General features: G+C 37.5%; 1 protein-coding gene, 1 long non-coding RNA gene and 1 pseudogene across 2 annotated transcripts; 2 read left to right on the top strand and 1 right to left on the bottom strand.

Moving 5' to 3' along the window:
• Window positions 1-21940: 21940 nt before the first annotated feature.
• LOC116576091 (complement factor H-like) lies at window positions 21941-59821 on the top strand. Its single transcript, XM_032317900.1, has 14 exons — window positions 21941-22188; window positions 37383-37565; window positions 39191-39364; window positions 42041-42217; window positions 42961-43143; window positions 43254-43436; window positions 45845-46018; window positions 50102-50284; window positions 50747-50956; window positions 52832-53008; window positions 53720-53896; window positions 54887-55060; window positions 58777-58959; window positions 59407-59821. The coding sequence occupies exons 1-14, from the start codon at window positions 22131-22133 to the stop codon at window positions 59598-59600; spliced, it is 2430 nt and encodes an 809-aa protein (XP_032173791.1). The 5' UTR covers window positions 21941-22130; the 3' UTR covers window positions 59601-59821.
• Window positions 59822-64060: 4239 nt separating this feature from the next.
• LOC116576102 lies at window positions 64061-67861 on the top strand (annotated as a pseudogene).
• LOC116576103 lies at window positions 66034-99431 on the bottom strand. The gene is made up of 3 exons (XR_004280046.1): window positions 99301-99431; window positions 92338-92404; window positions 66034-66102 (listed from the first exon to the last, which is right to left on the bottom strand). It is a non-coding gene; the product is annotated as an uncharacterized LOC116576103 (long non-coding RNA).
• Between the last annotated feature and the right edge of the window lie 19620 nt (window positions 99432-119051).

Raw genomic sequence — 119051 nt, 5'->3', positions numbered from 1 at the left:
TTTAGAGGTCTATATCCAGCAAAATTGACTTTCAAGAGTGAAAAGGAAATAATTTTCTCAATGAAACAACAATTGAGGGATTTCATCACTGACAGACATGCCTTATAAGACATGTTGAAAGATTTTCCTTAGGCAAAAGAAAAATAATATATATCAGAAGCTAGGATCTACAGATATAAAAAAAATCAGAGTAAGAAGTGAAGGTAAAAATAAAATGTGTTTTTCTTATTTACTTAATCAACTATACAGGCTGACAAAACAGGAAGTAAAGTCGAGACACAAAATCCAATAAAATAACCATGTCAAATCTGGCTTCTATAAATTCAAGAATGTTTGGAATCTTCCCCTGGGAGAAAAGTAGGGGATCAAGTCCTATAACTGGTTCTTATCCCACTTATTCCCTCTTTAATTCTTTGAGGGGCAGTCCAGGCTTTGGCACCAACCTACTGCTAGGCTGCTATGGATCCATTTGTCTCTTATTTCATCATTTTCTTAGCCTTCAGCCATAGAGCATTTACCTTTCTACAGTTTTTCTCCAGATCCCAAAGGACCTGGACTCATCTCTGCTGCCAGCCATCTAAAAGTTGGGGTTTTTCTTTTTGTACAAATCCAGTTCTTTTTCAAATGACTTGTTTGCTTTGGGGATTTTAGAGGCTAACAAACTCTTCTGCTCTTTTCCATTCTCCCTGCATCAGGCAGTTCCAAAGTCTTGCTAGGTGCCGAGTTAGCCAACTCCATGTCTGTCCTGCCTCCTCTTAAGCCTGAATAGAATTCTCAGCAATTTCTCTGAAAGTCCAGGATTGGTGGACACCCTGCCCAGTCTTGATTACTGGCTACCTGATAACTGGTCTTCCAGTGACCTGTCATTGTCTCAAGGTTGGAAAACTTCAATTTACTCCAATTAAACTCCTGATTCCAAAAACACACAGCACCAGGAGAAGGAGAGCATGTCCCATGTCTTAACATCAAACAAGGAATTCACAGACAAATACCATTAGTGCCTTACAGTATGTATATAGCATGGGATTTATTGAGAGCTGGGAGTAGATTTGCAAGCAGAGAAGTAGGGATCGCAAGAATTCTCCTGAATTTTCATTGCCTCACAACATAAGTCGAGTATAGACTCCAAAAGAGAGAGGACTGCTCAGCTGAGATTCCTCGAAGAAGAACAAGCCCGACTCCCACTGCATGCTCCATATTTGTAGGTTAGCCTAAGAGGGACTAAAGAACATCTTTCTCTAAATAAATGTGTCAAGGAATCTCAGAACCCAGGAGAAACACTAACAGTGTGTATCTGGAGGACCATAGTCTGCATCTCAAAAACCCTAGAACAGCATGAAAATATCAAGAAGTCAAAAGCTTTGATAGTTCACAGAATGTCTTGCTCCAGCTGAGTCAGCTCTCTGCTTTGTGATCTCAGTGGGGAAGCAGATGAACCTTTAGGACCAGCCAGACTAGTTTCTCATCAAAAATGAACCTTGACAAGCTAAATCTGTAAGGCCTATGAAAGAGTACATTCCCGGGATTTCACTGGGGGGACTCACCCTACCAGGATATAATGACTGAGGCAGTGTGGTTTTATTATTTTATTTATTTTATTTTTACTCTTTTATTATTTAGTCACATGGGAATGAATGAATAAATTGGCCACTGGAACAGAATTAACTGCTTAAAGAGAGAACTATCCATGATTGTAGACCCCACTTATGTTACAAGAAGCTGCCTTTCTATAAATAGTGCTGGCCCCCTTATCCTTAAGGAAGATAATCAACTGGGATTTCACCCCCATGAAGCTGAAACACACACACACACACACAGAGTCAGTCAATGCTGGTGACTGGTCTGACTTTGAATTCACAGCCACAACTTTAACTGAGTCCTTAATGCTGCCCTAAAATCATACATTGCCAGGTACATGTGTATTTCCATATTTTTAGACAACTATTTCAAAGTTCCACTTTCTCTTTCAAATGTCCAATTCCTTCTGCCTTATCTTTAATCTGAGCTAGGGCCCATACTTCTATTTCTTAAAAAGAACTGAAGCAACAAACAAAAATATCCACATTTCCACCATTGCATCTATCTTATGCAGCCATTAGCACCCTTATTTCCTGCTCTCTTCCTTCTCACCTTTGACTATAAACTGCCTCTGCACCTACCTAGAGCCAGTCCTTCTCTTTGTGGAGTCAATTCCATCTGGTCTTTCCATTAAGAGCATCACTTTTACTTGACTATGTTCTATGATATAATGGGTCCTCCCTACGAGCTTGTATTTTATCTCTCAATCTTATGAAAAGAAGAAACAAAAGTAAATGTTATCTTCATGTCTCCCTACCTCAAGTTTTACTTAGTTATTTATGTCCTATTTATAGCAAATATCATGGACTGTGTTCAATGTTATCGCTGCACTGTTTTAACCCCATTCGAAGATTTTACTCTTTCTATACCAGCAAAAATTGTTTTGGTCAAGGTCATCAGTGATTCTAATGTTACTAAATACAAGGTTATTTTATTTTTTTTTTTTTTAAGGATCAATCCAACTTTTCAGTTGCTTGGGCCAAAAACCTATAGAGCATTTTTTACTCCTATTTTCCAATTACTCATTATATCTCCTTTACTAGGAATATGAGTTATGCTTACCTTAAAATTCTATCAAGAATCCAACCATATCTCAACTAGCTGGGTGGATCAATGGTTAAGCATCTGCCTTGGGCTCAGGTTATGATCTAGAGTCCTGGGTTTGAGTCCCACTTCAGGCTCCCTACTCAACAGGGAGTCTGCTTCTCCCTCTGCACCTCCCCTTCCTCATGCACACTCTCTCTCTCTCTTTCTTCCAAAAATGAATAAATATATAAATATTAAATAAATAATCATATTGCTGTCTTCTTCCACACTCCTGCTTCAGGGTACATCCTGGGTTTTTTTGCACAGAAATATGCATGGATTTTTATCCCTCCTTCAAGCCTTGCTCAAATGTGACTTTTTCGGTGAGGTTTAATTTAAATTGACAAACCTGTTTAAAACTTGAACTTATACCTGACTGATAATATCAAAACTGATATGGAGGTAGAGCAACTGGTACTTTCATAACTGGATAGCAATTTTGGAAAACAATTTAACAGATTCTTATAAACATAATTAAACTCTTATGATAGGAACCAGCAATTCCACCCTGAGGTATTTACCCAAGAAAAAGAGATTTTTATGTACATATGAAGACCTGTATACAAGTGATTATAAGAGCTTTATGAATAATCTCCAGAAGCAGAAAATAACCTAATGTTTGTCAACTGGTAAGTGAAAAACACACTGTGATGTATCTATACACCTGAATGCTACTCAGCAATAAAAACAAATGGACCACTGGTCTGTGCAACATTGTTTCTAAAACTGGAGCTCTGCTGCTCACCTCTGAAAAGTCGATACTCAAGAGACAAGTGTTGGTTGGAAAGGAAAGGTTGGTTTACTCAGGAGGCCAGCAACCTGGGAAACAGCTAAAGGACGTCCACAGATCACCTCTGAAGTTCCGGGTTAAGGAGCTGGTTTTAAAAGGGGGAAATTCAGGGCAGGAGATTACATACATATTGATGAAAAGGGGTAGGGAAACTCAGGACTAATCATGAGCGAAGATAGAGCATGTGCATTGAGCAAATATGGATGTAACATCCGTCTTATGTTCATTTTCAGATGGAGACTTAACACCAGAAGGAGGCAAAATTTGACCTCTGACATCAGGAGGTTATCATAAGACAAAGAGAGGTTGTTATAGGCCTGCTCTGAGAGCAGGTGTAAACTGGTTGGAGTCTTGGACTCACTATCTTGGATAAGGAATGCAAGACCTTGCTTGTTAATAGGCTGGAATCATATCAGTGACTCTGAATCCAGGCTTCTGCAGAGATAGCTAGTGAATGTATTAGTGGGGCCTGGAAAAACACAATAGCTGATTAGGGGAAAACAGTTTTCTGAAAAATAAGCTTTAAACGTTCTGCTAGTTTTAACCACCTTAATCCTGTAGGGCATGGTTTCAATACCACGGATGAATCACAAAATCACTTTTCTTAATGAAAAAAACTTGAAACATATGACTATATATGTTATAATTTTATTTATAGGAAATTTAGGTAAAAAGAAAGCTATAAGGACAGTAATAAAATTAATATTTGAGAAATAATGGAACGAAAGGATACGGAACATAAAAGGACACTAAGGAACACGTTTGGTGATGGAAATATTCTATCTTGATTGTAGTGGTAGTTATATGACACCATTTCCCAAAATTCATTGAACCATACACTAAAATAGCATTAATTTTACTGACTACAAATTATACTGAAATAAACATTTGCCTTAAAAGACAAAGTTGTTTTTTTGGCAAAGATAAATATAATTAACATTCTGGCAATATTGATCAAATAAAAAAGAACACACATGCAATGTTGAGAGCAAAAAAAAGGAACATGACTATAGTTATAGCTACAACTCATGATGACAGTAATAGATAAACATTTCCGGCAGGATATTTGCAAAAATAAATAAAACTGATAAAACTGAATCATGAATCAAAAGGAAGCCACAATAGCCCAAAAACTAATAGGATACTTGAATCTGCTGTCAAAACTCAACCAATATGGAAAAATGTATTCTAGATCTAGAAGTTTTTTTTAATGTTTTAAAGATTTTACTTATTTATTTATTTATTTGTCAGAGAGAGAGAGACACAAGCTATGGAAGTGTCAGGCAGAGAGGTAAGTAGGCTCCCCACTGAGCAAGGAGTCCAGAGTGAGACATATTCCCAGGACACTGGGATCATGATCTGAGCTGAAGACATAGGCTTAACCGACTGAGCCACCCAGACATCCCAAGGTCCAGATGATTTTAGTCTAAATTATACCCTGCTATCAAGGAATAGATATTTCCAATTTTATACAAAGTTTCCCAGAAAATACAAAAACAGGACAACTCTAAGAGTCACTCTAAAAAGATAGTATAACATTATCTACTTCAGGGCTGGGTATTATAAGAAGGAGGTATTATAGACTGATGTCAATTGTGAAAACAGATGGAAAAAAAGAACCCAGCTCAGCAATATAAATCAGAATTAGTACAGGATGAGTAATTTGAATATATTCCAGTAATATAAGGTTCTGTTGATATTATAGATTTTTTAGAATTTATAAATATATAGCAGATTAAGAGGAGGAAACTGTGTAATTAACTGAATAAGTGAAGAAAACAGTGTTAAAATTTAACACCCATTAATGGTAGAAATGGTTAATGGTAGAAAAATCATAAAAAAACAAGAAATAATATGAAACATTCTTTAATGTGAAAGAGGAGCAAACATTCTTGAGAGCTTGTTTGGAGGTTCTAGCAGGGGAGCGCAGCTACTCGTATACCCTTGACCGAAGAACGGTCCTCTCCTCTATCGGGGAAGGTCGTCCTCTTCGACCGAGCGCGCAGCTTCGGGAGGGATGCACATGGAGCGGTGAGGGAGGAAGGGGACACCCGCCTAGCCAGCCAGATCAGCCGAATCAACCCTGGCGATCAATGGGGTGACAGATGTCGCAGCCAGATCGCCCTCACATCCGCAAACATTCTTAATGAAAACATACTCATATCAGTTTCTTTATCATCAGAGAAAAAAACAAAGAATATGTCTACTCAGCTTTTATCAGTGTTGTTCTATCAACCTGTGCCAATGCAGCAATTTTTTCTAAAAAATTAGAAAATGTAATTTTTTTAATTACATGAATTAACAATGCATGAATATAAGAGAAGTAACTGAAGATCCATATAGATAAGGACCCTCAACCCTATGGTCAGCTAATCTTCCACAAAGCAGGAAAGAATATCCAGTGGAAGAAAAAGACAGTTTCTCCAGCAAATGGTGTCGGGAAAATTGGGCAGCCACATGCAGAAGAATGAAACTGGACCATTTCCTTACACCACACACAAAAGTAGACAAAAATGGATGAAAGACTTAATGTGAGACAGGAATCCATCAAAATTCTCAGGAACACGGGCAGCAACCTCTTCAACCTCTTCAACCTTGGCCACAGCAACTTCTTAGACATGTCTCTACAGGGAAGGGAAACAAAGGCAAAAATGAACTATTGGAACTGCATCAAGATAAAAAGCTTTTGCACAGCAAAGGAAAGAGCCGACAAAACCAAAGATAACTGACAGAATGGGAGAGTATATTTGCAAATTACATATCAGATAAAGGGCTTGTATCCAAAATCTATAAAGAACTTTTCAAACACAACACCCAAAGAACAAATGATCCAGTCAAGAAATAGGCAGAAGACATGAACAGACATTTCTCCAAGGGAGATATCCAAATGGCCAACAGACACATGAAAAAGTGCTCAACATCAGTCAGCATCAGGGAAATACAATTCAAAATCACAATGAGATACCACCTCACACCAGTCAGAATGGGAAACAAATCAGGAAATGACTGACATTGTTAAGGATGTGGAGAAAAAGGAACCCTCCTAAATAGTTGGTGGGAATGCCAGCTGGTGCAGCAACTCTGGACAACAATATGGAATTTCCTCAAAATTTAAAAATAAAACTACTGTATGGCCCAACAATTGCACTACTAGGTACTTATCCAAAGGATATAAACATAGTGGTCTGAAGGGGCACATGCACCCCAATGTTTATATCAGCAATGTCCACAGTAGCCAAACTATGGAAAGACCTCAGATGTCCATCAACAGATGAATGGATAAAGAAGTGGTATGTATGTACAATGGAATATTATACAGCCATTAAAAATGAAGACTTGCAATTTGCAATGATGTGGACTGTGATACGTGAAACAAGTCAGTCAGAGAAAGATTTATCACAGGATCTTGCTGCTATGTGGAATTTATGGAAGAAGGCAGAGGATCATAGTTGAAGAGAGGAAAAAATGAAACAAGATGAAAAAACCTAAGAGACTCTTAATCATGTAAAACAAACTGAGAGTTGCTGGAGGGGTTAGGGTGGAGGTTTATAGTAACTGGGTGATGGACATTGGGTAGGGTATGTGTAGTAATGATCACCTTCTGATGGTGCACGGGAGAAGAATGAGGCACAAAGTCAGCTGCAAGAGAATGGGAGCAGGGGACAACAGTAAAAAAGACTGTCCCCCCAAACAACTTCTCAGTCTCATATTTATTAGAAAGTGAGTAACAATCAATAAAGCCAGAGTAGATTACACATTGACCATGAGCCTTGCAAATACATACAAAGAAAGACCAAATATGTCTGGTTATGTAGTACATGACCTACAGTGAGCAAGCTCAAATGAATGGATTGTTTGACTAACTTCTGATGCTTTCCAGGGAAGGGGCCATAATGGAAAAATGAAGCAGGCAGCATTCCACTCTGAGCAAGCCAGGCATCCCCAGCTGCTTGGCTTCAAGGATGGTATATCGTCCTCTCCCCAAGAGGCCTCTTGCCAGTACATGTTTTTCTTAAGGCTATCTGTAAGCATGCTTGTAACTAGTATAATTTCTCATAGGTTGTATTTTAAGCAGTACATTGTTCTGAGAAAGTTATAGGGTATTCTATAAGACTGATAAGTCACCAGACCTGTAACCCTGAAACAAGTACATTTTATGTTAATTAATTAAACTTAAGTTAAAACTAAATATTTTTTGAAAATCTGTGGCAATGTAGCAGAGATATTTAGAAAATGTTATTTTTAAAATTACATAAGTTAGCAATGCATAAATGTAAGAAAAGTGGCTGAAGACCTGTGTAAATAAAATTATTAAATTTTTTAGAAGAATTTAAAGAAAGCCAAAAGGAATTATACCATATTTGTGGAAATGGAAAAAAAAGTAAATTGAGATACACATTAAGTGTGGTTTCACTAAATGTCCTTACTGACTCAAGCAGATTCAAAATTATTGAAGGATCAAAGATTCTAGAATATTCTAGAATAAAGTAGAAAAATTCTTTTTCTTTAATTTCTTAATTTTTTTATAAACATATAATGTATTATTAACCCCAGGGGTACAGGTCTGTGAATCGCCAGGTTTACACACTTCTCAGCACTCACTATATCACATACCATCCCCAATGTCCATAACCCCACCACCCTCTCCCTACCCCCCTCCCCCAGGTCACCCTCAGTTTATTTTGTGACAGTAAGAGTCTCTTATGGTTTGTCTCCCCCCATCCCATCTTGTTTCATTTATTCTTTTCCTACCCCCCAAACCTCCCCATGTTGCATCTCACTTCCTCATATCAGGGAGATCATATGATAGTTCTCTTTCTCTGATTGACTTATTTCACTAAGCATAATACTCTCTAGTTCCATCCACATCATTGCAAATGGCAAGATTTCATTTCTTTTGATGGCTGCATAGTAATATATATATATATATATATACATATATATATATATATGTATATATATATATATATATATATCTCACTTCTTCTTTATCCATTCATCTGTTGACAGACATCTAGGTTCTTTCCATAGTTTGGCTATTGTGGACATTGCTGCTATAAACATTCGGGTGTACATGCCCCTTCAGATCACTACATTTGTATCTTTAGGGTAAATACCCAGTAGTGCAATTGCTGGGTCATAAGGTAGCTCTATTTTCAACTTTTTGAGGAACCTCCATGCTGTTTTCCAGAGTGGTTGCACCAGCTTGTATTCCCACGAACAGTGTAGGAGGGTTCCCCTTTGGAGAAAGTCTTTAATCTAATATCAAGATCTATCAGAAAGTTGTGATAGTTAAATAACTATGGTATTGCCAGTAGGAAGACAAAAACTACTCACTGGACTAAAATTCAGTGTCCTGCATATGACCATTTATGTATGCAAATATGACATAATGAAAGTGACATTGGCCATCAATGTGAAAACGAACTTCTAGTACATAAATTATGCTAGGAAAATTGGTTATCTATATTGAAAAAAATCACATTGTATTTGATTCCACATTATCTATAGAAACATAGTTTTAGATAGACGTAAACATGAAATGAATATTTTGAAACTTTTACAAGAAAATAGAGAATCACTGTGCTTTCAGTCTAAGGAATCACTTCATGTACAAACAAAATGTCCTAATCTATATTTGTAGGTGGAAATCACCTACAAACATAGACTGTATTTAATAAATATTGATTGTATTTAATAAAATTAAAATTTCTATTTTAATTTTATTAAATAAGGACTCCAAAACATGTAATATTAAAAAGGACTCCAAAACATGTAATATTAAAAAGGACTCCAAAACATGTAATATTAAAAAGGACTCCAAAACATGTAATATTAAAAAGGACTCCAAAACATGTAATATTAAAAAGGACTCCAAAAACATGTAATATTAAAAAGCACAGAGGTAAAAGAAATTAGTAACATGTTATCATCATATAAAGAATTCCTACAAATCAATAATAGAAGAGACATGCAACTTATTTTTTTAACTGGGCAAACTAATGAATAGGCATTACGAGAAAAAGCACCCAAATTGGCCAATGAATATATCAATAAATATAGTGGAGATTTATGTATGTAAACATATATGCGCTATGGAGGAAAATGAAGAAGCATAAGGGGTGAAAGGGTCTGAATTGGGAATATAATTGGGGATAGGATAAATATGTCTTATGATGCATCAGCTGTGGTATAGAAAGAAAATGAGAAATTGAAGATCGCCCTTTGAATTTGGCCTTGAGCAACTGATTAACATTCATTAAGATGGGAAGACTAAGGCTAAAGTGGGCTTTTTTGGTGGATGATGAATTAAGAGTTTTGTTTTACATATGTAAGGTTCTAGATGCCTATTAGTTTAACACTAATATAATACCAGTTATTGATGTCTCAGTCTGGGGAGTCTCTTTACTATAGTAATAAACCAAAAGAGAAAGCTCGCCTGATATTGTCATACAATATAAAAAGGTATTTGGCATAATTTACAGTCATTTCTCTTATTTAAGAAACTGATTAAGTAGCAATAGATGAAAATTTGCTCTTTAATGATGAAACATTGAAAGAATTTTTGTGATGTGAGATATGACACTTTAGCCACTATTATATTAATGTTGTGGCAAACAAAATTATTTAAGATAAATAAATGATGTGTATAAAATGCAGATATAATAGCAAGTTTATTATATATGTGTTAAGATCTAGACAGATTTCTTTCATTGAAAAAGCCCTTTGAGGCATTAAGAAATAGAACTTGGTGGGAATGCAAGTTGGTGCAGCCTCTTTGGAGAACAGTGTGGAGATTCTTCAAGAAATTAAAAATAGAACTTCCCTATGACCCTGCCATTGCACTACTGGGTATTTACCCCAAAGATACAGATGTAGTGAAAAGAAGGGTCATCTGTACCCCAATGTTTAAAGCAGCAAAGGCCACGGTCGCCAAACTGTGGAAAGAACCAAGATGCCCTTCAACGGATGAATGGATAAGGAAGATGTGGTCCATATACACTATGGAGTATTATGCCTCCATCAGAAAAGACGAATACCCAACTTTTGTAGCAATATGAACGGGACTGGAAGAGATTATGCTGAGTGAAATCAGTCAAGCAGAGAAAGTCAATTATCATATGGTTTCACTTATTTGTGGAGAATAACAAATAGCATGGAGGACATGGGGAGTTAGAGAGGAGAAGGGAGTTGGGGGAAATTGGAAGGGGAGGTGAATCATGAGAGACTATGGACTCTGAAAAACAATCTGAGGGTTTTGAAGGGGCGGGTGGGTGGGAGGTTGGGGTACCAGGTGGTAGGTATTACAGAGGGCACAGATTGCATTGAGCACTGGGTGTGGTGCAAAAATAATGAATACTGTTATGCTGAAAATAAAAAATAAATTTTAAAAAAAGAAAGAAATAGAACTTTAAAAAAGTAATTTTGCAGACCTAGGATTCCTTAACGAAGTGAATTTTTCCCTTTTCTTCGAGCCTCTATCATAACTCTATATTCCTCTATATTCCCCCTCCTCTTCCAGCCTCTATCATAACTGGAAGACTGGTAATTCAGGGCATTATCCAAGACAGTAAGAAATTTCCTGGAGAATAAGGAAGTCATGTAATAAAAGTTAATGAACTGAAAATTCACAATTTGATTAGGTGAAGTACAGGAGATTTTTTTCTGGGGCAGTAAAATTTTGTATGGTACTAGGGTGGTGGATACATGACATTACACATTTGTCAAAACTCATAAAACTTTACAGCACAAAAAGTAAAAATTCATATACTTAAAGTTTTAGAAAACAATTCAGAGGTTGAAGGATCTCATAATGGAATGCAAAATGTAACAAAATAAACTGTATTATAAATGCATGATATAATGTCACTGAAGAGTGAGGGAAAAAGGGTCCTGAACTAAATAACTTCAGAAATTATTGGGACTATAAGACTAAAGACAAAGGAGCTGTACATAAGGAGTACTATAGTTGGTGAAATTATTTCTCATGTGGGTGTGGATAGATGAATCTGAAAATACTATACATGTATACTGGAATTAAACAAAAGGAAATCAGTGTCAAATGGTAGGAGCCAGTCTTCTTCGTGTTAGAAAGGGAGCTTACAGATAAGCAAGGAGGAAGACTAGAATGAACTATCTAATATCGGGTTAGAGTCAGAGCCATTGGTCTGAACATGTACATACAGAGAGATATGGAAGTATGTGTATATACACAGACTAGTGTTTAATTTCTTAGCTCTGCATCCTGAGAGAGCCTAGAAGCAAGAACCCCAGTAACAACAAGCACGTCAGCCTCTGAATCTTGGTTTCTAATATTGTCCTCAATAAAAGGACCCAGGACTCCCAGAGAAATGGCTGGTTCTGGGGCAAGAAATGTGCAAGATGATCCTGAGACATCTTGCAGGGTTAGAAAATAAGGAAGTGCTAAAAAAAAAAATCAAAATTACAGGGACATATCAAAAGTACACAGAAGTCACCTAAAAGAGCTCAAAATGGACAAAGTTGGATTTGAGACAATAAATAATGTAGCAGTCATGTACATAAGACATAAGTAGAGCCATTTTGAAATGCAGCCAGAGAAGCCATTTCAGTGGAGATGCCTTGCATGTAAAATTTCTGAATCTTTGAATTGGACTGAAATACCAGCATTCCAGGAAGTCAGCAGGAAAGCAAATACCCTGTTTGAGAAGACTGATAAAATTGAACTTTTGCCTAATGATCACTTTGCCTGACCAATCAAGAAAGTACAAATATAGCCCTGCTTCTCAGCACCAATGAACTCTTTTCAAAACAACTTGCCTAATCTTCTTTTTTCCCATAAAATTCCCAAGTCCACCTTCTGTAATCAGTACACTGAGTTTCTACCTAAATCAATGTACACCAAATTGTAATTCTTTGGTCCCAGGTAAAAGCTTTTCTTCTTGAACTGGTTTCTTGTTTTAGATTGGCATATAAGGTTATCACTTGAAGTATAAACCAAACATCTAGAAATCCATACAGATGCTCATAAATGACTGAGTATATAAATGGGAAGTAAAGAAATGAATTTCCATACTGACGAATTGTAAGTAATTTATGTAAATATTCCCCATAAAGTGGTGGAGCTTAATTCTGAATTCCTAACCAACACCACTTCATCTAGGTAACTCAGGTTAACATCATCAATAATGTCATGTTGATAATATGAAACTTTGATATGAAGTAATGAGAACAACACTTCCATTCTGTGATCCTCCTCCAAAAACACATAACCTCAATAAAATGAAGAAAAACTTCAGACAACTCCAACTGAGGGACACTTCAAAATAGCTGAACAAATTGTCAGGGAAACAAAGAAGACATAATGACTAAATGTAACGTGATGTGATACTATTGGTGGGATTTTGGTAAAGAAAAGGGATGTTAGATAAAAAACTAAGAAAATTGGAGTAAAGCATGGAGCTTAGTTAATTACAGTGTATCGCTCTTGTTTCATTAGTCATGACAAATGTACCATAGTAATGCAAAACGTTAACCACAGGGGAAGCTGAATACAGTTATCCAGGGATTCTGTGCACTATATTTGCAACATTTCTTTAAGTTGGAAATTATTCTAAAGAAAGTCTATTAAATGTTAGCACAAAGAGAACTGACAACATGGATATTCTTATATCGATTTTTAAAATGTACTTCATAATTAAAATCTTTCCACCAAGAAAAGAAAATGGAGTAGAAGTTCATGAAAATTAGCCTGTTGAGCACTCATTTTTTTTTTCAAAATTCAGTTGGAGTATCTCCTCTATTTTGAAGCCTTCTAATTATATGATTTATGTTCCTTTTCTAATCAGTGTTACACTTATTGTTATGTTTACTTGTGTCCCTCTGTCTTACCGTAAGTTCCCAAGACTATGATTATTTTTGTGTTCATGGTCATCATCCAGCTAACATAAGTACATGTAGTTATCAGTATGCCCTTATTAAATGCATGGAGATTGAGACTATGGGAAAGAAAGAACTAAAGACAATGATATAGGAATGCCACATGGAAACACCAACCAGAAAATGAGACAATCAAGAAGACAAAACTGAACAAAATTAAAGATTAAGAACAAAAAAAATTCAGTATCATGAAAGATAAGAAGAGGGAGTTTCAAAGAAAAAAATAGTGACAAAAACATCAAAGAGGTTATGGGGAATTTTAATAAGATTGAGTATTGTTGGTTAAATTATGTCCCCCAAAATAGTATGTTCAAGTCCTACCTCCCATAACTTTGAATGTGACTTTATTTGGAAATAGGATCTTTGCACATATAATCGAGGTAACATTAGGTCATAGTAGATTAGGATCCATAATCAGTGATTGATGTTCTTTTAAAAGAAAGGAGGAGATTTAGACACAAAAACATGGAGACCACATATGCGGAGGATGGCCACATGACAATGGAGGCAGAGACTGGAGTGATGCCACTGCAAAACAAGGAACTACAAGGATGACAACAACCATCAGAAGCTAGGAAGGGTATAGAAAGCTACTCTCTAGTATCTCTGGAAATGGTGATGCCCTGCCAACACCTTCACTTCAGACTTCTGACCTCTAGAATTGTGAGGAAACAAATTTCTGTTCTAAACCCCCAGTTTGTGGTAATCTGTTGTAGTAGCCCTACAGAAACAATACACTGAAAAGGACTAAATAAGATTAGGAAGCTCACTGGGAGCACTGAAGCTCACTGGGAGCAAGAGAACTGTTTCAGATGAGAGACAGAAACCAAAATTATGAGTAGCTGGGATGTACGTGAGTGGTGAAGAAATTAATTTCATACTCAAAAACCATCATTTCAAAATTTTTGAAGTCATCAAAACAAAATTAAATTATACTTTTCACTTATAATAATTATTTATAATTTGTATATTAAACAATTTTGCAAGGTTAGCAAAATCCTTAACAACATGGTTTAATGTGCTATTGGGGGGCTGGGAATTAGGATGACATTCTTGAACAACAATTTGAAATGATTTTAACATAAAAATTTATAGCATCTGTAATTTCACAAGTTTACTCTCACGTTAGAAATTTCCATCCTAAATTTATTTTAGCCAATAATACATAATCGATTTTCACAGTTAAGTTCATAATGAAGTAAGACGTATCTTTTTTTTTCTTTCTTTTCTTTCCCTGCTGCGTAATCTGATTCTGCTTTTCTTTACAGCAAGTTCTATGAGCAAAGATCAGGATACCATTTCATTTCTTGTTACTCAGGTCAATATATAGTTCAATCCTAAAATAACATAAGGAATAAAAGAATACTTCAATTTGGGTCCACTAACCCTGAATCCTACACTGTGTTTGCCATCAGATGGTTACTGCTGGTAGGGAGATTATATCCAAACAAGCAGCAGCCATTTTTTTCCATTAAGGATAGACCTCAACTAACTTTGACCATTGTTTCTAGGAGCAAAAGAAAGTTATTGTTTTCATAACCTTTTATTTAATGTTTTTATTTATTTATTTACTTATTTTTAAAAGGCTTTATTTATTTATTTATTTATTTATTTGACACAGAGAGAGAGAGAGAGAGAAGCACAAGTAGGCAGAGAGGCAGGCAGAGAAGGGGGGGTGGGAAGCAGGCTCTCCGCTGAGCAGAGAGACCAATGTGGGTCTCGATCCCAGGATGCTGAGATCGTGACCTGAATGAAGGCAGAGGCTTAACCTACTGAGCCACCCAGGAGCCCCTCAATGTTTTTATTTAAATTCAAGTTAGCTAGCTAATACTGTAGTATTGGTTTTAGGAATAAAACTCAGTGATTCATCACTTACTTAAAACACCAAGGGCTCATCACAGCAAGCGTCTTCCTTAATGCCCATCACCCAATTAACCCAATCCCCTGTCCACCTCCCCTCCAGAAAATCATATCATAAGGCTGTCTGGGTATAGCCAGTTTCCCCCACTTTTAATGCTTTTTTAAAAGTAAATGCTGTAACCATTTCAAGATGTCAGTATCAGAACATTCTTCCTCAGGGCACATGAAACAGAACATTGCAGTAAGCCTCAGTTTACACAACAACTGAAGATAACAGGACTAAAGATAACAAATGAGACAAGGATGGTTGGCTATTTTATTCAACAGTTCAACTGTTTTTTGTATATAAGTCCCCAGAGTTACACCCTTCAGGAAATGACAATTTTAATCTGTGAATAATTTAAAAAAATTGATTTTTATATACAATCTAAAGGGATTTTTGTAGTCTTGGCCTTCAGATTTATTTCTGATCATTTCAATTTATTTCTAATCATTTCTTTACAGAGAAAAATAAAAGCTGGAATGCCATTAAGGAGGAGCCCAAGGAATTGAAAGTATGCTCCATCTTTTTGTTTATTGAAACTGTGCTATGGGTTGGTTTTTAAATTACGGTATTTCTACAGATTAAATTGGGGAGATGATTACTACAAATTATCTTTGGAGAAATACTTTGTGAATGGAACTTTATTCTCCCAGAATACTTTTTAAAAATCTGTTTTATAATCAATTGTATTTTTGTTGACTTGCTAGTGACATTAGAAATACTATAGCATGATGTTTAATTACTAATTAACAGGATTTCTTAGCCGAATATAAACTTAAGCAGTGGAACTGGCAGCATTCACAATTTTAGGATATAAATAGAATCTTATATCTAATCTACTAAAACTTGGTCATGTATGCATCCTGATTTTTACATACGTTTCATTTCCTTTGATTTTTAAATTCATGTCAAAACTGAACCAAACAAAAGTTCTCAGGTATCATTTTATGTTTGAATTTCATTTAAATGATGACATATAAGCTGACTTAACTGTCTATATTACCTGGGCTATTAACCATTTATTTTCAACTAACTACACATCATAGGCAAGACTTATTTTATTTTCCCAAGAAATACTCACTTGCAGTACATAATTTAATGGATATTTCTGGAAAGACAACTGACAAAAAGAAACTATATTCTATCAAATACATCTTAGTATCAATACACAAAATCTTACATTGTGTTCCTGTAAGTCTTCATTAGAGAAAAGAAAAAAAAAAGGAAAAGATTAATTGTAAGAGTTTCCCCAGTCCAGGGGTGCCTGGGTGGCTCAGTGGGTTAAGGCCTCTGCCTTTAGCTCAGGTCATGATCTTGGGGTCCTGGGATCGAACCCCGCATCGGGCTCTCTGTTCAGAAGGGAGCCTGCTTCCCTCTCCCTCTCTGCCTGCCTCTCTGCCTACTTTTGATCTCTCTCTGTCAAATAAACAGATGAAATCTTAAAAAAAAAAAGAGAGAGTTTTCTTAGTCCAGAGCAAAAACTAGTAACAGAGTTTGGGAATAGGGTAGCCCCCATTTATCTGTAGGGATACATTCAAAATTCCCAGTGGATGCCTGAAATTACAGATAGTATTGTGTCGCGGACCAGTGCAAGAAGTCCCAGGGAAGACTGAGAGAGAACGGTGTGGAATTAAGAAAAACAAGAGACAGAAAGCTGGGATCAGGAGGTCTCCATGGGCAGATGACCCAGTGAAGCCCCAACCTGCATAAGAGACTTTATTTTATAATTTAATAAAAAGAATGGTCATTAAAGAGCTTGAGGTCGGAGGACCACAAGTCCCACGTGACTGCCTTGCTTCAAAACAAGAGAGTTTTCTCAAGCATATTTACAGAGGCGCTCAAGGACTGTGTCAGCGTGACCCAGACTGATCCTGTGAGTGAGCCAAATCAAGTAATGAGGGAACTGCAGGGATTGTGGGAGCTAGCCCTTGGCAAGACTCTCTTGACTGAAGGACTGTGTCAGCTTGCAGTTAGTTCCCCAACAATATTGCACCCTATATATATTTGATGTTTTTTCCTATACATACATACATATATCAGTATGATAAAGTTTAGTTTACAATTTAGGTATAATAAGAGATTAACAACAATAACAAACCATGAAATAGAATAATTATTACACTATACTGTGACAAAAATTATGTGAATGTGGTCTCCCTCTCTCTCTCAAAACATCTTCTAGCACTGTACTCACCATTCTTCTTGTGATGATGTGAGATGGTAAGATGAAGTGCGGTGAATGATGCAGGCATTATGATCTAACATTAGGCTACTACTGACCTTCTGATGACACGTCAGAAGGAGAATCACCTGCTTCCAGACCAGGGGTGACCCTGGGTAATTGAAACTATGGGCAAGAGAGCATACTGTGTATATGCTTGGAGTAGAATGTGGTTATCCTAGAGTTAAATCTTCAAATATGATTCCAGACAGCATGGCTTCAAGTCTACTTGAGGAATCTACTTAATTCCCTCTGAAATTCAACTTCCCCTATGTGGAAAAAGGGAATGATAGAACTATCCTACAAGGTTTATAAGGGAATGAAAACAGATAATACATTTAATAGAGATAAAAATTAATCATTAATCAGCAGTTATCATTAGATCAGTAGAGCTTAGAAAGTTGAAATAGTGTCAACGCGGGGCCAAACAAGAGGCTTCCTCACAGATCTTTTTCTTAATTATGTTCAATTAGCCACCATATAGTACATCGATAGTTTTTGATGTAGTGTTCAATGACTCATTAGTTGCATATTAACCCAGTGCTCATTAGATCACATGATTTCCTTAATGCCTATCACCCAGGTGTCTCATCCCTCCCTCCTGCAACCATCAATTTGTTTTCCAGGTCAAGAATCTCTCTAGGTTTGTCTCCCTCTCTGATTTCTTCTCATTCAGTTTTCCCTCCTTTCTCCTATAGTCTGCACTATTCCTTATGTTCCATATATGAGTAAAACCATATGACAAGTGTCTTTCTCTGATTGACTTATTTCACTTAGTATAATACTCTCCAGTTCAATCCATGTTGACGGGAATGGTAGGTAGTCACCTTTTCTTTTTTCTTTTCTTTTTTTTTAAAGATTTTATTTATTTATTTGACAGACAGAGATCACAAGTAGGCAGAGAAGCAGGCAGAGAGAGAGGAGGAAGCAGGCTCCCTGCTGAGCAGAGAGCCCGATGTGAGGCTCGATCCCAGGACCCTGAGATCATGACCTGAGCTGAAGACAGAGGCTTAACCCACTGAGCCACCCAGGTGCCCCGGTAGTCACCTTTTCTGATGGCAGAGTAATATTCCATTTTATGTCTGAACCGTATCTTCCGTTTCCATTCATCTGTTGAAGAACATCTCAGCTCCTTTCACAGTTTGGCCATTGAGGACGTTGCTGCTATGAATATTGGGGTGCAGGTACCCCTTTTTTCACTTCATCTATATCTTTGGGCCAGTAGTGCAATTGCTGGGTGGTAGGGTAGCTCTATTTTTAACATCTTGAGGAATCTCCATACTGTTTTTCCAGAGTGGCTGTACCACTTGCCATTCCCACCAACAGGGCAAGAGAGTTCCCCTTTCTCTGAATCCTTGTCAGCACCAGTTGTTTCTTGTGTTGTTGACTTTAGCCATTCTGACAGATGTGAGATGACATCTCATTGTGGTTTTGATGTGTATTTCTCTGATGATAAGTGATGCTGACCATCTTTTCATTTGTCTCTTGGCCATCAACATGTCTTCCTTGGAAAAATATCTATTCATGCCTTCTGCATGTTTTTTAATTGAATTATTCATTTGGGGGATGTTGAGTTTGATAAGTTTGTATTTATTTTGGTTATTAATCTAGTCAAATTTTGAAAGAATAGAATTATTGAGAGTACATCTTTAGATCACAACAAAATTAAACAAGAACACTTACATAATAAACCCAGTGCTAATCACAGGTGCCCTCCTTCATACTCATCACCCTTAAACCATCCACCTGCCCACCACCCCTCTAACCACCCTCAGTTTATTCTCTACAGTTACAAGTCTGTTTTATGGTTTTCCTCACTCTTCTCCCCCTTTGTTCATCTGTTACATTTCTTAAATTCCTCATATAAGTGAAATCATATGGTATTTGTCTTTATAAGAAATCAACTTAAAACATAACTAGAAAATCTCCAAGTTCCCAGAAACTGACACTTCCTCAGAAATTTCATTTTCTTATTATTTTTTTATTTTTTATTTTAAAAATTAGAGTGGGACTTGTAGATATTGCTGCGTGCATTCACTAAGCCTAGAGAAGTGATAAGGAAATGGACTCACACATATCCAGTTGTCTGGTTTATGATGAAAGTCAGAGTAAAGCATTGTCATAGGAAAGAGATGATATTTTCAGTAAACAGAGCCAATAGAGTTGGATCACCATATTTTAAAAATGTATCTGTCGCCCTTCATTATACCATACACAGAAGTCAAATGCAGTCTTAAATGTGAGAGAGAAAACAATGCTTTTAGAGGAAAGCATCGTTGTACCCTAGGAGTAGGCAAAGAATCCTTAAATAGAACACAAAATGTGCTAAACCAGTAGCAATAAAAAAAATCAAAATTTGTTCTATTTTAAAATTTTAAAAAATGTCTTTTCTTCTTACGCTCCAAGCATTTTCTTTTTTTTTCCCATTGCAATTATTATATACTGTGACATTTGCAAGGAAATGTTCTCCTGTAGCTAGAACAATGAACACGCAAGGGGCCTTAATGACCCAGAATTCTTTTTTGCTTAAACATGGCAGTGAATTCAGCATGACTTTGTGATTTGAACCCTCTGAAAAACTTTCAGCTTCAAAAGTAGGCTACCTTTGTCAGTTGGACTCTTCAAGAATATGTTTCAAAAAATAAGAGTCAAGCATAATCATGTAAACAAAACATTTAATTGTTCAATTTAAAATGCAGAAATTCTACCCATTAAAAAACACTGAGCAAAATGACAACCCACTGACTGAAGAAGATAGTCATAATAAATGTGCCCAAGAATGTCTAGGAATATAAAAAAAATTCCTACAATGAGATAAGTAGAAGACTGATAACTGAATAGAAAATATATGTATATATACGCAGAAGACTTGAATGCATAGTTCACCAAAGAGGATCTCTAAATGACCAATCATGACATGAAAGTCACTCAACTTCATTTGTCCTCAGGAAAATGCATACTAAAGCCCCAGAGAATTACAGATCTGTGTTCACCAGAATGGCTAAAATTACACAGATTGAAAACATGAAGTGTGTTGAGGATTTGGAGCAGTTCGCTCACGACTGATGGGAACACCAATCAGCACAATCCTTTCAGAAGCCTCTCTGATGCGACCTGTTACACCTAGACATGTTCATCGTTCTGTCCTACCGTTCCCCCCTTAGGTGTGCACTCATCAGAAATGAGGACATGTCTTTGTCAAAACCCTCACAACAACAGCCCTATTTCTTTTTTTCTTTTTTCTTTTTTAATTTTATTTATTTATTTGACACAGAGAGAGATCACAAGTAGGCAGAGAGAGAGAGAGGAAGAAGCAGGCTTCCCGCTGAGCAGAGAGCCTGATGGGGGACTCGATCCCAGGACCCTGAGATCATGACCCGAGCCAAAGGCAGAGGCTCAACACACTGAGCCACCCAGGTGCCCCCAGCCCTATTTCTATCAGCTCCAAACTAGAATCTACTCAGATGCCCACAAACAGAAACACAAATGAAATGTGGTACATTCACAGAATTGAATATTACACAGGAATAAGAATTAGTAATCTGTAATTAAACCCAGCAGTGTGGTTGAATAACAAACATATTTTTCATGAAAGGCTCTACACACTAAAAAAATAAATATCTTTCAATGTATGTAAAATACAAAATAGACGAATGGATTCCATGATTTTAGAGATCAGGACCGTGGTCTCCCTGTGTGTGGTGAGGGAGAGGTTGAGAGGGGCTCACCAAAAGGGACAGCTGGGGCTTCCCAGATAGCTCCTGCTCATCAGTGTCCTGAGCTTGGTGCTGGGTTCATACAGAGCCGTCTCTGTCTTCACTGTCTCAATATTCATCAACCCACTTGTTTATATGCTCTTTATGCCTATTATGTTTCAATAAAAGGCTTAAAAACTCAGTGTTCAAATTTCTTGATTTTTGAATTATTAAATGCAGTTATGACCAAGGAGAGTGGTCCTGTTGCTTCACACACATATTTTAGAAGCCCTAAAAGGAATAATTTCCTAGATTGTGGGAAAAGTAGGCCAGCACTACGTTCTTGCAAAGTTTGCTCACATTGGTCTGGGTCTTGTTTGTGAAAACACTGACTCACTCCAAGTTCTGTAAACGATTTTTTTTCAATATTATTTTACTTTTTCAGTGTCCAAGATTCATTGTTTATGCACCACACCCGTGCTCCATGCAATAGGGGCCCTCCTTACTACCCACCACCAGGCTCACCCATCCCCCCACCAAGAGTTTCTATTCTCTTATCTTTTGAGGGTTTATGAAATCCAGAGGATATCAGCAGTTACTGCTTTGCACATTCCAAGAACTTGAACGTATTCTAGCAGAGACCATGCCTGGGTTAATGAAACAAATGAAAAGCAGGCCACAGCATTAATATTCAGTGGGAATGCAGGGAGAATCAGATTCAAACTCTGACACTGCTGGGGTTTGGGGTTAATATTTTTCTTCTACCTTGCAAAATTTCTGAGGGGCGGAGCATCTGGTACTCCCTTTAATTCCCGAGTTGTGTTTCAATTTCCTTTTGAGCAAGTGCTTTCCTGTGCTAATCACATTTCGTAGAGGAAGAGAACTTGACATAGGGTGAACACTGTCAGCTATTAAATGTACCCATAAAAGATCCTCAGAATGAGATTTCCAGGGGAGATCATTTGGCTTATATTGTGGGCTGTTTGTGTTTCAGAAGGTAAGAGTAAGAAAAGGGAGACTTTTCCTATATTATAAAACACTTGCTAATATGCTTTGCATGGTGGCAGTAGGGATTTGGTTTAGAAAATGTGATTTAATTACTGTTCTCTAGCTTCATGTGTGTGTGAGTGCCTTTTGACATTGCTAAGTTTAAAAACTTGTAAGTAGCCTATTTAAATGATATGATTATTTATCATGATTTTATCTAATATAAAAACTCAAAAATGGGTTTTTTTAAGATTTTATTTATTCATTTTCAAGAAAGAGAAACAGAGAGGCAGAGAGAGGACAAGCAAGGGAAGAGGCAGAGGGAAAGGGAGAATCAGACGCCCCGCTGAGCTGGAACTCCCCCCTACCCCACACACACACCCTGAGGCTCCATCCCGGGACCTGGAGATCATGAGCTAAGCCAAAGGCAGACGCTTAACCATCTCAACCACCCAGGTACCCTCAAAAAATGTTTTAATAAACATTTTGAAAACGGTAATTATCATAATAATTTCCCTTGAAATTATCATAATTTTTTCTGCTTCGAATTTTCACCAAAATGTTTTGGGTGAAGGTATTAAGAAGTGTAGAACATATATAGAACCAGAAAAGAAATTAGACAATAGAAACCATCAAATCATCAAATAATTAAAATTATTTCAGAGATAGATGATAACTCTCTCTAAAGAAAAATCCATGCATCATTTATAATTGATATGCCACAGCCTTAGAAGTCTTGCAGTGAAGCAAGCATCACTTGTATCATTAGAATGAAAATATCACATAAATTTGAACATGCAATGTTTGTAACGCTGAGTTATTCAAAAGGGTTTCTTCCTGTGGTGTATTTGAGATATATTCTAGAACAGTCTTTAGGAGTAGTGAATATGAATGTAGAAGGTTTTTTTCTGGTAACAGTAAGACAGTTACCAGATTTATAATTAAATTTAATTCTAACCTTCCTTCTCAATAGATTAAAAGGTTTCTTTGGAAGAAATTTGGTTTCTAATTAGTGATAGGTAACTAAGTTATGTGATAATATTTGACTGACATTTTTAAACCAAATTAGTTACTTAGCATTCATCAATATTCAAAACTTTTCACTAAGTCAACAAGTTTTGATTGAACCCTTACTTCATGTCAGCCTGTAAGCATTGAGAAATATTAGCAAATAACAGAAAATCTCTCTCCCTGAGCATCTTTCAATCTAGAAAATAAACGTAGCTCTCTCTTTAATTATATCCTTTAGTCGTTTTTGTAAGGTTTATTCAAATGTATTTAATTTTTTTCTAGGATAGAGCCTTTTTTCAGTTTTGCATTCTAATATACCACTGCTTGCTTTTTACCTTGGAAACCTCAAATCTAGTCACCTTTTCAACTAGGTATTCCATCGTTCCTCTGCACACATAAATATTACAGTTAGTACTCAAAAGTAACATATTGTATTGGCAAAGACTTCCAGGACCCTGTTATAGTTACCAACCATACCAAATATCTTTTTCTTTTTTTTTGAAGATTTTATTTATTCATTTGACAGAGAAAAAGAGCACAAGCAGGGGCACCACCAGACAGAGGAAAAGGGAGAAGCTCCTAAGTAGGAGCCCAATGTGGGACTTGATCCCAGGATCTTGGGATCGTGACCTGAGCTAAGGGGAGATGCTTACTTAACCAACTGAACCACCCGGGGACCCCATAAACCTTTATTTCTTTACCTAAGTGGTTTTTGTGTTTTCTTTAGCAGGAATACTTTCAGTGTCTTAAAATTCACATATTGTTTGCTGAGGTTTTATGTAGATATCATATGTCACATACAGAAGATTTGTTTTATTTGTAGTTCATGTTTAAAACTCAACAATTGAGACCTAGTTTAATTAAATGGTTTAAGAGGTTACAAAGTGGAATTGGAATTAAATTTAGTGCTACAAAATATGTAATAAAAATTAAATCATAGCGATTTAAACTCCTTACATAATTGATTCTAGTTGACTCATTTTATCTGTATTTTATATTTCATCAAAATGTGTTTAACTGTCATATAGGTTTCTTCTAGTTGAATACTGGCCTGAATTCTACAACAATCTGCTTTATTCAAAGGAGCTTGGCATTTTAGCTTTCATAAATGGCCTCTGGTCTTTTTTAAAACTGAACATTCCTCAAAAAATGCTACTCACCAGTAAAGAGGAATAACAGACAATATGACGAATTTATTGGCCCAAGTTTCTCAGAGACCAACTAGTACCTTTTTAATGTGACGTGCTCTCTGAATTCCCATTGCCATTTGTATAGAAACATGAGTTGCTTCCTTATAAAACATCATGTTTGCAGGAGTCCCCACAGGCTGCTAAGAATCTGGTCAGATTTATAGGACAAAGTTGAGAATAACAGCCTCTTAAACATACCACATACTCTTTGAAATTAGCCACAGCCCAGAAATTCCTAGCTGATAAATGTGAAGAAATTAAAACATATTGAAACATGTCCACATATACAGACTATTTTGTATGGAGAGATACATGAGTATCTAGTTCTGGATGTTTAAGGGGCAAAAAAGTTCTTTAATTAAGGACTTAAAATATAGATTGAAGCTAGATGATTCTTTTCAATCAGAAGAGGAGGAAAAGAAATTTTATATATGGTTTCAAATTTGAGTTAACCCTAAAAAGGAAAAAATAATTGACGTTATAAATCATAAGAATTAATTCTAAACTATCTTCTGTTATGAAGTTATATTGTGAATGTGATACATGGTTATCAAAACCAGACAACTTGAGGTAAAGGTTTTTAATCCAAAATTCTGTGTTTCCATTCCAATATTATAATAAGTTTTCTCCTTCTCCCTTCACCAAAACCCCCCATTTTCAGAGATAGTTGTGTGGTGCCTACCTTTATGATGTGACTTAAAGTTGTGCATTGACCCAACTGCCTTCAATATTCTCTCTTCAAAAATATGAGATCACCAGATTGAACAAACCTGAAGTTTATGTGGAACGACAAATACTCTGAACAAATACTTTAGAAGAGTGAAAGCTAGTATTACTCACTGCAGTTCACTGTGAATTATCAAAGTTGATAACTTCTCTGGAGCATTTGAGAGAGGAAACATAGAAAGGGATGATAAGGGTGAAGAACTGGACTAAGCAAGTCCTAAGGAAGGGAGATCTGAGAAGAGCCCCATGAGAAGGGTCAGAGCAGATGCCCCAGAATGTCATGAGACGGAGAGGTCAGCCGAAGCAAACCTTGATTATTTTAAGGGTAGGAATGTCCAGAGAATGCGCATGCTACTCTTCTGCCTGCACATTATGTTCAGCTACAACTGAATTATTGAATATCACTGAAATTATTCTTAGCCAGAAGTAAGTTCCCAAATAACACACAAATTAATAAAAGTCTTCATTTTTGGCTTTTGATTACTAGGGCTTGAGCCAAAGTCTAAATCGATCCACTTTTCTTTGCTCAGTCCCTGATTGTAGGACAGTCCTTGCACTTTCCCTTCTTCCCAGAAAAGCCTCCCCCTCCTCACCCCACACACCATCCCCCACCTGCCCAGGCCTGTGAGATTCTTGCCAACTGATCTCTGCTGTGCCCACTTTACCTATTTAACAACTTTAACTGATTTCCAAATATGGCGCATAAAAAGGACATGAAGTAATTGGGGGTGAGAGAAGTGTTACAATTCAGCTGAAAATTATAAAGAAACATTATAAAATTGGCTCAGAGAAATTATTGTAATAGAACAGAAAGAAATCACAAAAATAATAGAAGGGAAGGGGTAAAAAGATTTGTTAGAACACTTCTATTTGCTTGGGCATTTTAACTCAGCACACCAAGTTTCTCAAACCTTGTTGACCAAAAGTGTAATAGAGAGAAAAGTGATTACTGAAATGTTCACTTCATAGCTCCCAAAAGTTTTTATTTTTTGAACTAACCTAAAATCATCCCTGACTTCAGAATTATAAATTAAAATTTAAGACATGTGGACAAGACATACAATGGAATTACAGATATCAGAGTTTCTTGAATTCATGCAGTAGAGCTTTAAGATCACTAAACATTTGTTCCCAAATCTTATCTATTACATTTGCTACCATCCACTATGCTCTTTCCTGAGGTTGTCTACAATCTGCAGATGTAATGGAAAGGCTCCATGAGAATTCTCTAGTATTCCACTGATTTTTTTTTAATTTCATTTCTTTGTTCATCCAATAATCATTTTTTGAGTGACTGTTAAGTGCCAGGCCCTATGACCAGCATTTCCCAAAAGACCATTTTTAGTAGGAAAACAAAAAGAATGGTTGTAGTATTTTATTAATATACTGTATTTTATCACATAAGGTATTGTGATAGAGATAAGCAAAAGAGAGACTACAGGATCATTTAGAGGAGGCAAGAAACCCAAATAGGAATGAGAGGGTGAAGTGCAATAGGGTTGAGAAGTTGATCTGTAAGAGCCAGAATGGAGGGAGGGAAATAGGGTCACGTGGGTAGACTTCGCAGGTTGAATAGAAGTTAACCAGATAAGGGTGATAGGAAGGAGGACATTTAAGACTGAAGAAACATCAATTGGTGTACAAAAGTCTAACAGTAGATCTGCAAAAATGGAGGCTTGAGATCAGTCCCCACATTTCTAAATCCTCCATCAATGGCATTTCCTCAAGTGCTGCAGGTGTAACTGGGTATAGTGTGTGTTGTTTTTCTTCTTTTTCTTTTTCAATACTTATCCTTCAAGATTGTCATGAGAATTATTCAGATGCCAAATCATTCCTGCTAGAGTTTTCAAAGGTCCTCAATTAATGTCACCCTCTGACCCAGCTCCACTTTACAGCAACCAGTCGGTATAGACTGTTTTAAGAAGCTACCATTTTGACTTGAACAATAATCAGCATTAGGTTTTAGTGAACCAAACACCACATATCCCAAGAAACTTGATTACAGTGATGTATTCAAGCTATATCCTGAGCGTAGCTTGTTTCAGCCCTCCTTACTGCATACTTGTTTTCTGCCTGACTTCTTTTTGCTAGTATCTGTTCTGCCATTTGTTTTCATAACCCTGGAATTATCTTCATGGTATTCACACTGTTAAAATTTCAAGAAGAAATTGTATAATCATACTTCTAAATTTTAAATATATTTTATTTCTTCAAATGCTTTAATAATGCAATATAATCTCTCTTTTTCTAGAGTTTTTTTTTTTTTAACTTCATTTTGGGTACCTGAGGGTCTCAGTCAGTTGAGAAACTACCTCTTGATTTCAGTTCAGGTCATGATCTCAGGGTCAGAGGACCAAGGCCTGAATAATGCTCTGCAGTTGGTACAGATGCTTTCCTCCCTCTGCCCCTCCCCCCAACCCCTCACACCTGCTCACATGTGCACATAAGTGTGCTTCCACTCTCTCTCTCTCTCAAAATGAATAAATAAATAAACTCTTATAGAAAATTAAAACAAAAAATAAAAACTCCATTACAACTGAAATTTTCTTCATATGGATATACATATTATTTACCAAATACCTTTAATTATTCTCATGTTACTTACAAAATACTTTGAATATGTTTTATTTTAAAAAGTTAATTTGAAGGGCACCTGGGTGGCTCAGGGGATTAAAGCCTCTGCCTTCAGCTAAGGTCATGATCCCAGGGTCCTGGGATCTAGCCCCATATCAGACGCTCTGCTCAGCGGGGAGCCTGCTTCCCCCTCTCTCTCTCTCTGCCTGCCTCTCTGCCTATTTGTGATCCCTGTCAAATAAATAAATAAAATTTTTTAAAAAAATTAAAAAAGGATCATTGGATCATATATATGTGCACATATAACTAATATGCATATATACCAATAAGAAGTTGGGAAAGAAGTTTAATATAAAATACCTACTTTTGCTATTTCCATTTTGTCCATTTGATTTATTTTTTCTAATTTGATTTTTATTTTTCTTAATAATATATTTTAATATCTACTAAATTTAAAATTAGACTAGCTGAAAGATAGTATCTCCTTTTTTTTCCCCCGAATTATTTTAGAAAAACATAATTGTATGAAGAGAACAACTTTAGTCTACCAAAACAATCTGCTACACATTTCATTAAGGTTTTCTTAAATATATAATTTATCATGATTTATTTCATTTGATTAAGAATACTTATCAAATAACAGTTTATAGATACACTGATGTAAAAACAAGTAATCAGCTCTCTGTTTTATGTTAATAATATCCCTTTAAAATTTGAAATTGGGAATATTAAATAAATGATGATTATTAAATTATCAATGATATTTGTTTTTAACTTTAAGCAATTTTTTATAATTATGTCCCTCAATTAAAAGCAAAGTGAATCCTATTCCTATCCAATAGCCAAAACCATTCATACTCTTATTTCTGGACAGAATAATTTTATTTTTTTTTTTTAAGATTATATTTATTTATTTGTCAGAGAGAGAGAGGGAGAGTGAGCGAGCACAGGCAGACAGAGGCAGAGGGAGAAGCAGTCTCCCTGCCGAGCAAGGAGCCCGATGCAGGACTCGATCCCAGGACGCTGGGATCATGACCTGAGCCAAAGGCAGCCGCTTAACCAACTGAGCCACCCAGGCGTCCCTGGAATAATTTTAAATTACAAAATCAGACCAAGAGAATATCTGGGTGACCAAAATCACCCAGATATTTTTATAATTTTTTTTAAATCTATGGGACACCTGGGTAGCTCAGTGTGTTAAAGCCTCTGCCTTCAGCTCAGGTCATGATCCCAGGGTCCTGGGATTGAGCCCCACATTGGGCTCTCCGCACAGTGAGGAGCCTGCTTCCTCCTCTTTCCTCTCTCTCTGCCTATCTTTCTGCTTACTTATGATCTCTGTCTGTCACATAAATAAATTTTTTAAAAATCTAAAAAAAAAATCAAAAAGAGAAAAAAAGAAAACATAAAATTCATTGAAGCAGAGAGTAGGATGGTAATTATCAGTGGCTTGCAAATGGAGAGGGGTGTGGGGGTAGGGATGAGATGATGGTCCATGGGTTTAAGCCTTCAGTTACAAGATGAATAATTCTGAAGATCTAATGTACAACATGATGACTACAGTAGGTAGTAATGTATTGTATATCTGCAGTTTGCTGAGAGTCAATCTTAAGCATTCCACCTACAAAAAAGTAATTATGAGGTGAATAATCAATTTTGAAAATCATTTCCAAATGCATATGTGTACCAAGTCATCTCATTGTACACTTTATATATACAATTTTGTCAATTATACTTCATTAAGTAGGAAGAAAACCATTAATAGATGTACAAAGATAATAATAAAGTGAATAACTATAAAACATAATCAAATAATAAAGGAAATCATCAAAAGTGAAAGAGATTGAAAAACAATCACAAAACAGAAGACAATTAGCCAAATGTGACGAATGAGTGTTCACCGATCAATAATTGCTTTAAATATAAATGGATTAAACTTACCAATTAAAAGGAATACAGTACTTGAATGAGTAAAACAAATAAGAACTCACTTTAGATTTAAAGACACAATAGGCTAAAAGTGAAGGAATGGAAATAGATACTTCATATGAATGGCAACCAAAGAGTATTGGAGGGGCTATCCTTCTGTTGGAAAAAATTTGGCTTTATATCTAAAACTGTCTCTTGAAACAAAGAAGGTCAATGTATTATAATAAGGAGTCAATTCAAGAGGAAAATGTAGCAATTCTCAACATATGTGGATCCAACATTGGAATTCCTAAATATATACAGCAAATATTGACAGATCTAAAGAAGAGAAATTGACAGCAACACAATAATATTAGGAGACTTCAATACCCCACTTTGAATAATGGATAGCATACCCAGACGGAAATTCAAGAAAGAAGTTCTAGATTTGAAAAACAATATAAAAAATGGACCTAATAGATATATATGGAATTTTCCACCCAACGGTGGAAAAGGATATTCTCCTCAACTGCACGTGAAAGATTCTATGCAGTATCTTTTCCAACCACAAGGTAGTAAAATTAGAAATCAGTAACAGCAAAAAAAATGGGAAAATTCACAAATAAATAGAAAGAAAATAGCACACTCTTGAACAACAATGGATCAAAGAAGAGAGTGCAAGAGAATTTTTTTTAAAGTACCTTGAGACAAATGAAAACAAAAACACAATATAACAAAATTTAGAGATGCTGCAAAAGCAGTGGGAAGAGGGCAATTTTTAGTGACAAATGCCTACTTTGAAATAGAAAATCTTATATAAACAACCTAACTTTAAATGGAAAACAGCATGAAGGTTCCTCAAAATGTTGAAAATAGAACTGCCCTATGTCCCAGCAATTGCACTACTGGGTATTTACCCTAAAGATACAAACGTGGTGATCCGCAGGGGCACGTGCACCCAAATGTTTATAGCAGCAATGTCCACAATAGCCAAACTATGGAAAGAACCTAGATGTCCATCAACAGATGAATGGATAAAGAAGATGTGGTATATATACACAATGAAATACTATGCAGCCATCAAAAGAAATGAAATCTTGCCATTTGCGACAACGTGGATGGAACTAGAGCGTATCATGCTTAGCGAAATAAGTCAAGCGGAGAAAGACAACTACCATATGATCTTCCTGATATGAGGAAGTGGTGATGCAACATGGGTGTTAAGAGGGTAGGAGAAGAATAAATGAAATAAGATGGGATTGGGAGGGAGAAAAACCCTAAGTGACTCTTAATCTCACAAAACAAAGGGTTGCTTTAAGGGTTGCTGGGGGGAGGGGGTTTGGGAGAAGGGGGTTGGGGTTATGGACATTGGGGAGGGTATGTGATTTGATGAGTGCTGTGAAGTGTGTAAACCTGGCAATTCACAGACCTGTACCCCTGGGGATAAAAATATATTATATGTTTATAAAAAATAAAAAATTTTAAAAAAAAAGAAATTTTATATAACAAAAAAAAAAACTCAATGAATTAGAAAACAAACGAAACCCAAAGTTAGAAGGGAAGCAATAATAAAGACTAGAGCACAAATAAATCAAATAGAGAATAATAAATCACCCTATTCCACTGTCTCCCTAATAACAGTCTTTATTTTCAAATTTGTATGGAAGTTAGATCTTTTTGCTTTTTTTTCTAATATCTTAAAACAGAAACAATGAGTCAATATGGAGTTTATTGTTTTGTACTACAGCTATACAATGGTTAAATCTCCCTCTCAGCACTATTTTAGTATCATCTCACAAAATTTTATTTAAAATGTTTTTCTTTTCATTCAATTCAAAGGACTTAATGTCTATTTATTTATTATTTATGTATTTATTTTTTACTTATTTTCAGCATAACAGTATTCATTATTTTTGCACCACACCCAGTGCTCCATGCAATCCGTGCCCTCTATAATACCCACCACCTGGTACCCCAACCTCCCACACCCCTGCCCCTTCAAAACCCTAAGATTGTTTTTCAGAGTCCATAGTCTCTCATGATTCACCTCCCCTTACAATTTTCCCCAACTCCCTTCTCCTCATAACTCCCCAGGCCTCCAAACTATTTGTTATGCTCCACAAATAAGTGAAATCTTATGATAATTGACTCTCTCTGCTTGACTGATTTCACTCAGCATAATCTCTTCCAGTCCCGTCCATGTTGCTACAAAAGTTGGGTATTCGTCCTTTCTGATGGAGGCATAATACTCCATAGTGTATATGCACCACATCTTCCTTATCCATTCATCCGTTGAAGGGCATCTTGGTTCTTTCCACAGTTTGGCGACCGTGGCCATTGCTGCTATAAACATTGGGGTACAGATAGCCCTTCTTTTCACAACATCTGTATCTTTGGGGTAAATACCCAGTAGTGCAATGGCAGGGTCATAGGGAAGTTCTATTTTTAATTTCTTGAGGAATCTCCACACTGTTCTCCAAAGAGGCTGCACCAACTTGCATTCCCACCAACAGTGGAAGAGGGTTCCCCTTTCACCACATCCCCTTCAACACATGTTGTTTCCTCTCTTGTTAATTCTGGCCATTCTAACTGGTGTAAGGTGATATCTCAATGTGGTTTTAATTTTAATCTCCCTGAGGGCTGGTGATGATGAACAATTTTCATGTGTCTGATATCCATTTGTATGTCTTCATCGGAGAAGTGTCTGTTCATATCTTCTGCCCATTTTTTGATACGACTGTCTGTTTTGTGTGTGTTGAGTTTGAAGAGTTCATTATAGATCCTGGATATCAACCTTTTGTCTGTACTGTCATTTGAAATATCTTCTCCCATTCCATGGGTTGCCTCTTTGTTTTTTTGACTGTTTCCTTTGCTGTGCAGAAGCTTTTGATTTTGATGAAGTCACAAAAGTTTATTTTCGCTTTTGCTTCCTTTGCCTTTGGAGACATATCTTGAAAGAAGTTGCTGTGGCTGATATCAAAGAGATTACTGCCTATGTTCTCCTCTAGGATTCTGATGGATTCCTGTCTCACGTTGAGGTCTTTTATCCATTTTGAGTTTATCTTTGTGTACGGTGTAAGAGAATGGTCGAGTTTCATTCTTCTACATATAGCTGCCCAGTTTTCCCAGCACCATTTATTGAAGAGACTGTCTTTTTTCCACTGTATATTTTTTCCTGTTTTGTCGAAGATTAATTGACCATAGAGTTGAGGGTCCATATCTGGGCTCTCTACTCTGTTCCACTGTTCTATGTGTCTCTTTTTATGCCAGTACCATGCTGTCTTGGTGATCACAGCTTTGTAGTAAAGCTTGAAATCAGGTAACGTGATGCCCCCAGTTTTATTTTGTTTTTCAAAATTTCCTTAGCAATTCGGGGTCTCTTCTGATTCCATACAAATTTTTAGATTATTTTCTCCAGCTCTTTGAAGAATACCGATGGAATTTTGATCAGAATGGCATTAAAAGTATAGATTGTTCTAGGCAGTATAGACATTTTAACAATGTTTATTCTTCCAATCCAAGAGCATGGAATGGTCTTCCATCTTTTTGTGTCTTCTTCAATTTCTTTCATGAGTGTTCTGTAATTCCTCGAGTACAGATCCTTTACCTCTTTGGTTAGGTTTATTCCCAGGTATCTTATGGTTCTTGGTGCTATAGTAAATGGAATCGATTCTCTAATTTCCCTTTCTGTATTTTCATTGTTAGTGTATAAGAAAGCCACTCATTTCTGCACATCGACTTTGTATCCTGCCACGTTGCTGAATTGCTGTATGAGTTCTAGTAGTTTGGGGGTGGAGTCTTTTGGGTTTTCCATATAAAGAATCATGTCATCTATGAAGAGAGAGAGTCTGACTTCTTCATTGCCCATTTGGATACCTTTTATTTCTCTTTGTTGTCTGATTGCTGTTCCTAGGACTTCTAATCCCATGTTGAACATAAGTGGTGAGAGTGGGCATCCTTGTCGTGTTCCTGATCTCAACGGGAAGGCTGCAAGCTTTCTCCCATTGAGGATGATATTTGCTGTGGGTCTTTCATAGATAGATTTGATGAAGTTCAGGAATGTTCCCTCTATCCCTATACTTTGAAGCATTTTCATCAGGAACAATGCTGGATTTTGTCATATGCTTTTTCTGCATCGATTGAGAGGACCATGTGGTTCTTCTCTCTTCTTAATTTGTTCTATCACATTGATTGATTTGTGAATGTTGAACCATCCTTGTAGCCCAGGGATGAAACCCACCTGGTCATGGTGGATAATCTTTTTAATGTGCTGTTGGATCCTGTTTGCTAGGATCTTGTTGAGAATCTTAGCATCCATATTCATCAGTGATATTGGTCTGAAATTCTCCTTTTTGGTAGGGTCTTTGCCTGGTTTGGGGATCAAGGTAATGCTGGCTTCATAGAAAGAGTCTGGAAGTTCTCCTTCTGCTTCAATTTTTTAAAACAGCTTCAGGAGAATAGGTGTTATTTCTTCTTTGAAAGTTTGGTAGAATTCCCCAGGGAATCCTTCAGGTCCTGGGCTCTTGTTTTTTGGGAGGTTTGGGGTTTTTTGTTTGTTTGTTTGTTTGTTTAAATTTTAAAGATTATTTATTTATTTATTTATTTAAATTTATTTTCAGCGTAAAAGTATTCATTATTTTTGCACCACACCCAGTGCTCCATGCAGTCCGTGCCCTCTATAATACCCACCACCTGGTACCCCAACCTCCCACCCCCCCTGCCCCTTCAAAACCCTCAGATTGTTTTTCAGAGTCCATAGTCTCTCATGGTTCACCTCCCCTTACAATTTCCCCCAACTCCCTTCTCCCCTCTAACTCCCCATGTCCTCCATGCTATTTGTTATGCTCCACAAATAAGTGAAATCTTATGATAATTGACTCTCTCTGCTTGACTGATTTCACTCAGCATAATCTCTTCCAGTCCCGTCCATGTTGCTACAGAAGTTGGGTATTCGTCCTTTCTGATGGAGGCATAATACTCCATAGTGTATATGCACCACATCTTCCTTATCCATTCATCCGTTGAAGGGCATCTTGGTTCTTTCCACAGTTTGGCGACCGTGGCCATTGCTGCTATAAACATTGGGGTACAGATAGCCCTTCTTTTCACAACATCTGTATCTTTGGGGTAAATACCCAGTAGTGCAATGGCAGGGTCATAGGGAAGTTCTATTTTTAATTTCTTGAGGAATCTCCACACTGTTCTCCAAAGAGGCTGCACCAACTTGCATTCCCACCAACAGTGGAAGAGGGTTCCCCTTTCTCCACATCCTCTCCAACACATTTTGATCACTCCTTCAATCTCGTTACTAGATATTGGTCTATTCAGGTTGTCAATTTCTTCCTGGCTCAATTTTGGGAGTTTATAGTTTTCCAGGAATGCATCCATTTCATCTAGGTTGCTTAGCTTATTGGCATATAACTGTTGATAATAACTTCTGGTGATTATTTCTACTTCCTTGGTGTTAGTTGTGATCTCTCCTTTTTCATTCATAATTTTATGAATTTGGGCTTTCTCTCTTTTCTTTTGGATTAGTGTGGCCAATGGTTTTTTGATCTTATTGATTCTTTCAAAAAACCAGCTTCTAGTTTCATTGATACATTCTACTGTATCTCTGGTTTCTACCTCATTGATCTCAGCTCTAATCTTGATTATTTCCCTTCTTATGTGTGGAGCTGATTTGATTTGTGGTTGATTCTCCAGTTCCTTAAGGTGTAGAGACAGCTGCTGTGTTCTGGATCTTTCAATTTTTTTGAGGGAGGCTTGGATGGCTATGTATTTCCCCCTTAGGACCGCATGTCCTGTATCCCATAGGTTTTGGACCGAGGTGTCTTCATTCTCATTGGTTTCCATGAATTGTTTCAGTTTTTCTTTGATCTCCTGGTTGATCCAAGCATTCTTAAGCAAGGTGGTCTTTAGCTTCCAGGTGTTTGAGTTCCTTTGGAACTTTTCCTTGAGATTGAGCTCCAGTTTCAAAGCACTGTGATCTGAGAATATGCAGGAAATCATCTCAGTCTTTTGGTATCAGTTGAGTCCTGATTTGTGACCCAGTATGTGGTCTATTCTTGAGAAGGTTCCGTGTACACTTGAGAAGAATGAGTATTCTGTTGTTTTAGGGTGGAATGTTCCATATATATCTATGAGGTCCATCTAGTCCAATGTGTCATTCAATGCTCTTGTTTCTTTATTGATTTTCTGCTTCGATGATCTGTCTATTTCTGAGAGAGGTGTGTTAAGATCTCCTATGATTAGTGTATTCATATCAATATGACTCTTTATCTTGATTAACAGTTTTCTTATGTAATTGGCTGCTCCCATATTGGAGGCATAGATATTTACAATTGTTAGATCATCTTGGTGGATAGTCCCTTTAAGGATTATGTAGTGTCATTCTGTATCTCTGACTACAGTCTTTAGTTTAAAATCTAATTTATCTGATATGAGAATCGCTACCCCAGCCTTCTTTTGAGACCCATTGGCATGAAAAATTCTTCTCCATCCCTTCACTTTCAGTCTGGGTGTATCTTTAGGTCCAAAATGGGTCTCTTGTAGACAACATATGGGTGGGTCCTGTCGTTTTATCCAATCTGCAACCCTGTGTCGTTTTATGGGCGCATTTAGGCCTTTCACATTGGGAGTGATTATTGATAGATATGTTTTTATTGACATCGAGTTACCTGTGAAGTCTTTCTTTCTGTAGATTGTCTCTATATTTCTGTTCAATACTATTCTTGGGATTTTTCCTCTTTTATGGAACCCCCCTTAATATTTCCTGCAGTGTCAGCTTGGTGGTTGCATAGTCTTTTATTTTTATTTATTTATTAAGTAGGCTCTATGCCCAGCATGGAGCCCAGCACAGTGCTTGAACTCACTGCCCTGAGGTCAAGACCTGAGCTGAGCATTAAGAGTCAGATGCTCAACTGACTGAGCCACCCTGGTGCTGCTTTAATGTCTTTCTTTTTTAAGATTATATACTTTTAATTCCATATCCTCAGTGTTTAATATTCCAGGTATCTCATATCCAGTCTACTAGGTACCCCAAGTGAAGGAATAAAATTATGAAATGAAATTGTGAAATAAAATAAAATTATGAAAATAGACATACTTCATGTTTTCTCCTTTGATTTCTTCTTCATCCATGGGCTAGGCAAAAGCTGAATTTTGTGAACAGATCTGGTGACTGACAGAAGTCTTCTTTATTGTTTCAAGTGAAGTTATACATAATTTGAGGATCATCAGTTTAGTCTTGGAAAAACAATGAATGTAAGGTGTTAACCTGTGTCATATTCATCAAACTCCTTGTATCCATATGGTTTTAAGCACCAGGTTATGATAAAAAACATTTCAAATTTTCAGAGTTGTAGTGGCTATCATGGCAGATTCTCTGAGATCACCACCTGTTCTGAGATATCTCAATTAGTTAACTGAATGCTGGGGTTGCTAAAGAGATCCTGAGTACACAGTATTTAAAACAAGTGCCTGGAAAGGATCCATTGCCAGTGTAATTCGGATATGCTATAGGATTCCAGATCCATTAGACAAACAAACTTCTAATAATTTCCTAGAAGGGATTCTGGGTATTTTAAATATTGCTTCTTTATTCCAAAAGAAATTTTAATGAACTATCCTGATTTAATATCTCATGGCTTATTTTCTCTGTCACAAGAATTTGGGTGATTCAGGTTTTCTAGGTTTTCATTTATAAATGACTCCTTATTTTTTAAATTGTTATATTACTTGTCTTAATAAAAATGTTTATTTATATGCTTATCTTTTCCTTATACTTTCCTCCTTTCAGAAAGATGTTTAAAATCAGAGATAACAATTGAAAATGGATTTTTTTCTGAATCTGAACTTGCATATCCCTTGAATAATGAAACACAATATCAGTGTAAATCAGGATATGTAACACCAGATGGTAAAACTTCAGGATCAGTCACATGTCTGGAAAATGGATGGTCTCCTCAACCCACATGTATTAGTGAGTAACTTTATGTTCATTTCATTATCCTGATGATTGTTATGCAAAAGTTTACTTTAACTTAATTCTTCTCTGTTGGCAAGGGCTGACATGGTTCTCATTTGAAAAGATAAATGAAAAAAATATGTAATATTTTTTACTATTAAGATTAATCACTTGTAGGGTGGAATATCAGTCCATCTTTCAGTTCAAGTTTTCTTCCACTTTAAGACATCCTGTGATTTAATTAATTAATCAATTAATTAAAATAAAACATCCTGTGATTTGGAAACTAGATAGAGAGCCTTATGTGTATTCTCCTAGAAACTCATTTATTTTTAGCTGACATCCTTGTGCCTACTGTACCTGTTTTAAAGTGACTGAACTTTTATGTCAGTCTTTGTTCCTAGACATAAAATTTATATTTTTTAAGTGAAGATCTGGGTCCATAGTGCATAATTTTAATTTAACCTATAGAATTTACATGCTTGATAATCCAGGGTAGGTCCACTTCTAAAAAATCCTCTCCCTTGGAAAATCTCATAAACATCTATTTATTGGAGGCAGAAATGTTTCCAGATAGTACCAAATGCAGCTGTGTTGAAAGATTTCCCTGTCTCTAGATATTTACAAAGATTTTCTAAGAACAATATGTTCAGTTTATCTTATTCTCCAAAGCTACACAGTAATAGTTTGAACTGATATTTAGCATATTCACTTTAAGTAAAGTGGATGTTTGAATATCTGTTTCTACTGTTATCATTTCTTTATTTTTTTCAATTCCCATGCTTACTATCGGCACTAGCCACAGGAAAAAAATGATAAAAGTTGTTCCCATATCGAACTCATTTTATACTAAATCCATTAAAACACTCTTATTATGAAAGAGAAAATCTCTCTCATTTTTCACTAGTATAGTTTTGCTTTCTTTTTTAAAGCTTTAAGGTAGATGCCTACATAACACAATATAACATTTGAGATGAATTATTAAACCTTTATTAACATCATTCTAGTATTCTGTTAGCAAAAATTGAGACTTTTAACACTTTACTTCCTTATAACAAATTTTTAAAAGTTGAGTTATCTCTCTATTCAGTCTAGGTAAGTTTAAAAGAACATATAGCCATTAGGAATATATTAGGGAAAGAAAATCAGCATATGAGCTTTAGAAATTATTGTGTTGTCAAGTACAGTTTAAAAATTTACTTGCACAGTTGAAAATTAATCTTGAATCAACCAATCTGGCCTATTTGTCACACTGCTAATGAGTCTGGCAATTTAATTCACCAAATGTCATTCTGCTTTGCTAGTAAGGTATGATACATCTGTAATGGCTTATCTTATTATACGCATGGGATAAACATGTAAGTATATCTAGAAAAGTGTTCTTAGAATAAATTTTTCACAGTATTTAAGTATTTAAGTGATAAGAAAAACTCTGTGTAGACACATTTTTTTTTCATTTTGAGTAACCTTTTCAGGACAATGATTTATCACTGGTATTCTTAGATTCTTTTAATATAATAAATAATTTATTAGCACATACTAATTGATAAAGTTTTTTTTTACCTCTTTGGGATGAGATTTAACTGCATTGTACATTAAATAATATTAAAAATGAAACCTTGGACTCTATTATGCATTAGAATCTTGTGACATGCCAGTATTGGAGAACGCCAAAATCAGAAGCAATAGCCAGTTGTTTAAAGTCAATGATAAGTTGGACTATGAATGCCTTGATGGATTTGAAAGCAGAGATGGGCGCATAGGTTCCATAGTGTGTGGTAACAACGGTTGGTCTCATACACCAGATTGTTATGGTAAGTGCTGTTTTTTTCAGGTATTCTGTTTTTCAGGATTAACAAAATCAACAAAATATGTTTCAAATGTTCCATTTTGAAAAAAATTTGCATTATTTAAAGTCATTATTAAGAGATAATGACTAAAAACAAGCGTCTCCTGATTCAATGCAACCTGGGAGAACAGGGTGTTTTAAAGCCCAAAGACAATAATTTATCTTTAACACAGTACATTAGTGTTTCCTATGGGCCATATGCATGATAGTTTTGTAAATAAAGTATAATCATGTTTCTTAATCCAAATGCAGTCTTCATATTATTTTAAATGGAGGTCTTTTAGTGTATGGCATAAGAAAACCAAAATTATAGTTTCTAAAAATTTCCTCAGCTATTTTGCTCTTGAGTTTCAGCTTTTACACCTTCTACCTCAAGTGTTAATTTCTTCAGGGCCCAAAGATCTTTCTTTTCTGACTTTGACAAGTTCTGTGGACAATTATTACATGACTCTCTTTGTGTTTGCGAATCCACTATTTTCTAGGAGTACGAGTAGGACTTGAATCTGCGGGAAACCTGAGTGAATTTAGACTGTTCCAAGCCAAAGGAACAGTTTGTGCAAAGCCTTGACAATGAAACAATATTTAGGAAATATCAGGGTGAGCAGATTCTACCTCAAGATTTGGGAGAGTTTTATGGACTGAGGCTGGATAGGAAGCAAAAAAGGATTATTCAGGTTATTTTCAAGGCATGTCAGCCTTTAGATTAATTTTTTTAATTGATAAAAAACCCTAAAGAAGTCTTAAGGAAAGAAAGAATATAAATGTATTTAGATTTTTTTAAAGATTTTATTTATTTATTTGACTGAAAATAAATATTTTTTTGAGAGCACAAGTAGGCAGAGAGTCAGGCAGAGAGGAAGAAGCAGGCTCCCTACTGAGCAGAGAGCCCGATGCAGGGCTCGACCCCAAGACTCTGGGATCATGACCTGAGCCAAAGGCCGAGGCTTTAACTCACTGAGCCACCCAGGCACCCCTGGCAATGCCTTTCTATGAGATGGTGCTGACAGAAGACAGAGCGCTTTGGGAGGAACATCACAACTTTTGACTTGAGCACATGATGGTTGAGCTGCCCATGGACAGTCAAAATTGGATATGTAAAGTACAGAGCTGAATATATAGGTCCAAGAGAGATATATTTGGAATTGTCATCCAATGAATGATGATAGCAAACTGGAAAAGAATACAGAACAAAAAGGGAAGAGAGTTTAAGACTGAGCTCTGAAGCATTCCAACGTTTAGGTGTCAGGCAGAAGAAAAATAGGTGGCAAAGTAGCTAGAGAACAGGGAGAAGAAAACATCTTGGAACGACTGTTCTCATAGACGTGAAGAGAAGGAAGTGATTAAAGGATAAGGAGGTATACGTGAATCCTGTGGAGTCAGCCTGGTCAATTCCAATTCCCTCATTCACTAAATTCCAATTCCCTCATTCACTAAATTCCAATTCCATCATTGACTAAACATGTATCCTAAGGCAATAACCAAGCTTATTTGGAGCTTTGTTCACTCTTTCTCATCTGCAAAATGTTTTAATAATTACAAATGCTTTAATATGTCAAAGGATTGTTTTTCATTTTAGTATGACTCTAATATTTAAATTCTAGTTTTTAATTTTGCAAATTATTTAGCAAGATAGGAGGGTTCCAAATTTGAAAAATGCATTTTTTATAATATTTAGGAATGTTATAAATGTCACAAATGTCACAAACCTGATAAATTTAAAGGGATGATTTTCTTAATTGAATAAGAATAATCTTAAATTGAATTATCATAATCAACAGTTTATTAATAGATGATATAAATTCTAGGTCCAATAAGAATAGATAGTTGTGTGTTATATAAATATTCAGGACACCTAGAATATGCCCAATTATGTGGCCTTGAACATGTTTCTTTATTTTGTTTCCTGTTTCAGTTTATGGTTCAGTTTTATTTCTTTACTAATATAATCAACATGATATAATACAAATTAAGGAATTTTAATAGTGTCTTTAAACCATATTAGAAATACCTTATATGTGTTCTGGTTCTCCAATTACATTTACATTAAATAAAAGCACCAACTATTATTTGAGTGCAATTTTAAAATTATAGCATCACTTTTTTAATACAAAAGAATACTTTTATGTTTTGACAGTACAAAACAATATCACATATTTTATAAATAAATGGCAGTTATAAAATCAGATCCAATACAAGTAAGTTGATGTTACAAACAAATTTTCAGAATACATATATCGCTATTCAATGCCTTAATATTTCTGAGTCCTCTATGAATTTAGAAGGTGTGTAACATCTAATATGGAGTATTTTTCAAAGAGGAGGATTTATCTGATGCCCCTCTGTATATGTAGTACTCAGATCCTCATTTTTTTAAATGATTTTATTTATTTATTTGACATACAGAGATCATAAGTAGGCAGAGAGGCAAGCAGAGAGAGAGGGGGAAGCGGGCTCCCTGCTGAACAGAGAGCCCAATGCAGGACTTGATCCCAGGACCCTGAGATCATGACCTGAGCCGAAGGCAGAGGCTTAACCCACTGAGCCACCCAGGAGCCCCCTCATTTTTATAAGACACATAAAATTAACTGTAGTGATGATTGATTAAATATTCTCACCAAATTATTTGACCTATTTTTTATAGAAATAGAATGCAAGGTTCCAGAAGTAGAAGAAAACTTAATTGCTGACCCCAGAAAGGAAAAATATAGAGTTGGAGACGTGTTGAAATTCTCCTGCAGATCAAGACTTAAAAGAGTTGGACCAGATTCAGTTCAATGTTACCACTTTGGATGGTCCCCTAATCTTCCAACATGTAAAGGTGAATATCTATCTTACAACCGCTAAAACAGAATTAGGATTTGGATATCATCCCTTTTTTACCTCTTAATTTTCTGTTGGCTTTGAGTGTGTCTATAATCTAGTGCATTAAGCCAGGACATGAGCTGGGGAGTAGATACGTCAGACTTCCTTATTTAAGCAATTAATCTCCGATTGTTTCCTGAAATATGTAGTGGAAGTATGCATAGATACACATATGATGTCTCACATTCCTTTTGTTATTTTTCCTTTTGCCTACAGTTCCACCATAATATTGGACACTTTGTATAGCCTGGGCCTTTCCTTAAGTTTCATTGTGTCTAAACAATATTCAAGCAGCTTATTGTCAATTCAATCACATGTATGCTTTAATCAAAGTTAAAACATCTGATCAAATGCTTCAAATCATGGCATTTTCTCAAACACTTCTAATAAAATGTTTCTATGGAATATGAATATTGCTGTAATTTATACAACCACATTTATTAATTGCTTTGCATACATCTTTAGAATACCTAGATTATTAAAAATATTTTCTGGGCTTAAATATGCTTCTAATACACTTGTTCAGTGTAAGTAATAGAACTGGGAAACATCTTTCTGGTGTAACAATGTTGTTTAAGAATGCTATAATAAATTATATTGTAAATTACATAAATTACTTTTAAAAACTCTCTATTTTATGGATTTTTAAGTTGTAGAATAGATAATTCAACCATTATTTACACAGTATTTCTCTTCTAGAGCAAACAAAACAGTGTGCTCCACCTCCTCAACTCCTCAATGGGAAAGTTAAAGAAACACAAAAAGAAATCTATGAACACAATGATTTGGTGGAATATGTTTGCAATACTAGATTTCTGATGAAGGGCTTTAAAAAAATTCAGTGTGTTGACGGACAATGGACAGACTTGCCTATGTGTATTGGTAATGTATAAAAAATATTCATATTTAAACAGAAATCAACACTTTATGTATTCATATAAACACATAAACTGCATTTTGTAAGGAAACATACTTTTGTGAAATTTTCACAGAGGTGGAGAGTACATGTAGAGATATACCTGAACTTCATTACGGCTCTGTGGTTGAGTCTTCTGCCATTCCCTATCGCCATGGAGATTCAGTAGAATTCAATTGCATGGAAGACTTTACAATGATTGGACACAAGTCAGTTACATGTATTAATGGAAGGTGGACCCCACTTCCTCAGTGCATTGGTGAGAAGACACTTCTCAAATTGACAGTCAATAAATTTAATATGTTATTGCAAAAGCTATATTTGTGAATATGTTTTTGAAATTTAGGTACATTCTTGAAAATGACCAGTCAGTAGAGGTGCCTGGGTGGCTCAGTCAGTTAAGCATCTGCCTTCCACTCACCTCATGATCTCAGGATCCTGGGATTGGACCCTCACATCAGGCTCCCTGCTCAGCCAGGAATCTGCTTCTCCTTCTCCCTCTGACCCTCCTTCTCATGCTCTCTCTGTCTCTCAAATATGTAAATAAGTTCAGGTATATCTCTCATTTTTAAAAAGTCAGTTCTTCAATTATAATGAAAGCAGACATTACTTATAGCTCATTATATGTCTACAAATTAGCAATAGAATTTTATCAGTATTTCTGTCTCTGATAATAACACTGTTTTTAAGTATGAACCTGAATTTTACTTATGGTTATTCATATGATTTAAATATGAGTACTAATGCCAGGAAAATGGAACTATATTTGCATAAATACCACTTTTGTTTTCAGGTGGAACTCAATTTCAGGCCCTGGAAAAGGAAGTTAATACACACTTGCTACATTACTACATTGCTATAGGAATCTTGCCTCTCTCCAAGCCTCTAACAATTTCCCAATCTGTTTCAAATGCAACAAGTTAATGTGCTGAGGGTGGGTGGGCTGTAGGCCCTCTCAGTCAGTAGAACTCCATCGAAAGAGGCAGTCAGGGTTAGGCCAGGAAACCAATCTGATGGATGACTTCACTCAGGTTGATGTATGTAAATCATCCTGACCTTTGGATGACCAAGTCTTTTATGACTAACATGGAAAATATTGGGGACCCTTTTCATTTTTCTCTTGGAATGAGTTCTTTCCTAGAGTTTTCCTAAGTCCTACATTCAAAGAGAGCTCTGAGTGTCCCATCTTACTTATTCATCAGATTTCTAGGCATTAATTGTTCCAAGGAGAAGGCAGGGCTTAGGCACACGGTCCATGAGAGCAGAGATTTACTCCTCTTTTGTTCATGATGTATTCCCAATACCCAAAAGACTGGCAGACATAGAGCACACGTTAAACAGGAGTTTGTTGAAGGAATCATAAGTTTGGTTGTTTATTAATCCTTACATTTTTGCTAAACACATTCCCATTGGACGTACTGTCAGTCCTTCAAGACCAAACCTCATCTTTGTCCTCTTCTATCTCCACAAATGATCACCCCCTGCTTCACATCAGGGAAAACCCAAAGTTATAACAGGCATGAAAATGCTCAACTTTTCACTCTTATTCTAAATTATCTGCTTCAATTATTCTTCTTTTCTGATCTCAGAGTTGGCCTTCCAATGATTAATCTTCTACCTATTTTCAGCTTAACATAATCCCCTTACACCTATCATAGCCCTTACTCCAATTTTCTTCATTCAGTATTAATATCGTACCTCCAGCTAGTCTAGCTGTTCACTCTTCTCCCAATGTTTATTTTCTCCTAATAAACAAAGAAATTCTTTCAGAAACCAATCAGTCATAGCGCAATGAGAACAACCACCACCCTCCTTTTGTCCCTCAGTTACCATCACCTGAACATCTTGTTTTGTCTCACTCAACATTGTGGACAAGCCTTAAAAACAGGACTAATTCTCAGCCTCTAGTGTGTTTTGAATTAGTCTCCTTTGTTTGATTTTTTATTCCAAATCATTACTTCTTTGGCTAACCTTTAACAAAGACCTACATCAACTCATATTTTATCAAATCCAAAACATACTTCAATCTGCATTGAATTTTGGAAATATGTATTTATATAAAAGGTTGGTATATTTAACTCAGAGTCAGTAAAAATGTACTATTATAACATTATAATGTTGAATTATAGGGTGATCTGGTATATAAAATAGCTCTTCATAGATTGTAAGAGTATAAACAGGAAACAGGTTGTGGCTTTAAGCACTCAGTATCTTATTCCAAAAATCTGTTCCTATTTTTTAGCGATCATACAAAAGATCTACTTAAATATTCACATTCTGTAAGAGACATCTTAGCTGTACTTTTCATATTGTATTACATTACCTTTATTGAAAAAATATATTTAAGCTAGCAATTTCATATATTCTACTTCCACAGATAAATGTGGGACCAAATGTAGTCAAGGTGATGTCTGTTCAATATGTAGATCATCCTAAAAAGTGAGCCTCTTACACTTTTCTAATCCCAGAAATCTCCAGGACTGAACATGAGACTTATGTTCATACATAAGAGCCCATCTCATGCCATTGGTCAGGAGTAGATTGGTTGGTGGGAATTATGGGCTCAGATGCTAATTTCATTATACTATTGACTCTAAGTTATTTTTTTTTTGCAGTAGTTGCTTTGATTCTTATTAGTCTTTTCAAGGGAATATTTTCATTTTATAGCAACGGATGAACTTGAAAAATGTAAATACAGCTTGACTAGAAAAGAGGCACAACCATTAGGTAAGACTGTATATGATCATAACCAGAAAATAAGTTATAAATGCAGAGAAGGAATAAAGCCAAAACACTCAACATGCATAAATGGGCGATGGAACCCTGATCTAAGCTGCACAGGTAAGCTCTTATTTTCAAAAACTTACTCTATTTCTTCCTAACTTGTAATTTTAGTATTTTTGCATCTTTTAAAATTTTTTGTATTAAAATTTTATGTATTTTTATGTATTACTACACATAATTTTTCAGCTGGAAGGAAATTCAGAAACTAGCCCAAACACTATTCCTAAATATTAATTGCATCAGTGCCTTAGTCTGCTATAAAACAAAACCCAGAAACGTGGTGGCCTTAAATTAACATCTGGTCAGGTAGCTTTAAGAATTAGCGTTTTGGGGGGCACCTGGGTGGCTTAGTCATTAAGCATCCGCCTTTAGCTCAGGTCATGATCCCAGAGACCTGAGATCAAGCCCCACATGGGGCTCCCTGCTCAGTAGGTAGTCTGGTTCTCCCACTCCCACACCTCCTGCTTGTGTTCCTCTCTCACTGTGCCTCTCTCTGTCAAATAAATAAATAAAACCTTAAAAAAAAAAAAAAAAAACTCTGTTCTCTGCAGCCCATTGGGTCTCCTGGATGTGAGACCCTTTGGTTTTCAAAGCCAGGTGTTTTAGGGGCTCATCTTGCTTTTGCAAGTCCCAGAGTTTGGGGTGCTGATGTGAGGCACGAACCTTTTTCTGCTCAGGGAGAAGCTTTTGTGGGAGAACACCTGACTGTGTGTGGCCCTGCCAGAGATGGGGTTTCTGTCCCTACTGGGTCTTGCACATTGGTTTTATACTCTGACACTATATCAGTTCCATTATTCATTTTAGGTACTATTTTGTAGATCTGTTGCGATTTCTGTAAGCAGTTATATCACTGAAAATACAAGATTTTATTTTTGCCCGTTCATTTTTATTTGCTGACTAGGACCTCTGGTAAACTGTTGAAACCAAGCGATGAGAACATACATCTTTGTCCCATTCCTGATCACTGGGAGAGGGTATTCAACATTTTACCACAAGTATAATGTCAGTTTAGGATTTCTGTAAATGTCCTTATCAGTTTAAGGACATTGCCTTCCATTCTCACTTTACTGAGAAATTTTATGATCACCAATGTTGAATTTTTTTAATGCTTCTTATGTATCTCTTGATATGATAATCTGACTTCCTTAATTCTGTTAATACAGTGAGGTATAGACATGAATCTTGGGATGTTGAACAAATCTCTCTTCCCTAGAGTTAACTCTACTAGATGGTGACATGTTATTCTTTCTATATTTTCATGTACTCAATTTGCTGATATATTTTTAAGGAGTTTTGCATCTATAGTCATGGCGAATATAAATCTATAGTTACTTTTTTCTTTAAATGCATCTCCCAAGTTTTCTTATTAGGATTATCGTGGCCTCATAAAACAAAATGTGGACTGCTTTCTGCTTCTCTGTTTTCTGAAAGTATTTATGTAATATTATTATTACACATATTATTATTTTATTATGTTTACCTTAAATGTTTGATAGACTTTACCCACAAAGTCATCTGATATATAATTTCCTTTTTTTGGAAATTTTTCTTGATGAATAATTCAATTTGTTTAATAAATAATGAAATATTCATATTTCCTTATTGTCTTTTGTAATGCAAGGAAATTATATTTTTGAAGAAATGTCTCTCTTTTATCTAATTTATGAAGTTGATTGGTATGCAATTGTTTTAATAGTCACTTAATATTCTATCTTCCTTTTAATTATGTAATTTGTTAGTATCACTTCTTTCATTCTTGACATTGATATTTGTTTCTCTCTTATACTTGATTATTCTTCCTGGGTTTTTTTTTTCTTCAGCTTTATTAATATTTCCAAATAACCAATTTTAATGCTTAATTTTCTTCATTTACTCTCTCTTCTATTTTTTTAGCCTTATTAACATTCACTGTCTTTTCTGTTTTCTTTTTTCTATTTGTCTTCCTCAATTTTCTCTCTTCTGTGGGCTTAACTGTTTTTTTTTATTCTAATTACATTGATTTTAATTTTAGATTTCATTTCTTAAGGTAGAAAATTGAAACATGGATTTAAACCATCCTACTTTTTAAAGAGAAACTCCATTTTTCCCTCCCTGCTGTAGCAGTCTCAAAAATTTTATATACATTTCATTTTCATTTAATTCTATCTGAAATGGTTTCTAATATTCCTTGTGAATTCTTCCTTAATATGTCATTTATTTACAATTTTTTTGCTTAATTTCCAAATATTTATTTTTTCCTAAATAGAGTCATTCTCTTTTAAGAGTTGATTGCTGTACAAAGTACTGCAAAAAAAAAAAAAAAAAAAAAAAGAAAGAAAGAAAGAAAGAAAGAAAGAAAGAAAAGAATAATTTTTAAAACTGGAAGTAAAATAAAATACAAATAATTAATTAAAACACAAAAATATAGAGAGACTATTTTTAAAAGCATAAACAGATGATTTGCAGAATAGTAATTTTGCCTTTAGGGAAATTTAGTTGCTAGACCAAACTCTGGCAAATGTATCAGAAGTACAAATTAAGATTATTAGGGCAGAAATGGTTAAATATCAGATACAGAAGAAACTCAGTCCTTGATACTGCATTGAAAAAATATGCCAAGATATTTGGGACAAATAAGAAAAAAGTTTCTGGTTAAATATAAAATACTTCTACACTTAGAAATAGAAAATATGAGAAAGAGAAAATATAAGATAGAAATAGAAAATATTAGTAAGCATGAATAGAGTGTATTCAGTCAAATATTTCTCTGCATTGACTACAAAATCTTTGGTAACTGAAGGGACTTACAAGACTCCCCAGATGGGGTGCCTGGGTGGCTCAGTGGGTTAAAGCCTCTGCCTTCAGCTCAGGTCATGATCTCAGGGTCCTGGGATCGAGCCCCATGTTGGACTCTCTGCTCAGCATAGAGTTGGCTTCCTCCTCTCTCTCCACCTGCCTCTACCTATTTGTGATCTCTGTCTGTCAAACAAATAAATAAAATCTTAAAAAAAAAAAAAGTCTTCCCCATGTACACGCACATAAGGCCTTTAATGAAATAAATGCACTACAGAAGAAAGCAAAATCAAGGAATCATAAAGAGGTCCAAAAGCCTCCAAGTAGAGCCATACAGAGTCTTCCCTCAGTTTTGAACAAACATGCTTTGTCTTCAGATTAAGACCTGCCACCATACATGTGTGGTATCTCAGTTCTTTAAGAGCTCAAACACAAGTTTACAGAGGAATCATTTGTCCCTGCTGGTCAAGCAACTGAAGCCAGCCTGTCTGATCTGTTCAAGAGGGTGCGTTTCATTAACCTTCCTATCTCTCAACAGTGTAGGCAAGCTAGGAAACAGTACCTCCAAAGAGTTTTGTAACTTTAAAAACACAGTTTAAGGGTGCCTGGGTGGCATAGTTGTTAAGCGTCTGCCTTCGGCTCAGGTCATGATCCCAGGGTCCTGGGATCCAGGCCCCACATTGGGCTCCCTGCTCAGTGGGAAGCCTGCTTCTCCCTCTCCCACTCCCCCTGCTTGTGTTCCCTCTCTGTCTCTCTGTGTGTCTCTCTCTGTCAAATAAATCCGTAAAATCTTAAAAAACAAAAACACTATAAATTATTAAGGACCATATCTAATCCTTATCTTAGCCAAGAATATGTAACTGATAATTATCATTTGTTTCAATTTGTATCAATTGATAATTGATCATTAACGGTATGTAATTCTTCCTCTTACTAATTAGCTTCCATTCCACATCTTGTGAAGGTTTTTAATCCAATCACAATACATTTGATTATGGATATCTGTAAATAGGATCCCAATATCAGTATTTATTTGGTGCCTCTTACTGAGAGGACAATTCAGTTAGAACCTCCAAATGGTTAGAAATCATTAAAAGTTGCAAATGTTTTTCAGTGTTTACATAAATTATGCAAGATTTATCACAGAAAGAATAAAACACAGTTACTACAAGACGATGAGACTATAAACCACACGTGATATATTAAATTGCTCTACAAGCTGATAAGTATAAGATGTTTAAATATAGACCATAATGTCATTATTTAATCATTAACAGTACATTATTATTGAGTTTTCTGTTTTAATTATCTTTGTAATATGTTTAACTTATAATTTTTAATCAAGAAATCTAATTTTAATATTTTTAGAAGTTAGCACACAGCCGTGCCCTCCTCCACCTCAGATTCCCAATGCTCAAAATATGGCAACGACGGTGAATTATCAGGATGGAGAAAAAGTATCTGTTGTCTGTCAGAACAATTATATAATTCAGGGTGCAGAAGAAATTGTGTGCCGAAATGGAATATGGCAGTCAATACCACGCTGTGCTGGTCAGTAGCCCATAACTTGCTTTATAACATTCTTCCAAATGAGGTTAATGCTCCTCTGTGCTCTGTGTAAAGGAAACTTTCTCTAGATCTGTTTCACTTTACCTCGAAGCAGTAAATTACAAACTAAGTATACACATCAATCGGTATTCTAACACTTCCGCTGTGAAATGAACAGACAACAGCTTTGGGCTATTGTGCAAATACCATAGAAAATTTCTGTTTACCCCTATTTTACTCCTCATAATGAACAGGACAAGAATGAAGGGGCATAGCAAACAAGTAGATAATAGCATAGATTTTATGGAGATACATATGCTTCCAAGTTGCAAATATTTTTCAGTGTTTTGGTATCTAATTTGTCCAAGTTATCCTTATTTTAAAACCCCAAATGGTATTTGATTGCATTTTTCAATTTATACATTGTATCTATACTTGACCCTTTGCTCTCTGTTCTTCATACAGAAAAACTCGGGTGTCCTCAACCACCTCCTATAGAACATGGAACCATTAAATCGTCTGAATTTTCAGAAGGAATAAAAGAAACATTGAAACCTAATCTTTACCCACATGGCAGCAAACTAAGTTACACTTGTGAGGATGGTTTCAGGATATCTGAAAAAGAGGAGATAACATGTGAGGTGGGAAAATGGAGTTCTCTACCCCTGTGTGTAGGTGAGGACAGTATGCAAACTAAAATTCTAGTTTCAATTTTCAGTAAGAGCCATTAATATAAGTGTCATCAAAGTCATGAGAAAGAGTCTTAAAAAGAAAGAAAGAAAAACAAACTGTCCTTTAGGTTTCTTAATATGTAAAGTCATTTATATAATCATGTACTTTACCAATTTCTGCATAATCAAATCTATCCCATTTTTGTTAATTTTATTGATTTGCTATAGAATCAGTTTCAATGATGGCAATTGTGTAATTAAAACTAGGTGTGTAGTGCAATTAAACCTACCTATTCATATAGGTATGCCTATTCATATTCCTACCTATTTATATAAGTTGTATGTAACTTTTGCTTTGCTTTGCCATCAGCATTGTTTTTCTTATCATTTCCTTCTTGATTTTTTTACAATATATGGTACTAATCTTAAGATGATTAACTCCCAATGCCTTCTTTTTGTTATTCACTATATTGGTTTAAGAAACACTGATAGTCTCTCTCATAAATATATTGACATTTTTTTTATTTTTTGATTTTTTTAAGTTTTTCTTAAATTCCAGTTAGTTGATGTACAGAGTAATATTAGTGTCAGGTGTGCAATATAATAATAAATCAATTCCATACAGCAACTAGTGCTCATTACAAGGTCCCTCCTTAATCCCCTTCACCTATTTCACCCATCCCCCTGACCACTTCCCCTCTGGTAACCATCAGTTTGTTCTCCATAATTATGAGTCTGTTTTTACATTTATATCTCTCTCTTTTTTCCCCCTAGCTCATTTGTTTTGTTTTGTTTTTTAAACTCCACATATGAGTGAAATCATGGTATTTGTCTTTCTCTGATTTATTTTGTTTAGCATTATAGTCTCTAGCTCCACCCATGTCATAGCAACTGACAATATTTCATTCTTTTTTATGGCTGAGTAATATGCATACTGCCTTTTCCTTATCCATTCATCTATCAATGGTCATTTGGGCTACTTCCATATCTTGGCTATTGTAAATAATGCTGCTGTAAATATCAGGGTACATGTATCCCTTTGAATTAGTTTTTTGGTTTGTTTTGGGTAAATACCTAGTGGTGGAAATGCTGGTTCACAGGGTAGCTCTATTTTTAACTTTTTGAGGAATCTTCATACTGGTCTCCAGAGTGGCTGCACCAGTTTGCATTCCCACCAACGGTGCAAGAGGGTTTCCCTCTCTCCACATACTTACCAGCACCTGTTGTTTCTTATGTGTGTTTTTTTTTTTTTATTTTAGCCATTCTGACAGGTGTGAGGTGGTATTTCATTGTGGTTTTGATTTGTATTTCCCTAATGATGGCTGATATTGGGCATCTTTTCATGTGTGTTGGCCATCTGTACTCTTCTTTGGAAGACTTTCTGTTCATGACTTCTGCCCATTTTTAATTGGATCATTCACTTTTTCGGTGCTGAGTTTTATAAGTTCTTTCCATATTTGGATACTAACCCTTTATCAGATATGTCATTTGCAAATATCTTTTCCTGTTCTGTAGGCTACCTTCTAGTTTTGTTATTTCCTTCACTGTGCGGAAGCTTTTTATTTTGATGTAGTCCCAATAGCTTATTTTTGCCTTAGTTTCCCTTGCCTCAGGAAACATATCTAGAAAGAAGCTGCTACAGCTGATAATATACTGATTTTTTTTAGTTTCAAGGTCTTGCTCAGGTTGCCAGCTGGACACACATCAGAGTGGTGGTTTTACGAAGCATTTGTGCACCTTCTCTGTGTTATGATCGTAGCTCCTGTGTTACCACTTCTTTTCCAATTAGACTGCCAAATATGGCAACCAGTACCTAAAATGAAATTTCAGAGTTAATGAAATATGGAGTCATTCTTTCTTTCTTTCTTTCTTTTTTTAGGGCTTCCTTGTGCACCACCAGAATATGTGGTTCCACATAGTCTTCCTCTTCACAAATCAGACACTTACCAGTATGGAGAAGAAATAGTATACGAATGTGAAGAAGGTTTTGGGACTTATGGATCTGCATCTATAAAGTGTTTAGGAGGAAAATGGTCTCATCCACCAGAATGCATAAGTACAGTGTATTTAATTTTACTCTAAAGTTGATCAATATTCTTAATTCAGAGCATAAATAGTACAAATATGAAACCAGGCAGTAATTCTAAAATTTAACAAGGTATCTCTAGAAAGTTGTGTAGTCTGGTAGAAAATTAATAACCCTACTAATAATAAACGTGTGAAAGCATGAGCCCAAATTATTTCACTTTCACGTCACTTCATGTGCACATTCGACATCCTCTGATACACGTCCACAGACTCCTCCTCTCTGTGCCTGGATCACAGCTGGTCCCTGCTCAGCAAGCTCATCATTATTCAATTTACTGTTAGTTTATCAGTTACCTCCTTAGAAGTATATACTTTTCTAAGATATTTGATATAATTAAAAGTAACAGATTTTGATAGAAACCAAAAATACAAATACATACATAATGTAGGTGGCTCATATAAGCAAAAAAGAATTTCAGTGGAAGAAATGTGATATCAAGCATTACATGTATTTCTACCTTTTCAGACTTCCCTTATCATCATCCCCATATTTTACTTTTGATAAACATAGGACAATTCAATATAATTAAGTCAAAAGACTTCTAACACAGTTTTTCAACTTATAAAAATTGTGTTAGTTCCCACTGGTTTGATGTGTACTTATTATTCTACATTCTAGTTATTGGTCATTATGTGTTTTAAAAGATTTACCAAAGAAGTACATGTTCTTTTCTTTCAGAAACGGATTGTTTTGGCTTACCTGACTTTGGTATTGCCATACCCATAGGCCGGAAGAAGGACTTATATAGGTCAGAAGAAAAAGTAACTTTTGTGTGTCCAAAGATTTACCAATTGGATGGACCCAATTTTATACAGTGCATTAGGGGCCAATGGATAGGAGAGCCAAAATGCAAAGGTACTTCGATAAAATTTTAGAATCTATTTATCAAAATGTCTTAAGTAATATAAGATACAATTCCCTCTAATGTCATTTAAACAATGGATGTAGATGATTGTTTGAGGCCAGGTCAAAGAAGGTTTATGCTTTAACATAAAGGAATGAAACTGTGTACTCATTGGTTAGTCTGAGCCCAGTGGTTCTCAAACTATGGTCCCTGGAATAGCCCCATCAGCATCTTCTGGACAATTGTTAGAAATGCAGATGTAATTCACTGGCTCACTCAGACCTGTCGTTTCAAAAGCTCTGGGGCTGCAACCCTGTAAGTGTCTCAACAATTCCCAAGGGATTCAATGTGTGCTCCAGTTTAGGAACTGTAGCTGTGGCCTATTATTCTTTACACCCACCCAAATCTCACCAGTGAATTACACTTTGAATTCTCATTGAAATGTCCTTAAGCATTTGCAAAAAAAATAATAATAATTATAATTGAAGAGTGCTTTTAGAAATTAAACATGTATTTTTCTGTTCTTTTCTTCATCTCCTGTTTGAATCCTCGGTTAATCATCTTCTCCCTTCAAATCTAGTACTCTTCAAAGTGTGTTAATTCTTCATTTATTGTCTAAGGAGGTGCCTACTATGTTTATTTGTCTAAGGGCCTAAAATCACATTCATAAACAGGATGATTGCAAGCCAAAATATGACATCAAATGATTTTTTTATTATTATTTTCTTGTGGTTTACAAATTCATATTGAATTTATATATTTTGTAATATTGATTTTACTAAAAATGGGAAATGTCCAGAAAAACTCTCATTTTCATACAAGCTTAAATCTTACCAAAAAATATTTATCTCCTTTTCTTCAATCTTATATGTAAATTTCCTAAATTGGCACTCTTTCATGACAGATTAAGTGTTGATTTTAAATCTCCCTTATCCCATTCATTGACTTGCTACTCAAAATGATCATTACGTTAGAGATGCTATTTTTTTCTTCCTATTCAGATAATTCCTGTGAGAATCCACCCAAAGTGGAAAATGCAATTATCCTAGATGAGAAGCCTAGGTATCTACCTGGTCAGACTGCACGTTATGAATGCACCGAACCTTTTGAACTGTTTGGGGAAGTAGAAGTGTCATGTTTTAATGGGAACTGGTCACAACCACCTCAGTGTGCAGGTGAAGTATCTTATTTCACCTTGGGTTTTAGAGAATATATTAGGGACTAAATATGTCAATATGAATAAATATAGTGACATAGTTCTTATGAACTCTTTTTTTTTTAATCTCAAATAAAATGATGGTGCTTAAAATCCGATTTTTTCTTTTTGTGGACTGCATAGTGATAATATATATTTATTTTATGAAATACTTGGCCACATTAGGACCGTTGGAATCATGGAAAATTTTCTCTCTCTCTTCTTTTAGAGAGAGAGGGCATATGCGTGTAAGCAGTGAGGGGAAGAGCAGAGGGGAGGGAGAGAGAGAATCTTTAGCAGATGCCACACTGAGCATGGGGCCCAACACTGTATCTTACGACCCTGAGAGTATGACCAGAGCAGAAATCAGGAGTCAGACGTTTAATCGACTGAGCCACTCAGGCGCCCAGAAAATTCTCTATCTTAAGTGTTAAGAAGCTCAGTTATTTCCTGAGGAATAAATGTACTAAACATATGTTGGGGGTGGGGGCTACTTCACTTTGAGACACACAATCGATCAGCAGCTGGGGCATGATCATGGAATGTGATATGAATTTGGGCTTCTTCAGCATGTGGACTATAAAAAGGCAGGTTTCTAGCTGAGCTCAACAAGAGAATTTGTATATATAGAAAAAAAACTCTGAGAACTTGGTTATAGGACACTGAAGTATTTAGAGTTTAGGAAATATTATAGGAGGAGATATAATAGCTGCTTATTTTTCAAATCAAATTTTGCCTGGCATATATAGTTTCCAGTCTTTTACTTTGAGCCCACTTATGTTTTCACGTTGAAGTTAGTTTTTTTTAGTTGTCATATAGTCGTCTCTTGTTTGCATGTCCACTCTGCCACTTTCAGTCTTTTAACTGAAGAATTTAAGCCATTTAAAGTAATTATCGATAGATTAGGGGCTGGGTCAGCCATTTTGTTATTTGCCTTGAGTTTCTTTCCTCTGTTTCTCACTCCCATTTCTTTTTTTTTTTTTCCCATCCCTGTGGATTTTTGGAACATTTTCAAATAATTTTATTTTGATATGCTTTTGTTATTTTGAAGCATATCTCTTTGTATAGTTTTATCCATGGTTGCGCAAGGTATTAAGATGCAAATATATAGCTTGTCACTTTCCCCCTGGTTTTGACATTTTATCACTTCAGGTGAAATGAGGAAACCGTACTTCCACTTAAGTCCATTCACCCTCCCCACATTTTATTTTATTTTATTTTATTTTATTTTATTTTATTTTATTTTATTTTATTTTATTTTTAATTTATTGGGAGAGAAAGAGAAAGAGAAAGGGATTGGAGTGGTAGAGGGAGGAGAGAGAAAATATTCAGCAGACTCCACACCCAGCTTGGAGCCTGACACAGGGCTCAATTTCACAACCCTGACATCATGACCTGAGCTAAAGTCAAGAGTGGACACTTAACCAACTGACTGAGCCTCCCAGGCACCCATATGTTCCCCACAGTTCAAATGTAAGTGTCTGGAGTATTTCTTGTACATATATGGAGCCCCATATCAAATGATATAATGTCACACAAACACCAAACCTAACAAACTCCTTAGGAAAAAGAAAGTCCATCATATTTACCCTTATTTTTTCAGTCTGTTGTTTTTTCTTCCTTAGTGAAGTCTCAATCTTTACTCTGTTATCTTTTTCCTGATATCTGAAGAATTCCTCTAGCAGTTCTTTAAAGACGAATCTGCTGGAGATAAATGCTCTGTTTCCCTTTGTCTCAGAATATCTTCTTCTCTCCCTTAAACCCCAAAGGATACAATGACGGGATATAGCATTCAGGGCTGACAGTTCTTGTCTTCTAGCACTTGAAAAATGTTATCACTTCTTTCTGCTTTGAAGGTCACAGATGAGGACCCCACTGACATTTGAATTCTTTCTCCCTTATTAGTTTGCATAGTTTCTATGTAGCTGCTTTTGAGATTTTTTCTTTTCCTTTACTTTTCCTCAGTTTAATTATGGTGTATGTTGGCAAGATTTTCTTTGGGTTTGTCCTGTTTGGCTTTTTCAATATGAATGTTTATGCCTTGTAAAAATTTGGGAAATTTTCTGTCCATATTTTTGAAATTTTTTTTGGTTTTGTTTTCAATCTATTTTCAAAGTGAGTCATTTATATTCTGTAGTCAAGTTTAGTTAGCCTTCTGTCATCTGTAATCCATAATTGAGTCCATCCAGTGAGGTTTTTTTTAATTCCACTATTATATTTTTCAGTTCTATTATTCCCACTAGATTTTTGAAAACCATCATCAAATGCTGTGCCATCTCAGTGTTGTGATCTGTTGATTATCTTTTCTCTTCTGAAATTTTTCCAGGTCCTTGCTATGATGAATGATTTTCAAATATATTTTAGAATTTGGGGTGCTGTATTTTAAGACTCTGGATTTTATTGAAATATCTTATTTATCAGGCCTCCATAACTGCAGAGTGCAACTCCAGGGTTCCCACTTGGCCTCCACTGACACCATGGAAAGCAGTGAGGTATCTTGTTCCCTGACTGTGTCTGGAACCTTTGACCTCTGATCAACATGGGGAGAGGGCTGGTCGAGGTTTCTTGTAGGAGTTTCTTCAGGAGTAATTCAAGTATTGTTAAAAAAAAAAAAAAAATCTGTCTTGCTAGAATACTCCTTTCCTGAGCCTTTGGCTAAAGACAGCAGGCAATTCTTGGGACTTTTTTTCCCCTGAACTTGATCTCATTGCAGCTTCCAGTCTTCTTCAGTGCCCAGTCCAGGATCCATAGGCGACAACATGAAAACCCAAACAACTCACTGCAGTATAATTCCTTGAATACCAAGGCCTCAGATCAGATCAACGTCTTCTCTGCATCCTTCACAATCTCTTTTGTTGGTCTTTATAACATGTTCAGGATTTTTAGTGATACTGAGCAGAAGGAATAAGCACAAAGTTTCCTACCTCATTCTGTCCAGAACAGCAAGCCAGCAATTCCCTTTCCCATGACACAAATGTGTAATTCTTTCACTTTAATTAACAAAGTCGATGTTCCTTTTGTAATAGAAATGACAATCAATAAACAAGGACTAGAGATCCAATAGAAACTGCAGTACGTTGTATGTAACAAGAAAGTTTCCTTGTTCCTATTACCTATCCATCTGCCCAGTACTGATTCAGGAGGAAAAACACTTTTTAACACCAGAATATGGTAAAGCAGACATATATGTTAATGCTTTATGTATGCTTTTATGTGGCATAAAATATGATCTATAAAGGAAAGGTTTAAAAGTGTGATTCTCAGTTTAAGTGTTTAAAATTTCTTCAACAGGGGTGCCTGGTGGATCAGTTGGTTATTTTAATGTTACATATTTTTATAACATATGTAATGTGACATATCTTAATGTTAGGACTGCATCTTAACCATTGTTTATTGTTTAAGTGTATGCCTCTACTCAGGTCATGAACTTGGGGTCCTGGGATGGAGCCCCACATCAGGCTCCCTGCCCAGGGAGGCTCCCTGCCTCCCCCTACTTGGCTTCTGCTCTCTCTGTCTCCCTGACTCTCACTCTCTCTCTCAATAAATTCATAAAATATTTTTAAAAAAATAAAATAAAATTTCTTAAATGAATCATTTCTGTCAGCAGAAATCACAAGTCTTGATATTGCTTTTTTATTTGCTTTGTTTTAACCTGTTTTTCTTTGGTCTTTCAATAAATCAATTTTTTTTTTTTAGAACCTAGTGGAAAATGTTTGTCTCCTCCATCTGTTGACAATGGAGACATTACCTCATTCCCACTAGCAGCATATGCTCTGGGATCGTCAGTAGAGTACAAATGTCAGGCCTACTATGTACTTCAGGGACCCAGGACCGTAACATGCAGAAATGGAAAGTGGTCATCACCACCAAAATGCTTAGGTAAATATTTCACTATTCTCATGGATCCTGGAAAAATCAGTATAATAGATGCTTTGCTGTTATTAATAGATTTGTCATGAGTTAAAAAACATTTGTTGAATGCTAACTACCAAATACTAATGTGTAATGAAATAAAGTTGGAAAAAAAAACCTGCTGTTCAAGCAAAAGATCCTTTAATGAAAGAACTTGATTTCTTCATTTTAAAATTGATACTATGAATCTTTGATTACAGCATTCAATTATCACAGCTTAAACATAAACAATGGCCACAGTCACTAATTTTACATCATTAATCATTTAAAGTGATTAAAATGGACTCAATGGACTTTCAATGAATTGGTTTGAAAAAGGTTTTGAAAATGAAGCCCTGGACCAGTGTAGAAGATTCTACTTGAAAGTCTGAAATTCTGTTTTCAATGTTTTATGTTCTTTTTTTTATATATTAGAGCCCTGTACAGCATCAGAAGAAACCATGAGAAGACATAATATAGCATTTCGATGGTCTTATAAGAAAAACATATATTCTACAAGGGATGTGATTGAATTTGAATGTCTTCGTGGATATCGTAAAAAGACACCAGAGCGTACATTCCGAGCCACATGTCAGGATGGGAAACTGTTATATCCTGAATGTGGATAAAACAATGATTAAGATGCAGTCCTAAAATTAAAATATGTACATTTACTCAGAATTTTTCATTATCAATCCAATTCTCAGTTTATTTTTTCAAGTATTGTGTAACTCATTTATATTCATAAATCAGAATTTGTATTGAATAGTATATGCATGATGTGATGATAATCAGAGGGATGAATAAATCACTTCTTAAAAGCACCTCATTAAAACTTGGCCAGCCAAAATGCTTCATGTCCTATTCATACAATACTTACAGCAAGAAACTAGATTCAATCACTCCAGTGCCTACTTTTGTCCATCTTTCCCTCTAACTTTTTCAAAGCTTCTTCCATAACTTCTGGGACTGTCTGAGACTCTCTGTTCAGAGGAAATGGGAGAAAATGCTTTTCTCCATCTTTAAGGTTATTTCACTTCAAAAATACATAAGGCCTAACTATGTCATACCTACACAAGTAATAAGATGTAAGTAGTTATTATCTACTTATCTACCAAATGTAAGATGTAAGTAGTTATTATCTACTTATCTACCAAATGATAAAATGCAAGATCTTCTACAAGATAGCTATCTAGCACACATAAAAATTTGAACAAATCATAAAGAGAAATTAGAATCTAATTGGGTATGTAACTGGCATACTATAACATGAAAATGACCCAAAAATCCTGTATCAAGCATAAACACACACACACACAGAGTATAATTTGATCCTGCATAAATGTTTATAGAACAAAGATTGCTAGGAAGTACAATAAAATATTTATAATAATTATAGTTGAATTCAGAAATGTTAGGGGTAAGAGTTGTTGGTTAGCCACAGAATGGGAGAAAATATTCACAAGTGACAGTGCAGACAAAAGACTGATGTCCAAGATCTATAGAGAATTCCTCAAATTCAACACACACAAAACAGATAATCATGTCAAAAAATGAGCAGAAGGCATGAACAGATGCTTCTCCAAAGAAGACATACAGATAGCTAACAGACACATGAAAAAATGTTCATCATCACTAGCCATCAAGGAGATTCAAATCAAAACCACACTGAGATACCACCTTACACAGTTAGAATGGCCAGAATTAACAAGACCATAAACAACATGTGTTGGATAGGACGTGGAGAAGGGGGAACCCTCTTCCACTGTTGGTAGGAATGCAAGTTGGTGCAGCCACTTTGGAAAACAGTGTGGAGATTCCTTAAGAAATTAAAAATAGAGCTTTTCTATGACCCTGCAATTGTACTACTGGGTATTTACCCCAAAGATACTGATGTAGTGAAAAGAAAGGCCATCTGTACCTGAATGTTCATAGCAGCAATGGCCACAGTCACTAAACTATGGCAAGAGACAAGAGACCCTTCAACAGATGAATGGATAAAGAAGATATGGTCCATATACACTATGAGTATTATGCCTCCATCAGAAAGGACGAATACCCAATTTTTGTATCAATATGGACGGAACTGGAGGAGATTATGCTGAGTGAAATAAGTCAAGCAGAGAGAGAATTATCATATGGTTTTGCTTATTTGTGGAGCATGAGTAATAATATGAAGGACATTGGGAGATGGAGAGGAGAAAGGAGTTGGGCAACTAGAAGGGGGAGAGACTGTGGACTCTGAGAAACAAACTGAGCGTTTGGGAAGGGCATGGGGTGGGGAGTTGAGTGAGCCTGGTGGTGGGTATTAAGGAAGGCACCTATTGCATGGAGTACTGGGTATGGTTCATAAACAATGAATTCTGGAACACTGAAAAGAATGTAAAAAATAAGTAAATATTTTTTTAAAAAAAAGAGTTGGTGTTTAAGTCCTTAATGCTTACCTGTATTTTCCATGTTTTCTATCTTTGTATCACCTTTGAACTACAATAAAGGTGGTTATTTTATTTGGGTGCCTGGCTGGCTCAACCAGTGGAGTGTGCCCTCAATCTCAAGGTCGTGAGTTTGAGCCCCACGTTGGCTGTAGAGGTTACTTAAATATATAAATAAATCATTTTAAAATTAAAATAAAATAAGAATATATTAAAAGTAAGATGGTATATGTGGAGAATTATGAGGACCTCTTTGACAATGATCTTCAAATCTAATGATATCCTCGTGATTTTGCTGCTCAAGGGGGTTTTGGAATCATTCAACAACAAGAGTCTGAAATATGATTTTTATGTTCATACATTTCAAACAACATAATTAGTTGAGATCAGTTGACTGTGAACATTTTTATCTTCTACAAAACCATGAAAACTTTAAGATGAAAATAAACATATAATTAAGGTAAAAAATACTTCAAGGTGATATCTTATTACTTCATTTTGCATCAAATCCAGTGGCATTCTTAGAATGAGAAACTGGCTGTCTCCAATGGAGTCAATTTATCTAAATCTGAAACACAAGCGACAGCCAGTTTTCTCACATTGAAAGGAACATTGTTACAATTGGCAAGTTATCTTTGCTGTTAATATTGGTATATATATACTATTGCTCCAAAACTTTTCACCTAATGCTTGTGGAATCTATTTATAACACTTAACCTGTAATCAATATAGCATATAATTAATCATTTTCATTGTTGGTTACAAAACAGTGATTTTTAAAATGAATCATGATCTCAGGGTCCTGGGATTGAACCCTGTATCAGGCTCTCTGCTCAGCGGGAAACCTGCTTCCCTCTCTCTCTACCTGCCTCTCTGCCTACTTGTGATCTCCCGCTCTCTGTCAAATAAATTATAAAATCTTTTTAAAAAATGACGTGAAATAATCCTTACCTCTGATTGGTTCACTGACCAAATTAATAGAGTTTTACAATTATTTGCATTAGCATTTTTTCAATTGTAGATCTCACTTCTTTCTCTTTTAAGCTAAACTTTTTTAAAAAAAAATATAAAAAACATTTACATTTTTAAAAAGAATTTATTTATTTATTTCAGAGAGAGAGGTAGGAGGGAGGAGCAGAGAGAGAGAAAGAAAAACTCAAGCTGACACCACGCCAAGCTCCATTGTGATGTGGGGCCCGATTTCACTACCCAGAGAGTATCATCTGAGCTGAAAACCAAGATTCACACGCTTAAGTAACTGAGGCACCAGGCATCCCAAACACCTGCATGCTTCAAAAGTCAGTGTAATATAAGAAGTATGCAGAGTAATCTTACTTTCATCATATCTGTTCCTTCATTTCATAAAGTTATATTTTTATTGGTTTCTGAAATCTTTCCAGTGTTCATTAATCTCATTTTTTTATAGAGAAGGGAGATTATGTTACACTTTTGTACATTGCCATTTTTGTATTTACTTATGGTTTCTTTATTTTTAGTATCTATTTCTAATATCCCCTTGAATAACCTTTGTCATTTGCCTGGGCAGAGGCTGCCTAAGTAGCTGTGCTGCAATGGACCTAGTCAACAACACAGTCTGGCATCATCCCCCACCCAAGTGTTGCTGGAGTCGGGCCCAAAGGGAGAAGGTTCTGGGGCATGGTCCTCTTCTGGGATCCTCCAACTTTGGCCTCATGGCTGGGATGCTTCAAAATAAAGGTCTGGTAGTTCCAAAGTGTAGGAGGAGCCCAAGTTGCAGGGGGCCCCTAGGTGGGATTCAGGGTCCTTCCAAGAATGGTGGTGGTGGGCAGACACTGTGGAAGGCCTCATCTTTGCACAGCCAATGTGGAATTTTTCTTTGTGTAACTGTGTCATCCAAAGAAATAATTAGGATTTTTTTTTCCTTGGTGGATGGATACTCTGCCCTTAACTTTTCATATGCAAAATTTGATTTAGGAGGGGCCAGAACCCCAGGTGTGCACAGCAGCCCCCTGCCGGGAAACCATCACTCTCTCTCAACGCTGTTCTAGAGTTTTTAAATATATTACTGGAAATTTGCAAAGGACGGTATAACCTATCACATACATTACCTCAATCGTTTCTAATGGAAACCCTATGAGGTAAGTATTACCGCCACATCTTCCAGAGAATGCAAGAGTTTCAGTAAGAAAAGCCGTTGGCACGTGACATCCATAGGGAGAAGCCAAACCATAATTTGAAACTAATCTGCCTCACAGATTTTCTTTTTTAAATAAGCAACGTTGTTTCATTAGTTTTGGAAACTCCCCTCTCCAAATAACGCCTGAACACAAAAAGCAATAAAGCTTTGAAAAATGTATCTAAAAGTGGCCAAAAATATTTTAAAATAGACTTGAAGATCATTTGTAGTTTTCTGCTCATAACATGCGGGGCAAACCAGGGACAAGGGTGGATTCTCTGTTAGTTACTGTCACGCCACATAAATTAAAACAATGAGAAAATCCTGAGACCTCTAGCGTGCAATAAAATATAAAGACTTTAATAAAAGCCCTCAAGAAAATTATTCGAGAGACCTGAAAACCTAATAAAACACAAGAGCTCCATTAATTTTGTGGAACTGAAACTGAATGGAACAGGAGCTGGCGAGGTCTGGCAGAACGCAACACCAACGGAGTGGAAGCTAAGTCATCCTGGTCGCCGCTGCCATCACTAGAGACCCGCAGGCGCCTGCAATTCGCCCCGGCGTAGAGCCCAGCCCAAGGGACGGCGATGGAGCGGGAATCCGCCCTCCTTCTCCAGGCCCCACCCTCCCAGGCTCAGTTCCCGGCGTTGCCACTAGGGGCGGCCGCGGTCCCCGCAGCGCCTGTAGCTGCGAAGCTGAGTGGTCCGGGTTTCCAGCCGAGCCTATTTTCCAGCTGGACCGCAACATGGCTGCGCACAGGGCTGCGAGTCGGGAAGTCGCCGCGTTCTCATTTAACTGACAGCCCCCGGCTTCTGTGCGCGCCTGGCCTTCCCCAGGTCACTCCAGCAGACATGTTTGCCAAGGCCTTTCGGGTCAAGTCCAACACGGCCATCAAGGGGTCGGACAGGTGAGGGAGAGAAGGGGCCCGCTCCGCCCACCAGGCACCCAGACATCTCCCAGTGCAGGCTGGCCCACAGCCCTCTCTGAGCTGGGTCCGCCGCCCTGGGTGGAGGCCGGGGAAAGTCCAGCCAGGATGGGACCCCGGAGAGCCAGGGTGGGTTAGACACGTTTTGAGGGCGAAGACGGAGCACAGGCCTAGTGTGTCTCCCAGGCTAGTAAAGGAAAACGTAATCCAGTCTGCGCTTCCTGACTGCGGCTAGATAAGGTGTGGGCGGTGCAGACACGAACAATGACAGGCCCGCCCTCCACAGCGCTTCGAGTCCCTTAGGAAAAATCCGATGGGACATCGAGAACTATGACTGCAGGAGAAAAGGAATCTGCTTCTCGCAGGAGAGACGGATGGAGGGTGAGGTGGGAGAGAACCAAGGACGCGTTTTAAGAACTGCGTCTGTTACACAGTGTTGCTGTGTCTGTACACAGTGTTGCTGATGCTGGTACCACGTTGGGAAGTTTGGGACCAGTGTTCCTAGTTGTCACTCCTGGTACCTTCCTATAGCTTTTTGACCATAAGCTGACAGATTTGCCAGGCAGATAAGAGAAAGGAGTGGGCGAGGGCAAGGCATGGAGTCTGGAAGGTAAGGCTGAGTTTCTAGTCAGGCTAACTTGGTTACTCACTAGATCTCAGTTTTCCTCCTTTGTGAAAGGGAAAGACTTGCCCCCAGGAATATGTGAAACTAGATGAGACATTGAATGAGAAAGAGGATAGCATGTTTTGGAAGAGTAGGGCATCATATACCGTATATAGGGCATCATAAACCAGTTTCCTTGGCCCCCGTGATTTTATAGTAGTTCCTCCAGAGTCTTTTGAATTTATTAAAATCCATCCAGGCAGGATTCATGCCACCTGTTGGTTTGCTTTCTGCAGGAGAAAGCTTCAGGCTGATGTGGCGGCTGCTTTCCCCACTCTTGGAACAGATCAGGTCTCTGCCTTAGTACCTGGAAAGGAAGAGCTCAACGTTGTGAAGTTATATGCTCACAGGGGGGATGCGATGACTGTGTATGGTGTGCTGGTAACCCCATCCTGTTTGAACTGGAGAAAAATCTGTACCCAACAGGTATGCCAGTAGGATGGAGAGGACCGTTACTGTAATCCTTGCCTAACCTCTGTTTCTCCTTCTTTCTTTCATTAACCTGCCTTACTTAAAACGGGAAGTACAGAATCTCCCAATATCATCCCTAAGGATCTTTTTGGACCCAGTGTCCCTAGAATTGGGTCTTTGAGGATCAAAAACTGCTATAGGAGGGAGAATAAAATTTCTAACTCAGGAAGAGGGTAGTTGGCAAGGGATGTACTGAGAAGAAGGAATAATAGTTCATCGTGGGTTAAGTAGGGATGGAGAAGAGGTCTCAAAAAGGGTGAAATTTCAGGATATGTAAAAAATATTTTTAAAATTAGCAGTAGCAGGATTTTCTTAAGAAACTGAATAGGAAGGAAGCTGGATTAATGGAACTACATACCCAGCTGTCCAGTGATGTCCTTCAGTGCAGATATCTCACCGGGATTTTTTCTTAGGCTCTGCCTGGCTCTCGCGATCTTTGCTTTCTGTCTTTGTCACTTGGGCTCTTCTTCCCCCAGCTTGGCTGCAGCAGTGCAGTGGGGTAAGGAAAACAGTCAAAGAATTTTTTTTAACAGTCAAAGAATTTTGAAAATCAATACATTTAGCCTATTTAATAAAACTGAAATAATACTATAACTGCACCAGGTAAAGAAATATTTTAAAATGAGAAAACTTGCTGCCTGTACTTAGAAGGGGCATAGGAAATAGTTTAATGCTTTCCATCTCCAAAGGTGGATTTATTTTTATAACTGCACTGATAGTTTTAATTTTGCTTCAAAATGTATGTGACATATTTGACATTTACTGTTTCACACTAATACATGGCAGTATGTGTATCTCTGTGTTACTAAGAATATGTTCACATTTTATATCTCTCCCTCTTGGTTTCAGCCAACTCAGTCAAAGCAATAAGCATTTTTCAGTGTTACTGTCTGTCAATAATCTGTTTAGTTCCAGAGACATAATGATATATAAAACACAGCCCTTTTCCTGAAGGATCATACAGTTTATGTGAAGGGGCCAGGGAATTAGATAGGAAAACAAGTAATACAATAACAACACATAGTTTGTTTAAATTGATTTTGTACATAATAATCCAGCATGATTATTATCTGATACTAGTATTTTCTATAATATCATTTCAATGAATACATTATTTACTATTGTTAACATGTAATTAGCATGAACAATCCCCTATCATAGAACATTTATGTCTTTCTATTTTGGATTTAGGATATAATGTTGCAATTAAAAGGAAGACATTTATCTCAGTATTTTCATCTCTCTCTGGACCTCAGGAGCCAGATCAGGTTAAGGAATATTGGATTTATTTTTGTATACTAATTAGTTAATGGAGTGGTATGGTCAAACCTGGACCTTGAGGCATTAAATTATTTACAAGGGTACAAAGCAATATTAAAGCATAAGAAGTGATAACTAATTGGATGATAGAGGTAACCAATGACAAAAGACATCAATTACGATGACTCTGGCCCTACAAGGCTAGTTCAGTTAAAAATACTGTTGAAAGGCTATTATGCATTTGTATTACAAAGGGGAAGAAGTCACCATCCCTACCTGCTATGGACTGAATGTTTGTGTCCCCCAAGTTCATATATTGAAACTGTACCCTCTAATGTATGTTGGGGAAAGGTCCTTTATAAAATGTAACTTGGGTTAGATGAGATCGTGAAGGTTGGTGTCCTCGTGATGGGATTAGTGCCCTCATTCAGAAGAGGCACCAAGGCGTTCTCTTTCTCTCTCTGCTCAAATAGAAGAGGTCATGAGAATATACAGCAGGTTGGCGGAAACCTGTAGCATCCAGGAAGAGAAATCTCTTCAGAAACTGACCATGTTGGCATCCTGACCTGAACGACTGGTTTCCAGAATACTGAAAACCTAAATATCTGTTGTTGAAGCTACTGTCTATGGTATTTTGTTATGGTGGCGTCAGTGCCTAATAATCTGCCCTTGGGAAACAAACCAGTTAACACAGTCTTAGGTGGATAGGACTCATGCTAGGAGACATACACACATAGCATCACTATCACAGCTTATCAGAGGAAAACTTAGCTGAGGTCATGAATTCAGGTAAAGTACAAATTCTGTTGAATATTATGCCTAAGCAAAATCTCAAATGGTGAACAAGGATCAACCAGGACCAAAAGTTAGGAAGGAATGTTTCATTAGAAGAAATAGCATAAGCACAAACAAAAGAGTATTGGCACCAACTCCACAGTGGTTGGTACCTGTGATGGGCGGGAGTCTAAGACGATCTCTCTATTTCACTTTATTTCACTTTATTCTCTTAGTTCCAGAAAGAACTTTATTCTCTTAGTTCCAGAAAGAAATGTAAATGTGATGAGATATCAGTGCTATGATGAGGTGATTAGTCAATTGATTTTGAGTTCATCTGGGCATATCTGACTAACCAGAGAAGCCCTTAGCAGGATCCAGGGCCTTCCTAAAGAGAGACTGAGGTGTGAGAGGACCTGCGGAAGAGGTCCCCGGGGAGGGAACTGAGAAGAGCCTGAAAGAGCTCAGAGCCATCCCCGGCCACAAGCCAGCAAGAGAACGAGACCTCAGTGCTACCATTGCAAGAAACTGAATACTGTCAGCAGCCCTGTGAGCTTGAGAGAGGACACCGACCTGCAGAAGAAACACACAGGCCAACCAAAACCTCAGTTTCAATCTTGTGACAAGTTGACCAGAGGACCCAGATTCCTGACCCACAGACAGTCTCTGCTGTTTTATGCAACTAACTTTGGTAACTGGTTAGGTAGCAGTAGAAGCTACTACATTCATAGAGATCATAAAACATGAATCTAAAAGAAACTGGATATAGAAGAGGTAGATAGGATTTTGTGAATCTTCTGAAGCTTTTTAAGGAAACATGGGCTTTATTATGTGGATCATGGCGATATCTGTGTGGTTACAAGGGAGGGTGCGGGGGTCAGATTTGATTTTTGCAAGGTTGCTCTGGCTGCAGTTTTGTTGGGCTCCCCGCCGAGGGGAGGAGGCGCCCGGGCCAGCTGGAGGCCTCTCCTTGGGGCTGAGCGGGATGGCGAGTGTCACGAACCCGGAACGCACCCACAGAAGACACCGGGCTCGGGAGGTCTGTCAAAGCAGGATCTCGCTTTATTGAGCAGGGCAGCGGCTTATATGGGGTGAGGGAAGGGAAGTGAGGTCAGCAAAGTGGGGGCCAATGGGGATGTGCCGTGTCGGGGGGGGGTTGGGAGAGACACGCCCTGCACGGGGTGGAGACTCGCGGGAAACGAAACTGATGGGAAACCGAAACCGCCACTTTGGCGCCTTTGTGGTCGGCCATGTGGGTTCCCGATCCGGAAGAGAAGGCCACCCGGCGCCATCTTAGCCTCTTGGGGCCCAACATCTCCCCCTTTTGTTTTTGTATGCATGACTTCTGTCTTAGGTCGCCGGCGGCGGGCCTTCAGGCTTACCCGTCATTGGGGAATCACACTGCTTTGGTGTACCCCCTGTCTTAGGTTGCTCTGCGTCCCCTGCCGGTCTTACCCGTCATTGAATATCATGCCTGTATAGGGGTTTGGTCCCTGACCTGGCATGGGTTGTTCCTGCAAGGAATCCCATCCGCCATAGGTCGTGAGACTATTGATGGGGCCCCTCGTAGGACTCGTCATCACGGGTGGCCAGTCTCTGGTATTGAACATGGACGTTCATGAGTTGAATGGCCTCCACTCTTTTTTGGACGAATTGGGCAATCTTATTGATAATACAGGGGCCAAAGGTCAGCAGGAGAAGTAGGGTTAGGATGGGCCCCAGGAGGGGGAGGAGAAAGGGAAGTAAGCCATTAAAGCTTGTCCAGAAGGGGGAGGTCATCAGGGCGTGGCGGCGCTTCTCTAGGTCCTCCTGTAGCTTCTTGATTTTGTCTCGTACAATACCCGACTGGTTGGCAAAGAAACAACATTCCTCCTGTAAAAACAAACATATGCCTCCCTTTTCGGCTGTTAATAGACCTAAGCCTCGCCGGTTTTGGAGTACCACAGTGGCTAAGGAGTCCAATTGTTCCTGGAGGTTTAAGATGGTTCCCGCTATTGTTTGGAGATCATCAATCATTTGTTGGGAGAGTGTTTTATAAAAATGGAGAGAGGTGCCCAAACCGGCCGACCCAGTGGCTACCCCGGCAGTGATGCCGAGCCCCAATAAGAGAGGGATGGCGGGATTGGCTCGAGCATTTCTCTCTGCAATTTGTTGGCATTCCTCCTTGTATAGGGCTGTCCACTTTATATATAAGGCCCCTGGAAGAACGGCCCTAGCTAGCAACCGCCAGTCAGCTGCTGTACATGGGACATGGGCCAGACCTCGGAGGATGGTTTCTGTCCATGGGGCATTGGGCCCGTCCTCTAATACTGCCTTTTTGAGCTCCTTAAGGTCCCCAGGTTCCCATGGGTACCAAGGAGCCGGACGGTTGCCTCCTGGGTTAACGTAAACAAAGTGCTGCCAGGCGGCAGAGAAAAGATTTCCGGTTTTAGAGCTCATAAGGCCCAACAGAGGAGCAGACACCATGCTTTCCCATCAGCCAGGGGGGAGGGGTTAGGCAGTCCAAGTCAGGCCAGAGAACACAGGGAAACTTCCCCGAAACAAAGAGAGTTTCGGCAGCTGCTTGGGAATATTCCCTATAGTCTCTGTCTCGAGTTAGACCAACCCCAGTTGGCTCCAGTTATAGCCATTAACACGGGAAGTGAGTGAGGGAGAAGCCCCCACATCTATTAGGAGAAACAGAGAGAAATACAGCAAGAGTCCCCTTTGTTAGGGATGGCCCAGCAACCTGGGTTTACTAGAAGAAAGCACTAGAAGAAGGCTTATTTGCATAATTATTATCCAATATGTCAGGAGGAAATTTACTAGTTGACTCACCGAATCTGGTTTTAGCTCTTAATACCTATCTCTTATATTCCCTCCCGACATGTACGATGTCCTCAGATTCAAACGGGGCAGACATCCTCCCCTTAAACAGAATGTAACCTTAATCAAGGGAAACACAAAGGCCAACGAGAAAGACACACAAAACAATTAACGAGCCGGCAAAGAAAGACGCTGCACGATTTCGGTACAGAACCGAAAGTACAAATTCAAATGGCCAAGGGGAACCGCGAGTTTCCCCTGTGGCCCACAAATGAATGGGGCCCCAAAAAAGCGGGCCCCTCTAATCCCTGGGGCGTCCCCCAGGGTGGCAGGGGAGAAGTCCGAGTTCGTCAACTCCTTCTCAAGCTGCCCAAAATACGAAGCAACAACGTTGTTGTACGAAACAGAAAACAGAGCACCGATAACTGACAGACGAGACAGACGAACAGGGGAACAGGAACATCGATATCGAAACACAAGTGCTGGCCAGCTTACCTCCCGGTGGGAGTCGGTTGGGTCCTTGGGCAGGAGTCCGATGATCTTTATTGTATCGCAAGCGCCTGCGGGTGGTCAGCAGCTCCTGCTAGCTGAGCACCCCAGGCTGGGGTGGTGCAGGATTTTTATAGACAGGTACAAACAAGTTTTGGGTGGGGCGGAGCTGATTGGCTGACAATTTACTTGGTGTTAGTGGATTGGCTTTGGAGGACCCGCGGCGCGAAGAAAAAGGTGGGAAGGGGGAGTGAGGAGGGGGAGTTGGACCTTATTACTCAGCAGAGAAGCATCCTGCCTACATGACTATGCGGACCCCTGCCTACGTGACTATGCCTCGGCTATTAGCAGAAGGTATCTTGTTCCAACAGGAGACAAATGTCACACCCTAAAAGCCAAGCGGTTACAGAGGTTACAGAAAGGCAAAAGAGCGGTTAAATTGGTCAACAACTGGGGGAAGGGTCTTTCATTGCAAGGGGAGGAGGGGTATTCTTGCACAAGCGGTTACAAGAAGGCAAAAGAGCAGTTAATTAGTTAACAACTGGGGGAAGGGTCTTTCATTCCCCCCCTTTTTCTTTATCATGGATAGAATCTTATATCCATTTGTCCTGTTCAGTCTGGGGCTCGGTTTGTTTAAGGAGTTGATATTGCTGCGTCAATACCATGGTCTGGATTACTGACAAGCGGTCTTTTATAAACTGTACGAGTTTATTTAAGATACAAGGGCTGATGGAGAGGTTTAGTAGAAGTATAATAAGGGGCCCTAAGATGGTGGATAGTAAGGTGGTGAGCCAAGGAGATCGATTAAACCAATTTTCAAATCAGCCCTGGTGGGATTCAAAATCCTTTTTTCTTTGGGCTAGTCTTTCTCTGAGTTTATCCATGGTTTCCCTAACAACCCCTGTATGGTCCGCATAAAAACAACATTCTTCCTTGAGGGCTACGCATAATCCCCCCTCTCTCAAGAACAATAGGTCCAGCCCTCTCCTGTTTTGTAGGACCACCTCGGAGAGGGAGGTTAGGGATTTTTCTAAGGCAGTGATATTGAAGGCCTGGTTACAATTGGGAGTCTCCTGGTGGAATGTTACATTCCTGCTATCAAACATCCTTGTTAATGAGATTTAGGTTTAGAAGAAATTTAACTTTATTTACCTTTCCTTCTACCTCCGCCTCCTTCAGTTTTTCATGGAGGGTAGGGTGACATTAGGGCTATTGATAAGGTAACTTCTTTGTTGTAAATCTCAAGGACATTTGCAAACCAAGGGAGACTCCTACCCTGCAGGACTGTGATTTCTGCAAGTTAGCTATTTATCGTTTTATGGCAGTCAGGGGTGCCTGAGGAATGCTACACATATGGAGGGGAGCGGGTGAAGGGGGGGGTGCAAGGCGCCAGCTTTTGCTTTGTCCTCAGCCAGCCTCCTGCTCCCTCATCATTCCCCCCTGAACAATCTTGACCCTTAAATCTCTAAGATGGTTGAAGGTGGAAGGTCTCATCTTCTGTAACTTCTTCATGCTGAATAGGGGCGTAGAGCTGTCCCTACCTGCTCCGGTCAATATTGGTCAGGGTAGGGACGTATAAGGGAGTTACGAAAGGTGGAGGCAGCTGAATCCAGCGCTGACAGTGAAGAGGCGTCCTCGCGTGCGATAAGGATAAAACATTGTCCTATGCTCCGGGGGGGGGGGGGGGGCAATAAGGAGGCGGAGGAGTGGGGGCTGATGGTTGGAGGAAGGGGTTAGTAGAAGGGGGGCGCGTAGGAGGGCCTTCAGCCCGAGATTTGGGTTGGAGATCCGGGGGCCAAGGAGCTGCATCAAAGGGATCTAGCGAGGGATAGAGCCTCTTTGGTTTAACAGGGGGGTCTCCAGTGGTGTTTGAGACGGTGGAGGCGGGCTCCTTTGAGGGCTGGTGGGATTCATTTGGGGCAGCTGCTTCGGGAGGGTTGACATGGGCTTTGCGAACTAATTGTTTGATACGGTCCCAGGTGTCCCAGTCAAAGAGATTACTTTCAGGCAGCCAAGGGGCGGCTTTAATAAGGGTTTCCCATGTTTTGAGAGCCTGGGAGTTGGTGAGGGAAAGACCACGGCTCTTCAGAAGGAAGCGTAGGGATTCTAAGGAAGGGTCATTTTTAGAAAAGGACTGCCCCATAGCTTATGGGGGTACACTCACCCGTAGACCGATTGGCCCGTCAGCGAGAAGAGCGAGGTTCCTCACACGGGGCACCAGTTGTTGGGCTCCCCGCCGAGGGGAGGAGGCGCCCGGGCCAGCCGGAGGCCTCTCCTTGGGGCTGAGCGGGATGGCGAGTGTCGCGAACCCGGAACGCACCCACAGAAGACACCGGGCTCGGGAGGTCTGTCGAAGCAGGATCTCGCTTTATTGAGCAAGGCAGCGGCTTATATGGGGTGAGGGAAGGGAAGTGAGGTCAGCAAAGTGGGGGCCAATGGGGATGTGCCGTGTCGGCGGGAGTTGGGAGAGACACGCCCTGCAGGGGGTGGAGACTCGCGGGAAACGAAACTGATGGGAAACCGAAACCGCCACTTTGGCGCCTTTGTGGTCGGCCATGTGGGTTCCCGATCCGGAAGAGAAGGCCACCCTGCGCCATCTTAGCCTCTTGGGGCCCAACACAGTTTAGAGGATAGATTTGCGGGAGGTACCACGCTTATGTACGAGGCTGCTGCTCTTCCCTGGCTGGTACCGGAAGAGAGCCTGGGGAGAGCCGAAGTGGTCAGAGTGAAGTGAATGCATTAAACAAAATTAACATGTGAGGTGACAGGCATGGACATTATACAGGTGTCGAAGACAAAGGGACAAAAAAATTGTCTTAGAATGAATCTGAGATTTCAACTGTGTATGTCCCGGTGAATGGTGAGCTACAGCCTTTAATGGAAACACCTTTGGTGTCGATATGACTTGGTGAATGGGACAAAATGATGAATTAAATTATAAAATACTGTCTTGGGGGTGTCTACAGAAGAAAATGAAGATTTATGAAGAATAAATGATGTCCCAAATCTGTAGTTCCTTTTGCTTGAAATGTAATTCATAACCTTCTTCTCAGAAGAAATTAGCATTTCTGATAAAATGTTCAAGCAATTTCAAGGTAAACTTTAATGGTATTCGGGCAGATTCTGGGAAATGAAGCTCCTTCCCACTCAGTTGTCAGTCAAAGAACCTAATGATCCAAGTTTTGGTTTTTTTCCTGTTTTAATTTTGTATGGATATTCTGTGACTTCCCCCGGCTTCTCTTTTAGATGTCTCTCACAAGCATGAATCTTAACTTGCTTGTTTCAGGAATCAGGAATCTTTATATCATGGCTAACATAATACTTGTATATATGGTCCTATCCAAATATTTTGGAAATTTTATTTGAGACAGTGATCTGTCTGGGAAGACGTTAGTATTATCAGTCTGCATTCTGTGCAAAAGATTAGAGGGTGAGATAGAGCTAGTGTGGCCCAGGAAGGAGAGAGAAATGGGACAACCAAAAAGCTGAGAACCAGAAAAACACAAGAGCCTTGCTGTGTGAAAACACAGATCAAATGTAACCATTATATTTTGTAACAGTTATAATTGTAAATGATAACATATATTAAATATAGCATATTTGGGGGCACCTGTGTGGCTCAGTCAGTTGAGCATCTGCCTTCAGCTCTGGTCATGATCCCAGGGTCCTGGGATCAAATCCCATATTGGGTTCTCTCTCGCACTCTTTCTCTCAAATAAATAAATACCATCCTTAAATATATATATCTATAACTATAGATATAGATACAGATATAATTTATACAATATGCTTGAAAAACTGCCTTTGCAAATATCCTTTATAGAAAACACTAAAAGCTAGAATTGGGTTCCCAATTCAGACAAATCAAAAAAAGAATTGAAAGAAGAAAGGAAGGAATGATAGAGCTATGAGAGTTTCTAGAAAATTCATTTGCTGGTGAATAGAATCACCCAAAAAGACTAGCTGGAGGCGCTATGAGCTGATAACCCTCGAATCTGACCTGGAATCAGTTTGCCCACAAGTACTTCCACTTCAGTTAAAATCAAAAGTGACATGGGAGAATGGGCTGTTTACTTCACCACAACCAAAGCAGCCCTCTGAGACATTAAATCACCAGGAGATCCAAATCACAAATTAGTCATTTCTGATTTGGTGGGTTATCAGCTTCAGTGAATATTGATTTATGAAGAAAGTCTCAAACACGCCAGACTCCTGCCTGACTCCTGAGAATGAAGTACCTCCACAGCAGAGCCTGAGGCTGCCCGTCCCATAAAAATCAGACACAACCACTCATGAATGACGTATCTGTAATTGTCTGTAAAAGGCTTTGTGCTCATCCATCCACCTGTTCATTTACGTGTCAGTTCATGGAGGCATTACATGCTTGTCTTCTCTGCCTGGACTATGCTCACTGCTGAGATACATGGTGAACTCACCGGACAGAATCCCTGCCCTCATGAAGCTTACATTTATCTGGGGGCATGGATATTAAACAAATTCTATGAAATTAATATTTCTAGTAAAAATATAATACATGCCACAAAGAGGACTATGAAAGAGAATGAAATGGGCAGAAATTCAAAATTTGAGAGATGAAGGAAAGTTCTTTGAAGAAATTTGGGTTGACCTTTGAAGAACAGAAGGAAAATAACTAGGAAAAAGAGGGATAAAATGCTATCCAATGAAAGAAGCGTGAAGATTCATAGCCAGTGTATCTTGCAAACTCTACACACTAACATATCTTGTTAGAGAATCTGTGGGTATAATAAGAAAAGACAAGATAAAATAATTGGACACTTTTTGTTACTTGGTACTTTGTCCCAAGTCAGCTTTCACATTTACAGAAATATTTGTATTATTGATAAATAAGAAATATACATTTTTAAGAGTTTATTTTTAAGTGACCTCTACAACACTAATTACTGGTTAAAAAGACATTGAACAAAATAGAAATTGATGAGGAATTCTGTAACATAACTTATAAATGCTTATACCCACGGTCCTTATTATTTGCCAATTCTGTATCTGCAGTTTCACCTACTGGCTAAAATCTATTTGTAACCCTAAAAATAATACCTGGGGCTTTTTCGCCATCGTACACGTACACACAGAGCAGTGAAAAATCAGAGTCGTCCATATGTGTACATCCCGTACTGGGGTCCAACAAGGGGCTGCTCCACCTTATCCTTTTCAGCAATTCTACGGAGATGACCACGGGATAGAAACAGCAGGGGGCAGCACTGTGTAGTACAAGACACAGGCTGTATGGCCAGTTAGGTAAGGTTTGAATGTCAACTCTGGTACTGCTATTGGGATGGTCACTTAATACTTCTAAACCTACTTTTTTTTTTTTTTTTTTTTGTAAAACAAAGAAGTATAATCTATCAGGATGAAATGCTTTAGGAATTAAGATTATATGTGAGGTGTATCTCTATCTACACACGTACACACAAAATACATGTACATATGATACCCCTAGGAGCAATGGTTCAATATTTGTTAATATAGATTTTTGTGGTGATTTTCTAGACATTATTAGCAGGAAGAATGAGAATTGTGTGTCTGTGTCTGTGTGTATGGATGTGTATTGTACACACATATGTAAAATACATATAGAAATATGAAATACATATATATGTATATATATGTACACCTAGATGTATCTTATATATCGTGTGTATCATATATATTTGAAAAGTAAGCATCACGAGCTAATACTGAAAGCTTTATTGCTAAGTCAAGAAGATGAAAGTACTATAATCAGCCCTACTGTCTAACACAGCACTAGATGTTCTCACTCATGTAACTGGTCAAAAGAGAGAAATTAGAAGTATAAACACCATAAGAAGAACACTAAAAATATCGGTATTTGTAGATGATATGATTTAAATCCAGCAATACCACTAGACTTCAATGAAAAGATTCTACAGACAACAAAGTAATTCAGTTGGTAGTGTGGTGTGGAATTAAAATACAGAAATCAGTAGCCTTCATCAATGCACACAATGACCAATTGAAGATATAAGGTAAAAGAAGAACTTACTTCTATTTTCAGCAAAAATAAAAGCTTAGAAAAATCACAAAAGTTGAGAAAAACCTACCTGAGAAAACATTTTCAGCATTCTTAATCACAAACATAAAATGAAATACATGGAAATATATACCATAGAAAGACAGTTTCATAAAGGTGTCATGGACAGGCTATATGGGAAAAGCAAATAGGCATAAATACCCAAGAAAACTTTGAAAAGAAGAGTGACAATGATGACAAGAGTGATTAGATTAGGCCTATTAAAAAACAACTCAATTTAAAATGTAGTGACTTCTGGATACACTGACCAACAAAATAAACTGAAGTTTCAGAAATACACCCACATCTGTATAAAAATTTACTATATCCTATGGTGATCTCTGGGTTCTGAGATTGAGCCCAGCGTCAGGCTCTGTGCTTAGCATGAGAGCTGCTTGAAATTCCCTCTCCCTCTCACTCTGCCCTGCTTGTTCATGCTCTATCTCTCTCTCTAAAATAAGTACATCTTTAAAAAAAGAAGAAGAAGAAGAAATGTACTATATCCTAGAGGTAGCATTGCAAATACATCAGGGTGTCTTGGAATTTTAAAATCAATGGTGTTGTGACAAACTGGGTAGTTATTTGAAAAATAATGGGGTTCAAATGATACTTCATTACACACTAAAATAAATTCAAATCAGTTAAAGATATATATATTCATATATATATATATATATATATATATATATATATATATATATACACACACACAATCTCCAACAAAGGTATAGAAGAAAAGGTTGTTTCAACTTTACTCAATAAAATATTTATTTTTAGTTGATATAAATAAGAATGTGTGCTTAACCACCCCCTCCCCAGTCCTGGTAACCAAAGGCAAAAGGCACAACAAACTGAACAAAATTAGAATTCACAGTACATAAAAAAAGGCTAACATACCTAATTTATAAAAAGCTCTATATATCAATAAGGAAAAGCCCAGTAGAAAATGTGCAAAACATATGAATAGGCAATTATGTATATTGAGCAAGAAGTCATCACTTATATAACTGGATTTTGAAGAAACAGACATTTTTGCTTATATATATATATATATGAAAAACTCCCTTTAAACATCCTCTCAACTTTCGTTTCAACAATGATCACAGAATGATCTCAAAAAGGACCACTGAAATATTTGATATCTGAAAAATTGCCATTTTGAGAACATAGAAGTAAATAAAAATGTTAGTGATTTTTTGTCATTTTATATAATGAGAGTTTTTAATTCCCCTTCATGGCCTTCTTAGTTTCAAGTAAAATGTGCTCTTCATCATTATAATAAAAACAAGAGTTTCTTCAGGCAAAATGTCTTTTATAGATGTTTCTGATGACAAAAATACCTTTGTAATTTAACCCAAACCACACCCCTCTCATGACTGTGGGCATCTTTAAATATTAGGATGTCAAAACTTTCCAAGTCACAGAGTGTAACCACAGAATTTTTTTGTTCATTTTCATAACAAACCAAATACTAAAAAAAAAAACATATCCTCATTGTGTATGAAGAAACAGAGGATTACAGATCTTATCCCTGCAGTGTTTAATATGTGTGCTACTTTATGAACATGACTTTTCATATACTAGCAGCTCCTAAGAAGCAAGACTTACACTGGCTCAGTAACTGCTTACCTTTGGGTGTTTGCAGCTTTTTCATTCAGTAAGTGCTTTGATTAAGTGAAATGTAGAAATAGCATCAAATATAGAATGTTCAGAATACTCAAGGAAAGACACCTTTAATAAATTCCATATTAAATCTGTGAATATTACTCAGAGTTTAAAGCAGGAATAACAAAATTAGAGCTGTGTAATGAAATCATGGTATCATCTATCTGCTCATCTATTTGTAACCTGTTTTCATAAATATCTCTCTGTGATTCAGTAAGCATTTCAGATGTGCTAAAAAAATTGTGTTATAAACTTTTTTCCTTTCTCATGGCAATACATACTTAAAATATCATATCCCTATAATATCTATGAAGAAACAGATGATTATAAATATTCCTTAATCTGTTTTGAGGTAGACTACTAATAAAAGCGTGGCTTCATAGCATAATTTCTTAAACATTAGACTATATTGTCTGCCCCAAAATACTGTCATGAATATTCATGTATAACAAATGTATTCTGTTGAACTTCTGACATAAACAAATGCATCTAACTTGCCTCAATGCTAGTTGATTTAAGTATGTTACAATTAGAAAAGTACATTTCTCTCTCTAAATGTTAATGTTCATTTCCTTTTCTATTTTCTCTTTCTTATCCCTGGAAAGGGAAGAAAAGCAGAGACCAACACACAGGCAGGATTTAGGATAGTGCTGCCCATAGAATTTTCTGTAATTATAGATTGATTCTGTCTCCATTCTCTGAGATGATAGCTACTAGTCACATGGGGAGAAAGGATGAAAATGGTCAAAAGGCATAAACCTCCAGTTATAAGATGAATAAGTTCTGGGGATATAATAGAATACTAAAGTATGATATACTTGATTAATACAAGAAAGAACTAGATTTTAATTTTAAGTACTTATAATTGTCAGTAGCTACGTGTGACTAATAGATGTTGTATGGGATAGTGCACATCCAATGTCTTTGCCACACCACCACCCTGTCATGATGTAAGTCCCGTCATCCAATATCCAAACGTATCCCGAATCGCCCCACTTTTTTTCATCTGTTCCACCTTAGCAATGAACACTGCAATTTCTTTCTAATTAGTACACCTGCTTCTACTCCCAGCAGTCCATTCTCCAGGCAGCAATAAAAGTGAGCATTTAAAAAACTCAAATTAACGTAATACTCAATGGTGAAAGATTGAAAGCCTTTCCCTAAGTTTGGGAACAAGACAAGGACTCCTGCACTCACCACCCTATTTCACGTAGTACTGGAAGTTCTAACCAGAGCTCTTAGGCTTGATAATGAAATAAATGGCTTTCAAACTGAAAAGGAAAAAGTAAAACTATCTCTATTTGTAGGTGAAATGATCTTATGTAGAAAAAAAGCATAATGAATACACAGACACACAAACTGTTAAAGCTAATAAAGAAATTCAGCCATTGTTTATAGCAGCAATGGCCATGGTCGCCAAACTATGGAAAGAACCAAGAAGCCCTTCAATGGATGAATGGATAAGGAAGATGTGGTGCATATACACTATGGAGTATTATGCCTCCATCAGAAAGGATGAATACCCAACTTTTGTAGCAACATGGACAGGACTGGAAGAGATTATGCTGAGTGAAGTAAGTCAAGCAGAGAGAGCCAATTACCATATGGTGTCACTTATTTGTGGAGCATAACAAATTGCATGGAGGACATGGGGAGATAGAGAGGAGAAGGGAGTTGTGGGAAATTGGAAGGGGAGGTGAACCATGAGAGACTATGGACTCTGAAAAACAATCTGAGGGTTTTGAAGGGGCGGGGGGTGGGAGGTCGGGGTACCAGGTGATGGGTATTATAGAGGGCACGGATTGCATGGAGCACTGGGTGTGGTGCAAAAATAATGAATACTGTTATGCTGAAAATAAAAAATAAAAAAAAATTCAGCAAAGTACAAGACTCAAAATCAACACATAAAAATCAGTTGTATTTCTATACACTAACAATGAATAACTCAAAAATAATATTAAGAAAACAATTCATTTACAATAAAATCAAAAAGGTTAAAATAATTAGAAATTAATTTAACTGAGGTGGCATAAGACTCGTGCACTGAAAAGTATTAATTGTTACTGAAAGAAATTAAAGAAGACCTAAATAAATGGAAAGACACCTCATGTTTCTGGATTAGAATATTTAATATTGTTAAAATGACAACACTACCCACTACAATACAGAGATTCAATGTATACCTACCAATTTCCCAAGAGCAAACTTTCAGAAATGTAAAAGCCAATCCTAAAACCACAATTGGTGGTGTGGCAAACCACAATTCATATGCAATCTCCAGAGAGTTGAACAGTCAAAACAATCTCAAAAAAGGATAACGAAGTTGGAAGTCTCTCACTTCCTAATCTAAAAATTTTTATAAAGCTATAATAATTAAAAGAGTATGGTACTGGCATAGGATAGTCAAGTAGACCAATGGAATAAAATTGAGAGCCTAGAAATAAACTCTCCCAACTATGGCCAATTGATTTTCCACAAAAGTTCCAGGACCATTCAATGGAGAAAGAACATTATTTTCAACAAATAATCCTGGGAAAATTGTATATCCACACGCAAAGGAGTGAGATTGGACCCTTACTTTACACCAGATACATAAATCAACTCAAAATGTATCAGAGGACATGGGGACTTAGAGTGGAGAAGGGAGTTGGGGGAAATTGGAAGGGGAGGGGAACCATGAGAGACTATGGACTCTGAAAAACAATCTGAGGGTTTTGAAGGGACGGGGGGTGGGAGGTTGGGGTACCAGGTGGTGGGTATTATAGAGGGCACGGATTGCATGGAGCACGGGGTGTGGTGCAAAAATAATGAATACTGTTATGCTGGAAATAAAAAAAAAAGAAAAATAAAAATTCAAAAAAAAAAATAAAAAAAAATAAATCTTCCCAACCATCTAAAAAAAAAAAATGTATCAGAGGTCTAAATTGTAGAACACTCTAAAGTCTTAGAAGAAAACTTTGGGGCAAATCTTGATGACCTCGGATTTAGCAATAGTGTCTTAAATATGCCTCCAAAGTACAGGAAAAGCAGCAACAATAAATAGATATTTGAACTTCATTAAATAATATTAAAAACATTTGTTTATCAAAGCACACAATGGAGAGAGTGAAAAAACAAACCACAAAATGGGAAAATGTTATTTATAAAGTGTATTACTAAATAGGTTTCAATGTTCAAAAATATTAAAATTCCTACACTCAACAAAAACAATAAAAACAATTTGAAAAATGAGCCAAGGACATGAATAGACATTTCTACAAAGATGATGCACAAATGGCCAATAAGCACATGACAGATACGCAACAGTATTGCTCCTTCAGGAAATACAAATCAAAACCACAATTCAGTACTACTTCATGCTTGCTAGAATGGTTAGAATTTTTGAAAAGGAAGGAAGGGGAGTGAGAAAGAAACAACTGTTGGTAAATATGGAAAAATTGGAACTCTCTTTTTTTTAATTTTTTTTATTTGAGGGGAAGTGGGAAGGAGCAGAGGGAGAGGGACAAGCAGACTCCTCCCTAAGTGCACCCAATGCTGGGCTGGATCCCAGGACCCCAACATCATGATCTGAACCAAAATCAAGGGTGGGATGGTCAGCTGAGCCCCCCAGGTGCCTCAAAAAAATTGGAACTCTTGGACATTGCTGGTGGATATTGAAAATGACACAGGTGCTGTGGAAAGAAGTTTGACAGTTCCTCAAAACTGTACACATAGAATTACCAAATGACTCACCATTTCAACTCCCAGGTCTATACCTAAAAGAACCAAAAGCAGTGACTCAAGCAGATGATTATATGTCAGTATTTATTGTAACACCATTCACACTAATCAAACAGCGGCAACAACCCAAGTGTCCGTTAATAGATGAACAGATAAACAAAATACGTATGTGTACAGTGAATATTATCCAGTCACAAAAAGGAATGAAGTTCTGATACATGCTACAACATGATGAATTTAAAAACACTATGTTAAGCGAAATAAGCCAGACACAAAAATTTTAAAAAGTGTGTGATTCATATAAAAATATTTAAATGAAATGTCTTTTTTCTAAAAAAGCAAATTAATAGAGACAGGAAGTGTATTAGAGGTTGCCAGGTTCTGGGAGGAGGCTGTAACTAGGAGTTACTACTTAATCAGTACAGAGTTTCTGTTTGGGCTGATAAAAATGTTCAAAACCTATATTAATAGTAATGCTTACACAACATTGTGAACTTAATTAATGCCATGGAAGTTTATACTTAAACATTGTTAAAATGACAGTTTTTGTTATGCACATATATTTTTACCATAATTATAAAAAGAGTAAACTGACAACAAAACCTCAAAGCGCATTTTTAAAAATCATATTATCTGTCATCAAAAACATTCCCCAAGGGCACCTGGGTGGCTCATTTGGTTTGAACGACTGCCTTCAGCTCAGGTCATGATCCCAGAGTCCCATGATTGAGAACCACGTCAAGCTCCCAGCTGCATGGGGAGTCTGCTTCTCCCTCTGACCTTCTCCTCTCTCATTCTCTTTCTCACAGTCTCTCTCTCTCTCAAATAAATAAATAAAATCTTTTTTCTTAAAGTTCCCCAAATAGCTGCTCATCATTTAAAATATAAAATCTAAATTTCCTTATCTAAGCTTTCAAGCCTTTGTGTGATTTGGCTCCTGTCTACTTATCCAACCTCATACCATTAACTGTTTTGAATGTGTTAAGCTGATTTCCACTTCAAGATTTTTACCAGGTTTTTTGACTGTCTACAAAGCTAGTGCATATTTATACAATGTGCAGATGTGGGCTTTTATTTTTATTTTATTGCAGTTCAGAAGGTAATTGCATAGTGTTGTATTTAAATCCCTGGATTCTGGAGCCAGATTACTAAAATTTAAATCCAAGCCTCACCACATACTACCTGCATGACTTTGTAAGTTACTATGTCTCAATTTTTCCTCACAGGTAGAGTCAGGATAAAAATAAAACCTACCTTACGAGATCATTAGGAGTGTAACATAACGTATGTTATGGGTATAACACTAATTACTATAATGTAAGTCCTCAGATTGATGTCTGGCTCATGGTAAATGTTACAAGTGTGATCCATTTATTATTGTTATTATTATTATTATTATTATTATTATTATTGCCCAAGAGTTATCTTCCCTTCTTCTTCCTTCTTCCTGCTGCTTCCTTACCAAAAGAAAACAGTTGATGTACTTAGCAGGTGGCATCTTCTCAATGGAAGAAGGCCTTATACCTGGTTTTAAAGGATGCATCTCAATTGAGCTAAATCCAGCATATAAATTCCCTTCCTACTTGGTAGGTTTTAGTCTAGAAGTAAATATGTGATCCAGTTCTGGTCAAGGAGTCTTAATAAAAATCTCCTGGTATCTCCCCTGAAAAGACTAGCATTGCAAATAGGAAAAAAAAGAAAAAAAAAGTACAGGAAAAAGGCTCTTTTTACATTGCTCTGTCCTTTCTGCCTTGAACAGACCTGTGCAAAGACACGATTTTGGAGCTAAGGTAGACTTCTTGCAACACCAGAGTGTTAGGAGCAAATTCTCCATGGTGTTTCTATTCTTACTGTGACAGCTTTCATTTTGGATTATTTTTTCAAAAATGTTTGCATGGCAAACTGTCTTGAAACTTAGAAACAATATTTCCATTGGACAAGAGGGCATATTTGTTTTCTGACTGGGATAGCAAAGCCAATGCCCTCCTCCAGTACAAAGGTTGGGCATGTTTGCTGCCGGTCTACTTATAAGATTTGGGATTTCCTACCTTGGGGTTACTCGACTGTGACACAACCTGAGTGTGTGCAGAGCATCTGTCTGACCTACTCCAGAGAAGCTCTGAGGGTTTGCAGGACAGAGAGAACCACTGTGAGTGTGAAGTTCATGCCACCTGCTATGCTAAGACCAATAAATTCCTCTGTTTCTGATCCAGGAGTTCAGTGTCTTCTGCCAGCAGCTGGGATCTGTGGTGGGGTAACTACAGTTAACCCTTGAACAATGCAGGGGGTTGGGGCACTGACACCACGCAGTCAAAAATCCACATACAACTTTGGACTCTCCCCAAAAACTGAACTACTAATAGCCTACTGTTGACCAAAAAGACTTACTGATAACACAAACAGAATTAACCCATGTTTTGTATGTGATATTGTATTCTCACAATCAAGCTAGAGAAAAGAATGTTATTTAAAAAACCATATAGAAGAGAAACTACAGTACTGTATTATATTTACTGAAAAAAAAATCCGTATGTAAGTGGACCCACACAGTTAAAACATTCAAAGGTCCACTGTACTTATTTTGCAAGCAGGGTGAAGTATCAGACCTCACAGTTCCTGACAAACACAAGTTTGACGATAAGAGCCAGCTTGCTGAGAACAATAGAGCAAAAGATTGGAACTTCTGACAGAACCACAGTACCAATCTTGGAGTATCTACCTCCAGATTTAGTACATGATTAAAACACACCCACCCAAGGGGCGCCTGGGTTCCTTCGTTGGTTAAGAGTCGTACATTTGGTTTCGGCTCAGGTCATGATCTCAGGGTCATGATTTTGAGCCCTGTGTTGGGCTTTGTGCTCAGGCAGAGTCTGTTTGAGACTCACGCTCCCTCTCCCTCTGCACCTGCCCCCCGCCCAAACCCCAAAGCACACACACCCAATAAAATATATTCGGCCGATGAACACATTGGATCTAAAGTTATGAAAAATTTTGTGAGATTCATTCATTTACATGATGAAAGCGAAGTCACCATTTGCTGATTTGAGTAAAAAAAAGTTTAGAATATCTATTTGAAGAGATGTTATTTTACTTACCCTTCTCATACTTCCTGTAAAATCTATTATAGCTCAAGTTCAACTCTTAGGCAATCACAAATTTTTAAAAATAAAAAAAAAATTGATACATCAAAAGAGATCATTCTGCTTGTGAATATTTTTAGTTCGTGAGAAGCAACTTCCTCATCTTGTCCCCATGACCTGTGATGCTAACCACTTTGGATTTCTTGGAGGTCCCCAACCCACCAGATGCTTGCCCACATTTACAAATATGAAAACTGTTTTCTCTTACTCTGATATTCTTACTTACCTTGCTATCCTGGAGAAGTTCTCTCTATTCATTTAAGTGTCAGGTAAACTTAACTCCCTTTGTTTTGTCAAGTCATTCCCAGCCCAAATTATCTGCTCCTTCTGCTTTTCTCCATGTTATTTCACACACACTAGTGTTTCCATCCCATGTGTGTCACATTCTAACTTGTACATACAACTGTCTCCTCCATCACGTTTTGCCTTGTTTTAGAATTTTGCCTGTGTCATGTGTGGTTGTCTACTCCCACTCAACTCTTCATTGAACAAATAGTTATTGAGGAGCTGCTGTGTGCTAGCCACTCTTCCTGGCAATGGGAATATAGCTACACAAAAGTCACACTGAGACATTTCCTTTGTAGAAATTACCTTCTAGTAAGAGTAGCAGACTAAAAACAATAAATCAGTGGAGAAATACAATAGCAAAACAAGTAGCTTGAGATTAGTGCTATGAAGAAAAAATGCAAAATAATTCTGAAATAAAAAGTAATAAGAAAATCCAACTTGGATAGAGCAGCCAAGAAATGCTTTTCTGAGAAAGTGGCATTGCAGTTCTGACTTGTACGGTGAGAATGAGGGGGTCGTGAGAAAGGCCAAGAAACACACTCCGAAGCAGATAAAACAGTGGAAAGGCTTGGGAAGGGTGCTTGGGGACAAGGTGTCTAGATGGTAGTGAGAAGGTGAAGAATTCTACAAGAAATACCAGAGAAATGGAGAGAGGAGGTGCATGAGTCATGGGAAGGGATTTAGAATTTGTTCTGAAAACAATGGGAAAAAAATCACTGAATGTTTCTGTTCAAAGGATGGATGTAATCTAATTTACATTGCTGAGAAATCTGGCTGGCTACTGTGAGCGAACTGTCTGAGCCCTGCCAGATGCTTGGAACAATGGTTCAGATCAAATATTACAGTGTCTTTGGCTAAGGCTGAAGTATGGCATGCAGGCAAGGGGATGGACTAGAAATCAGAAGTGCTCATGGACCGAGTGTGGTTAATGAGGGAAAAGGGGGTATTGGAAATAATCCATAGATTTTAAACTTGAACAAGTAGCTGAGTGATGGTGAGGAAATGGGAGAAGGCTGAATTTTTGAAGGAATATCAAGAGCCCATTTCCCACATACTGGTTTTGAGATAGCCATTTAATATCCAAAATAAGATGTCAGAAAAGTAGATGGATATTAGAATCAGGATGAATTTCTGAAGAGAAATCTGGACTGAAGAAACAAATGTAATATATCTGTATCAGCAAACATTGTATTTAACATTATGGGTGAGACTGAATGGGATTCCTCAGAAAGATATTTCCATTTAAGAGGGAAAGATGTACCAGGACAGCAATTTCAGGCAAGGAAACAATTATTAGATGAGGAGTATTCGATCATTTATGATCAATTAAAACATCTCCAATTCAAACCAAATCAAGAAGGAATCTTATCAAGTGACATACACTTAAATCTAGATGTAAGGTGCACGTCTGACGTTGTAGATTCACTGCTTCCAAGATGCTGACAATTCTTAAGGATAGTTGTTATAGTTCGCCTACTTTACATATAGCAAAACTGATCACATAGAGAAAAAACAACCTGTGCATGGTTGCATAATTAATAAAATAGAGAAGCCGGGCATTGAAGTCTAAGCTCTTTCTATCACACCACTCTGTCATAAAAAGTGTGTTTAATCTTCCTCATTATGATATGATAAACCAATGAAGTTAGGTTAATAAGTCCAGTTATCCCCATTTTCTTATCAATGAAAAATAGGAGCCTCAAAAATATTTGAGAGTTTGTTCACGTTCACACTGATAATTAGTAGTGTCATGGCTAGTGTTCAAGTCTCAACTCTTCCACAAATACTCTCTTCCCCAGAGCCCATGAGGTCATGTTTCCTATCTAGTCTTGGTCATTATAAAGCAAATTTTAGTTTCTTCATTTACCGGGGTTTTTTTTTTTAGTATTTATTTATTTATTTATTTGAGAATGAAAGAGCAAGCGTGAGTGGGGGTGTGGGGCAGAGAGAGAGGGAGAGAATCTCAAGCAGACTTGAGCCCTCCACGGGCTCAAGAGCCCACCCTGAGAACATTTCCTGAGCCAAAATCAGGAGTCAGACACTTAACTGACCTCATGAGCCACCCAGGCCCCCCTACATTTATTATCTTAAAACCCTTTAGTTATGTTAGTCCAGTTTCCTCATTTTCACTATCCTCTGCTTCCTTAATATTTTCCTCCATCAAAAAGGCATTGGTGATCGCAGTATCTGTGGCAGCACAGGCTTTCAGGGAGCCCAGACCACTGGCATCGCTACTTACCATTATGTGCTAAGCCAGACTTGAGCTTCAGGAACAATACTCATATTATTTTTATTATAAGATATGGCAACTTTACTTTTTTAAAAGGTAATGAATTTGAAGAAAATATAAGCATGTATTTGAGTTTCTTACCTCTATCCTTAGACTTGCTATCTCTTAACTTTACAGAATCTTTAAAATTTTAATTGGTAATTCTTTATGTATTTAGAGATATATCTCAAATGACCTTGAGTTTTCCATTACCCTAAATCATATAAAAATATTCAGTATCAAATAATGTAAATGAGTGGTAGTGAAAAGTACTTCTTCATTAAATCTATCAGCTAATACTCATTCATGTTCTAACTCAACTTCATTCACCACACACTGATATCTTGTTGGTCTTAGGCATATGGATCAGTACTTATTTCCAGGATTATTTCAATATTCTTTTCCTTTTCTTAAAGATAATTTGTAAAATAACTTCTTCAGATTCTATACAGTAATTTCCTTGTTAAAAAGTTTTATATTAAGCTTAATTCCTCTGGGTAAAGTTTATGATGTGCAAATTTGAAAGTAAAAAGACACAAATAATGGGTAGTGGCAGAAAATTGTATGTGCTTATACAAAACATAGATACACATATTGCATAAAGTCAGTCACACCTTGCAAAGAACATGTGGTAATACTTTTTCTTTTAATATTAGCTCTTTTGTTTTAAAATATAGTATTTTTGTCTACTTAAGGAAATCTACTTTCATTACCATGATTCTTTCACTAACATTTTGCCTTTTAATTGACATGAAATATAAAATTGAAAAACAAAAACAAAAATATCCCAAGATGCATGTGCATACCTCTAAAGAATCTTGAAATTTTTGTTAATCCTCCCAACTTTTCTTAATTAGTTCATACTTAGAAATCCTATCACAGCTTTCCTTGTCTACACACCTGGGATTTACATTCTCTCTCCTAATACACCATCCCAAATGAAAACATTGTTTTTGGTTCCAAATGCATATTCAACAGCTGTTGAGGAAATTAGAAATGTGTGTTCATTTACGAAGTCTTAACACACTCAGACTTCAGTTTAGTAGTGTAACAAATTGAAAAAAGTCCGAAACTACAAAGTTCTACAAAAGACCACACTGAGCCAAGAATGAATTTATTTAAAGAAGAGGGGAATGGGACACTAATTGCTTAATCTTCCTGAGAAAAGGACAGTTTACCTTTGGCAAATACTGAAGAAAAGTATATATTTATTAAACTGTTTTTTATTGACCTTTTGTCCCTTCAGATCATGCCATTCAAAGTTGACCTCTGTCTGACAATTCAAATGTCCTTCTAATGAAATTCACCTGCTCTCAAATATTAAAAATTCCCTTTCGTGATAAATTTCCTTTCATGAAGTTACCAGCCACTGAATTGGCCAAAGCCAACAGTTCTAATAGGTCTGTTTACAGTGTGAGATCCAAATAAAAGTGCCCTGGTTATGGGCCTTGAGGTTCCAGCCCTGTAAGTGAGTTTCCCGATCCAATCTGGGAAGAGCAGACACTGCAGTCATTTTGATCACTGCGGTCATGTAGACCCAGCCTCATTTTAAATTTCCTCAAGTGCTTTCATCACATGGGTTTGGCAAACTGACAACTCAGAATAGATACAATATTGATTTGTGTCTTCTCAGTGGTGCAGGTGGAACAGGGCTATGAATGGAGGTCCTTGAAATTAGTATATTGACACTCATCTATTCCTGGAAGTATTATTTTCCTCTCTATTAATCTCAGGTAAATATCTAACTGTGCTTTGTATGAGGTCATTCACAAAGATATTCTCTGTTTTTGTTTTCTTCTGTTTGTTTTTAACATTTTTAGTGGGCCATTAGATTCAGGAGAACCTAAATTTCTTGTTCTCATATTAAAATAAAAATAAGGGACTCCTGGGTGGCTCTGTTAGTTAACATCTACTTTCGGCTCAGATCACAGTGCCAAGATCCTGGGATCGAGCCCCACATTGGGCTCCTTGCTAACCAGAGAGCCTGCTTCTCTTTCTGCTGTTCCCCCTGCTTGTGCTCTCTGTCTCTCTCAAATAAATAAAATCTTAAAATAAAAAAGAATGGTGAAGACTTATCATGAGCCCCTATAAGGCTTTCAACTGCCTTCCAACTGCCGGCCTCATCTTTTGCTTCTTCAACTTGCAGGACTCAAACCTAATAGAAGTTTCAGCCTCCATGTGACCCTTCATATGCTATGGCTTCAAAGCCTGGCTATGATTGGGGCACCTGGGTGGCTCAGTTGGATAAGCATCAGACTCTTCTTTTTTTAAGATTTTTTTTTTTTTTTTTTTTTTTTTTGACAGAGCGACACAGCGAGGAGGGAACAGAGCAGGGGGAGTGGGAGAAGGAGAAACAGGGTTCCCACTGAACAGGGATCCTGATGTGGGGCTGGATCCCAGGACCCAGGGATTATGACCTGAGCCAAAGGCAGACACTGAACGACTGAGCCACGCAGGCACCCCAAGCATCGGACTCTTGATTTCAGCTCAGGTCATGATCTCAGGGTCCTGAGATTAAGCCCCTCATGGGGCTCTGAGATGGGCATGCAGCCTGCTTGGGATTCTCTCTCACCCTCAGCCCCTCCCCCTACACCCCCACCAGTTCTCTCTCTCTCTCTCTCTCTCAAAATAAATAAGTAATAAATAAATAAATAAATAAATAAATAAATAAAACTGGTTATGATTTAAAAACAAATGGTGCCCTCAACATACTCATTATATTGCTGTCAAACATAAAGCAATGCATGATGGATCCCTCCAGAAAATGTGCCTCTAACAGTTTACTTTTTCTAAAAAAATTTAAATCTTATGGCCCCATCCCCCACTTCCCTCTCCCTCTCTCTCTCTCTCTCTCTTTCAAATAAATAAGTCTTTGGGGGCACATGAGTGGCTCAGTGGGTTAATCATGGTTTTGGCTCAAGTCATGATCTCAGAGTCCTGAGATTGAACCCTACATCAGGCTCTACACTTGCATGGAATCTGTTGAAGAGTCTCTCTCCTTCCTCTCCTCTTTCTCTGCCCCATGCCCCACTCCCACCAGTTAGCTTACACTCTTTCTCAAATAAATAAAATCTTCTAAAAATTAATTAATATGAATTGTTTTGCCATATAAATCACCCTTTCTGAAATATTTGTGCCCCTGATATTAAAGAACTTCCATGGAAAATTAAAATAATTCTACATGTTCCATGTGAGTACCCACTTGCAAGCTAAAGGCTGTTTAGCTTGTCTAAAAGAGAAAGCAAATCTTAAAATCAATATTCCTTCCTTAAACTTCAAATATTAGAAAATTCTAATTACATGAAAAACTGAATGTTTGACATCATTATATTTAGAAAACTTTAATCTCAGAACTCTGAAATCCATTTTTAAAAACAAAAATGAAGTTGTTGCCTACTCACTAATTTCTTATTAAAGTAATAGAGTTTAGAAAACCAAATCTGGTACATTTCTTTTCATTATTTTTGTTTCACAAGGACAAAATGTAAAAATCTATATGAATTTTAAGTGCAAATCACTGGTCACTCTTATAAAAAAATTTTGTTGAGTAATATTTATAATTGAGTTTGAAGGCAAACAATACATTTATCCATTAATATTCCACCTAAGCATAGTTCTAAAAATATTTTATTGTAAATAAATGGATACTTAAACTACTTATAGAAGTAGTTTTTGTCAAGTTTTGGTATCTGATGCCAAGTGAACAAAGATGGCAAACCCTACTCCCTCCCCTAGTCTTTTATATATTTTCTTTGTATGGTTCCTAGTCTTAAAGATTACATGTACATATACATTCACACACACGCGAAGAAACACACACATACACACACACTCACATATTTTAGGTTCCTAAGAATCTGTAAAGAGAACAACAGTAAGTTAATGTAAGTTACTAGTATATAGGCCTCTGCCAACTATAAGAATAAAACATTCCTTATTTAGAAAAAAATATATTTCTAGGTCAATATGCAAATGTCATTTGAAAGCATTTTGTTTTTTAGAATAAGTTGTTTCTCTTCAGTGGTTTTACAAATATCAGCTGTGTTGGTATAATATGTTTGCAAGCAAACCAAATTTATGGGCCAAAGTAGACTTGTAATCTATATATGAATCTTAAATTTGATTCAATAAGCACACAGGTGGTTCCTGCAGGTGGTAATGTCTCAACCATGGAAGCTCTTCGAATGTCTCTAATTGTCTCAATATGTTACACTCTCTCAACAGTCCTTGCCTTACCATCCCTGAATGTACATCCTGAACAGGTGTATATGACATGTGTGAGAAAGGCTGGAGATTGTCGGACCTAGAGAGGATCCAAAAACAGAAAACTCTATTAGTAATGCAATTAGATCAGACTTCCCACTTCAACATAAGAATAGAATAAAATCAAATATTTAACAATCATTCTATTTGTAACCCTGAATTAGCCAAATTGACCAATTCTTTCATTTATAAAAAATGTCACATTTTATAGAAACAAGTTACACTCTCAACACCAGACTGTGTGTAATTAACCTATGAATTGTTCACGTATCTTTAGTGAAGTGTTAGGTTTTGATAAATTTCAGTTTAGAAAAATGAGCTTAGTCCTCTGATTTTAGAAAATGTCATCAAACCTTGACCAAGTCTTATTATTCTTTGAAAGTGAAACATCCTGAAGCCTGTCACTTACTCGGGTAGCATCAGCTATCTTGTTCAAAGATCCAGCAAAGACAGCTGAGTTGTATAGATTGCCGAGTCTGAATGAGGATGTGAGCAAAATACGGTGCTTCCAGTGAGATTTCAGCCCTTCCAATTATCTAAATGTTTCTGTTTTAGGTACCAGAAAGAGGTCAGAACAAGCTTATTCACTGAAACCTCTCGAGTGCAGAGGTGTTAGTTTCCTGCCCTTATGACTCTAGCAAATATAATAGTTGCATGATTCTCACTTAGAATGATGCAGATATCATCTTGGTACTAGCTGTTCTATTGACAAGTGCACAAGCCTTTAACTTAGCTCTAATTGTCATTAGAAATAAAATTATTCATACTCTAATCCAATAAATGACTACTCACTAGATTTTTCATATGTATTCCCAATAATGGTCTTTTTCCCAAAGTCACAAATGTCTTATTTTACATGCTAGATGCAACTGAAATGTAAAAATGACTAGCTGATTCATGAAGAACAGTAGAAATTACTTGGGCAAGATGTTTTTCTTACTGCTATTTGAAGTGATTTAAAAAGCAACTAAGCTTCTTGGGAAACCCTGCCTTTCAGCAGGTTCCTTAGTCCATGTGTGACCCATGAACTATTGAAGACACAATCTTTAAAAAAAGGATACGGAAGATGAATCTCTACATTAATTTATTCATTCTTATGTAGAAATGTATCACTATATATCAGTCAGACTAAATGGGATTCTCCAGGCACGATAAAGCACTGTCACAAGATATATTTTATGAAAAGTAAATGTCATTCCCTATGACATAAACCTTCACTCCATTTCTTGAAATTAGTTATATATGTGATTATGTATATAAATACCATTTTTGTCTATTTAGACCCCACACAACATAAAGAGCATATGTTAATGATTGGGATTTTAAGAGACCTGAAATCACTGTCTATAATCTGTAATCAATATAAAATTTTTTATCTCCAAACTTTCTAATATTCTCTATTGATCCTCACATAAAACTTTCTTCATATCCTTTATGATTCTCAGAGGCTTTTCTGCACCATTTCATGTTTCCATACATTATGCCTATCACAACTCCATATAGTGCTTTCATGATTTTTAAAACATGATTAACATTTTAACTTTGTTTTTTAAATTCTTAGGAGAAATGACTAGAATTGTAATGTTGCCCTGATGTCATTCCTATAAAAATAATGGGTCACAATCATTGGAAAACAATCCATAATGATGCAATTAGACAAAGAAATGTCTGAGCAGAATCTACATTAGAATGAACATAAGACAAAAGAGTCAAGCCTGGCCGCACCCAAAGGACAAGCTATGTGAGGAACACACCTGAATAACTAACATAGACAAAATCGTGTAAGCACTGGAGGCAAAGCTGTATTTTTACCTTTGATGGTTTGCCGGATTAATAAAAGTAATTTCACAAAGTTTGCTATGGGATTTCTATGAAGAACAGATTGGAGGTATGACATAAAACTTCTTTGATTTCTACATGACCTCTTGATGTGTTTGTTTCTGTTTTCCCCTTAGCTTTCAAACCCTGACTCCAGCACACAAAGACATACCCTGTCCATCTTCCCTGCTGTGTTTTTTCTTCATAATACCTATCACATCCAACACATGTACATACCCATTCATTTGTTTAACATATGCCCTCAATTAGATCATAGTTTCCATAAGGTAAGACATTTTTATCTTTATTTTTTCCCATTGCGGTAATTCCAGAAACCAGAATGTTCTCTAGCAAACAGTAAAATACAATTAATAGTAGTCAAATAACAATAAGCATGAATTAATGACTGATTTAAGATAGAAATATTCAAATGTTTTATTATTTTTAAAAAACTGCAGTAACTATATACCAGATATGATCTAAGGAAATATATAATTATATCCAAGAATATCAAAGTGATGAAGTTTTGGAATACTGGTGAGGTTTGGTGGGGTGAGGTCTAGAGCCAACAACCAAGAAAGAATTCTTGAGACATTTTTGGTGCAAAAATAAAATATATTTATTAAGGCACAGGGACAGGACCCATGGGCAGAAAGAGCGGCTACTGTGAGGTGTGGCTGGTTAGATATTTGGGAGTTGGGGAGGTGAGGACAAAGGAGGTGTCCAAAGGACTGTCCTATGTCCTATGACTCTCGGGATACTGGAGGCCTAGTGATCGTCAAGCCAAGGCTCTTTTTCCCTCTAATGAGGCACTAACATGAAGACAGTTGGGAGTTTCCCAGAGGAATGTTATATTCCTCCTTTCACACATCCTTGTCCATGGGCTACAGGTTCAAAAGAATTTCAATCTTATTTACATTTCCTACTGCCTCAGCCTCCCTCAATTTCTTGAAGGGGAGGGTGATGTTAGGGCTCCAGGAAACATGGGTCTCTGGAAGTTCGGCTTTTGATAAGAAAGCTTTTTCCTTGTAAATCATGAAGATATTTGCAAACTGAGGGACACTCCAGTCCTGTGAGACAGTGATCTTTATCACAGTGATCTCTAGAAACCATTTGTTTTTCCCTTAACCAGTCTGGAATGCCTGAGGAATGTCACACGTAACACATGGGGGTGTGGTGTAGAGTGCCAACTTCTGCTTTACCCTCAGCTGGCCTTCTGCTCCCTCATCAAAAGTTTCTAGAAAAGGGGATTTTTAACCTTTTGGAGGATATATGGATTTATGTGTAGGGGCTGTAAAATATCTTTATTGTTGGGGTTAATGTAGAGTATGAAATCGTCCATAATACCTGGCTTGCTAAAATGTAACACAGAGGCTGCTGCAGGAGATGGACAGTTTCAGAGAAGGGCATAGGCCTTTCAAATGTCAGGCCTGGCAACCCCTCTACCTGAGGATACCTGCAGGAAGTTGCCTTCCCTGCAGCTTTCTTAGCCCAGACAGCTGCCATGTGATCCAAGAGATGTATGCATTGTCCCCTAAAGCTATGTTTAGCAGCATAGAACAAGTGAACCCCACCTTGTGTCTTTCCGTAATCAGACTCTTCTGTTTTCTGTAAGACCCCTTGCTACACATCACTTGCTTGAGAAACAGAGTAATAAAGATTTGTGATTATGCAGAAGCATGGGTAAAGGTGGGAGCAAAGAAGAGGAAAGGGTCTTTGTCTCTGACTGTTGACCCCCTGCCTCCTGTCTCTCACAGCAAAGTCGGGAATAATCTTCCATCGGTGGGTGCAGGGATTGCTGGCCATTCCGTGCATTTATACAGAGTTAAAGCTGAATTCTGAGCAAGAAGTTATTCAATTTTATGAACAACCGTAAATGACAAAATAAAATTTAGTGTTTATATTCTATTTTTTTTTTCCTTCTGTTGAGTAACAATGTATGCTAACTGCACTGGAACTTACACAAGTATTAATACATAAGAAAATAATCCCACATTACTCCACAGGTTAAAATAAACCACACCTACCATTTTGGCACATGCATTCAGGCCTTTAAAAATAATTTTGGGGGCACCTGGGTGGCTTAGTCATTAAATATCTGCCTTCAGCTCAGGTCCTGGGATCAAGCCCCACATCAGGCTCCCTGCTCAGGGGGAACCTGCTTCTCCCTCTGCCTCTCCCTTTGCTTCTGCTCCCTCTTTCACTGTGTGTCTCTCTCTCTGTCAAATAAATAAATAAAATCTTGTAAAAAAAACTAATAATTGTGAAAATATAGTTGTAATCCAACAGCATTAAAAATGTTAGTATATTTATTTTCCTTTCTATGTACTTTATATAGCATTATCATTAGCCTTTCAAAGATCATTAAAAACTCAGTATTTTCATCTAATTATATTCTTTATATTGTTCAAAAAATATGCGGTTTCTTCTGAATGTTGGTAAGTTCAAAGGTTTTAAAATTTTTTCAAGTTACTCATTTAGTCAAAGTTGTGGAAAGTATTTTTGGAACTCCTACTATGTGTCAGACACTCAGCTGTGGTGATCACTGAATAAAACCAGCATGGGTCTTGCACACAGAGAGCATGTTTTCTTATGAAAAGGGAGCAAACATTAAACAGTAAACAATGAAAGAACATATTATAATTATGTATATGAAGGCAGAGATAGGTCCATGAGTTGTAACTAGGGAACCATATTATATGTCCTTGTAAATATAGATTTCATAATAAAAGTAAAGAGGCTTCCAATATACATATACACTTTTTTATAAACTTATTATATATATATGTATATATATATATAGTGCTATTTATATATTTTAAAAAGGAAAAAAGAGAAATTCACTAAAGTATGGACATGTGGTTATATGAACATCAGCATTTTAAGACCATTAATAGTATGTATTAAAATATTAGATCTGGTAATGCTAGGAAAAATGATAATTTGTGATGAACATCATGAGCATTTTATTTTTTTAAAGATTTTATTTGTTTATTAATAAAAGTAGGTACAAGTAGGTAGAGAGGCAGCCAGAGGGAGAGAGAGAGGAGGAAGCAGGCTCCCTGTTAAGCAGAGAGCCCGATGCAAGGCTCAATCCCAGGACCCTGAGATCATGACCTGAGCCGAAGGCAGAGATTTTAACCCACTGAGCCACCCAGGTGCCCCAATCATAAGCATTTTAAAGTAAAATTGTACTTCAACAGGAATTTTCTTAATGTGTAATCCAGTTATTGTCTTGCACTCATATCTATTCTCTTGTCAAAGGTAACACTTTTTAGAATATTCACATACAATTTCTATATAATAATATGATTCTAAGACTTATTTTTCAAAATGAGCACATTTTTTTTATCATTTCTTCAAGTACCTTCTGATGTTCAAACAGGGAAGGCTCTTGGTTCTGTTCGGAGATCCATGAGGCAGAACCTTCAGGGGCAGTTGGCTTTTTTAAGGGGTCAGACATAGAGGGGTCAGGTCTAAAGAGTTTGACAGATTCCTGTCCAAATCTTTCCCTTTTTAAAGGGATTGAAACTGTGTTGGGTCGCTGCAGACCTCCTCTGCTTCTGCTCCTTTTCAGTTCTGGGATGTCAGCTGACATGGGTCCCCATTGTATATCCGCATTGGAGATCTCCTAGCTGTAGTACATTAACTGCTTGCGTCATTGCTTGACACAGGTTCCTGCTTGACATGAGAGACTCCATTTTGCTCTCTACACCACCCCAAGAATTTTTTTTAAGGCGAAAATAATATAACCCACTAAAATTATATACCCACTAATATATATATGGATAATATATACCCACAAATACAAATATATATTATATATATTATATATATGTAAAATATATACCCACTAAATATATTATTAAAAATAATATAACCCACTAAATGTTTCTCTCAGATCAGAGTTAATGTGCTAGTTCAAGATGCCCTTTAAAATTCCCCAACTGTATTAAGGTCTGTGATTTTAACAAGGAGTAGTATTTCAAGGCATTTCTGCATTTCTGCAACTACATTAGGGTTATGCACCCCTTCCTCCAACTCTGTACCCTCCCCATTTCTTCCTCTCACCCTTGCCCAGTTTATGATTTTTGTAACATTGTTAAACATTTATATGAATGCAGGTTAAATATTTAAATAGATTCAAGTTCTTCTCCAACGCGAATACTAAGAATGTATGCATCATAGTAGAACCATCTGAAAATACATGTATCCCATTACTTGAAACAGCAAAAAATTATCCCAGGATGGGTCACATACAGGTTATGTGATTGCCAATAAAATATAGACATTCAGTCTTTACCTGCTTAACTGCATGATGACAAACAAATCTAAACATCATGCAAAAGTCCCAAAATTCTCAATCTGTCTTCCAAGCGGTTGAGACGGTTTTATACCCTGATGCTTTCTTCTTTGCTTACATGCATCTGACTGGCTAGGATATTTGTAAGCAATACTAGGGTTCTCTTGCAACCCCAGTCTCCTCTTCCTCTTTTCAAGCCTCTGGCTGGCATCTCACACAGCTCGAAACGGGCATCTCCGGAGGTAAAGCCTCCCCAGCGATTCCCAAACGGATTCCCATTAGAAGGAGGTCCCTGCTCTACAAGGCTGATCACTTTCTCGACCCGGTGCAGAGTAAAACACTCTCTGGTTCAACTCTTAGGGGCTCTTAGGGGCACAGCCATCAGAGACCTAAACTTTGCACTGCTTGGCTGCGGAACCGGCAGGAACCCGCGGCCAAGAAGCGCCACCCCTTCTCGGGTGGACACCGAGGGGAGCGCTCGGGTCCCAGCTCCTCCTGCTTCTCCCCCCACCTCCAGAAAATGGGAAACAGAAGAATAAAAACCCAACTTGAAAGTACGTCTCATATAAGCCAAAGGGTTCCCAACCTCACTCTTTGTTTGAACTTAAACCTTGTATTCCAGGCTCCAGCTCCAAGTTGAAATCCAGCTGTGTTTCCCCCACCCCACCTCCCCAGGTAGAGCTGCGGAGAAATCGCCAGGCTCGGTCGCCTGTTGCTAGCCCTCTGCTGAAAGCGTCCTTGGCGGCGCAGCCTCGCAGACCAACTGTCTCCCTCAAAGCTGGAGTTTCAGGCTACATACAGCAGAGCGCACTTACCTAACAGCGTAGGGCTGGGCTTGACTGGAGTAGACTAGGTTAAGAAGGAAAGATCTGACTGCACTGAAAGTTGCGTTTTCTGTGTGGGTGTGTGAGTGTGTGTGTGTGTGTGTGTGTGTGTGTGTGTGTGCGCGCGCGCGCGCGCATGTTTATCCCCCACCCACTTCCACCCCTGAGCAATAGCACCAGTCCTCACAGGAATCTTGAATTGGTGAATTATGCCAAGCCCTCGTTTCTGAAACTAGAGTCGCGGCAACTGATGGCACTTGTCAGGCAGGACGACCAGACTAGGAAGGAGAGACCAGGTAGAAACTAGGGACGGGTGAGGGGCGCCTAGTGGTGCGGACCACAGTCTCAGCCCTGCTCTGATGGTGGGAGCCGAGGGGGGAAGCCCTTGAATCCCGAGACTGGGGGCTGGGGTGACGCTGCCGCTGGAGTACTTTTATGTCTGGAAATTAAAAGGGCTTTTGAATTAAAAAAAAAAAACTAATTAGGTCGTCGCATCAGCCATCAATGAGGACAGGGATAGTTCTTTCTGAGAAATTAAAAAGAGAGAGAAAAGAAAAGGAAAAAAGAAACGGAGAATGAAGGAAGAAAAGACATAAGGAAGGAAAGTTTAAACAATACGTTCTCACCTCCATCCATCCCAATAAAAAGAAAATGTAGAAACCAGGAATTTGTTCTGATGGGGGCTGGCAGGGGAGGGAGTGTCACAGAGGAAACCCTAAAACCTTAGTATACATTTGAGATTACAATACGAGTAGCCTTGACATTTAATTAATACCATGCCCTTGTCAGTATGTGAAGTAAAAGCTGAGACGTAAGTGTTCTTCAACATACATATACTTAAAGGGGAAATGATAATCATAACTGTCAGGTAAACCCATTAAAAAATGTTCATAAAACATTGACATATTAACATACCTATTAAAAGTTGAGTCTGGGAGTTAAACAAGTGTGAAGAGTGAGGCAATTAAATTTTTCATACAGAATCTGTCCCTGATTTCCAGTTTATTGGAACCAAGATAATCAGTACTTCCTTCCGATAGCCCTCTTCCTCTGAAATGAGCACTCTGTGTCCAATTAGCTGTTCACCCGCTAAATTCACAAAATCAGAAGTGTACTAAATATGATGCCTGAATTGAAATACAATGTCCAAAACAATGTGTTCCTGTGTGATTTGGGTTATTGTAAGAAAAAAGTGGTGCGTTTAAACTCCCACTCTTCTTACCATCAAGTGGCTTCTAGTGCTTAATGTCCTGCTAAACCCATAAAAATACATTTACAAAAATCTTCCTTCAGTCATGCAATTACTTCCAATGAACAAATGCTGGCCTGAACAATCTTGTGAAGATAAGAGACTAGTGAACCTTCTCAGATGCTGAAACTATCTCAAGGTTTCTTTTAAGCTTACTCTTAGATAAACATATAAAATTTGGCACAGGAATGTGTACCAAGAAGCATTGATGGGATGGGGAGGGATGGTTAATGTTTCCTATAACTTGTTATATAAAGGAGGACAGAAATAAATAATGTAAAAGGTGATGGGATAATCCATTACGTGAGCTCTATCTTAGTAGCACAATTGCAACTAATATACTAATTAATGAACAGTCATGTAGATCTTTGAGTTCTGAAGGTAACAAAAATATCTTTAAAATGAGATATTGCTGAAACAAAGCTTACTAAAAATAACACTAGCAAGAAATTTCTAATAAAATATAAGGAGAATAACTTACCAGAGGACATTTCAGGAAGCAAAATAACTGTGAGAAAAATATATCCAGGATGCAAACAGATATTCCATGATCTTCCAAATCAAAATAGTGATGAGCTGCAGGGTGGTGGAACTTTGAAAAAATCAGCAGTTCCTGGTGGCATATAACCACCTAAAAACCAGTTACACAGAAAGCCATGAACCCCCAAGGAAAAGAAAAAAAGGTGCGAGAGGTGCCTTTTATTTTGGGGGGGTGGGGGCTTATTTGTAATGATCCTTAGGCAAAGTGAAATTTACTGACTGTACAAGCCCACACCGTGGGGGGGAATAGAAGCTGTGTAACCCCAGAGAAATTAAGTGAAATACAGATAAATCTGCAAAGAGAAGTAAAAGGATGTGTTGAAGACAAGAGATAAAGGGAGAACTAGTGAGCAAGGCTCTAGTCATCCTGAAAGATACAGCAGCAAGAATGATTGAGGCTGCTGGGAAGGATCCAGTGAGAATTCAAGAGGGCACTGCTTTTGAAATCCTGCTCTGATCTTCCCACTCTCAGTTCTTTAAGAGTTACCTGCGCTGGGAACATGATTATTAGGATTAATAGTATTCCATCAGTGTGTTTCACTAGGATTTCCCTTGAACTCTCTCACCCGCAGCGACTGAGGGAGGCTTAGTAAGGAAGCCCAGCACAGCCAACGCCCCCAAATAAACCACTACAGTCACTTTAGGACGACCAAATCATCAGCGATTTGCATGGGGGGTGGGGGAGGCGGTGGGGGTCGAAGGGCTGAAGATGCGGATGAGGCCGAGTCGCCCGGCGCTTTCCGGGGCGCTGCGCCGAGGCTCAGGCAAGGGGGCGCGGAACCGCAGTTAGGAGCTGCAGCGGCAGCAGCAGGAGCCTCCCAGGTTCGGTTTTCTCGGAAAATGCTGCAGCCGGCGACTCGAAGCCATTCCCTTCCATCCGAAACCTCAGCTCCAAATGCCTTGTTTTAGAAGCTAGAGCTTGGGAGGCTCTGAGGACGGTTCCCGGGGGAGCGGGTGACAGGCGGTGAGGCTCTCGCGTACTCTCTGAGTCCTGCACAGTGACCGAGTCTGACCCTGAGCTCTGATGATCTCACAACCCTGAGCTCATAACCCGGGCCAAAATCAAGAGTCGGTCACTTAAACTGAACCACCTAGGTGCCCTAATTCACAGAATTTTTTGAAGAACCTATGTAGGCCTGTCTTTTAAAATAGATTTTCTCCATATCACTTGGACAATTTGGTTACAAACATTCCACATAAGAAGCAACAGTCTCAAAGAGCTTCATTAATTTGCCCAAAGTCACAAAGTAAGTAGAAGATTCAGAATTAGAAATCAGGTTTTTTTCACATAGAGAGTGAATAGGAACCAGGGTGGGGACAACCAGACAATAGTACTAGTATCCAAAATAAACTAACAATTTGAGAACATATAATATTGCATAGTTTTATTCATTTAGTATGTACCACTTCACATAGAGTCTTACATATTAGCATCAAATTCATGCTGATTTGGGTGTAACAAATATTGAAATAGGTGTAAGTAAATAACGATCATTGCATTTGAAGATTGTATAAAAATGAGATGGTATGAAGAATACATACTAAGCACAATAACAGTAAGTGCAGAATTTCTACCAGTGAAAATTAGCAAATATTAAAAGAAATGTGAGATCAAAACAAGACCACAAGGGGCGCCTGGGTGGCTCAGTGGGTTAAGCCTCTGCCTTCTGCTCAGGTCATGATCTCAGGGTCCTGGGATTGAGCCCCGCATCGGGCTTTCTGCTCAGCAGGGAGCCTACTTCCTCTCTCTCTCTCTCTCTCTCTGCCTGCCTCTCTGCCTACTTGTGATCTCTGTCAAATAAATAAATAAAATATTTTTTTAAAAAACCTTAAAAACAAAAACAAGCCCACAAGAGACTAACAGGGAGTGGATTTTTATTTTCATGGAAAGATGGATATGAAACAATTTTATCATTTTCTCCTTGTGTTTTGTACAGGACTCCAATCAGGAAAAGAACCCAAACGTTTACTTAATTAGGATGCATCATTAATTTTAGTGTCTCGTGAAATTCTAGGGCCTTTCACCCCTTGTAGAAATAAAAGAAACTAAGCTACTTGATTGCCAATTCTTTTGGTGTCTCTAAATCTCTGTAATGCATGTACTTCCTATTTTGAAGAAATGCATACCCTGTAGGAAGAAGAAAAACAATCCTTCACATTGATCATGGAGTTTTGTCTCTGAGATGAAAATATGAATTTACAAACAAAAGCAATTTTAAACGACTATATGAGATGAATTCATTTCATATTTATGAAAGAAGCCCAAGCCTAAAAGTCAACTCAATAAATATTGATCATTTATTCAATATTTATTGATAGTATTATATAGAAGAAGCAAGGTTCTAAATGTTACAAGGACATAAACATCAACAATATTACAATAATAGTAGGGGACTTTAACACCCTCCCCTCACTGAAATGGACAGAGCATCCCAGCAAAAGATCAACAAGGAAATAAAGGCTTTAAATGACACACTGGACCAGATGAACATCACAGATATATTCAGAACATTCCATCCAGAAGCAAGAGAATACACATTCTTCTCTAGTTCACATGGAACATTCTCCAGAACCAATCACATCCTGGGTCCAAATGAGGTCTCAACCTATACCAAAAGACTGGAATCATTCCCTGCATGTTTTCAGATGACAATGCTTTGAAACCATTTCTCAATCACAAGAGGAATTTTGGAAAGAACCCAAATACATCAAGGCTAAAGAACATCCTACTAAAGAATGAATGGGTCAACCAGGAAATTAAAGAAGAATTGAAAAAAAGTCATGGAAACAAATGAAAATAAAAACACAACTGTTCAAAGTCTGTGGGACACAGCAAAGGCAGTCCTGAGAGGAAAATATATAGCAATACAAGCCCTTCTCAAGAAAAAAGAAAGGTCTCAAATGCACGACCTAACCCTACACCCAAAGGAGATGGAGAAAGAACAAAGAAAACCTAAACCCAGCAGGAGAAGAAAAATAATATAGATCAGAGAAGAAATCAATGAAATAGAAACCCAAAGAACAGTAGAACAAATCAACAAAACCAGGAGCTGATTCTTTGACAGAATTAATAAGATTGATAATCCCCTGGCCAGATTTATCAAAAAGAAAAGAGAAAGGACCCAAATAGATAAAATGAATGAAAGAGGAGAGATCACAGCCAACACCAAGGAAATACAATTATAAGAACATATTATGAGCAACTATACGCCAGCAAATTTGACAATCTGGAAGAAATAGATGCATTCCTAGAGACGTATAAACTACCATAACTGGATCAGGAAGAAATAGAAAACCTGAACAGACCCATAACCAGTAAGGAGATTGAAGCAGTCATCGAAAATGTCCCAACAAGAGCCCAGAGCCAGATGTCTTCCCAAAGGAATTCTACCAACCATTTAATGAAGAGTTAATACCTATTCTCCTGAACTCTTCTAAAAAATAGAAAGGGAAGGAAAACTGCCAAACTCTTTTTATGAGGCCAACGTTGCCTTGATCCCCAAACCAGATAAAGAACCCATCAAAAAGGAAAATTACAGATCAATATCCTTGATGAACATGGATGCAAAAATTCTCACCAAAATACTAGCCAATAGGATCCAAAAGTACTTTAAAAGGATTATTCACCATGACCAAGTAGAATTTATTCCAGGGCTGCAAGGTTGGTTCAACATCCACAAATCAATCAGTGCCATACAACACATTAATAAAAAAAAAGAACAAGAACCCTATGATACTTTCAATAGATGCTGAAGAAGCATTTGACAAAGTACAGCGATGTTTCTTGATCAAAACTCTTCAAAGTGTAGGGATAGAAGGTACATACCTCAATATCATCAAAGCATCTATGAAAAACCCACAGCAAATATCATTCACAATGGGGAAAAACAGAGCTTTTCGTCTAAGTTCAGGTACATGGCAGGGACGTCCACTATCACCACTGCAATTCAACATAGTAGTAGAAGTCCTAGACTGGGCAGTCAGAAAACAAAAAGAAATTAAAGACATCTAAATCTGCTAAAGTCAAACTCTCACTCTTTGTAGGTGACATGATACCTTATGTGGAAAACCCAAAAGACTCCACTCCAAACTGCTAGAACTCAGACAGGAACTCAGTAAAGTGTCAAGATGTTAAATCAATGCACAGAAATCAGTTGCATTTCTATACACCAGCAGGAACATAGAAGGAAGAGAAAATTAAGGAGTCAATCCCATTTACAATTGAACTCAAAACCATAGGATACCTAGAAAGAAGCTTAACCAAAGAGGCAAAGAATATATACTCAGAAAACTAGAGAACACTCATGAAAGAAATTGAGGAAGACACAAATAAATGGAAAAACATTCTATGCTCATGGATTGGAAGAACAAATATTGTGAAAATGTCTATGCTACCTAAAACAATCTACACATTTAATGCAATCCCGATCAAAATACCAACAACTTTTTTCAAGAAATGGGACAAATAATCTTAAAATTTGTATGGAACCAGAAAAGACCCCAAAGATCAAGAGGAATGTTTGAAAAGAAAGCCAAAGTTGGTGGCATTATAATTTCAGACTCCAAGCTCTGTTACAAAGCTGTCATTATCAAGGCAGTATAGTACTGGCATAAAAGCAGACACATAGATCAAGGAAACAGAATAGGGAACCCATAAATGCACCCTCAACCCTATTAATTAATTCAATTATCAATTAATCTTTGATAAAGCAGGAAAAGCATGATAAAGCAGGAAAGAATGTCCAGTGGGGGAAAAAACCTATTAATTAATTCAATTGTCAATTAATCTTTGATAAAGCAGGAAAAGCATGATAAAGCAGGAAAGACTGTCCACTGGGAAAAAAACCTATTAATTAATTCAATTATCAATTAATCTTTGATAAAGCAGGAAAAGCATGATAAAGCAAAAAATAATGTCCAGTGGGAAAAAGCCAAACTCCAAAAATGGTGTTGGGAAAATTGTACAGCTGCATGCAGAAGAATGAAACTGGACCATTTCCTTACACCACACACAAAAATAGACTCAGAGTGGATGGAAGTCTTAAATGTGAGACAGGACTCCATCAAAATACTTGAGGAGAACACAGACAACAATCTCTTCAACCTCAGCTGCAGCAACTTCTTCCTGGACAAATTGCCAAAGACAAGGGTAGCAAAGGCAAAAATGAACTATTGGGACTTCATCAAGATCAAAAGCTTTTACACAGCAAAGGGAACAGTCTACAAAACCAAAAACCAACTGACAGAATGGGAGAAGATATTTGCAAATAGCCTATCAGATAAAAGACTAGAATCCAAAATCTATAAAGAACATTTCAAACACAACATCCAAAGAACAAATAATCCAATCAAGAAATGGACAGAAGACGTGAACCAACATTTCTCCAAAGGAGACATCCAAATGACCAACAGGCACATGAAAAAGTGTTCAACATCACTCAGCATCAGGGAAGTACAATTCAAAACCACAATGATATACCACCTCATGCAAGTCAGAATGGCTAAAATTAACAAATCAAGCCAGCTGATGTTGTGTTGTTAAGGTTGTGGAGAAAGGGGAACCATCCTACACTGTTGGTGGGAATACAAGCTCTAGAAAACAGTATGGAGATTCTTCAAAAAGTAAAAAATAAAACTACCATATGACCCAACAAGTCAGTACTAGATATTTAGCCAAAGGTTACAAACAGAGTAATCTGAAGGGGCACATGCACCCCAATGTTTATAACAGCAATGTCTACAGTAGCCAAACTATGGAAAGAGCCTAAATGTCCATCGACAGATGAATGGATAAAGAAGAGGTGATATATATATATACACAGTGGAATAATGCAGCCATCAAAAAAAAAAAATAAAATCTTGCCGTTTCCAATGATATGGATTATGCTAAGTGAAATATGTCAATCAGAGAAATAATTATCATATGATCTCACTAATATGTGGAATTTAAGAAACAAGGCAGAGGATCACAGGAGAAGAGAGGAAAAACTGAAACAAGATGAAGCCAGAGAGGGAGACAAACCTAAGAGACTCTTAATCATATGAAACAACCTGAGGGTTGCGGAGGCGGTGGGATAGACGGATACGGTAACTGGGTGATAGACATTGGGGAGAGTATGTGTTGTAATGAGCACTGGGGATTATATAAGACTGATAAATCACCAGACCTGTAACCTTGAAATAAATAAAACATTATATGTTAAGTAATTGAATTTAAATAAAAAATAATAAATAATTTTTTTAAATCTGTGCCAATTAGCAGATTTAGAAAATGTAATTTTAAAAATTACATAAATTTTCAGTGCATAAATATTTTAAAAAGTGGTTGAAGACCTATATAATAAAATAAATTTTATTGGAAGAATTTAAAGAAAACCAAAAGGATTTATATAATATTTGTGGAAATGAAAAAAAAATGTAAATTGACCTACATGTTAAGTGTAGTTTCCGTAAATATCCTAACCTACAAGCAGATTCAAATTATTGGAGGAGGAAAGATTCTAAAATATTCCAGAATAAAGTGAAGAAATTGTTTTATCTAATATCAAGATCTATCAGAAAGTCGTGATAATTAAATAAGTATGGTATTGCCAGTGGGAAGACAAAAATTAGTTACTGGACTAAAACTCAGTGTCCTGCACATGACCATTTATGTAGGCAACTATGATATACTAAAAGTGACATTGGCCATCAATATGAAAAGGAATATCTTGTACATAAATTATGTTAGGAAAATTGGTTATCTATATTGGAAAAAATCATATTGGATTTTCTTTCACACTATCTACAGAAACACAGTTCTAGATAGAAATAAACATGAAAGGAACATTTTGAAACTTTTACGAGAAAATATAGAATCACTGTGCCTTCAGTGTAAGGAATTACTTCATATACAAAAAAAAAAAAAGTCCTAATCTATAATTGTAGGTAATTTAAACTACTTTAAAATTAAAGTTTTTGTGGAGCAAAGGACTCAAAAAAACATGAAATATTTAAAAACACAGAGGAAAAATAATTAGTAACATGTTACTAATTACTATAAAGAACTCCTACAAATCAATAATAGAAGAGACATGCAACTTATTGTTTTAGTTGGACAAACTAATGAATAGGTATTACAAAGAAGAAGAACCCAGACAAGCCAATGAATATACCAGTAAATATAGTGGAGATTTATGTATGTAAATATATATGAGCAATGGAGGAAAACGAAGCAGCATAAGGGGTTTGGGGTTATATTTTGGGGACAGGATAAACTTGTCTTAAGACACATCAGCTGTGCCATTAAAAAGAAAATGAGAAATTGAAGATGACCCTTGGATTTGGCCTTGAGCAACTGATTAAGATTCATTAAGATGGAAAGACTAAGGGTAGAATAGGTTTTGTGGGGGGGAATGGAGTGCTGAATTAAGAGTTTTGTATTATATATGTTAGGTTCTGGACGCCTATTAGTGTTAACCAGTTATTGATGCCTCAGTCTGGGGAATCTCTTCACAGAATTGTAATAATAAACTGGAAGAAAAAGTCCACCTGCTATTGTCATATATCGTAAAAAGAAATTTGGCAAAATTTGCAGTCATTTCTTTTATTTAAAAAACTGAATTGAATAGAAATAGATGAAAGGGGCACCTGGGTGGATCAGTGGGTTAAAGCCTCTGCGTTCAGCTCCGGTCATGATTACAGGATCCTGGGATCAAGCCCCACATCTGGCTCTCTGCTCAGCAGGGAGCCTGCTTCCCTCCCTCTCTCTGACTGCCTCTCTGCCTACTTGTGATCTCTGTCAAATAAATAAATAAAATCTTTGAAAAAAATAGATGAAAATTTGCACATTAATGATGAAACATTGAAAGAATTTTTATTGATGTCAGTATATGACACTTTAACCACAATTATATTAATGTGGCAAACAAAATTATTTAAGATAAATAAATGATGTGTATAAAATGTGGATACAGTAGAAGTTTGTTATACATGTGTTAAGATCTAGACAGATTTGTTTCATTGAAAAAGTCCATTAAGGCATTAAGAAATAGAACTTGAAGAAAAATAGTTTTGCAGAGCTAGGATTCTTTGGCGACGTGAATTTTTCCCTGTGGTACTCCCCTCTTCTTCCAGCCTCCATCATAACAGCCCATAACAGTGGTAATTCAGGGCATTAAACAAGACAGTAAGAAATTTACTGGAGGAGGGGGGCAAGATGGCCAAGAAGTAGGAGACACTGTTTCAACCAGTCCCCTAAAGTGAGCTGATTATCTCTGAACACCCATGAAATCAGCCTGAGATGTAGGATTATACACTTCTGGAACTCTATGGGGGCAGAAGATGCCAGTGCACAGGTAAAGTGGAGTGCAAACGTCAGACTGATATCAGAAGATAAACAAAAGGGGGAAGGAGCAACCAGAAGTAACCCATTGGAAAGTAATACCTCAATACAAGCATGCCTTGTGATTGTGGACGAACATTAACTTGGAGTCTAGTTAAAAGCACTCAAAAAGAGCAAAAGATCTTAAGGGGAAATTGGTGGAATCGGTTGGGTAGGGGGATGGGCTTAAGACCACGGGCCCAGGACAGCCATCGCTGGCACCGTGCCAGAGAGAGTGCAGCAAAGCGTCCAGGCCATGGTCCCTGAGCCACCAGCTCATGAGAGCATCTGAGTGGTGGCGCACGCAAGAGAGTCTGGCCGCCAGCTGCAGCTCTCTAGAACCACAGCCTTTTGCACTCTGCACTCATGCTGCGTGTCAGGGGTGCCTGAGTCGCACTCCACACCCTCCCCTGAGAGAGGTCCATGCAGGCGCTAGCCAGTGATCTCTAGGACTGGTGAGAGTCTGAACAGTCCCAGCCCCAGGCCAGCATGAAAATCTCAGTGACTATCTCTGGTTGGGATCTCTCTGGTGGTCTGGACCTGCCTAGACAGCCACGGCAAAGGCTGCAACTGGAAGCCAGTTTTAGTTTTAGTTTTGGTTTTAGTAGCACTCAATTGCAAGCGGGAGCTCCTGCGACTCCTGAGACTGGGGCTAGGGATATGCTCTGCCTGTGGAGGTGGTAGAGAGGAGTCTGTGTGCTCTGGACCACCCAGAGAGGAACAGACTGAGGTTTCTCTCTAAGACGGAGGTCTGGGTGCAGTTTGCTTTCCTCTAAACCTCTGAAGAACCACCAAAAGCTGCCAAGCAGGGAAAAGAAGAAAAAAAAACCTCCAGAAAACAAAAGCCTGAAAAACCGGTTTCCTCAGAGCCCAGCCCCTTGACAGGGGGCAGGAGAATTCAAGTCTAGCAAGACTGCCTGTAATACCACGCACCAGGCCCCTCCCTCAGAAAGCCAGCCAAAAGAAAAAAGAAAACAAAAACAAAAAAACAAACAAACAAAAAAAACCAAGAGGACAACCACAACAGGGTCTTCATAAAACTGAAAAACCCCAATATCAGGGGAAAAGAAGATATTAAACTCCCAGTATTCCCCTAAAACCTGTATACGTCATAAATACAAATTTTATTTTTAATTCGTTCCCGCTATTCTCATTCTTTTTAATTTTTTTTTAATTTTTAACCTATTTACCACCACAAGTTTGTGTACAGAGGTTCACTACAACAAATTCCATAATAACCTTTTAACTTGAACTTTTTTGATATATATACCTGTGTTTTTCTTTTAGTTTCCTATTTTTTTTATATTCATATAGAGATAAGCTTCAAGGAAATCCTTTTTCCCCAGTCAATACTACCCCTGTATATAAACCAGTTTTATTTGACAGAGAGATCACAAGTAGGCAGAGAGGCAGGCAGAGAGAGAAGGGGAAGCAGACTCCCCGCTCAGCAGAGAGCCCAATACAGGGTTCGATCCCAGGACCCTGAGATCATGACCTGAGCTGAAGGCAGAGGCTTAACCCACTGAGCCACCTAGGAGCCCCTATAAACCAGTTTTAATCCCCCTTTATCTCAGGAAAGATGAGTCCTTTAAGAATGATACCAAGATACACCCAGGAAGAATCAAAATAAACTTCCTAGCCCACACTGAGAATTTATAACCGCCCTCCCATCTTTTCCTTCTGTCAATGTTTCTGTGTATTTGTTTTTGTTCTGGTAGTATACAAACCTTATACTTGGGGTTCGTTTTGGCTGGGTTCTTCTTTTTTCTTGTCATTTACTTTTGTCAATCTCTTTGTCTCTTTTTGTTTGTATACTTTATAAATCATAACTTTGGAGCCCATTTAGGCTGGGTCTTCTCTCTTTTTTTTTTTTTTTCCTGTCTCTCTCTCTCTCTCTCTCTCTCTCTCTTTTTCCTTTCTTTTTGGTGGGGACTCCCGATTGCTCAGAAGCAAAATGACTAGGAGGAGGAATGCCCAGCAGAGGAAAAATTCAGAGACTGTGTCCTCTCCCTCAGAGCTTTTGGATATGGACATAAACAGTATGTCGGAAAGGGAATTCAGGCTAACAATTATCCAGGCAATGGCCAGGTTGGAGAAAACCATTAATGACAAAATGGAATTGATTAGGGCAGAAGTGAAAGCCACCAGAGAAGATGTTAACAATGCTATCACTGAGTTTCAATTTAATCTAAATTCTCTAACAGCTAGGGTAACTGAGGCAGAAGATAGAATTAGTGATCTAGAAGACAAACTGATAGAGAAAATTGATCAGAAGGAGGCCTGGAGCAACAAGCTTAGAAGCCATGAAAATCGAATTAAGGAAATAAATGATTCCATGAAACATTCCAACATCAGAATTATTGGAATCCCTCAGGGGGAGGAGAAAGAAAGAAGACTAGATATAGTTGAACAAATTCCCCATGAAAATTTTCGCAATCTGAGGAATGGAAACAGCGTTTGTGTGCTAGAGGAAGAAAGGTATCCCCCCAAGGTCATAGAATCTAGAAAGACCTGGAGACACCTGATTGTGAAACTGATGAATCATAATTTTAGACAGGAGCTCTTAAAATGAGCTGGGGGAAGAGATTCCTTACATACAGAGGAAAGCACATCAGAATGATGTCATACCTGACCACAGAAACCTGGCATGCAAGATGTAATCAGAGCACTAAATGAAGAGAACATGCAGCCATGTTGTTACCCAGCAAGACTGACATTCAAAATGGATGGAGAGATAAAGAGCTTCCAAGATGGGTAAGGTTTAAAAGAGCATGTGACCACCAAGCCAGCACTACAAGAAATATTAAGGGGGGTTCTATAAAAGAAGAAAGAAACCAAGAGTGTCATTGAACAGAAATTTATGGAGACAACCTATAGAAACAAGGACTTCACAGGTAACACGATTTCAATAAAAATGTATCTTTCAATAATCATTCTCAATGTGAATGGCCTAAATGCTCCCACAAAATGGTACAGGGTTGCAGATTGGGTAAAATGACAGGACCCATCCATATATTGTCTACAAGAGACCCATTTTGAACCTAAGGATACATCCAGACTGAAAGTGAAGGGATGGAGAAGCATCTTTCATGCTAATGGGCCTCAAAAAAAGGCTGGGGTAGCGATTCTCATATCAGATAAATTAAATTTTAAACTAAAGACTGTAATCAAAGATACAGAAGGACACCACATCATTCTTAAAGGGTCTATCCACCAAGAAGATCTAACAATTGTAAATTTTTATGCTCCCAATATGGAAGCAGCCAACTACATAAGACAACAGTTAATCAAGATAAAGAGTCATACTGATATAATACATTAATAGTAGGGGAACTTGCCACTCTCAGTGCCACTCTCAACATGCCACTCTCAGTAATAGACCGTTCAAGCAGAAAATCAATAAAGAATCAAGAGCATTGAAGGACACACTGGACCAGATAGACCTCATAGATATATACAGAACATTCCACCCTAAAAACAGGATACTCATTCTTTTCAAGTGCACATGGAACTTTCTCCAGAATAGACATACTGGGTCACAAATCAGAACTCAACTGATACCAAAAGATTGAAATTATTCCCTGAGTATTCTCAGATCACAGTGCTTTGAAACTGGAACTCAACCACAAGAAAAAATTCAGAAGGAATTCAAACACCTGGAAGCTAAAGACCACCTTGCTTAAGAATGTTTGGATCAACCAGGAAATCAAAGAAGAACTTAAACAATTCATGGAAACCAATGAGACTGAAGACACTTCAGTCCAAAATCTACAGGATACTGCAAAGGTGGTCCTCAGGGGAAATACATAGCCATCCAAGCCTCCCTCAAAAAAACTGAAAAATCCTGAGATCATGACCTGAGCTGAAGGTGGTGAATACACCAGCTGTCTTTACACGTTAAAGAACTGGAGAAACAACAATTAATTAAGCCAACTCCACACACAAGAAGGGAAATAATCAATATTAGAACAGAGATCAATCAACTAGAAACTAGAGATACAATAGAACACATCAACAAAACTAGAAGCTGGTTTCTTGAGAATCAATAAAATCAATAAACCATTGGCCAAATTAATCCAAAAGAAAAGAGAGAAGACCCAAATTAATAAAATTATGAGTGAAAAGGGAGAGATTATGAGTAACAACAAGAAAATAGAAACAATCATCAGAAATTATTACCAAAAGTTATATGCCAAAAATTTAAGTAACCTAGATGAAATGGATTCATCCCTGGAAACCTATAAACTTCCAAAACTGAATCAGGAAGAAATTGACAACCTGTATAGACCAATATCTAGAAACGAGATTGAAGCAGTGATCAAAAACCTCCCAAAAAACAAGAGCCCAGGACCTGACGGACTCCCTGGGGAATTCTACCAGACTTTCAAGGAGGAATAATACCTATTCTCCTGAAGCTGTTTCAGAAAAAATTGAAGCAGAAGGAAAACTTCCAGACTCTTTTTATGAAGTCAGCATTACCCTGATCCCCAAACCAGGCAAAGACCCCCCAAAAAAGGAGAATTTCAGACCAATATCCATGATGAATATGGAAGCTAAGATTCTCAACAAGATCCTAGCTAATAGCATCCAACAATACATTAAAAAGATTATCCACCATGATCAGGTGGGATTGATCCCTGAGTTGCAAGGGTGGTTCAACATTAACATGTGATGGAACAAATCAATAAGAGAAGAGAGAAGAACCACATGGTCCTCTCAATTAATGCAGAAAAAGCATTTGACGAGCTACAGCATCCATTCCTGACTAAAAACTCTTCAAAGTATAGGGTTAGAGGGAACATTCCTCAACTTCATAAAATCTATCTATGAAAAACCCACAGCGAATATCATCCTCAATGGGAAAAAGCTGACAGCCTTCCTTTTGAGATCAGGAACATGACAAGGATGCCCACTCTCACTACTCTTGTTCAACATAGTATTAGAAGTCTTAGCAACAGTAATCAGACAACAAAGAGAAATAAAATGTATTCAAATTGGCAATGAAGAAGACAAACTCTCTGCCTTCACAGATGACATGATACTTTATATGGAAAACCCAAAAAACTCCACCCCCAAACTACTAGAACCCATACAACTCATTAATGTAGCAGGATACAAAATCAGTGTACAGAAATCAGTTGCTTTCTTATACAATAACAATGAAAATACAAAAAGGGAAATTAGAGAATCGATTCCATTTACTATAGCACTAAAAACCATAAGATACCCAGGAATAAACCTAACCAAAGAGATAAAGGATCTGTACTCAAGGAACTACAGAACATTCATGAAAGAAATTGAAGAAGACACAAAAAGATTGAAGACCATTCCATGCTCATGGATCAGAAGAATAAAAATTGTTAAAATGTCTATACTACCTAAAGCAATCTATACTTTCAATGCCATTCTGATCAAAATTCCACCAACATTTTTCAAAGACCCAGAGCAAACAATCCTAAAATTTGTATGGAATCAGAAGGACCCCAAATTGCTAAGAAAATGTTGAAAAGGAAAAACAAAACTGGCAGCATCATGGTGCCTGATTTCAAGCTTTACTACAAAGCTGTGATCACAATACAGCATGGTAGTGGCACAAAAACGGGCACACATAGACCAGTGGAACAGAGTAGAGAGCCCAGACATGGACCCTCAACTTTATGGTCAAATAATCTTCAACAAAGCAGGAAAAAATATACAGTGGGAAAAAGACAGTCTCTTCAATAAATGGTGCTGGGAAAATTGGACAGCTATGAGTAGAGGAATGAAATTTGACCATTCTCTTACACCATACACAAAGATAAACTCGAAATGGATAAAAGACCTGAATGTGAGACAGGAATCCATCAGAATCCTAGAGAACATAGGCAGTAACCTCTCTGACATCAGCCCAGCGAATTATTTCAAGATATGTCTCCAAAGACAACGGAAACAAAAGCAAAAATGAAGTTGTTTTTTTTTTTTTTTTTACTTCATCAAGATCAAAGCTTCTGCAAAGCAAACAGTCAACACAACAAAGAGGCAACTCATGGAATGGGAGAAGATATTTGCAAATGACAGTGCAAAGGGCCGATATCCAAGATCTATAAAGAATTCCTCAAACTCAACACACACAAAACAGATAATCATGTCAAAAATGGGCAGAAAAGGGCGCCTGGGTGGCTCAGTGGGTTAAGCCGCTGCCTTCGGCTCAGGTCATGATCTCAGGGTCCTAGGATCGAGTCCCGCATCGGGTCTCTGCTCAGCAGGGAGCCTGCTTCCATCTCTCTCTCTCTCTCTGCCTGCCTCTCCATCTACTTGTGATTTCTCTCTATCAAATAAATAAATAAAATCTTTAAAAAAAAATGGGCAGAAAACATGAACAGACACTTCTCCAATGAAGACATACAAATGGCTAACAGACACATTAAAAAATGTCCATCATTGGGCGCCTGGGTGGCTCAGTGGGTTAAGCCGCTGCCTTCGGCTCGGGTCATGATCTCAGAGTCCTGGGATCGAGTCCCGCATCGGGCTCTCTGCTCAGCGGAGAGCCTGCTTCCCTCTCTCTCTCTGCCTGCCTCTCCATCTACTTGTGATTTCTCTCTGTCAAATAAATAAATAAAATCTTTAAAAAAAAAAAATGTCCATCATCACTAGCCATCAGGGAGATTCAAATAAAAACCACATTGAGATACCATCTGACACCAGTTATAATGGCCAAAATTAAAAAGACAGGAAACAACATGTGTTGGAGAGGATGTGGAGAAAGGGGAACCCTCGTCCACTGTTGGTGGGAATGCAAGTTGGCACATTCACTTTGGAAAACAGTGTGGAGATTCCTCAAGAAATTCAAAATAGAACTTCCCTATGACCCTGCAATTGCACTACTGGGTATTTACCCCAAAGATACAGATGTAGTGAAAAGAAGAGCCATCTGTACCCCAATGTTCACAGAAGCAATGGTCACAGTTGTCAAACTGTGGAAAGAACCAAGAGGCCCTTCAAAGGATTAATAGATATGGAAGATATGGTCCATATATTCTATGGAGTATTATGCCTCCATCTGAAAGGACGAATACCCAACATTTGTATCAACATGGAGGGTAGTGCAAGAATTATGCTGAGTGAAATAAGTCAAACAGAGAGAGTCAATTATCATATGGTTTCTCTTATTTGTGGAGCATGAAGAATAACACCGAAGACATGGGGAGATGGAGAGGAGAAGGGGGTTGGGGGAAATTGGAGGGGGAGATGAACCATGAGAGACTGTGGACTCTGAGAAACAAACTGAGGAGAGTTTTGGAGGGGAGAGGGGTGGGAGGTTGGGTGAGCCTGGTGGTGGGTATAATGGAGAGCACATATTGCATGGAGCACTGGGCGTGATGCGTTAACAATTAATTCTGAAACACAGAAAAGAAATTTAAAAGAAAAGAAATTTACTGGAGAATACAGAATGCAGGTAATAAAAATTAATGTGTTGGAAATTCACAATTTGATAGGTGAAGTACAGAGGATTATTTCTAGGGCAGGAAAACTTTTGTAAGGTACTCAAGTGTTGGATACATGACATTATGAATTTGACAAAATTCATAAAACTTTACAGCACAGAAAGTAAAAATTCATATATTCAAAATTTTAAAAATCAGTTAGGAGGTTGAAGGGTCTCAGAATGGAATGCAAAATGTACCAAAACAAATAAGCTACATTATAAATGCATTATATAACATAACTGAAGAGGGAGGGGTAAAGGGTACTTACCTAAATAACTTAAGAAATTATTGGGAATGTAAGACTAAAGCCAAAGGAACTGTACATAAAGAGTACTATAGTTGGTGAAGCTATTTCTCATGTGGGTGTGGATAGATGAATCTGAAAATACTATATATGTATACCGGAATTAAACAAAAGGAAATCAATGTCAAATGGTAGGGGCCAAGCTCCTTAGTGTTAGAAAGGGAGCTTACAGATAAGCAAGGAGAGAGAATAGAATGAACTCTCAAGTATTGGGTTAAAGTCAGAGCCATTGGTCTGAACATGAAAATACAAAGAAATATGGACATATGTTTATATAGAGGCTAGTGTATATGCATATATTTCTTAGTTCTGGTGGCTGAGAGAGCCTTGAAGCAAGAACTCCAGTAACAATAAGCACGTCAGCATCTGGATCATGGTTTCTAATATTGTCCTCTAATAAAAGGACCCAGGACTCCCAGAGAAATTGTTGGTTCTAGGTCTGGAGCAGGAAATGTACAAGATGATCCTGAGTCATCTTGTACGGTTAGAAAATAAGGAAATGCTAAAAAAAAAAAATCAAAATTATAGGGATATGATAAAAGTACACAGAAGTCACCTTAAAGAGTTCAAAATGGCCAAAGCTGGATTTGAGAACAAAATAAATAATATAGCATTCATGAACATAAGTAGAGCCATTTTGAAATGGAGCCAGAGCAGCCATTTCAGAGGAAATGCCTTCCATGTAAAATTTCTGAATCTTTGAATTGGACTAAAATACCAGCATTCCAGGAAGTCAGCAGAAAAGCAAATACCCTGTTTGAGAAAACTGATAAAACTGAGCATTTGCCTAATGATCCCTTTGCCTGACCAATCAAGGAAGTACAAATATAGCCCTGCTTCTCAGCACCAATGAACTCTTTTCAAAAACAACTTACCTAATCTTCCTTTTTTCCCGTAAAATTCCTAAGTCCACCTTCTGTAATCAGTACACTATTTGAGTTTCTACCTAAATCGGTACCCTAAATTGCAATTCTTTGATCCCAGGTAAAAGCTTTGCTTCTTGAACTGGTTTCTTGTTTTTAAGTTCAAATAGAAGGTTATCATTTGAAGTATAAACCAAACATCTAGAAATCCATACAGATGCTCATAAATGACTTGAGTGAATAAATGGGAGTAAAGAAATGAGTTTCCATGCTGAAGAATTCTAAATAATTTATGGAAGTACTCCCCAAAAGTTGGTGGAGCTTAATTCTTAATTCCCAACAAACACCATTTCATCTAGGTAATTCAGGTTAACATCACAATGATGTCATGTTGATAATATGTAACTTTGAAATGATGTAATAAGAATGACACTTCCATTCTGTGATCTTCCTCCAAGAATGCATAACCTAAATAAAATGAAGAAAAAAACTTCAAACTGCAACTGAGGGACACTTCAAAATTTCTGAACAAATTGTCAAGGAGACAAAGAAGACATAATGACTAAAGTAGTATGATGTGATACTCTGGATGGGATTTTGGTAAAGAAAAGTGATGTTAGTAAAAACTAAGAAAATATGAGTAAAGCATGGAGCTTAGTTAATTACAATATATCACTATTGTTTCATTAGTCTTGACAAATGTGCCTTAGTAATCTAAAATGTTAACCACAGGGGAAACTGAATTGAAGTATCCAGGAATTCTCTGCACATATTTGCGACATGTCTTTAAATTGAAAATTATTCTAAAGAAAGTCTATTGAATGTTAGCACAAGGAGAAATGGCAATATGGATATTCTTATATCGATTTTAAAAATGTACTTCATAATTAAAACCTTTCCATCAAGAAAAGAGAAGTGGAATAGAAATTTAAGAAAGTTAGCCTTTGTAACACTTACT

The sequence above is a fragment of the Mustela erminea genome, chromosome 17, assembly GCF_009829155.1.
Source record: "Mustela erminea isolate mMusErm1 chromosome 17, mMusErm1.Pri, whole genome shotgun sequence".
Taxonomy (NCBI): Eukaryota; Metazoa; Chordata; class Mammalia; order Carnivora; family Mustelidae; genus Mustela; species Mustela erminea.
The sequence above is the reverse complement of the archived record's forward strand: the minus strand, read 5'-3'. Positions and strand labels throughout refer to the sequence as shown.

Excerpts from the sequence above, each read along its gene's own strand:
- LOC116576091 (XM_032317900.1), top strand. The coding sequence starts at position 22,131 with ATGAGATTTCCAGGGGAGATCATTTGGCTTATATTGTGGGCTGTTTGT. Across the intron at positions 42,218-42,960 it reads TAATCTTCCAACATGTAAAG|AGCAAACAAAACAGTGTGCT; the intron begins GTGAATATCTAT and ends TTTCTCTTCTAG. Across the intron at positions 55,061-58,776 it reads ACAACCACCTCAGTGTGCAG|AACCTAGTGGAAAATGTTTG; the intron begins GTGAAGTATCTT and ends TTTTTTTTTTAG.